Source organism: Gracilinanus agilis, chromosome 1, assembly GCF_016433145.1.
Source record: "Gracilinanus agilis isolate LMUSP501 chromosome 1, AgileGrace, whole genome shotgun sequence".
Classification (NCBI taxonomy): Eukaryota; Metazoa; Chordata; class Mammalia; order Didelphimorphia; family Didelphidae; genus Gracilinanus; species Gracilinanus agilis.
In genome coordinates, this window is record NC_058130.1 from 141,569,872 (window position 1) to 141,706,476 (window position 136,605).

Sequence of the window (136,605 nt, forward strand, 5' to 3'; positions counted from 1 at the left end):
ATATATGCACTCAAGGATATAAATTTCCCCCTGAGTACTGCCTTGGCCGCATCCCACAGAGTTTGGTAGGATGTCTCATCATTGTCATTCTCTTCAATGAAATTGTTGATTGTTTCTATGATTCCTTCTTTGACAAATTGGTTTTGAAGAATCATATTATTTAATTTCCAATTAGTTTTTGATTTTCCTGTCCAAGTGCCCTCACTAATTATTATTTTTATTGCATTATGATCTGAGAAGGTTACATTTATTATTTCTGCTCTTTTGCATTTGTTTGCAATGATTCTATGCCCTATAACATGGTCAATCTTTGTGAATGTGCCATGTGCAGCTGAGAAGAAGGTGTATTCCTTTTTGTCCCTATTTATTTTTCTCCACATATCAATTAGATTTAATTTTTCTAGGACTTCATTCACCTCTCTTACCTCTTTCTTATTTATTTTCTGGTTTGATTTATCTAGATCTGACAGAGGGATATTTAGATCTCCCACTAGTATGGTTTTACTATCTATTTCCTTCTTTCTATTATACATTTTAAAAGAATTGCAAGCTGTCCTTAATAGAGAGCTGAAATGTCATGTACCATCTCCTTTTCCTATTTACTATATATATGGATATTCTCATTTTATTTGGGGTTGAGTGAGATAGAATTGAGCATGCTATTCTCAGAATGAGAATTCAGTTCACAAAGGCTAGTTTGTTACTTTTTGTTGATTCAGGACTCCTAGACAAACTTGGGCAGGAGATTGATGGAAGACAGAAAAGGCAATCAACAACTTGGTTGCACCCCTTATCTCGTCTTAACTGGGTTGGAAGAAGCTATAACCCAATCATAGATATTTTAGATTTAGTCAAGGTGGGGGGCGGAGGGGAGTCTTGTGTATATATAATGCCTACTTGCTGCCTAGTCAGTTGACACTTCTTAGCCCATCATTGAAGTGCTCCCTTTCACAAAAGGAATAAATACGTTTTTTTATTCCTACCTTCGACTCCAGGTTTGTTTATTTGAGTGAGTCATCATTTTTAACTCATCAGTGTTAAGTTCAGAATTGCATTTTATTATTATTTTTTAAACCCTTACCTTGTCTTATAATCAATGCTGTGTATTGGTTCTAAGGCAGAAGAACAGTAAAGGCTAGGCAATGGGGGTCAAGTGACTTGCCCAGGATCACACCCCTAGGAAGTGTCTAAGGCCACATTTGAACTTAGAACCTCTAGTCTCTAGGCCTGGCTCTCAATCCACGGAGCCACCTAGCTACACTTAAGTTTAGAATTTTAATAAAGATTTTAAGAAGAAGAAAAGCAAGGTCTCCATAATGGAGATTTACAGTTTAATATATAATGTCTCCTGTTCTACAATGTATATGGAAATGCTAATTTTATTGGCATTTATTAGAGCTGAATAAAAATAAAACTAAAATCTAAAATAATAAACATTTTAAATGTTCCCCAAGCCTTCTGAATAACAAAAACATTTCATAAGATCTATAATCCCATCAAAGTGTGGCCTCTTTCCACCAGTATAGATTGTCTTCCCAGCCCTTTAATATCTATCTTAGTAGATGGGAACCAAAAAGAAAGAAAGATGACCAGGTGGCCAACCAGGTCTTCTAACGATGAGCCTCTCTGAACTTAAGTTGGTCCTTGAATGACAAAGAAACAGTATTTTACCTGCCCCTGTACTTGATGCATCATGGAACAGCAAGAAAAAATTACTGACTCTAGAGATAAAGAAACTGAATTCAAATTCTGCCTCTTAATGGTTGTGTAGGGGCAGCTAGGTGGCTCACTGGATAGAGAGCCAGGCCTGGAGCTGGGATTCAAATCTGGTCTCAGATTCTTTTTAGCTGTTAACCCCAACTGCCTAGTCTTTACCTCTCTTCTGCCTGGAAACCAATATTTAGTATCAATTCAAAATATCCATTCTAAGACAAACACAACTACAAAACACTTTCCAAACAATTAAAACTAGATCTAAACAATTGGTAAAACATTGATTGCTCATGGGTAGGATGAGCTAACATAATAAAAGTGACCATTTTACCCAAATTAATTTACTTATTTAGCACCATACCTATCAAACTACCAAAAAACTTTTTTACTGAATTAGAAAAAAACTATAACAAAATTCATTTGGAAGAATATCAAGGGAAATAATGAAAAAAAAAATGTGAAGGAAGGTGGCCTAGCAGTACCAGATATTAAACTGTACTATGAAGCAGTGGTCATCAAAACAATATGGTACTGGGGGCAGCTGGGTAGCTCAGTGGATGGAGAACCAGGCCTAGAGACGGGAGATCCTAGGGTCAAATCTGGCCTCAGACACTTCCCAGCTGTGTGACCCTGGGCAATTCACTTGACCCCCATAGCCTACCCTTACTACTCTTCTGCCTTGGAGCCAATACACAGTGTTGACTCTAAGAGGGAAGGTAAGGGTTAAAAAAAAAACAAACAATATGGTACTGGCTAAGAGACAGAAGGGTGGGTCAGTGGAATAGACTTGGGGTAAGTGACCTCAGCAAGACAGTCTATGATAAACCCCAAAAGCCCAACTTTTGGGACAAAAATCCACTATTTGACAAAAACTGCTAGGAAAATTGGAAAACAATATGGGAGAGATTAGGTTTAGATCAACATCTCACACCCTATACCAAGATAAATTCAGAATGGGTGAATAACTTGAATATAAGAAGGAAACTATAAGTAAATTAGGTGAACACAGAATAGTATACTTGTCAGATCTCTGGGAAAGGAAAGATTTTAAAACCAAGCAAGAATTGGAAAAAATTACAAAATGTAAAATAAATAATTTTGATTACATTAAATTAAAAAGGTTTTGTACAAATAAAAACAATGCAACCAAAATAAGAAGGGAAACAACAAACTGGGGGAAAATCTTTATAACAAAAAACTCTGACAGAGGTCTAATTACTCAAATATACAAGGAGCTAAATCAGTTGTATAAAAAAAATCAAGCCATTCCCCAAATGATAAATGGGCAAGGGACATGAATAGGCAATTTTCAGATAAAGAAATAAAAACTATCAATAAGCATGTGAGAAAGTGTTCTAAATCTCTAATAATTAGAGAAATGCAAATCAAAACAACTCTGAAGTACCACCTTACACCTAGCAGAATGGCTAAAATGACAGTAGGGGAGAGTAATGAATGTTGGAGGGGATGCATTGCTGGTGGAGTTGTGAACTGACCCAACCATTCTGGATGGCAATTTGGAACTATGCCCAAAGAGCGCTAAAAGACTGTCTGCCCTTTCATCAAGTCATACCATTGCTGGGTTTGTACCCCAAAGAGATCATAGGGAAAAAGACTTGTACAAAAATATTTATAGCCGCGCTCTTTGTGGTGGCAAAAAATTGGAAAACGAAGGTATGCCCTTCAATTGGGGAATGGCTGAACGAATTGTGGTATATGCTAGTGATGGAATACTATTGTGCTCAAAGGAATAATAAACTGGAGGAATTCCGTGTGAACTGGAAAGACCTCCAGGAATTGATGAAGAGTGAAAGGAAAAGAGCCAGAAGTACATTGCACACAGTGACTGATAACACTGTGGTAAAATCAAAAGTAATGGACTTCTGTACTAGCAGCAATGCAATGATCCAGCACAATCCTGAAGGACTTATGGAAAAGAAAGCTATCCACATTCAGAGGAAGAACTACAGGAGTGGAAACAAAGAAGAAAAACAATTGCTTGAACACATGGGTTGATGTGGACATGATTTGGGATGTAGACTCTAAACAAGCACCCCAGTGCAACTATCAATAATATGGAAATAGGTATTGATCGATGACACATGTTAAAACCAGTGGAAATGCGCTGGGCTCGGGATGGGGGGTGGGTAAGGGTGGGGGGTGGTGAAGAGAATAAGAACATGAATCATGTAACCATGGATAACTTTTCTAAAAAATAAAAATTTAAAAAAAATGAATGAATGAATGGATAAACAAACAAACAAGCAAACAAACAAATAAATGTCCATTCTAAGTCAGAAGGAAATGGTCTTCAAAAAACAAGACAATTACTATGTGACCTTGGGCACATCATCTCACTTCTCTATAACTCAGAGAATGAATGGGTTGAACCAGAAAGAGTCTCTTCCAGCTCTGGGTCTGTGATTCCATGATACTTTCCAGCTTGGTTAGACTTGCTAGCAAGTAGCAGAGTAAGGACATCTCCTCACCTATCATAATTATAACTAGAAATTTTATAGCAATTTAAAGTTTGTAAAGCACTTTACAACTATTTTCATTTGATCCTCATAGCAACCTGTGGAGATAGGTGCTATTATTAGAAATTGAGGCAGACAGAGGTTAAGTGACTTGCCCAGGATTACACAACTAATCAGTGTCTAAGATAGCATTCTATCTATTACATCACCTTCTTTTGGTCAAAGGTAAAATCCTTTATACTAAGGATACCTAATGAATCACTACCATATTCTGTCCTTCACTGACAGTTTCTCATTAAAATAAAAAACAGGACTTTCAGTTTCAATGGCTTCATTCCTTCTATAGGTCTCCCCAGAGGTACAACTTGGTGTCTCAATGTATCAGTAGGAAGTTTTACCTCCACCAGAAGCCAGAAGCCCTCTACAATATCCCCCAATAAGGGGTCAATCCTAAGAAGCCATTGATTCAGTTCCCCCCAACACTCCCAATTCTTAGGGTAGGGATGGGCATGTGGATTGTAAGAAGGGCTCACCGGAGGATATCTGGGCAGAAGAGGTAGCTATAACTCCGGAGACAGTCATCAGAGATTACGTCGGGGGGTGGCTGAGACATGGCACCGGGCGGCTGGTCACTTAAGAACAAGGATACTGCAGCACCTGAGAACAGGAAAAGGCTTAGTACCTCCCTAGGAGGACAGAGTCAGCTCCACCCCTTCTGTTCTGTATTCTAGTCATTTTCCAGAGATAGGGAACCGGGGAAATGGAAGAGGTGGAGAGATGGTGAATGTTCAGGAAGGAAGAGGGTAGCTAAGCAACCTAGAGAGCACTGCCTATCTAACCCCCCGCCAGGAACAAAGAAGCGGCCCCATATTGGGGGGAAGGGGAGAATAGTGGGGACACAGGTAAGCTGGGGGAAATTGCTCTTTCCAGAAGCTCCAAGGAGTTCTTGGGTTCCCTAGGTGCTCCCGCGGAGGGTCCAGGGGACGGGGAGGGAGCGGGCCTATTTCAGGGAGCTACAGGTGTATCTTGACTAGGTCTAGGACGGGTAAAATTGCCCCTCTGCCCCCATGGCTGACGAGGTACTGTGGTGCAAAGAAAGGGCGGCCCGACCAGGGTAACCTCCGTCAGCGCCGAGGATTTCCCCTGGAAGAGCAAGCGATGACAGGAAACCAAGTAAAGAGCTTCGAATCACCCAACACACTCCAACCTCCCCTCCCTCTTCAAAGAACCGCCCAGGGAGACGGAAGTGGGCGTGACTCCAGCTGACTCCTCCCCCATTCCCTTCCTCTAAGCATCGGGAGTGCTTCCAGGACCGCTGGGAGTTGAAGTCTTTCCGGGGCGGAAGGGAGAAGTGCGCAAGCGCAGTGTGGTGTCGGTTCCTCAAGCTAAGACCTTTGCAATCTCCGGTGTGATACCATTTGCCAAACCTACCCAGCAAATTGCAGTATTTACCCTTTGCCTTCTTGTGCCTAATACAGTCACCATAGATAAGGTTCAGACAGTTGTATCACAAAAAAGATAACCAAAAGCTGGGAGAAACGGCAAACGGGCAGGAAGATTTGCTTCCTGAGGTAATCCTTTGCCCAAGTAAGGCGCCAGTTTCATAGCCTCAGAGATTTAGAGCTAGAAGGGATCTCAGACCAAGCTTCTAATGTTGCTGATGTGCAATATGAGAAGGCAAAGAGGTTACTGGTCCTAGGTTACAAGGATGGTAAGTCCAGGTGAAGTTTGATCGCTGTGGGCTCTTGAGCAAATTATTTAAACTCCTTCAACAGCAGTTTCCTGAAAAGTAAAATGAGGCAGATGGACCAAATGGCCTCCAAGGACTCTTCTTATATACCCAAAACAGGATCTAAAAGTATTTCAGTGTGCCAGAGCAATGAGCTTTGAATCTAATCATAGGATTTTAAATAGAAATTTACCTTTCTTCAACAAGTATTTAAGTGCCTACTGTGTGATACAAAAGCCAAAAAAATCCGTACCCTCCAGGAGCTTATATCTTATAGTATAGCACGAACTCAGCTAGGTATAACACAAAGTGATTGGAGAAGGGAGAGAGCAGTAACTGAAAAAATCAGGAAAGGATCATAAAGAAGGTGGTATCTAATTTGAGTCATAAAGAAAATAAAGATTCCGAGTTTGAAATAAAGAGGTATTTCCCAGGCATGAGGGAAGAAGTGGGGGTAAAGAAGGACAAGGGTGCTAAAATGCATGAAGGGGAGGCAGCTGGATGACTCAGAGGATTGAGAGCCAGGCCTAAAGGAGGTCCTAAGTTCAAAACTGGCGTCAGACACTTCCTAGTTGTGTGACCCTGGGCAAGTCACTTAACCCCATTGCCTAGCTCTTCTGCCTTGGAACCAATATTGATTCTAAGATGGAAGGTAAGGGTTAAATAAACAAATAGATAGATAGATAGATAGATAGATAGATAGATAGATAGATAGATANAAATAAACAAATAGATAGATAGATAGATAGATAGATAGATAGATAGATAGATAGATAGATAGATGAAATAAATAAACAAACAAATAAATAGAATGCATGGAGACAGAAAATCAAAACCTTACTTTAATCACCAGTTAGCTCTAGCAGTCCAATTTGGCAATAACCTCTTACCTTTCCTTCCCATTTGCCCAACACACACAAATATATTTGTCTTTTTTAAAAACAAATTATATATATTTTCCTAATTACATGTGAAAACATTTTTTAGCATTTGTCACATATCTATCTTTCTAAAGCATTGTACCCCAAACATTTTGGTCTCTTGCTCAAAATCTAATGGTTCTTTATGGTTTCAGTTTCCCCAGTGCTTAGCACAATGCCTGCACATATTAAAATGTTTGATGCATTGTAAAAGAGTCAAAACTCCATAACCTAATACACACACACAAATATACACACACATTTAAAACTCTTATCTCCTGTCTTAGGATCAATACTATATGTTGGTTCCAAGACAAAAGAGCAGTTAGGGTTTTGGCAATGGGGGTTAAGCGACTAGAGTCACACAGAAAGTGTCTGATGTCAAACTTGAACCCAGGATCTCTACTCTCTAGGCCTGGCTTTCAATCCACTGAGCTACCTAGCTATACCCCTCTCCCAATATATAAACGCCTCTACTATCTTAACCTTTCATGATTCATCTCCCACACAAGCCTAAAGCTATAGACAATTTAAACAACTTAACCATTCCTCAGAACTCCTCCTCCTCAAATTCCTACCTCTCTCTGGGCCTTCATTGATACTGTTTCTCCTGCCTGGAATAACTTCATGAACACCCATTTAGACACAGCTCAATGCTACTTCCTAGAAGATATAGACCCTTTCAATGCTAGCTGGAAGTGACCTCCCCTTTTTCTGAAGTCCTACAGCATTTTGTTTGAGCCATGTAAGTAAGAAGTTTTTTTTTTTATCACACATTGCTATGATATAATGAAAAAAAAAAGTGGAATTGAAGTCAGCAGACCAGGGTTTGACTTCTAGCTCTCCTACCTGACCTTTTTAAACATCAAATTCCTCACCTGACAAATGCATATAACATAGACTACCTGCTGTGGTTGTAAGCTAAGCATCTCATAAATTTAGGGCAATAAACCTCAAGATCAAGAACCATGTTTCATGTGTCTTTCCTACCCAGAGTAATGCTAGGCATATTGCAAATACTTGATAAATATCTCCTAAATTAAAACCAAAAAAGATGAAAAATAAGGGCTGGAGCACAAATCTTTCATAATCTAAATATGGTATCAGATTTCTTTTTAAAATCTACAATAACAAAGCTAAAAACAAAATTCTTTTTGGCTTTTACAACAGGATAAGATACTATTAATTAATTATTAAACCTTATCCTTGGGTTATATTATTCATTATATTAAAAGGCATCAACAGGTTTATCATAGTAGAAGTGCACTCAAGTACACTCTGAAAGAAAGTGGTGGTGGGGGAAGTAAATGTTCAGCAAGAAGTAGGAAGGAAACATTTTCATATTTTAAATAATAAAAGCTAGCATTTATGTAGTACTTTGCAGTTCACAAAGCACTTTATAAATAACATTTCATTTTATCCTCACAACTTCCCTGGGAGGGAGATGCTATTATTATCCCCATTTTATAGATAAGGAAACTGATAAGGTTAAGGGACTTGCCCAGAGTTGTATCCCTAATAAGTTTCTGAAACTGGATTTAAAAAATTTTTATTTAAAAAATTTCCCCCATGGTTACATGATTCATGTTTGTCTCCCTTCCTTTTCCTTTCCCCCCTCCCAGAGTTAACAAGCAATTCTACTGGATTATACATGTATTATCAATCAAAACCTATTTCCATATTATTCATCTTTGTAATAGAGTAATCTTTTAAAACCAAAACCCCAAATCATATGCCTATGTAAACAAGTGATAAATCACATGCTCTTATCTGCATTTCTGAGACTGAATTTTAACTGAGATCTTCCTAATTCTTGGTCCAGGGTTCTTTGCATTGTGCTAACAGGCTAACTATCGTTTTTAAATGTTAAAAGTACCTTTTCTGATCAACAATTCCTAAAAGAGTAATATTGAAATAAACATACTACCTAATCAGCAAAAACAAGATAGTTTCTATTAGCTATGCAGTTTAATATTAACAGAAGTTCAAGGCAATAAGATTTTATGGAAAAAGAACTATGGTCAGGAGACTAGGATCATCTGCTAGCTCTGCTGATAAATCTCATGATCTCAGACAAATCATTTAACCTGTTTTTTCACCTGTACCAAAGGAGGTAAAATATCTTTTCATCTTTTACTAGTGGTTCTCAACATTTTTCACTGGTTAAAACTCCTATGAGTTCCCATGCCATCCCAAACTTCACATCATACCATCATATTAAGCTCTCCATCCACATTACGGATATTATCTTGAAGCTATCAACCACCTCTGTGACAACCACTACCACCATCAATCACCTGTTCTATAACTTCAACCTCCCTTTTGATAATGCAATGGCTCTTAAAGATCTTCTCAGGAATTAATAGTGAGCAATGCTCTGAGAGGTAGAGAAGATTGGCTCATTTTGTCACCATCAACAGTTCAATCCAACTAACATTTACAGAACACCTAAAAATGTTAAATGCTGGGGATACAAAGACAAAAATAAGATATTTCCTGACCTCAAAGAACTTATATTCTACATTGCATATATGTATAATGTAATCTCCAATTAAAATGTTTTGGTTTAATGTCCCATTAATAATTACAAGCTTAAGCAACTATAATCAAAAGTTCTATTTATAGATTCATGGCCCCATCTTCATTGCATCCTTAAAAGCCTACTTAGAGGCAGCTAGGTGGCTCAGTGGGTAGAGAGTCAAGCCTGGAGACAGGGAGGTCCTGGGTTCAAATATGACCTTAGACACTTCCTTGCTGTGTAACCTTAGGCAAGTCACTTGACCCCAATTGTCTATAAAAAGGCAGGGAAGGGGGAGGGGGGGGAACCTGCAACAAGATGGCTCAGTATATTGAGAGCCAGGCCTAGAAATGGAAAAATGGAAAGTCCTAGCTTCAAATCTGGCCTCAGATGCATCCTGGCTACATGACCCTGGGCAAGTTACTCAACCCCAATTGCTTAGCCCTTAGTGCTCTTCTGCATTGAAATACTTAGTATTGATTCTAAGATGAAAAGTAAGGATTTTTTTACCCAAAATAAAGACTACGTAGTTTCCATTACAATGTTAGGGATATTGACCATTACTTAGAAAAGCATTGCATTTTAAATATTTAATTAGACTTCAGTAAGGATTTGGGAGAAGAAGACTTAATAAATACTTAAAAGAACAAGGAATAAGAAAATGTCAATTATGTAAAATTCAGAAATATAGTTTAAATAAGTCAGAAATTTGATCTCTCTTCTGCTGCCTCTTCATTTCGAGCACTTTATTATTTGTTATCCCTACTAAGAGTGGAGGAAAAGAAGAGGTGAATTCATATCAAACAGCAAATAAGGGTATGTTGATATTATTAATTGCTGTTTTTATATTTTTTCTGATTCTGACTAAAATAAACACAAGTAAAACCCAATAAACAAATACATAGTCACGAATTAGTTTAACAGGATTGCTAGACATAATTAATTCTTCCCATATGAGATGAAGGGAATTTCTGCTGTCTTCCATTTCAAGACTATTGAATCTTCAAAAGAGGGACAAGTTACAAATTTGCTCAAAATTGAAAAACAATAAAGTACTAAAAGTTAACTAGTGCTGGTTTTTAATTTCTTTTAAATTGTTAATAAGCAACTACCCTGGTAACATTTGGCATTGCTGTTGTTGTTCAGTTGTATCCAAACTCTTCATGACCCCATTTGAAATCTTCTTGGCAAAGATACTGGAGTGGTTCATCATTTCCTCCTCTAGCTCATTTTATTGATGAGGAAAAAGAGTTAATTGGCTTGCTTAGGGTCACACAGATAGTAAGATTTGAACTCAGTCCAGGCATCCACTGCACTACCCAGCTTCCCAAAGTGCAGCTAATTCTTTGGCTTTCAGAAAGCTGACTGTCCTCTCTCCTTGTTGTTCGCTTTATGACTCCATGGACCATACTATCCATAGAATTTTCTTGGCAAAGACACTGGACTGATTTGCTATTTCCTTCTTGAGTATCATTGCAATTAATGGCCAAAGGAGAGGAGAGAAATGAAGCCAGATGGGGGAAACCAAAACATTATTGACTTTGAGATTAGTTATATAAAAGTTAAGATATCACTACTATTAGGGTGGTCCATGACATAAAGAGCAATCTGCTGGCAAGGTACTGGAAGGGTAGGGAAGGATTTCCCAGAAGAGGAAATACATGGATAATTCCAGCCTGGGACAGTGGTAGAGTGGTGGATGGAACTTTTTATGCCTTTAGGTGACCAGAAAGTTGTGTCAAGGAAGAAGGGGCCTGTCAAATTCCCAGAGACAGCTTTATTGCCTTTTTGGGGGGAAACCAATTCTTGTTGCAGAAAATGGAAGAAACATTGGCTTATCACAGATGCCTTCTGCAGAAATAGGAAACTTAGGAAAGCTGGTGGATTGGGGGTAGGGGGAAGATAATTAATTCTGTCTCAGGCATCTCAGGCTTGAGATACCTATGGGACATCTATTTGGAGATATCTAACTGTTGATAATGTGGGACTGGAGCCCAGGAGAACAATTAGGCTGGACATAGACATCTGGGAGTCGCCTTCAAAGAAATAATTAAACCCATGGGAGGTAATGAACTCACTAAGTGTAGGGAGAGAAGAAAAGAGGTTTCATGGTAGAGCCTTGGGGAACACCTATAGTAGGGGGGGAAGCATGGATAATAATCCAGCAAAAGAACAGAACCAAATGATAGCCATATCAAGAAAGCTGAGAGAGGAGAAAGTACCCAAGAAGGAGGAATAATTAACTGTGTCTGAAACTGCAGTGAAGTTGAGGAGGATGATTGAGATAAGCTATTTTAGTTGGTAAATAAGAGATTATCATAGAGAACAGTTTTATTTGAACAGTAAAGTCAAAAGCCAGATTAAGAGGAGCTGAGAAATGAGTGAGAGAGGAAGTAGATGCAAGGAGTTGTTTGTTTAGTCATTTTTCAGGCATTTCCAAATCTTCATGATCCCATTTGGGATTTTCTTCACAGAGATACTAGAGTGGTTTGCCATTTCCTTCTCCAGCTCATTTTACAAATGAGAAAACTGAGGCAAAATGGGGTTGAGTAACTTACCCCAATGAGTAAGTGTATGAGGCCAGATTTTAACTCACAAATATGAGTTTTCCTAGCTTCAAGCCTAATGCTCTATCTACAGCTCCACCAGCTGCTCCCAGATGCAAAGGCCATAGCTTCCTAAATTAAATCATTATTCTTTGTAACTAGGCAGAGCTAGAATGTGAACTAGGTCTCATGGTTCTTTCTAGAGTAATATAGTAAAAAAAGAAGACTTGAATGCAATTGAACAATAGCAAAAAACTAACTTAGTAATTAAAATGCTAATATTTTAAATTGTATTGAAAAGGTGGAAATAGTCTACATAGATCACCTTTGTGGGGGGAATAGAAAGAACTGCAAGACCTGGTTCACATTCTAGCTCTGCCTCTTATTTTCTGTGTGCCCATGGATAGGTGAAAACCTCAATTCCATGTGTATAAAATGGGTAAAATAATATAATTAGAATCTACTCCAAAGTGTTGTTATGAGTCCTAGATCATATTAGATGTCTGTAAAGCACTTTGTACAACTTAAAGGACTATAGAAAGGTGCTATTTAAATGAAATTCAAACAAACATGAATAGGATTTATTTATGGAAACTTTGGAGTCTAGGAGTCTTGGGAAGCAACTGCGAGTGCCTAGAGAATACAGAAAGTAGAGGAGGCACAAGGAAAGAATGAAATTAAATTGGGAGCAAAGTTTACTGTCTCACTCCAAAGACCACAAGAGCCTGTCTGGTCCCAGTTTTATAAATAACGCACAATGGGTTCACAGGCCCCTTTACCTCTTCCAGCATAACACTGCCCTCGTGAGGTGATGTGAAGAAACTAGACCAGGTTTGCGAAGGAAGTTACAAACTAGACTTTTAACTTTTAAAGGTATGAACACAATACACAGCTTCTAAATCATGGCGACAGAGGATATTAGAACATAGAATTAAGAGATCCAGAGGAGACTTAGAATAGGAGACATAAGAGCTAAGAGGGTCTTAAAACAACAGGCTATAGAATATGAGAGCTGGAAGGGACTCTAGAACATAAACTATTGTCCAATGTCAGAAGGAGAGTAGAAGGGTAGCACAGAATGCCAGAACTGATAGGTACCCAAGACATCCAGGTGAACCCTACCCACCTCATCCCTATTTCATGTAATTAGGCAAGAGTGAACTTTGTTGTATTTGGATACATAGCCACCTTAAAGCTAACTATTGTGTAAATGGAATTAGCTCACCCCCATTCATAGTTAAAACTCTAGCCACCAGAGAATGTCATCCCCACCTCCCTTAGTGGGGAGGGGAAGATCAATTACCCACATGTGACAATAAGTAATAAATCAAGAACAAGGGACTGCCCTTTGGGCAGTCCAAAACCGTGTTGAGGCTGCCATTTGTCCACTTGAATTAGAGGTGGACCTCCAGGAAGTGACAAAAGCTGCTATCTTTCAAGTATGATGGTAACTTCCTGTTGGGGCAGTTCGCATTTTGAACTTGGTGCTGAAGGATCTCTGCTGAGACCTCAGGCGGCTTCCCCTCAGAATTGTCACGTGGGTAAGTTAGGCTGACTTCCTTTCACCTACCTTGGCTTTTTCCAGAGTCTCTACCTCAAGATCTATCTAGATCTGATTGATTCCTGGCAAACACACCTTAAATATATATCTATATAATATCTAAATTTTCCCTATTACACTATTCATATAAATCAGTGGTTCCCAAACTTTTTTGGCCTACCGCCCCCTTTCCAGAAAAAATATTACTTAGCACCCTGGAAAAAATTAATTTTTTAAAATTTTAATAGCAATTAATAAAAAAGATAAATGCACCTGTGGCCATCACCACTTCCCTAGATTGCTGCAGCACCCACCAGGGGGCGGTGGAATCCATTTTGGGAATCACTGATATAAATGCACAGTGAAATATATTTAACAACAATCTATAGATTTTAAAGATCTAGAAAAGACCTTAGGTGTTATCTGCCACCACCCCTTCACTCTGCGAATGAATCCCAGGGATGTTCAGGGACTTGTCCAAGGCTAGACAGCCAAGTAACTGAGGCAGCACTCAAACCTAGGTCTTCCTTTTCAAGCCCAGGGCTCTTTTCATTAGACCATGCTACCAGCAAATGTGGAAATATGTTTTGTATGATTGCACACATAAAACCAATATCAAACTGCTTACTGCCTCAGGGAAGGGATGGAGAAAGAGAGAGGGAGAGAATTTGGAACTCAAAATGTTATAAAAGAAATGCCAAAAATTATTTTTGCATATAATTGGGAAAAAATAAAACAGTACCAAAAGGGGGGGAAACTATGTTACCTTTGAGCTCATTAGCTAGGCTAGAGAAAAGGGTAAAGAATATAACATCGTTGGTGCACTTCCCTCAGAAAGCTACCGCTGCCTCTGCTTCCATATCTGGATACATAAGGAAGTGTTTTCAGAGTCCAGGTAAAAGGTAAATGTAGCCGCAAGGTAATATAAGCCCTATGACATCCAGAAACTCACAGAAGACAGAAGCCAAGAGAGGAGCCAGTAATACAATCCTCCCTACCTGAGACTCTCAGTAATTCTAGAACCATAAGCATTCCACCTTTCTCAGCCTTAGTTCCCTCATCAGTAACATCCAACTGTCTATACAGAATTACAGTTACACCATGTGTGGGTAACAATCATGATAAACTAGAGATACTAATACAAAGAAGTCAATTTGACCTTGTAGGCATTACTGAGATTTGTTAGATTTGTTAGAATGGGATACATGACTAGACTAGGGCTTCCAAGAGGGCATCCCCAAAGGAACACAATGAGAGAGGTGGAGGGTACAGGAGCAACACCAGATATGAAGAAGATGAGACAGATGCTGAGAAAATGGAGAAAGCAGAAGGGCAAAATCTGGTGGAATGCCTTTGAATAACAATCAAGGCAGAAAGAGAAACAATACTGTCATGGGAATGTATATCGATGGCCATCTGGATGGAAAGAGGAAATAGATAAGGCCTTAGGAAACAGTCTGGCATAAAGGTATATAATAATAATTATTATAATAACAATAATAAACAAGAACACTGACATTTACATAGCACCTTTAAGTGTAGAAACCACTTTACATACATTATTTCATTTGGTCCTCCCAACAATGCTGTGAGGGAGGTACTGTGTCCATTATTCACATTCAATAGATGAGGAAACTGAGACTTAGGAAGGTTAAGTAAGTTGCTCATGTTTCCACCGTTACTAAGTGTCAGAGGTAGGATTTGAACATAAGTCTTTCTTGAATCCAACTCCCACTCTTAATATTATAGCATTTTGCCTCTTAGGGAGAAAAAAAAGTCTCATTTGATCCTCACAAAACCCTTGTGTTATATTCATGATGGTGAACTTTATTTGTACACCCATTTGCAAGAGTACTCATTCTGTCTGTTTGTCTTTCTCTGTCTCTGTCTCTGTCTCTGTCTCTGTCTCTGTCTGTCTCTCTCTCTTCAGGTTGCCTTAAGGAAATTTTCATTCTTTAAAAAATAGGAAAAGCAAAAAAGAGACTTGCAATTCCAGAGCTGATTCACACTAAGAAGGAGAAATAGGTCACTGCTGTAGAAATGATGGGAACCTTGAAAAGAAATTCCATCTTGCTTTTTATGGTAGAGGAGAGAAAAGCCTGCCACAATCTGATAGCATAAGTTTAAGGAAAGCAAATTTAAAGAGCCCACTGAAAAAAGAGAGCTAACATACATTAGACTAAATTCTACAGGGAAATTTTTCCAAGAAGGATTAGAAAGCTCTCAAGAATGAAATTATGAAGACACAAAGAGAAACAATTCTGATGAGGAGGAAAAGTGGGTTATTATATTCTATAAATTCACAGAATATATTCACAGAAGTCCTTTTGACTTCTGGATGCACAGAGAATCCATATACCAAGTTAGATTGTAAAAAAGAAGTGAAGAAAAGTGAAGACCAAAAGCATGACCTATTGGGGAAGTATTAGAAATAATTAGCTCAAAAAGAGCAAAGAACAAAAAGATTTAAAAAAAAAAAACTACATTGTTGAAAAGATAAGACCAGGGCTTATGTCAACATGATGCTGATAAAGGACAACAGAGAGAAGGAAGAAACAGCTCCTCTTTATTTTTCTTCTGTTTTCTCTTCCAAAGGGAAACATCTTTGGCTTGGAAAGGACAATGGAAGGGGTTAGTCAGGAGGTATTCTCCAAGATAAGAAGGGAGATTGTAAAAGAGCATCCTTGGTGCCCTTGGTGAGCTTGTTATTAGGCCTAGACAAAGTACACTATTTACAGATACAATGGCAGTCCTTATCTTTCAAAGATTTTAGACAACCAGAGAGGCACCATAAGGCTGAAGAAGGGCAAATGCTCTGATTTTCAAAAAGGGAAAAAGAGTAATATTACATTCACTCTACATATCCAGTTAGTTGTCAGATCTTGTTATTTTTAACTTCACAGTATCTCTCATAATATATCCTCTCTGCTCACACAAGCAATCCCCTAGTGCAAATCTTCATTACCTTTCACCTAGATTATGTGGCAATAGGCTTGCAAATTGATCACCACGCCTCTTGTCTTTCCTAACTTCAATTCATTCTATACTCTGCTGCCTATCTGATTTTCCTAAACCACAGACCTGACCATGTCTCCCCACTAATCGGTCAACTCCAATGACTTACTATTACCTTTAAGATCCTTTGTTTAGTATCATTTAGGGGGGCAGCTGGGTAGCTCAGTGGATTGAGAGTCAGGCCTAGAGACAGGAGGTCCTAGGTTCAAACCCGGCCTCAGCCACTTCCCAGCTGTGTGAGCCTGGGCAAGTCACTTGACCCCCATTGCCTACCCTTACCAGTCTTCTGCCTTGGAGCCAATATACAGTATTGATTCCAAGATGGAAGGTATGGGTTAAAAAAAAAAAAAAAAAAAGCATCATTTAAAGCCCTTACTTACATTTCCAGTTTTCTTGCAATTTTCTCTTATCTCCTGCCAATTCTTTAAGCCAATCACGTTATCTTCCTTGCTGTTTCTCTCTTTTGCCCTGATTGTCCTCCATTCCCAGAATGCTGTCCCTCCTCACCTCCTACTCTTTGCTTCCCTGGGCTTCCTACAAGACCACTAAAGGCCCTCTTTCTATAGAAGGCTTCTCCAATTCCTTCTCCACCCCAACCCTGCTAAACTGCCTGAGTTTACTTTCCATCTGTTCTTCTTGTGTCTTGTATGTGTTTGTTCTTTGTTGTTGTTCCACCATTTCAGTTATTTCCAGCTCTTTGTGACCTGTTTTTTTTTTGTTGTTGTTGTTTTTTTAAACCCTTACCTTACCTTTTTTAAACCAATACTGTGTATTGGCTCCAAGGCAGAAGAGATAGTAAGGGTAGTAAATGGGGGTCAAGTGACTTGCCCAGGGTCACACAGCTGAGAATTGGCTGAGGCCAGATTTGAACCTAGGACCTCCCGTCTCTAGGCCTGACTCTCATTCCACTGAGCTACCCAGCTGCCCCCTGTGACCTGGTTTTGAGGTTTTCCTTTCAAAGATACTGGAATGGTTTGCCATTTCCTTGCCATTTTACAGATGAGGAAACTGAGACAAACTGGGTTAAGTGACTTACCCAGGGTCAAACAGCTACTAAGTTTCTGAGGCCAGATTTAACTTCAGGAAGCTGAGTCTTCCAAACTAAAGCTCTGGCACTTAATATACCGCACCACCTAGTTGCCTGTTGTATGTATAGTTATTTTTATATTGTCTTCTCCATTTGATTATGAGCTTCCTGAGTGCAAGGACTATGTTTTTGCCTTTCTTTGAATCCTCAACAGTTAGCCCAGTGCCAGGCGTACAGCAAATACTTAAAAAATACTTGTTGACAGAACTGATGAAATCTCATGTTATGATTATAGTGGACTAAGTGGGGAGGTCTGAACCAGCCAGTAGTATACTTAGGTAGATTCTAAACTGCTTTCATGACAGGAACTCATTCACACTATAAGCCACAGGGGCCTTGAAGCCAGTGCTCAGAGCTCAAGCCAAGGGTCTCCTCCAAACTTTGCTACCGACACCCTTTGGGCAGATCCTTCACCTCTTAAGAGAATTTAGAAATGCAATAGAACACCAGTGGCAGACAACACTGCCCTCCTGTGGATATTTGATGAAACTGTAGTGTGCTTATGAACATGTAATTAGCAGGACTCTTCAAGTGTGTAAATATATTAAATTTATGAATTATGGAGACATAGATGGTCAGACGTGGACTCTGTGAAAACAAAGGACTTGAAGTCAAGTAGGTGAAAAATTGATAAATGGCCAAATAAATTGTGGGACATGAGGATGATGGAATATTTATTTACTGTGCCCTAAGAAACAATGATTTTGAAAAATTCAGAGGTGCATTGGAAGAGTTAAATGATTGGAAATAGCATGAAGAAAGCAGAACCAGGGAGATAACAGACAAAATAAATATAGTAATGTATACAGAAGGAATGGTAAAAGAAGATTGAATTCTGTGGAATCCATGTAATTATAATGGCCAAATAGTCCCAGAGAAGAATTGAGAAAATGTACCCTATCCCTTCAGTGTGAAACTTAGTAGGACAATATATAATGCTATATATGCTGTCAGAAACAGTCGATGTTGTTGTTATAAGGGGCGGCTTACTAGATAGAAGAGCAGATTTGGAAATGAGTTTTATGTAAAAGCAAAAAAATATCCTTAAGAAATCAGAGCCAAAAATAACTTTAAATGTTGTATATTACACTCAAGAGAAAAATGCTATTCACTTTTAGTGAAAGAACTGATGGACTCTGAATGCAGATCAAAGCATACTATTTGTCACTTTATTTTCATTTTTTAAAAATATGAGTCTTCTTCTACAACATGAACAATATGGAAATATGTTTTGCATAATTACACATGTATAGTCTAGATCAGTGATTCCCAAAGTGGGTGCCACTGCCCCCTTGTGGGTGCTGCAGCAATCCAAGGAGCCGTGATGGCCACAGGTGCATTTGGGGGTGGTGAATAACTGTAAGGGGGCAGTGATAGTATGTGACAGGGGACGCTAAGTCATATTTTTTCTGGAAAGGGGGCGATAGGCCAAAAAAGTTTGGGAACCACTGGTCTAGATTTCAGAGAGGGCCGGGAAGGAGAGAGGAAGGAAGAGAATTTAGAATTCAAAAACTTTTTTTAAACCTTTACCTTCCATCTTGGAGTCAGTATTGTGTATTGGCTCTAAGGTAGAAGACTGGTAAGGGCTAGGTAATGGGGGTGGCTCTCAATCCACTGAGCCACCCAGCTGCCCCCTAGAATTCAAATTTTTGAAAAATTAACATTGAAGATTGTTTTTGCATATAAATGGGAAAAAATAAAATATAATAAAAATAGCACATCAGAGTTATAAGGGACTTTAGAAAATAGAATATCAGAATGGATATCACTTTACATATCATGTAGGCCAATTTCTTGATTTTCCATAGGAAGAGAAAGTGTTGCTGTGCTTGGAAGTATAAACATTTGAAAGGAAATAATGTTAGTATTAATTGCTAATACTGATCCAAATGCTTGAGCAATGTTTAACATTAACATAGAGAAACATAGGGTATTAATTACTTGATTATGTTATAATAATACTACTCTCTCTACTAGATGTATATAGATGAAGTATAGAGAGAGGATGAGATGACACCTCCCTCCTTTATAACAGTTGCCCAGGCAGGATCCTTTAGGTCAATGGATGATATCCCTTCAGGACCCACCTGGGGTTAATTGATATATAATAGGCTCTTTAGCTTGGAAAAGTTGGTATCTGACTGCCTCTCTCCCTTCCCAAAGAAGCTTTGAATAACCACTTCAGGAAGATACTTTAAACTTTAATTGTATTTAACAAAGAAGGATAATGGGATTGGATAGAGGTATTGGGAGACCCTAATTAAAATGATAATGATGAATCTCTAAACTGTAGGCAAGTAAATGAATTAGGATGGTTAGCTTCTCTCTGGTCCAGCCTGGCCACAGCCACACCATAGTAGGCAAACTGCTGTATAATGTTTCAGCTTCTTCTTCACTAGATGATATGCCTAACCAGTTTGAGATATCCACCCCTTTCCACCCTCTTCTTCTTCTCCTGCCCACTTCCCAGATCCCTCCGGGGCCCTGGAAAACCTAGATAACTAAGATGATTGGTTTCCTAATTTCTAGGGGCAGAAGAATCAGAGATGATGGTCTGGGTACAGGTTGTTAATGGTACAGGAACAAATAGGAGGAGCTTGCAAGGCTGAGTCTGCAAGTCTCAATCCCACAAAAGAATGAGGATCAACTGATCTCAGGTCTCAGGGAAAGAAAGGAACCCCTGCCAGGGCTGCCAGGGTGGTTTTATACCCACCTGGGCCAACTGCCCTCTCCTGTGTCCACACGCCTCTCTGGGAACATTCCGACATCCAGTGGATCCACCTGTCAATCACAGTGTGAACTCCTGGCTCCCAGAGATTCAATATAACAATTATAAAGTAAATGGACATGTCCAGTGGAATGAGCCAAGGATTTGTCTTTGGTCCTATGTTATCTGAGATATTTATAATAATTTAGATGCATACTGTTATAAGGATTATTGATCCTTATAGATTATTGGCATTTCCAATACCTGTGGCCTGAGTGGACAGGCTGCTGCTTTGACTGTTGAGAAAGATGGCCTCTCTAAACAGTACCTAAAGAATTCCAGCTCAGGCCAGTTATATAAAAATATATTTATTGTAGGTATAAAATTTTTAGAAGAAGGGATAGTAAAAGGAAAACAGGTAGAAAGGTATTTCTTATATTATGTAGCTCCCTATGCTAATAAATCTTAACTATAACCACCCAACCAATCTGGTCTTCGAAGACCTTCTTCAACAGAGTGGAAGCTACCCTCTCTGCCTATTTATCTACACCTCCCCAAATCCTTATCTATTTATCCTAATCTAAATATAAACATAAACAAGAAGAATAAGTCAGGTTTCTCTTTCCTGCTTCTAAGATGTGATTTCCAGCTGGTCAGTGATTCTACTGCCTTCTCCACTCTAACAGGTCAGATTTTACTGCCACCTATTGGAGCAGGCAGAGGTACTGCATCCAACAAACACCTTTCCTTGCCTGATAAGACTGCCTTTCTCAAAGCTCCTTGAGAAAATTCTCTCCCATCAATCATCCCTGAGATTCCATTCAGATTTAAAGAAACTCAATTTATTAATTTCTCTTATGTATCTATTAATAAATTATGCTACTTAATTCTATTTCCTAATGAACTCTTAATTAATGAATGAATATTTCTCTACAGACACAAATGACATATTTATCAAATTTGCAAATGAATGGAAGCTCAAAGGAATAATTAACATTGTATAACAGTCTGGATCCAACGGGTTAGAATGAGGGGCCTATTTAAATACAAAGTATAAAGAAAAATGTCTAGTCTTGGGTTCAAAAATTTAATTTTACAAGTACAAAATGGAAGAAACATGCCTAGTTTGCAGTTGTTTTGGAAAAAAGATCTGGATATTTTAGTAGAACTTGAGATCAATATAAGTGGGTTAGAGGTGAGATGATAGATTAGAGGCAGCAAACCAGCTAAAGTCTCCCAAAATTCCCCTCCAAAAAACTTTAAAATAATGCCTCAAATTGATTTTTGGAGAGGCAGAATCAACAAAAGGTCAGAGTGAGACATTTTTCCCACCAAAGACAACTTGGGAGATTAGCAGGTAAGATCTATGACAATAGGGTAGGAGACAGCCTGGAGGACAGCATTGGCAGCAGCACCAGGTAGGGCCTTAGAGCCCTGATAGCAGCAACAGCTTTGGGAGCTCTCAGTCTAAGAAACGATTCTAGGACAGAGGAGCTCTTGTGGTTGGTTACTCTGGAGTAGGTGCCCTGGTTGCAGTTCCAAGGCAGAGGATCACCAGTGTTTGTGGTCAAAGGACTTAATAATTACAGTTCCAAGGTCAAGAGAAGCCCTAGTGCTTATAACTGCAGAGGAACAGGGACACTTTCTGGGTAAAGAACAGATCAGAGATCAGGAAAGCAGTGACCACATCTCTCCCTGGATCACATTGCCTTTGGAAGCACCAAAAACTTGCAGACACTCCCCCAAAACTAGCCCTAAAAACAACAGCACAAAAAAGCCCAACATTTGGAACAGGCCCCCCAGTCCCAGGTGAGAAGAGCCCACATTTAACATAAAGTTCAATGACAAAAAATTGTCTGGAAAAAAATGAACAAATAGCAAAAAAAGAACCTAACCACAAAAAGCGGCTATATGATCAGAAAGAGCAAGAAACAAACTCATAAGGCAACCCTGTGAAAACAACTATAACCAAATTCAAAATGCTAATTGGACACAAACCCAAGAGACTCAAAAAACCTTGAAGAAAATAAAATCTTTAAAAAGAGGATTGGCGTAATGATAAAAAGAGACACCAAAATTCACTAAAGAAAATAAATCTTTAAAAAGAAGATTTGGCCAAATGGAAAAAGAAATACAAAAGTTCACTGATGAAAATAATTTCTTAGAATTAGAATGCTTGAACCTCAATCTCATCAAAATTGCCTCAAAGAGGGAAGACTATATAAACTCAGTTGAGTATAGAAATCTTTCTTACCCAAGAAGGAAGTAGAAGAGGATAACAGAAGAGAGGTAGGATGATAAAAGGAAGAGCAGATTAAGGGATCCAGTGGTCAGAAGCAAGAAAGATTTTTGAGGAGGAATAGAATAAAAAGAAAGAGAGAAGGATAGACTGAAGAAAATAGAATGAAAGGAAATACACAATTATCACAACTGTGAATATGAATGGGATGAACTCACCCATAAAACAGAAAAAGCACGTAGCAGAATAGATTAGAAACTGGAATACAACAATAAAGCTGAAATAAGGATGTAGAACAGAATCTAATATGCTTCAGTTGGAGTGAAAAAAAGGCAAGGCAAAAACAAAAATAGTTCTAACTAAAACATATAATCAGGAAAACAACATTTTGATCAAAAGTACCATAGACAATGAAGTAATATCAAAAAATTTTATAGTAATTTTCTCTGATAAAGGCTTCTTTTCTCAAATATGTGGGGAATTGAATCAAATTTATAAAAATAAGAGCCATTCTCCAATTGAAAAATTGTCAAGAGGTGTGAACAGACAGTTTTCAGAGGAAGAAACAAAGCTATCTACAGTCATGTGAAAAAAAAATGCTCCAAATCACTGTTGATTAAAGAAATGTCAATTAAAACAACTCTGAAGTGCCACTTTCACACCTATCAGAAATGACAAATGCTATAAAGGATGAAGGGAAATAAGGACATTAATGAACTATTGATGGAGTTGTGAACTGGTCCAGTCATTCTAGAGAACAATTTGGAACTAAGCCCAAAGGTCTATAAAATTGTGCATACCCTTTGACCTTTGATATAACAATATCACTAATAGATCTGTACCCTGAAGAGATAAAGAAAAAATAAAATGTTGCAATTCTTTTTGTTGTGGTATAGATTTGAAAACTGAGGGATGTTCTTTAATTGGGAAATGACTGAACAAGTTGTGGCATATAATTGTGATGGAGTACTACTGTGCTATAGGAAATAATGAAGGGAATAGTGTTATGTCTATAAAGGGTCCAAGGGAGATATATAGATGTACAATGATGTTGGTGTATCTATCTGTATTCTCCTCAGCTGCAGCTGATGGGAGGAACACCTACTCCGATCACTCTTGATTGCTGTTATAAGTTATCCCTTTCTCTCTAACAGCTGCCCAGTAAGGACCCTTGAGAGGTTAGATAGATGGGTATCCTTTGCAGGTCCAACCTGGGGTTGGATAGATTAGTATTGGGCTAATGATCTACCTTGGATAATGTTTAGGATCTTACTGCATTTGACTCCCTTCCCAAGGGCAGTGATAGACAGACCACTCAGGAAGGTACTTGTTGTTGAACACTCTTTATCTATGAACAGGGAAAGGATAACCAGGTCAAGGATTGGGGATTGGAGACCCTATTGATCTATTATCTATAAACTAGTTGACAATCAGGACTGGAGGCTATTAATCTGATGGAAGCTGGAGATTTACTCACTCCTTCTATCTCTGGCCGGACCTGGCCACAGCCAAGCCAGAGAATAGGGAAGACTATTAATGCAAATGTATTGATGATCTTATTCTCTCAGCTTTCTTGCTTCCAGTGTTGGTGATTCACTAGCTCTCACAGTCTATCAGGAAATATTCACGTTTATTCCTACCCTCTTCTTCATAGACCTCCCTGCCACCCTTCAAACACCCACTCAATCCAGAGACCTCCCAGTCCAGAGACTCCTGTGCAGAGACCTTCAGAGAGACTTCCTCCAAAGTGTCTGTCAGGGGTATTTATACCATGGGGCCAACCGGTGTTTACCCCTGGCTCACGGCACCTGGGAACATTCCAAGTCTCTCCAACTGCCATCCCTGTCAGTCAAGGTGGCATCTATCACTTCCCAGATTATGAATATAACAATATTCATATTGTTACATGGGAAAACCTATATGAACGATGCAAAGTGATGTGAGCAGAATTGGGAGATAATTGTACACAGTAACAACAATATGGTAATGATGATCAACTGTGAAAGGCTTAGCTACTCTGATCAATACAATAATTCAAGAAAATTCAAAGGATTCATAAAGAAAAATGTTATCTACCCCCAGAGGAAGAACTTGATGAACTTTAAGTGCAAATTGAAGTATAGTTTTCTCACTTTATTTTTTCTTGCTTATTGTTTTGCAATGTGGCTGATATGGAAATGTTTTGTATGATTTCACATGTATATCATAATGCTTACCTTCATGGTGGATGGGGGAGAAACAGGAAGGAAGAAAATAATTTGAAACTCGAAATTTTTGTAAAAGATTGTTTAAAATAAAAAATATGTACACATATTAAAAAGATCAATATAAGTTAACAGTGGGATATGATGCTATCTAATGAATGTTATATTTTGTATATAAATACAGTATATTAAGAAAGTTCCTTGGGAGCAGCTGGGTAGCTCAGTGGATTGAGAGCCAGGCCTAGAGACGGGAGGTCCCAGGTTCAAATCTGACCTCAGACACTTCCCAGCTGTGTGACCCTGGGCAAGTCACTTAACCTCCATTGCTTAGCCCTTACCACTTTTCTGCCTTGGATCCAATATACAGTATTGACTCCAAGATGGAAGGTAAGGGTAAAAAAAAAAGAAAGAAAATTCCAAAAGGAGGGCAGTTATAGTCCTACCATTCTTTGGCCTTGTTGGAACATATCTTATCTGGATTTTGTTTTTACTTCTGGAACTCCAGTTTGGGGAAGACCTCAGCAAACTGGAGAGTGCCTAGGCAAGGACAACTAGTATGGTGAGGGGCCTCAAGAGAATGGCATATAAGGATCAGCTGAAGAAAATAGGGATGTTTAGTCTGGAGAAAATTAAGGGAAGAGACAATAATTTCTTCAATTATCTGAAAGGCTAAGGAATTAAATGAGAAATTAAGACTTTTCTCCTTGGGTAGAAGTTACATAAGAGACAGACTTTTACTTAATATAAGGAAATATTGTCTGAAAATTAGTAGGAGGACAGCTAGGTGGTACAATGGATAGAGTGCTGAGTCTGAAGTCAGGGAACTTCCTCTTTCTGAGTTCATATCTAGTCTCAAACACTAGTTGTGTGATTCTGGGTAACTAAACTCTATTTGTCTCAACTTCCTCATCTGTAAAATGAACTGGGGAAGGAAATGGCAAACACTCTAGTATCTTTCTCAAGAAAACCCCAAAAGAGGTTATGAAGAATTGGACATAACTGAAAAATGACTAAAAAAGTAGGATGAACTGCTTCTAAAGGTGGTAGGTTTCTACTTGCTCTAGGACTTCAGCAATAGAGTGGCTAACTCTTTGTTAGTGTTGTTGGAGAGGGGATTCCTATCCAGTTTATAGGCTAGACTCTATGGAGCTAGGAAGTATAGGAGATGGAGTGCTAGTATTGGAATCAGGAAAACCTGAGTTCAAATCTCATCCTCCAACACTTTCTTAGCTATATGACCTTAGATGAGATGCTTAACCCCTTTCAACTTCAGTTTCCTTCTCTGTAAAATGGAGATAATAACAGCACCTAATTCAGAGAATTATTTATGAGGGTCAAATGAGATAACATATGTTAAGCACTCTGCAAACCTATTAGATGACCTCTGAGGTCCCTTCCACTCTCCTTTACTCAGCAATAATCCAGATGGGAGGTGGACAGTGGGGAAGATGCTAGGGAAATGGGAGTTTAATTCCTTTAGGTATTATTTTTATATTTTTAGGTATGTTTTTAGGGGGGGGGGAAATCTCACCTTGTCCAGAGAGAGTATATACCTGCATTCAAGCCATAGTTAAACCTGTCTTCCAGCATTATTATACCCATGCCTACAAAACCCTTTCCCTGGACAATATAATAAGTGGTAGCCTTAATTCAGGGGGTAGCATGGTACATAGCTAACATTTACGTATTACTTAAAGGTTTGCAAAGCACTTTATAAATATTATTTTGTATTATTACAACTCTCAGAGATAGATACTATTATCTCATTTTACAGTTGAGAAAACAGAGGCAGACAGGGGTTAAGAGACTTTCCAAGGGTCATTCAACTAGGAATTGAACGAAGCCAGATGTGAACTGCCTCCCTTACTGCAGACCTAGAGCTCTATCCATTTGTCCACTTTGTTGCCTCTCATACAAGGGTATATTTCAAAGTGGCCCAGACTTGGAGTCAGAGGACATGAGTTTGAATATTGGCCAGATATTAGCCATGTTCTCGGGCAACACACTTCATCTTCCTGACCCTCCTCCCTTACTTATAAAATGGAGACAATTGTTCCATCACCTACTTCAAAGGTCTGTTGAGGACTGAATGAATTATTGCATGTCAACTGCTACAGAGAGAGCTCAACTGCTACAGGGATTTGCTTTTTTTCTTAGTGTCTGCTGCACTGCAGCAGAACTGAGAAATCAGAGTCGCTTGGCTTTGTGACATTCCTCAATTCCTAGGGCTCCCAGGCTGGGTCCCTGTGTTGATCAGTCAGTGGGAGAGTAGATATTGAGGGCTTTAGATTCATTCATTCAATGAGCCTTCATGTGTGTGTTTTCCTCTCACAGGGCATTGTGTTGAGTGCTCTAGTGGACACTGAGAAGCCGAAGATACATCCAGGCCATTGAAGCAGCTAAGAGATACAGTGTATATAGATTGGGCCTGGAGATAAGATTTGAATTTATATCCAGCCTTATACACTTGCTAGCTGTGTGACCTTGGGTATGGACAACACTATCTGCCTTACTTTCCTCATCTATAAAATGGGAATAAAAATAATAGCATCTACCTTGAAGGGTCGTTGTGAGGCTCAAATGAGATAATATTTTTAAAGTGCTTAGCATAGTACTTGGCACATAGCAGGTTCTTAATAAATGCTTCTTTCCTTCCTCTTTCCCCCATCTTAAAAGCTAATGAGGGGGGGGGCAGCTGGGTAGCTCAGTGGATTGAGAGTCAGGCCTAGAGATGGGAGGTCCTAGATTCAAGTCTGGCCTCAGATACTTCTTAGCTGTGTGACCCTGGGCAAGTCACTTGACTCTCATTACCTAGCCCTTACTGCTCTTCTGCCTTAGAACCAATACACAGTACTGATTCTAAGATGAAAGGTAAGGGTTAAAAAAAAAAAAAAAAAGCTAATGTTAAGGGGAGGCAATTAGATAACACAGTGGATAGAGAGTCAGGTCTGGAGTCAGGAGGTCCTAGGTTCAAATCTGGCCTCAGACATTTCCTGGCTGTGTGACCCTGGGCAAAATCACTTAACCCCCATTGCCTACCCCTTACACTCTTCTGCCTTGGAACCAAAACACAGTATTGATTCTAAGATGGAAGGTAAAGGCTTTTTAAAAAAATCTAATGGAAGAAATTGATCCCCATTTATATAAATAAGAAAGGACGAATTATTACCAAGAAACATTGAATTTTAATGTATCTCCTTTAATAGTCATCATCATCTCTGGTTACAGGCAATTGCCCTCAAGGTTGACTGACTTGCACTGTGATGGAGGGAAGGATCAGACTCAGTCCTCCAATGGCTTGGGCCACGGAGTGAAAAGGCACATGTTTGGCATCAGAGAGGTCTCTGCAGTGGGGGAGAGGGAGACAAGACAGCGAGATGGCATGGAGCTTGGACAGGGGCAGAAGGAAGGGAAGAACATGGCATTCTCATTGGCAGAGGTAGTTGCTCCTAGGTCTGTGGTCAGTGTGGGCAGGAGGTGGGCTGAGACCCTCCCTCACACATGGTACAGGTTGCTGTGACTGCAGCAGTTCCAATCCACCAGCTCACTGCTATGAAACCACAGGCTGATCTCTCTCTGGGCCACTTCCACAGAGTCACTGGCATGGACAACATTCCTGTTCCAGAGAAACAAGCAGCAGGGATGAGCTTTGGGGGGGGTCTCCATGTAGCTGGTCCCAGGTGATCTCTCCCATACTCTCAATCTCTCCTCACCCAAAGATCCCACCCCCCAGTTCTTTTGCTCTATATTGCTGCCTAAGTAATCCCCCTGGATGGAGAAATGAAAGCTTCACAGAATAGGATAATGTTTTCTCCCACCAAGACTCCATTTTGGTATTATCGTCAGACCATCAGAATTTCTATATTTCCTTTCCTTGGATCATTTGAATAATTCACATTTATATAATGTTCCCCTATCCTCAAAAAATACCTTCATGATCCATTCATCCCCACAAACTATGTTCCTGTAGATACAGACTTAACCTCTCTTCCTTCTTGAGGCCAAACTCCTTGCAAAGACCATCTATAATAATGTTCCCTATTTCCTCTCACCTTCTTCTTAACTCTATAACATCTGATCTCATCCATCACTCAAGTAAAACTACTCTCTTCAAAGTTACAAATGATCTCTGAATTGCCAAATCTAATGGCCTTTTCTCAATTCTTATCCTTTTACATCTCTGTAGCCTCTGAAGGGAATAAGCATTTATTATGTGCCTACTACGTACACGTACCAGGCACTGTGTTTAATTCTTTAAACTATTTTCTCATTTTGAACCTCACGATAACCTGGGAGATGAGTATTATTATTTTTCCCATTTTACAGATGAGCAAACTAAGGCCAAAAGAGGTTAAGAGACTCATCCAGGATCACATAAGTAGAACATGGCTAAGGCTGGATCTGTACTCAGGTCTTGTTAACTCCAAGCTGGTGCTACCTAGTTTTGATATTACTAATCGCTCCCTTCTCTTTGATACTTTCTTCTCTCTAGATTTTTGTGACTTGGCTCTCTCCTGGTTCTCCCCTTACAGCTTCTTCTCATTCCCCTCCCCCACACACACACACTTTCAGGCTACCCAGCCTGCTAACTCCTCTCCACCAGTACCTGCTGATGTGAACACTGAAATCTCCTCGGATGGTCCCAGGGGCAGCATCTGCTGAGTCAGTGTCTCCTACCATGGCCCTAGAGGTACGGACCACATTGTACCCTTCCCAGACCTGCAACACAAAAAAGACCCAGCTTGTTCCTGTCAAAAAAAGGGAACGGAGCAAACAGTTCATCCTGGATATCTGCCTCTTATTTCTATGGGTTCATACAGGCTATTTCCCACATTTCAAATGCTTTCCTTTTGGCCTCTTTTTGATCTTCAAGCTTCCATTCAGCCACCATCTCCTCTGGGAAGATTTCTCTGACTCTGCTAACTGAAAGTGGGCTCTTTCCTCCTCAAATTCTCCTGTAACACTTTATCTGGCTCTCTACTTTCCCTTCAGGAACCTTTTCTCTCATATTGGATTTAGCTATGTAAACATCCTTTCCTACGTCCTAGATAATAAATTTCTTGAGGCAATCAATCAATCAGCAAGCACCCATTACCTGTATAGGACGTACCAGGCAGTCATATAACAAGAGTTGGTGCTAAGCTAGCACTGGGGCTCTGCTGTTTTCCGTCTTTGTGCCTTTTCTATCAAGTACATATTAAGGGAGAGATAAATGTCTGACGAGTTGAAGAGTTGGGCGACACCTTCATGGAGTAATCAACCCAGCACTAACTAAACTACACACTCGTAATAGGAGGAGATAGAAATGGGGAGGATCAAGAGCCCAGGACACTGGTCTGGGAAAAGGACTTTGTTTTGCACCTCTCAAAGATACTCATCATGTAACTGTATACCTTAGAGCTCTCTGTGTTTGTGTTCCAGCCTTCCTGACTAGATTGTCACTTCCATGCTTGTCTGAAGCCTTGTACCCTGCCTATCTCCTTACAAGATGCATTTTTTAATAAATGCTGGATGAATGAATGAAGTGCCCTAGTATCCAGAAAGACTGAATGCCTCTAGAGTTAAATTCTCTTTGGAATTTGAAGCACTTCATGACTTGGTCCCTTCCTACATATCCGGGTTTCTTATACTTAACTCCTTTCCATGAGCTCTGTTCCAGCTATTCTGACCTCCTTGTTGGCCCTCACACCTGACACTCCAGCTCCCAGATCTGTACCTTTTACTGGCTACCTCCCATGCCTGGGATAAGGAGCATGCTGGAGTCAGCTAGATGAACCAGCTCTCTAGAGCTGATTGTTGAATTTTCTTTTTTAAAAATCCTTACTTTCCATCTTAGAATCAATACTAAGTATCTGTTCCAAGGCAGAAGAAGAGTAAAGGCTAGGCAATGGCGATTACCCAGTCATCCAGCTAGGAAGTGTCTGAGGCTGTATTTGAACCCAGAACCTCCTGTCTCCAGGCTTGACTCTCCACTGAGCCACCTAGCTGCCCTGATTGTTAAAAATTTCAATGTGAACATTCGCACCTCAGAAATCAGCAAATGCTACAAACCAGGGCATGACTGATTCTGTTGTGCATTGTCTAGACTTAAGAAAATGATGGAGAAAAATTCAATGATGTACATTCAACTTAAAAGTGCATCCTGGGGGGCAGCTGGGTGGCTCAGTGGATTGAGAGTCAGGCCTAGAGACCAGAGGTCCTAAGTACAAATCTGGCCTCAGACACTTCCTAGCTGTGTGACCCTGAGCAAGTCACTTGACCCCCATTGCCTAGCCCTTACTGCTCTTCTGCCTTGGAACCAATACATAGTATTGACTCCAAGACAGAAGGTAAGGGTTTAAAAAAAAAAGTGTATCCTGTATGCAATTTTCCCTCACAGAGCCAGCTACTAAATATTTACCCAACATACCACTGTCTGGAATGTTTTCCCTTCTCACTTCTACTTCCTGACTTCTCTGGCTTCCTTTAAGGTTCAGTTAAAATTCCATCTTCTTCAGGAGATCATTCCCAGTCTCTTGGTTTTTCTGTCTCTCTCTTTCTCTCTGTGTCTCTGCGTCTGTCTCTCTCTGTGTCTGTCTCTATGTTTGTGTGTGTGTGTCTCTCTCTCTGTGTCTCTCTGTGTCTCTCTGTGTCTGTGTCTGTGTCTGTGTCTGTGTCTGTGTCTGTGTCTGTGTCTGTATCTGGCTCTCTCTGTGTCTGGCTCTCTCTGTGTCTGGTTCTCTCTGTGTCTGGTTCTCTCTGTGTCTGGCTCTTTCTTTCTTTCTCTCTCTCACACACCCACACTGTCTCTCTCTCCTCCTCCCTCAATGCCTTTGGCTCTCAGAACACTTTCCATTTTATATATCTTATATAAGATAAGCTGTTTGCACACTAGGACCTCCTTAAGAGCAGAAACCATGTATCTATTTGCTTTTCTTTGTATCCTCAGAGCTTAGCACAATGCCTGGTCCTTATGGTATGCACTTAACTTACCATGTTTTTGATTGACTGACTGACTGTGGACTTGCTCTTAAAGCAATCCTATTTTTTTTCTTTTCAAAATAACCCTTACCTTCCATCTTAGAATCAATACTATGTATTGGTTCCAAGGAAAAAGAGCAGTAAGGGCTAGGCAACTGAGGTTAAGTGACTTGTCCAGGGTCACACAGCTAGGAAGTGTCTGAGGCCAGATTTGAACCTAGACACTCCCATCTCTAGGCCTGGCTCTCAATCCACTGTATCATCCAGCTATTCCAGGTATCCTCTTTTGACAGATAAGGAAGTCACTAAAAATATCTGAGAGGAAGCCAACAAAAGAGCCTGGTTGTTTTGTCTCTTTCGTCACCATCAGGAGCTATAAGGTGGCACTGGTGGCATTTCACAGACTCCCAACATCTCAAAGGAAGCCCCACCCCTGCCACTTTCCCTCTTAGCACACCCCAGACCCAGGCTAGTCTTACCATCGCAACCACAGGACCAGAGCTCATATACTTGATCAAGTTTGGATAGAAGGGCTTCTTCTTCAGGTCGTGGTAATGCTCAGCAAGGACTTTTTCTGGGGCCTGGAAGGCATTGAGGAGAGAGTTGGGAAGAATTCTGGAGCCAGATAGCACCAGGAGGACCTGGGAAAGGTCAGTTTACTCAGAACCTGCTCTATGCAGCAGGCCAAGGATGCTGGGTTGGTTGATTGAGTAGTGGCACTGTCTAGTTCCAAAAGGCCAGGGGATTCCTAAGGCAGCAACTCATCTCTTTCCAAAGCCAGGGCACCACACTTTCCCAGGACACATCAGCTCTGCCAATGAGGGAACTAGGAACTACAAATAAAAATATGGCTGCTGTTGGCAAACTAAATGCTATTGGCCCTTGTAGGCATCCATAAAAGAAGTAAAAGAATCAACTTTAGAGGTTCCATGCTATTTTATGCATGAAACATAGCCCTGAATACTTGGGCTAGAAATGATGGGCTTTCATGAAACCAATGAGGATGGAGTGCAGAAAGCGGAAACCAGAACCAAGTCTTTTTTGACTTGGAGTCTTTAAAGGGAAAGGGTTAAACAGGCTTAGCTGGGGCATCATGCAGGAAAGTCTGACTCTAGTCAGTGCTGATGCCTTGCTTTAGAGTCCCAACTTAAAGGAACAGAGCCCCCCCTCAGGAAAATTCTCAGGGTCCTCCATGGTGGCCACTGTTACCTGTAGTAGCTTCATGCCCACCAGCTTGAACCCTCGCCTCTCAAAGCGCCTAATGACATCTCCAACGAGCCTCCGCTGAACACCATCTGGCTTTACTGCAATTAGTGTTCGTTCCTGGGTTCTAATAAGTCCCCCTATAGGAAAGGGAAACAGAGTCACCACCAAGATTGGCCTCTTGGGTCTGCTGATATCTAATAAGCTCAAATTCAATGAGAAGAAACATAAAGTCCCACATTCAGGCTCAACAAAATCAATTACACAAGTACACTGAATAATACTGTATTACATGTGAAAAAGACCCAGGGATTTTAGCAGACAAGCTTGATGTTAGTTAGTCCACAAGGCAATCAAAAGAGCTAATGCCACCTTAGGTTGCACTGACAGAGGCAATGTCAAGAACAAGGGAAGTAATAATCCCACTGCTCTACTCCACTCTAAAGTGTTGTGTTCTAGGAACCTTCTAGAAGATAGTGATGAGAACAGAAAAGCAGATCATATTAAAATCATGGAAGAAATTAGGGATGTTTATTCTAAAGAAGGAAAGAAATGGGGAGGGGGAAAGGGAATAATGGAGCGGCAGGGATCCAATCACTTTCTTTGAAGTATTTGAGGGGGCATCGTGTAGAAAAGAGGCTTGTCCTGCTTGACCTCAGAGGGCACAACTAGAAACCATATGTAGAAGCTGCTGAGAAGTTAATGTTGGGTCAGAGTCAAGAAGGCATCCCTTACAGTGAGAGCTGTCCAAAAAAAAAAGAAAAGGGACTCAGGAAACAAAGTGATGAGGGAACTGAAGGATAACACTCTGCCTCCTTCCGCGTGTTGGGAAATGGTACCTTTCCGCATTGTTGAAGGTTTTCAAGCGAAGGATGAACAATATATTGGGGATGTTGTAAAGGGAGTCTCTATATTGGTATTCTGGTATGAATAAGATGTGATGGACTCTGAGGTTCCTTCCTACTCGAAGATAGTAGGATTCTATGAACCAGACAGTCTCTCCATCTCTTCTACTGGTCTGGGGCAAAGGGCGAGATATGCTGAGTTACACTTAGTCTCAGTTTTCTAACAAAAGAATCCTCTTTCTTTTTAGGAAATACATTCAGAGTCTATGGAACATTTTACCCTAGAAAGGGCTGCATTTCAAGGGAGAAGAAACCACATTTAAAGTCTCCTGAGAAGTTTCAGGATCCCACTCACCTGACAGTCATTTTGAGGAGACCCCAACTAGGACTGCCTTCTATACCTGGAAGAAGAGTGCCTAGAGGCCTGGTCCTTTTAGCTATGGCAGCAATCTGCATGTTTAGTACAATGTCTAGAGCACATAGTAGGTGCTTAACAAATGTTTATTAATTCATTGACTATGCTTGGGCTCCTAGCTGGGCAAAAGGTACAGCCACAAAACTGCAGCTTTCCCAGAGCAACCCAGCAGTCCTAAAAATACCATTCAATGACGCATTTTGCCCAGTTACTAAGACAGCATTGCTGGGAAGGAAGGAGGCTAATTAGGAACACATCTATGGGGAGGCCTAGAGGTATAGGCAGAGATAGCACAGATCCCCAGAGTGGGAAAAAGCCAAGGATTCTGTCTCTCATTATACTTGTGTCCTGCCTCTCAAGACTGGGGGAAAGGTACCATTTCCTAACACACTGAAGGAGGCAGAGTGTTATCCTTCAGTTGCCTCATCACTTTGTTTCATGAGTCAGTATTTCTGAAATTAAGGAATAGCAGAGTCTTAGTTTGGGGGTTGGGTTATCCCCTCAGGAGTACTTCATCTTGATACCAGGCAACAAGGCACAAGGCAAAGGGAGTGGATGGGAAAAAGAAAGGGGGAGGGGGGAGGTGGAAGGGGGAGAGACAGAGAGAAAACACAGGGAAGAATAGAATGTAGTCTTTTCTATGTGTCTGAGAAATGTTCATAGACACAGGGAATTCTAAATACAACTAGCATGGTAACAAATCCTGGGAGTCACTAATAATGCTGTCATATTTCAGTATCCAAACTCTTTGATCCAAAGACCCCACAGCTAGGCCCATACACCAAGGAGGTCAGTGATTGAAAGAAAAGGCCACTGCACACCAAAATATTTATAGCAGCACTTTTTATAGAACTGGAAACAAACAAATGTCCATTGCTTGAGGGATGTCTAAACAATCGTAAGATACGAACGTAACGAAAAGTTATTAGATTGTAAAAATAAGAAATATGACGAATTCAGAGAAGCATAGGAGCTATATAAAATGATGCAAAACTAAGCAAAATAGAAGAAAATAGTTTGTACAATGTCTAAGACAATGTAAATGGAAAGGGAAAAAAATCGAACATTGTATAAATATAATGACCAAGCTTGACCCTGAAGAAGAGATGAAAAAATGAATGCAAACAAACATGCCCATGTCTCCTCATCCTCAAAAAACCCTCAGAAGATCCATTAGCTGTTGTCCTCAATCTGTCCTCCTTTTTGTGGTTAAACTCCTTGAGAAGGCTAACCTCCTTGAAAAGGCTGTCTATAATAGGTGCTTCTACATTTTTGCCTCTCACTCCCTTCTCAACTCTCTAAAGTTTGACTTCTAACCTCATCATTCAAATGAAACTATTCTCTCCAAAGTTATCAATGATCTCTTAATTGCCAAATATATTGGCCTTTTTCTCAATACTCATCCTTTTTGACCCCTCTGCAGTCTTTGACCCTATTGATCACCCTCCTCTCTCTAGGTTTTTGTGACCTTTCTCTCTTCTGGTTCTCCTCCTACCTGTCAGTCTTCTCCTTCTCAGTCTTCTTTACTGGATTCTCATCCATGTCATGCCCACTCACCTTGGATGTCCCACAAAGCCATGTCCTGGGGCTTCTTCTCTTCTCTCTCTATACTATTTCATTTAGTGATCTCATCAGTGCCTATGAATTCCATTATCATCTCTCTACTGATCTATTTATCAAATCCTAACTTCTCTCTGCCCCTCTAGGCTCTCAAAATGGATGTCTTGTGAACATGTGAAATTTAGAATGTCCCAAACTGGACTTATTTTTTCCGCTGCAAATCTTTTCCTGATTTCCCTATCACTGTCAAGAGTATCATTATGAAGGAGGCATTTAGGTGGCTTAGTGGACAGAGTCAGGCCTGGAGAAAGAAGATGCTGGATTCAATCTGGCCTCAGATCCTTCCTAGCTGTGGGTCCCTGGGCAAGTCACTTAATCCCAGTTGCCTAACCCTTACTGCTCTTCTGCCTTGGAACCAACACACAGTATTGATTCAAAGATGGAAGATAAGGATTAAAAAATATATATATGTACATATATATATCACCCATGTTCCCAGTCACACAAGTTACAACCTAGGTGTCATCCTCAATTTCTCGCTCTCTCTGACCAGCCCCCTCCCAAATCTAATCCGTTGCCAAATCCTGTTGTTTCGACCTCCCTAACTCATAATATTATCCCATTTATATTATATACTATATTCCATAACCCACATATTGTCTTATTCCCTTTAACACTGCTACCACTCTGGTACAAGCCTTCACCATCTTGTGTCCGGGCTCTTGCCATAGACTATTGTTTGGTCTTCTTGCCTCAAGCCTTTCTCTACTCCAGCCCATCCTCCACTAAGCTGTTAAATTGATCTTCCTTAAGTCTGTAAGGGTCAGACTATATTACCCCATTCTTCCACCTCCACTTAATAAACTCCAATGGCTCCCTATTTCCACTAGGATCAAATATGAAATATTTTGTTTCGCTTTTAAAGTCTGTCAAAACCTGCTCTCCCCCTGCTCTTCCCACTCTCCTTACACAGGGCACTATCTCTCTCTTTTAAAAACCCTTACCTTCTGTCTTGGAATCAGGGCTGGAACTCAAACTCAGCTCTAAGACCAATGCCCTTTCCACTGTATGATGCTTCCTCTTGACCTAATGGCTCAGATCTTGTTTGGTTCAAAATCCTGTGAGGGGTAGCTGGGTGGCGCAGTGGATTGAGAGCCAGGCCTAGAGACGGGAAGTCCTGGGTTCAAATCTGGCCTCAGCCACTTCCTAGCTGTGTGACCCTGGGCAAGTCCCTTAACCCCTATTGCTTAGCCCTTACCACTCTTCTGCCTTGGAATCAATACATAGTATTGACTCCAAGATGGAAGGTGAGGGTTTAAAAAAAAAAAAAAATCCTATGGGCCACACCCTCTCTTCAATCTACCTCATCCCAGGCCACAGGAGTTAGTAACTTCTTAGGGACTTCTTGGCAGCAGAATTTAAAGCAGATATTATTCCAGACACAAGGAAAAGCACCCAGAGTCTACCTAGAAAAGCTCTTGTCCTGGCATCTTTTCTTGAAATAGGAATAGGGTAGAGGATGCCAGCATTAGGACAGCCCATCAACATGGAAATTTGTTCTTGGCTACTAACTCTTCTTTGCCCAAGAGATCAGAGAACCCCTTCAGTACAGGCAGTGTGAGAATTTATTTTTCATATACTGTATTAATGCCTTTATGTTAGGGAGAATTACAAGGTATTCCTGTGTTTGGGATCTGGGTCAGTGATCTAGTCTGTTACTTTTTGCATTTTCTTTGTCCATGGGAAGCAAGAGCAAAGATTTATTTCCTTTAAAGTGATGGTACTTCATTTACGATGCCTCAGTCTTTTCTTCTTGGGTCCAAGAGCAGGTGAATGGAGGCAGGACTACAGAAAGCAAGGACAGCTCAGCCCAGCACCCCCTTCCCCATCCCCCATTTTCATTGGCTCTTTGCTGAAGAAAACTAACTTGCCAAATAGTGTTTGGTTTTTTTATTACATCTGGAAACATAATTGTCTTCTTGAAGGCTTAGAATGTTCTATGGCAGTGATGGCGAACCTTTTAGAGACAGTGTACCCAAACTGCACATGTGAGCCCCCAAGCCCCACCCTAGATAGGGGAGGGAGGAAATATTCCCATTGGGCTTCTGGGCAGAGGGACGGGGGATGTGAGAAATGTCCTCAGGCCTACATGAAGAGAGAAAAGGGAGCAGCCCTATATAGGTTCACCAACACAGTTGGCATCATCCTATCCTTACTTTATGTCAGTATTAGTTCTAAGGCAGAAGATCAACAAGGGCTAAGGAATCAGGGATAAATAATTTGCCCAAGGTCATACAGCTAGGAAGTATCTGTGGGGAGGAGCCAGGTCTCAACCAAAAGATATTGCTCTTTCCATTAAACTAAGCTGAACTGTTAAGTGTGAGCTATAATAATGGCTGGAGATTAAAGGAAGCTTTCACCACATAGGATTTGACAGTTTATCTGCAAAGCCACACAGAAGTACTAAGGAAAAGGATGTTAGATCAGCTGCTCTTCTGCTACTCCCAACCATGTTGATTTAGAACCAGTCCACATTTGTATCCTCTATGCCTCCTCACAGACTTGAAGATAAGATGAACAGGGATGAAAAGGGGCAGACCAGACCTAATCTTACAATTCCCCTAAAGCTCCACCCTGGATGACAAGAACTACAGAATGGCTGTTGGTAAGTAGCTCGAGGTGATAAGAGGTTTGGAAATAAATTTTTTTTTTAAAGCTAAGAAGAAAAGATCCAGAATTGAACATGGAGAGAAAAGTAGGCTGGATTGTCTTTGAGAAACTGCAGAAATCTTTTAATGACCCCAAGCTTCTCCCTGAAACTTTTTTTTAATAAAGTTGCATAGTCTTATAACGGATTAAAGATGAGTGTCTCCCAGGAAGCAACAGATCTTGTAAAGAAGAAATTCTGAAAGATGTTATCAAACTAGAGTGAAAGTTAAGTCAAAGAAATCTATGAACTGGTCTCAGAGCAAGATTAAGAGATAATGATTTTTTAGAAAAGAACCAAAGAAACTTGTGTGCTACACTGGTATTCATTCCCAAGATATCAAGAAAGCAAGGAATTGAACCAAGATCTTACAACAAACTTATGGGAGGACATGAAAAAGAGTTGCACAATAAGAGCATATCAGGAGCAGCTAGGTGGTTCAGTGGACAGAGCTCTAGGGCCAGAATCAGGAGGACCTGGGCAAGTCACTTAACTCCATCTGCCTAGACCTTACCACTCTTTCTTAGATTTGTTACTAAGTCAGAGAAAAAGAAGAAAGAAAGAAAGAAAAAAAGAAAAAAAGAAAGAAAGAAAGAAAGAAAGAACAAAAGAAAGAAAGAAAGAAAGAAAGAAAGAAAGAAAGAAAGAAAGAAAAAGAAAGAAGGAAGGAAGGAAGGAAGGAAGGAAGGAAGGAAGGAAGGAAGGAAGAAGGAATGAAGAAAGGGGGAGGGAAGAAGGGAGGGAAGGAGGAGGGGTGATGAAGACAGATAGACCACGGGTAGATTTCAATTTATGAGCTTAGAGAGAATATGCAAATTGAAGGGATAACATCAATTTGAGTACTCAGTTAAGGAAAAAAGAACAGATCTAGTCTAAAGGTCCAATGTCCCATTCTGCATAAGAGCCCAAACAGCCCTTCTAATAACCTCCTGCAAAATGTGCCCAACCCCAAACCGACCTATCATGGTCAAGGGCAATATGGAGTGCCTCAAGCTTTCTGTATGTGGTCCAAAGGCTGGAAGCTGGGCAGGATGTCAGAATGTGTGGGGTTTGACCCAATTTTTGCTTATGGCTTATGCATATAATTTTTACCTTTTCAAGGAGACTTTTCATCCATTATCTCATCTGATCCTCACAACAACACTGGGAAGGAGGCAAGGTTGAGATCTTTGCCCCTTCCTCATTTTACAGGTAAGAAAACTAAAGTATAAAGATTAAGAAATTTTTCCAAGATCATATGCCCTGTTGCTAGCTACTTCAAGAATAAGCTGGTACTGGTTCCTAACCTTAGAAAAGCAGTACTATAAATCTGAAGGCATGAGTTCTAGTCCTGGATCTACTACTAACTTCTATGTGTAACCTTAGATAAATCATTTCTTCTCTCAGAGCCTCAGTTTCCTCATATGTAAAAAGCAGGAGCTGCATTATATAATTTCAGGATCTCTTGCAGTGCTAATGCTATGATTTGTATGAAACCAAGCTTCTCTAATTTCCAAATTCCTTCTGCTATCTCCAAATTCCCTAAAGTTCCATAACTGAGAACCAGCAAGTAAAAAGAATATTGAATTTAGAGTCAGAGAAATTGAGCTCCCATCCTACCACTGTTACTTTCTACCTCTATAACCTTAGGCATAAGAACTAACTTCTCTGGATTTGTTTCCTCATCAATAAAGAGAGGATTGGCCTAAAAGAGGCTCTGAGGTCCAGCTATGAGTCCATGATCCTATTTCTTGAGTCTTGAAAAGGCAGTTGAGTTAACATAAAGGACAAGACATCTGTAGAAGGTTATAAAATTCAGCCCCTTCACAAATGACAATTTTCCATTCTCCTAAGCCTACTCACCTTAGCCTGCCCTTTCTTAGATCAGGACTGACATCAATGATTTCAGGCCAGCATTCCCTGGATCTCAGTGTGGCTTGGTCCAAGAAAAAGGAAACAGATATTGAATTCAATTCAGTTCAAGAAAGGTAGATAAAGGTAAGGATCTAGCATCTTCTTAGGAAGCTAGAAGCCTTGAGAACCCCAAATAAGCAAAACATCTATCAGGTGATAGTGATCTCTGCCTCTTCTGATACAAGACAGAATGGCACATGGTAATTCTTAAAATGACAGCCATGATAACATAGCCCTTCTGCAGCTCAGTTTCTTAGCAAATGATGCAGGCTTCATTTTTCAGTTAGGAAGGTAGGGAGATACAGATGCCTAATTCACTCAATCTGCAGGATAAGATAGAAAAAACATCCTTCGTAGATCCTGAACCAGAAGGAATATTGGTCTTAGAATCAGAAAAATTGGATTTAATTCCCAGCTTTACTATTTACTACTGTCCATCTGAGTTTAAATTAGTCACCTCCCCTCAATAGACCTTAGTTTTTTGCCATCTGTAAAGTGAAGTGGAACCAGATGATTTCTAAGTTCCCTTCCCTTTATAATCTTTAGATTAGAACTTAGAGGAAACTAGAAGACACAGTAGATAAAAACTGGACCTAGAGTCTGGAAAACCTGGGCTCAAATACTACCTAATACTTATTAGATGGGTGAACCTAAGCAAGTCACTTAACCTATGTCTGCCTCAGTTGCTTCACCAGTAAAATGATAATGATAACACCCACCTCCCAGGGTTGTTGTTGGGTAAAATTAGTGTCCTAGGAATCTGTCTTTGGCCCTGTGATCTTAGGTAAAGGCACAGCATGCTTATTGAGTGGGCAGATAACAAGAAGTTTAAAGAAAGAACTAAAAAGGGAATGTCCCTTTACTGGAGAATGGTTAAAGTGTTTTTTTAATGTAACATTATCATCATTATTATTATTGTGCCATACGAAATGATGACCATGAAGAGTTTAGAAAAACTTGGGAATAGGGGGCAGCTGGGTAGCTCAGTGGATTGAGAACCAGGCCTAGAGACGGGAGGTCTTAGGTTCAAATCTGGCCTCAGACACTTCCCAGCTGTGTGACCCTGGGCAAGTCACTTGACCCCCATTGCCTACCCTTACAACTCTTCTGCCTTGGAGCCAATACACTGTATTGACTCCAAGACAGAAGGTAAGGGTTTAAAAAAAAATTAAAAAAAACTTGGGAATAATTATATGAACTGATGCAGTAAAGTAAGCAGAACCAAGAGAACAATTCAACAGTTAGTGTAAAGCAGTGATTCCCAAAGTGGGCGCCATCGCCCCCTGGTGGGTGCTGCAGCAATTCAGGGTGGGCAGTGATGGCCACAGGTGCATTTGGGAGCGGTGAATAACTGTAAGGGGGCAGTGATAGTATGTGACAGGGGGCGCTAAGTAATATCTTTTCTGGAAAGGGGGAGATAGGCCAAAAAAGTTTGGGAACCACTGGTATAAAGGAAAGCAATATGGAAAAAATACCAATCAATAAACATTAGCATTCAGATAAACACAAAGACCAATTCAGAGAACTGGCAATGAAGCGTGCCTCACACCTTCAAGCAGAGAAGTGGTGGACTACAGAGGCTGAATGAGATACATGTTATCTGATAGGACCAATGTGTTGATTTATTTTACTGTACTTCTCTGTTATAAGGGAAGATTTCCATGATGGGGATGGGGGAAGAGGAGTCATCGGGAATTGACAGTAAATTTTTAAAGAAAAAAAAACATTAATAAAATATTCATATTTTATTTTAAGAGAAAAGAGAAACAAAGAGACAGACACAAAGAGCTAGCTAACAAGATGAATGAGTTTCAATCCACGAAGGTATCAACTTGCTAGAATATTGGGGTAAAGCAAACTAAGATGAAATTTTAAAGGAATAAAATAAAGTTGTACATTATATTTAGCAACAACAAATACAAGGTGAAGGGGACATAACTAGAAAGTAGTTGCTCTGAAAAAGATCTGAGAGCTTTAATAGACCACAAGTTTTGTATGAGCTCAATATGACAGCCAAAATAAATGAATGTAACCTTAAAGTTTTATTAAGATGCATAGTGTTCAAGATGACAAGAGGTGATAATACCACTGAAGTCAGCCCTGGTCAGGCCATATCTGGAGCACACTGTGTTTACTTCTGGGTTCCACATTTTAAGAAGGGCATTGATAAACTGGAGATCATCCAGAAAAGGGTGAGGTGACTAAGATTATGAAGGATCTTGAGACAATGCCATATGCTCTATGAAAAGAACTAAAGTTGTTTAGTGTGAGAAGAGAAGATTAAGAGAAAATATGATATCTGTCTTCAAGAGGCAGCCTAGGTGGCATACTAGATAGTGATGGTCTAGGCCAGTGATGGGCGACCTGTGGACCAGATGCAGTCCCCTGGCCTGATGTGGCCCCCTGAAATGTTCTATCCCTCTCTTGACATTATTCCTAATCTGATAAATACAATGAGTAGGATACAATACAATGAAACTTTAAAAGAGTTGCCTTAGAAACAGACAGACAGATGAGCATTTCCTTTCCTTTGGCCCCCTCCTTAAAAAGTTTGCCCATCACTAGTCTATGCTTTAGGAAAACTGGCCTCAAATCCAGCCTCAGATACTTACTAGCTTTGTGACCCCAGGCAAGTTACTTAATCTCTCCCAGTCTCAGTTTCCTCATCCCCCAAATGGGGATAAATAACAGTACCTAACTCAGGTTTGTTGAGAAAATCAAATGGGATAACCTTTTAAGTGCATTGCAGTCTTTAAATTGCTAAATAAACGTTAACTATTATTATTATTAGTTGGAGAAGGAAATTACAAACCACTCTGGTATCTTTGCCATGAAAAGCCTAGATGGGGTCAGGAAGAATCAGCTATGACTGAAACAACTGAACAAGAATAACAACAATCATTATTAGTGTGGGAAGGGGATTTGATTTATTCTGCAGAGCAAGAAATGATGGGTGAAAATTTCAGGGAAGAATATTTAAGCTTTAGGATGGGAAGGGATTTGATTTACAAAAAATGATGGGTGAAATTTTCAGAGAAGTATATTTAGGCTTAATATGAAGAAAATGATCATTCCTATTATTTAGAGCTATCAAAGTTGAATGGGCCTCCTCAAGTGGTAGTGGCTTTTCCCACCTAGAGGACTTTAAATAATTTACTGTATGTTGTAAAGAAATTTCTTCTTTGGGTCCAGATGTTCTTCTCGGTTAGTTCCAACTTTTGAGCCACTATGATTCTAGGGACAGCACTCAGCATCACCTGGCCCTACTTCCCTCACCCTACTCCCTTACTATCTGGCTCTTTACTACCTGACGAGGTTTGCAGATCTCCTATCCAGCAAGAAAACAGAGGTGCAACCCTATAGGAAATAGTCATTGTCTAAACTGAAGCAGAGGATAAAAGACAGGTCTAAAAGAAAAAAACAAAAAACAAAAAACTATGGCAACCTGGAGCTGAGAGGTAGATTGCAATGGTAAGTACATGGAGAGGGGAGGACAGTTTTCTTCTTCAATTTCCACTCCTCACAGCTGTCCACGTGGGCTCCTGCGCAGGCTCGGGAACAAAGGGCCCAGCGCAGATGACCTCTCACTTAAGAAAGTGAAGCAGACCACAAGGAAGGATGCTGGTCCGCTAGATCATTGGCTGGTTTTGCAGCCATCCCGGAAGATCGGGTGGACCTAGGGGATGGGGGAGGATTGGCCAGAGTTTGGGTCGGGAGGAGAAGAGGGAGGGAGCTCTTCACAATTCTCCCAAATGCAGGGCGATGGAGAGACTAGGGGAGAGGGGCGGAGGTTAGAGAAGGAAGTAGGGCGGGAGGGGGGAAAAAGGGGGTGTCAAACTCTTATCCCTGGGAAAAGGAGAGACCCAGATCAGACTCGCTTCTCTCGGATGCAAGGGCTTTCCATAAAGACAGCGAGGACCCTTGTTTGTCCATCCCCACCTCACCACTCTTTCACGTCCTCCTAAGGGGCCAGGGCCTCCCTTTCCCACTCACCCGAGCTGTAGCGGAGCATAAGAGAGCTAGGCACTCCTCCGTGGGGCAGAGATAGGAGCAGCTGCTTCGTACCCGGGATGCGGCTAGTGCCCTGCACGCGCCCGGGGCCCAAGAGGCTCCGCAGCGCGCAATGTGGAAAGAAGCCCATGTCCGCCCCCTTGCCCTGAGCCCCGGGGCGGCCGGGCTGCTCGCCCTCAGCCCGGCCCGCTCCCCAAGTAATGGGCGTCTAGGAGGAAGGGACGGACAGGGACCAGGGCGGGCCAGGCCCTGCACCAGCCTCCCGCCCCTATCCCAAAGGGGTGGGGAGTGATGGGGTAGGGGTGGGAACACAACCCGAGTTTCAAGTTTCAGGCCCACCCCTTTCAAATAGTAGCTTTTCCCTTTCCTCCCCTCTGGCTGGCTGGCTGCCCATGCAGGGAAGTACCCCTCCCCTATTCCCTACCCCTCCCCTCCGAGACTCTGGTCTAGGACTGGGTCAGATTATACAGATCTCTCCTTCTCTTGGATTATCCAGGAAAGGAAGGGGACAGGATTCAGGTCTGGATACCTGAGAGAGTATGTGTAACGTAAAGTGGTCAGAGATGAGATTTTTTAAAGCCCTTTTCTACCTCCTGATCAAACAGTTGGTCTTGAGTAGGGATTAAGGCTTTCGCGCTCTCTCCTTATTAACAATAACACAATAACCATATAGGGGACATTATGCAGATAATATCAATAGTTAACAGATGAGGACACAAATTCTTCTGAGAAAGGTGGAATCAGCTTTTATACTGCAGAAGAGGTCTCTTCCCCTGAACCACAATATTAAAAAAAAAAAAAATCTGTATCTAAGGGATACGCAGAAGTCTCGACGCTGGAAAGTAAACAAACGTTCTATCCGTTGTGGATAATATTTGGTTTTTCTTGTTTGGGGAGTGGGGGATGGGATGGGTATGCCCCTTTTCCACTTTTCCCACGCCTAAGTATCTGGCAGGGCTGGGCTAGTTGGCCTGGGATTAGACACTTTCCTCGTAGCCTCCGAAGGGAAGCCAAGACCTGGTCTTAAAACTGATAGTGGAGTCACCCCATTAGTCTACCCTCTTCTTTCACAGGAAATTGCCCAGTAACTAGTATGTGCCTGAGGGGCTGTTTCTTTGCATTCCACCAACTAGAGGAAGACGAAGAACAAATTTAGTTCTGAACCAAAGGAAAGAATTAGCTCAGTCTCCAGACCTTGGGATAGTCATAGCCATTTCTGTCTGCCTGAGATATGTATGCTCAACCTCATCTTTCCTCCATCATTTCCCTGGAATTTAGCTTTGTTTCCCCTGGCTGGAATAGATGACAACAGAAGAAGGAGCTTTTTTGACCCTTTCAGAGGAGAGAGACCAATTCAATGTGTTTGTGTTCTGGAAGAGTTAAATCTGTCTATTCTGGTGTTCTGATCTCTAACTTAGAATCCTAGACTCTCAACTAGAAGGGACTTTAGAGGTCTTTAGTCCAATCTTTTAGTCAGTGCAGAAATCCTTTCTAGAGCACCTTTCACAGGTAGTTATCCAGTTTGTTTGAATGTTTATCATATTATAAGAGAATTCATTTTATTGCTGGAAGGGATGTTAAGAAATTCTTCCTTATCTGAAGTTGAAATGTGGTTTTCCACCCCAGTTCTGCCCAATGGGTCTAGAGAAAAGATGCTTCAGTCTATCCATGCAAGGACTACTTCAATCAGTAAGCATTTATTAAGTATCTATAATGTGTGAGGTGCTGTGCTAAACACTGGCTGTATAGAAAGAAGCAAAAGATAGCCTCTACCTTCAAGGAGCTTATAGTGTAATGATGAGCAGAAGGATCAGGAGAAGGATTTGAGGCATTTTGTTTTGTTTTTTAATGGAAGTGTAAAAGTGGTTTGGTAGACTTTGAGATTGTGAAGAAGACCAGAGATTAAATGGAGTTGAGGATGTGAATGGAAAGAGTGAGAAATTGAAAAGATGAGTTGAAGGAGTTCTTGAGCTAAGGGTGAAACATTCAAGCTAAATAATTTAATGAAAAGGAGAAAGACTTGAGAAGGATCTGAAAAGTAAAAGGAGAAACAAAAGAAGGATGTGAGTTGAAGAACGACTGATAAAGAAGAGGTAAATTGTAAGGTAAGGTAAGACGAGTCAATAACAAGGTGAGAAGAGATTATTAACATAAGGGAAAGAAAGTTGATTGAGGCTGTTGTAAAGCTAGCAGTTCAGGGATACAGGAAAGACCCCAGGGTCTTTCACACAATTATAAAAAAATGTTCCCCGTTTGTTGTTTCCCTTCTAATCTTAGATTAGTTTTGTTTGTACAAAAGTTTTTTTATTTAATATAATCAAAATTATTCATCTTATATCTTATAATACTCCTTATCTCTTGTTTGGTCATAAATTCTTCCCTTCTCCAAAGACTGGCCAGGTAGACTATTCTGGGTTCCCTTAATTTAGATATGGTATCATTCCTTTTATCTAAGTCATGTATCCGCTTGCTTTTATCTTAGAATAGGATGTGAGATATTGGTCTATACATAGCTGTTTTCCAATTTTCCCAGCAGTTTTTGTTAAAGAATGAGTTCTTATGCCAAAAGCTAGATTTTTGTGTTTATCAAAAACCAGGTTGCTAAGGTCATTTACCCACCTATATTGTGTATCTAATCCACTCCATTGATCTACTATTCTATTTCTTAGCCAGTACCAGATTGTTTTGATGACCACTGCTTTATAATAGTACAGTTTAAGGTCTGATACTGCTAGGCCTCCTTCCTTTACATTTTTTTCATTAGTTCCCCTGATATTCTTGACCTTTTGTTCTTCCAGAAGAATGTTGTTATTCTTTTTTCTAGTTCTAGAAAGTATTTATTTGGTAGTTTGATTGATATGGTACTGAATAGGTAAATTAATTTGGGTAGAATTGTCATTTTTATTATATTAGCTCAGCCTACCCATGAGCAATTAATGTTTTTCCAATTGTCTAGATCTGACTTTATTTGTGTGAGAAGTGCTTTGTAATTGTGTTCATAAAATTCCTATTTTTGCATTGGCAAGTAGATTCCCAGGTATTTTATATTGTTTAGAGTGATTTTAAATGGGATTTCTTTTTCTAACTTTTGCTACTGGACTTTGTTGATGATATATAGTAATGCTGATGATTTATGTGGATTTATTTTGTATCCTACAACTTTACTAAAGTTATTAATTATTTCAACTAGTTTTTTAGTTGATTCTCTAGGATTCTCTAAGTATATCATCATATCATCTTCAAAGGGTGATAGTTTAGTTTCTTCATTGCCTATTTTAATTCCTTCAATTTCTTTTCCTTTCCTTATTATTAAAGCTAGCATTTCTAATATAATATTAAATACTAGTGGTGATAATGGGCATCTTTGCTTTACCCCTGATCTTATTGGGAAGGCTTCTAACTTATCCCCATTGCAGATGATACTTGCTGGTAGTTTCAGATAGATACAACTTATTTTAAGGAATGACCAATTTATTCCTATGTTTTCTAGTGTTTTTAATAGGAATGGGTGTTGTATTTTGTCAAAGACTTTTTCTGCATCTATTGAGATAATCATGTGATTTCTGTTAGTTTGATTATTGATATGGTCAATTATAGTGATAGTTTTCCTAATATTAATCCAGCCCTGCATTCCTACTATAAATCCTACCTGGTTATAGTGAATAATCCTTGTGATATATTGCTGTAGTCTCCTTGCTAGTATCTTATTAAAAATCATTGCATCTATATTCATTAATAAAATTGGCCTATTATTTTCTTTCTCTGTTTTTGCTCTTCCTGGTTTAGGTAACAATACCATATTTGTGTCATAAAAATAATTTGGTAGGATTCTGTCTCTGCCTATGTCCCAGAATAGTATTTAAAGTTTGGGGATTAATTGTTCTATAAATGTTTCATAGAATTCACTTGTGAATCTATCTGGCCCTGAGGATTTTTTCTTAGAGAGTTCCTTAATGACTTGTCAATTTCTTTTTCTGAGATAGGATTATTTAAGTATTCTATTTTTTCTTTTGTTAATCTGAGCAATTTGTATTTTTGTAAATATTCATCTATTTCACTTAGATTGTCAAATTTATTGGCATATAATTGGGCAAAATAGCTCCTAATGATTGCTTTAATTTCCTCTTCATTGCCGGTGTGTTTACTCTTTTCAGTTTTGATCCTGATTGTTTGATTTTCTTCTTTTTTAAAAATCAAATTAGCCAACACTGTCTATTTTATTTGTTTTTTTTTTTCATTAAACCAACTCAAAATCTTATTTATTAGTTCAAGGGTTCTCTTACTGCTCTCATACCAATTTAAAATTTTAAGAATTACAAATATCATCTTTCCACATAGGAATAAAAACAGTTTGACTTTATTGAATCCCTTAGGTTTTCTCTTTCTCATTTACCTTTATATGTCTTTCTTGAACCTTGTATTTGAACATCAAGTTTTCTGTTTAGGTTTGGTCTTTTTGTCAGGAATGCTTAGAAACCTATTTTATTTCATTTTTTCCCCCTTGAAAATTGTAAACCTAGTTCTTTTGCCTTCTGGAATATCATGTTCCAAGCTTTCTGATCCTTTAATGTAGAGGTTGCCAAATCCTATGTAATCCTGATTGAGCTCCCTGGTATTTGAATTCTTTCTGGTTGTTTGAATTTAGCTAAAATATTCCTGGGAGTTGCCATTTGGAGATTTATTTCAGGAAGTGATCTGTAAATTCTTTCAATTTTTATTTTACCCTCTTATTCAAGAATATCAGGGCAATTTTCTTTGATAATTTCCTATAATATAATGCATAGGAGTTTTTTTTTAATCATGCTTTCCAGTAGTCCAATAATTCTTAAATTGTCTCTCCTGAATCTATTTTCTGGGTCAGTTATTTTTTCAATGAGCTATTTCATGTTTTCTTCTGTTTTTTTTTTTCATTCTTTTGATGTTGTTTTATTGTTTCTTGATGTTTCATAAAGCTTCTAGTTGCTCAATTCAAATTTTTAAGAAAGGATTTTTCTTCAAAAGGTTCTTTGAACCTTTTTTTCCATTTGGGCAATTATGCTTTTTGTTTCTGTTATTTTCTTCTTGCATTACTTTCCATTCTCTTTCTCATTTTCCCTCTGCCTCTCTTAACTGATTTTTGAAATCCTTTTTGAGCTCTTCCAGAGCCTGAGATCAATTAATACTTTTCTATGAGATTTTGGGTATAGCTGCTTTGCTTTCACTATCCTCTTTTGAGTCTCTTCTTTTTCTTCATAAAAATTTCTTATGGTTAGTTTTCTTTTTTGTTTTTAATGTTTGCTCATTTCCCCAGCCTTTTTCTTGACTTTTACTTTTATTTTAAAGGTGGGACTGTTCTCAGAGTAAAGAGAACATTCTTTTAACCTTAATTTTTTTCTTGTTGCTACCCTTAGCTCTATTTCTGTATTTGTCGAAGTTTCAGTTCTTCTAGGATGGTATTTGGCCTGTGGGCTAAAGGCTCTGAAAGCTACCTTCTACTGCTGATTCAGTCACCCTCTGGGTTTGCTGATGACTTTCAGAGTTCAGAATACTGTGAGTTACCCTTTGCTGGAGCTCAAAGTCTAGTCTTGGGCTTAGGTAGGGGCTTTGGGCCTCACTCTAAGGCTTGATCAGTTCAGACACACTGTGGACTGCCTTGCCCTGGTGATTGTAACCTTGCCTTGAGCTTGGGTAGGAGAGCTGGGCCTCTCTCTGGGTTTACACAGGCCAGTTTCTATGAGCTTGTGTTGGGACTCTGGGCCTCACTTGGGGCTTACCCAGAACAGGTAAACCACACAGACTGCTTTGAGCTGGGATTCAGGACCTCACTGCAGGTTTGGGTGAGGGCTCTGGACTCATACCTGCTAAGCACCTTGCCAACTGCCTTGCTCTGGGACTTGGGGCTTCAGTCTGGGCTTAAGCAGGGACTCAGAACCTCCCTCTGAGCCTGCATCAGCCAGGCACATCATGGACTGCCTTGCACTAGGGCTTGTGGTCTCTCTGGAGGCTTGCGCTAGATCTTGGACCTTTAAAGGGTATGTGTGGGGTTGCCCTGCTGTTGGTTTACAAAGGGTCTCAGGGTCTCAGGGTCTCAGCATTGGCTTGGGCCCAGGTTTAGAACCTGGAACAATAGGTGTGGGGTGGGGGTGCTTCCTGTTGAACTGCACCAATAATCCTTGATGGGACCTTGTTCTCTCCTCTCACTCCAATGAACCAGATCTTCTCTGTCTACCTTTTAAGTTATTTCTGTAGGAAAGCTTTATCTTGTCCCCTTGTTGGTTCTGTCATGCCAGTATTTGTTTTGAAGCATTAATTTAAGGTCGGTTGGAGAAGATTTGAATGGTTCCAGCTTTCCCTGCTTCTACCTCACTATCTTGGCTCTACCACTCAGACTCAATATATTTTTAAAAAGAAGAAAACTGATTTACTAAGGGGATGTTACTTGACCAAGAGTCACATGATTAAGTGATCGCTATCAGTACTAGTTTGCTTTTCTATCATATTAAGGTTATAAAGTTCTTTACTTTGCTTACGTCATTTCAGTCCTGGAAAACAAGACAAATATTGTCATTTCCAATTTATAGACATGGGAAACTAAGTCCTAGGAAGGTTAGGTGAGAACTCAGGACTCAGACCTAGATCCAGTGTTCTTTTTACTACTGATGTCATTCTGGTTGCTTTTCTCGAAGACTTGCTCCATCTTTCCTTTTTTCCTTTATTTTTTCTCCTTTCCTTCTTTCTTTCTTTCTGTCTTTCTTCTTTCCTTACTTTAGAGACTGTCTCCCCCTATCTTACCCATCCTGAAACTGAAGTAGCCAATCTGATCAGAAACTTTAACCTGCTCCATTTTTTAGATCTGGGCCTATTAACTTAATCCAGCTGAACAAACATAACCTTAAAATCCCTCTGCCATCTCTAGTCTATGAAGCTATTAAAATCATACAAGATTGCTTGATAGGGACGGTGGATTAAGAGCCAGGCCTAGAGATGGGAGATCCTAGGTTGAAATCTGGCCTCAGATATTTTCCAGTTGTGTGACCCTGAACAAGTCACTTAACCCCCATTTCCTAGTCCTTACTATTCTTCTGCCTTGGAACCAATACATAGTATTCATTCTAAGATGGAAGGTAAGGGTTAGAGAAAAAAAAAAAGATTGGCTGATAAACACAGAGAAAACTTTGTTCAATAATCTTCTAATAATGGAGCAATGGTTGTTGCTTGACCTTTATTTCTAAGAGCACCAATGATATCACGAGGTGATCTTGACTTGCTTGGGAATTGTATTTAAGTGAGGCAGAGTTGCATGAAGTCATCAGCCTCACTTTTTTTTCCAGAATAGTCAAAGTCCAGTGGCAAGGCAATCAGGGTGCCTGGCAACATAGATGTAGTGGATGACCTTGGAGTCTGATGCCTGACCAAGCTCTAGGCCCTCCAGAGTGCCAGCTTCAGTAAATTCAATAAATTGTTATTTATCCCCACTTTGGAGCTGAGGAAACTGAGGCCGAGAGAGATTAAGTAACTTGCCTGGGGTCACAAAGCCAGTAAGTATCTGAACCTGAAGAATTAGCTAGGAAGGGAGAAGCCAGGTGGCTCAGTGAATAGAGAGCCAGGTGTAGAGATGGAGGTCCTGGGTTCAAATCTGGCCTCAGACACATCCTAGCTGTGTGACCCTGGGCAAGTCACTTAACCCCCATTGCCTAGCCCTTACTGCTCTTCTGCCTTAGAAATGATACTTAGAGTTGATTCTAAGACAAAAGGTAAGGATTAAAAAAACAAAAAGAATAGTATAACACCATTACCAGAAGACTTCAATGGCCCTGGGAGACTAGAGATGAATTGCTTCTTCATGCATGAATCTTGCTTTCCATATAAGTGCTACTCCACACATATGTTTCTTACATGTGCTTCCTATATGTACACATTTTTCCCATTGTATATTTGTGGGAGATGGTTTCTTAAGTTTATATGTGAACTGTTTTGTTGCTTCTAACTATTTTTTTTTCTAAAACTCTTACCTTCCATCTTAGAATCAATACTATGTATTGGTTCTAAGGCAGAAGAGTGGTAAAGGGTAAGCAATAGAGGTTAAGTGACTTGCCCAGGGTCACACAGCTGGGAAGTGTCTGAGGCCGGATTTGAACCTAGGACCTCCCGTCTCTAGGCCTGGCTCTCAATCCACTGAGCTACCCAGTTGCCCCCTACCTAGCTAACTATTAGAGGTCAGCACATCAGTGGACAATTGGGAGCTATAGTTATTGTTTTTAATCCTTACTTTCTGTCATAGTAACAACTGTAAGGCAGAAGGGCAGGGGCTAGGTAAATGGGGAAGTATCTGAGGTCTGATTTGAACCCAGGTCCTCCTGACTCCAGGCCTGGTGTTCTATCCGCTGAGCTATCTCACTGCCCCATGAGCTCCAGTTTTAATAGATATTCTGAAATCCATAGAGAACCTAAGATTTCCATGTCTAGAGGACCGACATGTCCCCTAGGTTGTAGAGTACAAGTAATGTCAATATTAATGGCTTCACCACTTTTAATAGTGTTTCACATTTATGGAGTACTTTTTTTATAGAGTGCTATATAGAGGTAGTTGGGCACGTATTATTATCCTCATACTAGAGAGGAAGAAATTGAAGCCCCAAAAGGAGAAGTAAACCAAGGTCACACAGTCTTGTTCCTCAAAGAAACTGTGGTTAATTTTTATTTTCAGTAAAGTTTGTTTCTGAAAAGCCCCTGTGACGAAGGTATGTCCCCAAACATGCACTCTCTAGGAGATGAAGCTTGAATCCTAAGTATCTGGAGCTTCTTAGAAGAAGTTATAACCTCAGTCCTCAGTCTTGTTCTTGGGCCTAGCCTGGTGCCCCTGGGGACTGAGTTCTGGACCTGTGAAGGATGGGCTAAGCCCCAGGATAAGGGCATATCTTAGCCATGGAATTCCAGCCCCAGAAAGACTGAAAACAGCTCATATTCTCAAAAGAGATACTCACGGTTGGCCTATGATTTGAGAGGGTCAGAAATCAAATAAATTCCATTTAACAAACACATTAAACCTGTGTCATAATGGAAAGAACTCTGGACTTGAGGTCAAGAGACTTGAGAGTGAAAAGAATGCATACCTTTTGATCCAGCAATACCACTACTAGGTCTGTATCCCAAAGAGATTAAAAAAAAAAAAAAGTATGGATCTGTGTGCACAAAAATATATATAGCTGTGCTTTTCTTGGTGGCAAAAAATTGGAAACTGAGGGGATGCCCCTCAATTGGGGAATGGCTGAACAAATTGTGGTATATGATGATGATGGAATGCTATAAGGAATAATGAACTGGAAGATTTCAGAAAGAGCTAGAAAGACCTACATGAACTGATGAGGAGTGAAATATGCAGAACCAGGAAAACATTATACACAGTAACAGCAATATTGTGGGATGATCAAATGTAATAGACTTTCCTACCAATAGCAATATAATGATCCAGGCCAATTCTGAGGAACTTATGAAAAAAAAATACTGTCCATATCTAGAGAAAGAACTGCTGGAGTATAAGTGCAAATGAAAACATATGATTTATCACTTGTTTATTTGGATATATTCCTGGGGGTTTTGGTTTTATAAGATTACTCTCTTACAAATAATAAATAAAATGGAAATGGGTTTTGAGTGATAATATGTTTAACCCAATTGAATTGCTTATCAACTCCAGGAGGAGGGGGAAGGAAGAGGGGAGGGAGACAAATATGAATCATGTAACCATGATTCTTTTGGGTAAATTTGTTACTGGAATAAAACTTAAAAAATTAAATTAAATTTAAAAAAAAAGAGAGAGAGACTTGAGTGTGAATCCTGACTCTGGCTTTGACTTTAGGCAAGGAAGTAAACTTTTCTGAGGTCTAGTTTTGTCTTCTGTAGTAGCTGTAGCATCAACCACACAGGGTTAATGTAAGGAAGGCACTTTGTAAACAATCAAGCATTCTAAAAAAATGTGATTTATTATTATTAACCTCAGTATGAGAAATAACCATTTAGAATGCTGGGGATATACAAATTAAATAAGATAATGATCTCTATCCTCTGGAGCTCACAATCTAATAGAGGAATGCAATATGTACATATAATGAAAGTTAGAATTTGATTAAATGCAAAGAGGAGAGCCAGAAAACATGCATGGAGAGAATCAAGAAGAAGTGGGAAAAGGAATCAAAGGTTTCATGGAAGAGGTAACATTTGAGCTGGCTGCTGAAGGAAGGGAAGAATTTCAACAGGTTTAACAGGCCTTGGAGATACTGGCAAGAGGATGGAGCTAGAGGGAGGGGTGTGAACCCATTCTACACTTGAGGATGATGGAAGATGGCAGGACCAGAATTGAGTCCCCAGGGTAAGAGAGGAGACTGGGCTTTGAAATGTGAAAAAGCACCCAAGACCACGTAGGTGTCTAAGTAAAACACCTACTCCCTTCTTCCCTGGAAAGAAAAGGAAAAGACAGTTCCTGAGGGCAAAATTTAATTTGTCAAGTGATTGCCCAATGGATAATATAAATTTTGTGCGATCATGTATTACTGAATGTAAGAGATCATAGCTATGCCTAGTTTTCCCCATCCTACCCAGGTAGGGGATGCTATTTTTTTTTAACCCTTACCTTACATCTTGGACTCAATACCGTGTTTTGGCTTCAAGGCAGAAGACTGGTAAGGGTAGGCAATGGGGGTCAAGTGACTTGCCCAGAGTCACACAGCTGGGAAGTATATGAGGTCAGATTTGAACCTAGGACCTCCCTTCTCTAGGGCTGGCTCTCAATCCACTGAGCTACCCAGCTGCCCCTAGGGGATGCTATTTTTAAGCAGCCCAGGGCAGAGTGGGACTAAAATCCAGGTCAACCAATTTCTCACAGGAAAACACAAACTGAGGTTTCAGAGGAAACTTGTTGGGGTCATGAGAATCAGCAAGGGATTCAAGGAAGACCTCCTGAAGCAGCCTACCATAGTGTAAAGACTCCTGGATTTCAGAAATACTTGGTGATACTACTGACTCACTACTTGATCCTCTCTGTCATTAAACCTCTCTCTTGGTTTCCTCATCTGTCAAATGGGATCATACCTATCCTAAAGTAGATCAAAGCATGTCATGGCTAGGAAGGTCTTTGTAGAGAATATAAATGGATTTCCTCATCTGTCAAATGGGATAATACCTGTCCTAAGGTAGAGCAGAGCAGATCATGGCTAGGAAGGCTTTTGTAGAGAATATAAATGGGCAGCACTATTATCTAGTCCCTTTGCTTCCTTCTACCCTACTCCCACCAGAGGCAACAAGACTCCTTTGCAGCATGAATGAATGAACCTCAATAATACACTGATTTGACTGCTCATCTCAGAATACAGGACTGGGTATCAGACCTAGTTTTCCTCCATGATTGCCTACCTATTAGTCCTCTGATTCAGAGCCAGTTTATTAACCTCTCTAGGCTTCAACTTCCTCATGGATAAATGGGAATAATAATACATTCCCTTGCCTCAGAAACCATCTGAGCAGCATCCATACCTGGGCAGTCTTGAATCATGATTCTATCATAGAATCATATTTACATAGGATGATATTAAGGTTGATAAGGTATTTCCTTCACAACCTGTAAAACAGGTAGGCTTAGAGTATCTATCAGAGCTAGAAGACAAAAACAGGAACCCAGCATAACTCCTTCCTCTGGGGCTTCCTACTCAGGACTAGGATCCAGACCTGTTCTGAGCCCTTTCTCTGGTCCCAAATTGATGTATCCCTCCTCCTGGGCCAGGTTCCTGGGACCACTGGGTCTTTTTATCTAGCTGCCTTGGAGAGAGAGGGACTTCCCTCATTCTCTCTCATCTCTGGCATGGGATCAGCTGGAGGGTCATCAGCAAAAGGGCCTTGCTCTGGCCCTAACCCTCCTCTCCCTCCTAAAGCTCCCACAGCAGACTCAACAAGAGCCCTTTCTAAGACCTGCTCTTTTCAGCCCTCCATTTCCCCCTGGGTTCTCTATTGGAGTTCAGAAGAAAAGTGGCTGGATTTTGAATGAAAGCACCAAACTCTGACATTTTCTTTGTGACCTCAAATTTTCTTGGATGTCATTATCAATGGTAAAGTAAAGGAGTTGGAGTAAATGACCTCTCAGGTTCTTTCCAGCTCTTCTGTGGCCTCAAGTCAAGGAACTCTACCTTTAGAAGCTCTTCTCTCACTAGTAATGCTAAAGTCTGAAGTTCAGGGCAGCTAGTCGGCACAGTGGGCAGTGTTGGACCTGGAGTCAGGAAGATCTGAGTTCAAATTCAACCTTATACACTTCCTAGCTGTATGACCCTAGGCAAGTCACTTGATCCTGTTTGCCTCAGTTTCCTTTAGAGAAGGAAATGGCAAACCACTCCAGGATCTTTGCCAAGAAAACCCCAAATGGGATCATAAAGAGTCAGTCAACACCAAAAGGAATGAACAACAGCATAAATTCTATACTCCAGCCAATCCAAACTCTTCACAGTTTATATTTCTGCTTAGTATTTGTCTCTTTTCTCTCCCTTTCCTTCCCCTTTTGTTTTCCAAAGATTGCCTCCCTATAAGCCTCTCCCTTTAAAATTCTGAACTTCTGTCTTAGTAACAACTCTAAGATAGAAGGGCAAAGGCTAGACAAATAAAGCTAAGTGACTTGCCCAGGGTCATACAGCTGTGCAGTGTCTGAGGCTAAATTTGAACCCAGGCCCTCCTAACTCCAGGCCTGGCCTCAATTTACTACCTCCCTGCCTCTGAGGCAAGTGTTTAAAACCACAGATTGCAGAGTAGGTACCAATAGGCAGAGTTGAGAGAGTTTCCTCACCAGAAGTTCCCTGTACCAATAAAATCACAAGTCTAGTCCAAAATGTGTGTGTATGTGTATACACATATATAATATTTATTATTTTTAAAATATTATTAATATGTTAATACATGTTTAATATTTAATATTTGTGGTATTCATAAATATTAATAAATATTTGCTTAGTAAATATTTATTTATATATATATACAATTTATAATGTGTTAAATATATAGGAGAGGTCAAAAAAAGTAGTAGGAGAGATTCAGAAAGATTTTGGAGTGAAGGTGATGCCTGCGCTGGGCCTTGAAATTATAAACAAGATTTCAGAGACATGGAAGCCAGGCCATGGCAGGTACGGCACTAGGTGTCACCATGAAGCCAGAGAGTGAGGCATCAGGCTCACTCAACGATGGGAACGGGTGAGGCCTGGAGTCAAATGGGGCAGGCTGGACGCCCCCGGTATCTTGGTTATTCTGCCTTTGGGAGGATAGTTGTTTAATAGGAGTGGCTCACAATTAGGCCTCCAATTAAAGAGAGAAAAATCTAATGATGGACTTGGGAGCTGGGAGCCCAGCCCTGTGCAAGGAAAGGCCTCTTCTGTGTCACATGTCACAAAGAGACACAAAGAGAGGCACACATCAGATGAGTAAATTACTGGTACTTACAAGAAGTAAGAATAGCCCAATTGGATATAATCTCTAACAGAATTTTTTTTTTAAACCATCATACTTCAGGAGCAGCTAGATAGTACAATGGATAGAGTCTTGCACCTGTGGTTGGGACGACCTGGGTTCAAGTGTGACCTCAGACACTTCTTAATTGTATATCCCTGGACCAGTCACTTAATTTCTATTGCCTAACCATTGCTGTTCTGTCTTAGAATCAATACTAAGACAGAAGGTAAGAGTGTTTTGTTTTTTTTTAATACTTAGTTTGACCAGTGTCATCCACTTGGAGTAACAAAGGGGAAGGAGGTAATGAGGAGGGTCGGTTTCTCCACATTTCTTGCAACACAATTGTACCTGATTTTATTTTCTCAGTGCTCCAGCAACATAAGCAAGCTACTCCAAACAGGCTTATACCTTGCAGCTTGCTCCTTTAGTTTTCACCTGTCTGTCTCCCTGAGAGTGTAGGCTCAAGGAAAAGAACTGAGAGCTGCCATCACAAAACTGTGACTGATGTGCTACCACTACACTTGTATGGTGAGGGAATAATAATAATAGCCAGTATTTATACAGTCCTTTAAGACTTGCAAAGTTCTATTCAAATATAATTTCATTTTATCCTTGTATTAATCCTGGTAGATAGAGTCTATTATTATCCCCATTTTATAGATGAAGAAACTAAGACACATAAATACTAAGTGGCTTAATCAGGAAAGGGAAACAGAAAGCGAAGGAAATAAACATATACATAGTGTCTACTGTGTTTCAGGTACTATTTTTTAAAATATTTATCTCATTTGGTTCTCACAACAGCCCTGGAAAGGAGGTGCTATTATTATCCCAATTTTATAGTTATGGAAACTGAGGCAGACACATTAAATGAGCTCAGGGTAATAATAATAACAATAATAGCTAATATTTAATATAGTTCTTATAATGTACCAGGCACTATGCTAAGCACTTACAGTTATTATCTAATTTGATTTTCACAACAACCTTGGGGTTTGAGTACTATTATTACCCCCATTTTACAGATGAGGAAACCAGTACAAATAATACTCTAGCAAAACATTCTGGAAAACAATTTGTAATCATTCAAGATAAGTGACTAAAATATTTCTCTTTTGATCCAGAGATCTTCCTGCAATAGGCATATACTCCAAGGAGATGAAAAATAGAAAATCCTACACATACTGAAATAATCAGTACTTTTTCTCTGTTTCAGCTCTCAATTAACTTAGTTTTGTTCTGTACTTTCTAGACCAAAGATAATCTCCAGGGTGGAGAGAACAGAAGAAAAATAAGTATTTCATAGTAGATATGGAACTGGATAGAATAGATCAGGGAATTATCTGAGCAAAGCTGGTAACTTAAGCCATGGGGGAGGTAAGATTAGCTAGAGAGACAGTGTTAAAAAAAAACACTCTTGGGGACCAAGCCAACACTTCAAGGACAGAAGATGTATCAAGGAATGAAGAGAATTTCACTCATTGCAGTGTTTGTGTTAATTAAGGTGATTTCCACCCCCCCCCTCTTTTTCCCATAGCCTTTTTATCACTGGTTTCTAAGAAAGAGAGGTTTAAGAAGATTTCTGAATGGCAGGAGGAACAAAACTGCCCAAGCATAAGGTTATGAGCAAAAAGAAAATCATTTCCTGCCCTGTCATTGACTCCTGAATGCCTGACCTGGGTCCCGCCAGCCCAGGCAGAATTCTCATCTACCTTCAGTGTGAACCTCCTCACACATTGCAGTTAGCCTGCCAGATTTTCTCCTCCTCTATCTAGAGCTTTTTTTTCATACTTTCAAACCCAACATTGTTTCTACCTCTGCCAAGAAACTTTCCTAGCTCACCATCACCCCAGGTGATCTCCTCTGAATGATGCTGGCAAATGTTGGCTGGTCCAGTGAATTATGTTTCATCTTACTCTCTAACTAGACTGTGAAATCTTTGAGAGCAGGGAATATAATTACCTTTCCTTATATAGTCTATATGGTCTAGCATATGCTGGGGACATAGAGGAGGCATATATATGTGTGTGTATATATATATGTATATATATATGTATATACTCTGTGTAAAAGTCTATATATAAATATACATATTACTTACATATGTATATATATGTTGTTGTTTTTTTAGACCCTTAACTTCGGTGTATTGTCTCATAGGTGGAAGAGTGGTAAGGGTGGGCAATGGGGGTCAAGTGACTTGCCCAGGGTCACACAGCTGGGAAGTGGCTGAGGCCGGGTTTGAACCTAGGACCTCCCGTCTCCAGGCCTGGCTCTCACTCCACTGAGCTACCCAGCTGCCCCCTATATATACGTTTAATAGAATTGGCAATAACTCCAAATTGTAGTCATTTTAATCAACAACAAAAGAGAATGGCAAATAACTCCAAAACATATTACATTTAGTTAGTTTGGATGTGATGAACTCCATATCAGTCCCACCCACTTCTTCCTAGGAGCCTGGGAGAAGAGATTATTGAAGACTTTGAAAGAGGAAGAGAGGGTGGGGGTGGAGGAAGGAAAGAATCAAGGAAGGAGGAGAGAGAGAGCTTCAGTCTTCTCAGCAAAATAGGAAGGGGTTGAGTCATCTGCTGAGAGTGAGGGGGAAGGAGAATGGATTTAGGGACTGGAGAGGGAAAAGATTTGGAACAGCTGCTCTGAGGAATATGCTTTGTAAACTGTCAAGTGCTGTGACAATGCAAGCTATTATTATTAGGTCCCAGAGATGGCAAACGGCCAGATTCCTAGCTAGAGTAAAGTAGGAGAAAGAACACTGGATTTAGAGCAAAAAGATTTGGTTTCCAGGTCAAATTTTACCATTTATTAGCAGCATTTAATTGGGGGGGGGGGCCTAGATTCCTCGATTTTAGAATGAATGAATTGTAAGATTTAAAAAATTGGCAAAAAAGGAAAATGACAAATGCTGGAGGGGCTGTGGGAAAACAGGTCCATTAACACACTGTTAGTGGAACTATGAAGTGGTCCAGCCATTTTGGAAAGTATTTTGGGACTCTGCCCCAAAAGGCTACTAAACTGTTGATTCAGTGATACTACTACTACTGGGTAAATACTCCCAATGAGATTGACGAAAGTGAAAAATACTTATAACAGCTCTTTTTTATGGTGGCAAAGAATTGGAAACTGAGCCACAAGCAAACTCATAAATCTGAAACAGAAGAGCCTCTATGGCCTTTCTTTCTTCAGAGTCTTCATGAAGCTCTTGGAAAGGCAGGAAATGGACTCTCTGCCACTAGGCTGGGCTGTTTCCTTGAAGGAGACTGATTTCTCCACCATTTAGGTCAACCTTCCAGGCTGGGTAAGATGGGCCAGGGTTTTTCTCCTCAACCCTGTCAGGTAGGTTATACTAGATCTTTTCTTAAAAGCCAAGGAAGAGGAGCAGAACCAGGAGAACATTGTACAGAGACAGATACACAGTGGCACAATCGAACATACTAACTCTACTAGCAGCAATGTACTGATCCAGGACAATTCTGAGGGACTTATGAGAAAGAACGCTATTCACATCCAGAGAAAGAACTGTGGGAATAGATCTGCAGAAGAAAGACATATGATTGATCACATGGTTTGATGGGGATATGATTGGGGATGTTGACTTTAAAAGATCACTCTACTGCAAATATTAATAATATGGAAATAGGTTCTGAACAATGATACCTGTAAAACTCGGTGGAACTACTCTTTGGCTCTGGGAGGGAGGAGGGAAGAGGAGAGGGAAAAAGCATGAATCATGTAACCATGGAAAAATATTCTAAATTAATTAAAATTGTTTAAAAAGCCAAGAAAGCTGTCCTCAAAGCTTGATTGGCTCAAGGGACTAAGGCTCAAACCAAATTAGTCATTGAACTAGCTTCCTGGGGGGCTAAGGTCCCAAGTAGGGTTCCTGTTCACATAAGGGGATAAAAAGACCCATGTTTCTTGAGTTGAGGTCCTTTGGACCTGGAGGATTTCACAAGGCTATGCAAGGCATTCCTTCTTACCCTGCTTTCCAGACTTGTGTCCTTATAGAATCTCAAAGAGCACTTCTACATGAGCTGAGTAAGTGATGATCCATATTGAGTGGATCCTTTCTATTCTATGGGATATAAGCAAAACTCCTTTTGTTAATTGTTGAATGCACTAATGGCAGTCTCATTTCATTCCAATGTTGGACCTAAACTCCTAGAAGGACTGTCATGTGGAGACTTATTCTCCATGACCACAGAAGGCAGAACTGGGAACAGTGGGCAGAAATTACAAAGATAGAGGTTTAATGAAAAGGAAAAACTTCCTAACAATTAGAGCTGTTGCTGTTGTTTCTCCCTTGTTTTCAAAGAGGACCAGAATAATATCTGACTTGCTTTTGAATTGGATTTAAATGAGGCACAAAGTTATCTGCCTCATTCTGTCTTCTAGTTATGGAAATCCAGTGACAAGACAAAAGTCAGGACAACTGGCAATGCTCCAGGATGCAGTGGATAAGCTTGGAATCTTTGATGTTTGACCAAAGTTCTAAATGCTCCATAGAACCTGTTTCCATTGCCTTTATGGTTGCTGAAATATATTGTTCTTGTCTGCCCTTTCTACTGAGGGAAATCTTCACGTACTTGGGATTGCAATGCCTTGGACCTCACTAAGAAGGCTTTAGGTAAAGGATGGGAGATTGTTTTGTGGTGGTAGAAAGGATTTTTATCCCAGTTCAGGCTGGATCCCAGAGATCTCTGAGGTTCCTTCTAACAGTGATATCCTGTGATTCTATTCCAACTTCTCCCTTTCCAAGTCTTGACCTTGACTTTCTCAAGTGCTTACTATGTGCCAGATGCTATGCCTAGTGCTGGGGATTCAAAGCAAAGCAAAAACGAACCCTGCCCTCAAGGATCATCCCTGGCCCATTCTCCCACCTGGGAAACCTTTTCCTCTGAGACTCTGCCTTTGGGCTCATTCTCAGACCCCAAGGTACTGGGGGAGGGAGAATGCAAGACCCCTACCCTGTCCTATGATAGTGCTTTTCTCTTACCTCCCACTATTATATCCTGACCTTTAGAGTACACATACACCAACAGAGCTCCATGAGTATAGACACACTCATCATATATGTATAGTTTTAACAAACTTGGTGCTTTTTCAATCAGAGTAGAGACTTTCGGAACTTTGAGAGATCTTAGAAATAATTTAGTCAGAATTTCTCATTTTGTAGTTAGGTTTGGTATTGAGGTAGCTAGTCTTTCTTAACTTTAAAAAAATTTTTTAAATTACTTCTTGATATTTTTCATTTCTTTCATTTTATATTTACATTTTTACCTTCATTCCTAAATATATCCCTCCCTCTTCCCTATTTATCAAGGATCTGCTAGTAACAAAAAATAAGGAAAAAAAGCAGTACAGCAAAACCAAATCTTCCTAGAAAAATAATGATAATAGCATTTGGGTTGCAGCATGAACTTTACAATTATTATCTCATTTGATCTTCACAATAGTCATGGAAGGTAGGTGCTATTGTTATCCCCATTTTACAGATGAGTAAATTGAGGCAAACAGAGGTGACAGTGTCTTACCCAGGATCACACAGCAATAAGTGTCTGAGGCTGGATAATGATGATAATAATAGCTAACATTTCTATAATGCTTACTATGTGCCAGGCACTGTGCTAAGCACTTTACAATTATTATCTCATTTGATCATCACAACAACCCTGGGAGGTAGGTGCTATCATCCCCATTCTACAGATGAGGAAACTGAGGCAAACATAGGTGAAGTGTTGCCTAGTAAATACAGCTATTAAGTGTCTGAAAACCAATTTGAACTCAGCTCTTCCTAACTACAATCCCAACACTCAGCTGCCCTGAATATGAAATGCCCAGCTCCCTTTGTCCTCCATCTCTCCAAAGGAAAGGAGGTGCCTTTATCATAAAGTCAAATTCCTGTGTAAATTCAAGTTGCTGTTATTGTTATATAGTAGTAGCTGTTGTTAGCTAAATGAGGAAATTTAAGACCATATTTTTATTATTTCCAGAAAGAGAAACTGAGGCCCTCTGATAAGTAGTAACTTGTCCAAAGCTGAAGGATAAGTTAGAAGTACACTTTGGGTCTCCCGTCACAGTTCAGCGTTCTTTCTACAACATGAGGAATTTTCCATGGACTCATGGGCAGGTAGATAGCCCATTTTACAGATGAGGAACCTGAGGCCCTCTGTTCCTCAGCTAGAAGGGTCTCCAAGCCTCTCTCCTCCGGGATGCTCTACTCTTCTCCACACTGTAATGGTCTAAGCGGGCTACCCCAGGATGCCTTTCCTCACCCTCCCCACTGAACTCTGTGCCCTAGACTAGTGCGACAGCAGCTGGAGTCTGCGCCCCAGCCTCGTAGGTGGTGAATTTCTCTCTGTCCGGGGCGAGGAGGGGGCGCGTGGGGGGCAGGGCAGGGCAGTGGGCGGGGCCTGGCAGGCGGAAGTGGCCCCGGGCGCTGGCAGCGGCTGCGGCTGGGACGGGCCGTGGCGATGGGAGCCCGGGGCAGAAGCGGCTGCTGCGGCGGCGGCTGCTGCGGCAGGGGCGCGGGCGGCTGGAGGCCGGGGACGCTGGCCGGATAGATCGGGGCCGAGCGTGGTGGAGCCATGGGCCGGGCCGGGGTCGCGGCGGGGCGGTTGGCGTGGCTGCTTCTTCTCAGCCTGATCCCCTCAGTAGCCGCCACCGCCGCGGTCCCTGCCACCCACGCGAGCCGTGGTGAGTGAGGGACCGTCGCTTAATTCCCAAGCCGGGTCGGGGATCAGCCGGCTGGGACCCCGGCAACACTAGGAAGGGTGGCCCGGGCTGGGGGGCGAGCTCACAGGGCGGGGGGGCGCTGACGACGAAGAGGAGCTAGAGGACCCGCGCCGCCCTACAGCCTCATTGTGACTCTCCCCATCTTCGTGTGTGTGCTCAAGGGGCCCATGCACCTGCCCCTTCCCGGATGGAGGAGCTACCACTCTCTGTGGGTTGAGGTTGGAACGCTCCGAAGGCTGTCCCTTCTCCTACTAATCCATTGTGTGACCTTGGGCAAGTCACTTCTCCTCCCTGGCCTCAGTTTCCTTTTCTGTAAAATAAGGGGGAGATGAAGCTGTACTAGGACTCTAACCTTTTAAGCTGCCTGGGATGGAAAAGGCAGGGTCCATACATCTGAAAAGGTGTTCGTGTAGAGAGGGAAGGAAGGAGTCATCCGAATTTATTGGAATTTATTGGATTGTAATTGAAAAAGGAGGGGGTGGTCTTTAAACTCCATGCCCACTGGGCAGAAATTAGACTTCTACCTATGTCTCAGCTGTAGGTTCTGACCAGGGATTTGGCAATTTCAGGGGACCTGAAAAGTTACTGGAACAGTACCTAGGGATCTGAGTCCACAAACCAAAAAGTATTTATTAAGTGCCTACTGCGTGTGCCAAGCACTGTGCTAAACACTAGACCCAGGGACCTCTAGAGCAGGTCTGGCCAAGGGTCAAGTCTCTTTCAGACCAGAAACTATTGTATTTGGTAGAAAGGTATTGGTTTTTTAGCACTCTTTTCCAGCTGTGGCTAGGCCAGTGTTAGTCTCTTCCACCCTTCTTTACAAATAGCTCTTTGCAAGAAGGCCTTGCTGAGTGATGTAAACTTTGGACTAGACTATAAAGTAAGCTTCCTCAGGCCCCTGACTTGGTGTAGTATTAAGGTAAAGCCAAGTGGAGTAAAGATATACTTTATTTGAAATGGATGCTGAGTTTAGGAGTATCTCTCCCAAGCAGTAGGTGCCTAATAAATGTTTAATTGAATTGGATGCTTGTTTCTTGACTGGACAAAGGGCTGGATTCTAGAATAGGATCCCTGAGATTAAAGTGCTGGCTGACTTCCTTCAGTTCAGGATATGGAGGTACAAACAGAATTGGGGTGGGGCTGTAACCTTTGAGACTTTTCTCTTTTTTGAATGACAGAGACATTATCGGCTCCTTCAGGGAGTTGGGGAGGGACTGGACTGTAAGCTTCAGACATGACCTAAGGAAATGATCTCCTCTTTTCTTAACCCTCTAGAATCTGCTGGGGACCTCTAATAGGTCTGGGAGATATTTTGGGGCCATTTTCTGACTTCCCTTTAGCTTCAGGGAATGAGGGAAAACACTTGAAAAAATTAAGTGGCAGCTTTATGGGGAAAGAATTTTATTTCCATTTTCCAATTGGGCAAAAAATTAAAATGACAAAAGTTTTGGCTTGACAATTCAACAATTTGTGAAGCACCTACTTTATATCTGTTCAAGGGTCATGATCACTGGGGCTTCAAAGACAAAAATGAAAAAGTGTACCTGGGAGAGGTACTACATATACAGAGATAAGTAAACACAAAATATTTGAGGAAGAAGAGGCATGCTGAGCTTTAAAGAAAGCCAAGGATTTTAAGAGGTTGAAAGTGTGTAAGTAAGATGTGTATTCTAGGTTGGAAGGAAGGAAGAAAGGAATTAAGGAATTTGTTTTATAAATGCTTACTTATCAATCACTTACAGTGAAAAATTCTGGAAATGCAAACAGAATAGTAAACTGTCCCAAACTCTCAGGGACTCACTTTCCAATGGGGAAGATAATAGATATGAAAAGTTTCAACTGTAAATGAGTTAGAAAGATCTCTGGTTGGGGCAGCTGGGTAGCTCAGTGGATTGAGAGCCAGGCCTAGAACCTGGAATTCCTGGGTTTAAATCTGACCTCAGACTCGACCTGTGTGACCCTAGGCAAGTCACTTAATCTTCATTTCCTTGGGACCTATACAGTATTGATTCTAAGACAAAGGGAAAGGGAAAGGAAGGAAGAAAGATCAGTAGATAGATAGGTAGGTCCATCGCATGGCCCTAGGGGTATAGTGGCAAAATAGGTAAATGTTGGTGCCTCTTCCTTAATATTACTGATTTCTTATACTGAGCCATTTGACAGTGCCAAGAATTCTGATGATAACTTTTCTGGGTCTTCAGTAGCTGTGGCTTGTAACAGTTGCAGGAGTAAAAGCTCCAGGTTACATCTCCATAGGGACTGCTTCCAGGATGATGGCTGAGCACTTTTAGAGAGCACTCTTATTCCCAAGGTGCCTGGGCCATCTCCCCCAAAGTTGGAGAGGAAATGGTGATCAAGCCAGTGGTGGTGGTGGGTTTTACCTTCTTGACTGACATGCTCCTGCTTCTTGTCTTCCTTCAAAGTTCCTTGATACTTAATCTAGGCTGGCTTGCCTTCCTTAACTACCAGTGTGCTAGTTAGTTGGCATTTCATAGGAATGGCTGGTTCCTTGTCCACAGGAGCCATTTCTCCAGACAGTGGTTGTGGGAGCAGGACCAGTGGTATGGGGGATGCTATTATTCCCAGGTTTCCTGAGCCTATCTACCTGTTGGTGGTAGTTGGTCAGCATCTGTTGCTTGTGATGATGATTGGAGGTAGGTTCCCTCTCCACAACAACTTACCTCCTTGATAGCTGTAGGCTCTGGGGCTTGCTATTTGGGAGCACAGCTATTCCCAAGGTTTGGGGGCTCAAGCTGTTGCCATTAGGTCCAAGGGGAGATGATGGTCAAAGGTGGTGGTATGGTTTGACTCACCTGGGATATGCTGCCTTCTGTCTCTCCCTCAGGGGGCCTTTCATGGAGGCCACACTGAGTGAAGGTAGAAGAGGGAATGCTGAGTTTGGATAACATGTAGAACAGCTGATTGGAATTCAGAGGAATATGAAATAAATACAGAAAGGAATAAGCTGGAGCCAGATTGTAGAGAGCTTCCCTCCCCCCCAACCCTGTATGCTGTATATTGGTTTCAAGACAAAAGACCAGTAAGGGCTCAGCAATGGGAGTTAAGTTACTTGCCCAGGGTCATACAGCTAGGAAGTGCTTGAGGTCACATTTGAACTCAGGATCTCTAGACCTAGCTCTCAATCCACTAGGCCACCTAGCTTCCCCTGTAGAAAGCTTTAAATGGTAAGCTAAAAGTTTGTATTTTGTCTTAGTAGAAATAGGGAGCCTCTGAAGTTTTTTGAGCAGAAAAAGACTGGCAGGGGTCCCTGAAAACAGGTAGAGCAATGAGGAGGCTATCGATTGCTGTTGAGAGGTTGCCCCAGAGTTACAGAGATCACAGAAGAAAAGAAGAGATTAAAAAAGGATGTGTTTTGATACCCATACCAGAGGTGAATCAGTGCTTCAAAGTAGTTTATTTTCAACTGTCCCCTTGGCTTCTCTGAAAATATTTCTTCCCAGCTCCTGTTCCTTCCAGGAGTCTGTGCCTTCTAGGTTTGCACTGCTTGGAATGAAGGTCTGTTTTTCTTCCCTGAGTATTGAATTCCTGATTTAATTGCTTCATTACCAGTTTCTCCACTCCTTTCTACCCTCAGGACTAAAGCCTAGGTTACTGCTACCCTGTTGTTGAGGGGAGGGAGAAGGGAATACCTCTGTCCCAGAGTGACTCCTCTAGCTGGCCTATTGTTTATCCTTTGTCTCACCTTTCCCCATCCCTCCTTCCAATAGTGAGCCTCTGCTCTCTCATCCTTCAAATCATATTCCAGACCTACTCTTGGAACAAGGCCAGCCTAACCTCCAGAGAACCTCAGGCCCCCATGGATTCTACCTGTGCCTGCTGGTTGAGCTGTGAGCACAGAGAGATTATTATTTTCCTTGTCCTTATTTTTTTTTTCCATCCAACTGTGGCCCAGTACATAGGCCAGAGGGCAGGAAAAAACCAGAGCTTTACCTGAGACAATGTTTCAAATGGCAGCTGGAAGGGGGCAGCTGGGTGGCTCAGGGGATTGAGAGCCAGGCCTAGAGATGGGAGGTCCTAGGTTCAAATCTGGCCTCAAACATTTCCTAGCTGTGTGACCCTGGGCAAGTCACTTAACCCCCATTGCCTAGCCCTTACCACTCTTCTGCCTTGGAGCCAACACACAGTATTGACTCTAAGATGGAAGGTAAGGGTTTAAAAAAAAAAAATGGCAGCTGGCAAGGTTTCCAGACCAAAACTTCTGTCCCCTCTGCTCCCCGCCCAGCTTAGCCCCATGAAGGAATACCTGAAGGGGTAAGTAAGACAAAGTATGATTCTGGGGCAGGGTTTTCACTGGCCTGCTCATCTCTTCCTGGAGTTTGTAAGTGATGGCCTAATGTTACTCAGTGGCCCATGTATCCAAGAACCAAAGTGCTGGGCTTCTTGAAGTCAAATCTGGTTACAGAGCTGGTGGGAGAACTTGAGGAGTAATGGAGTTGTATACTTGACATATCAATACCTGGGTCCAAGTCTTACTCCCCTGCTTAGAAGGATGTCTTTGATGGAGGCACTGAATCTGTCTCCAATTCCATTTTACCTTTTTCCTGGTAGATGGTAACCTCCCCTTTATACAGGCCATGTCTCGTGTATTTCTTAGCACCTACCACAGAGCCCTGAACATAGTAAACTCTTTTAAGTATTTGTCGAATTTCTTGTTGAAAAAAGGGAGTCTGAGTCATCCCCTTGTCTAACTGGGATTTCTAGAGGATGTTTGGAAGAACGAGTCCTTTGGCATGAAACATGTTGAAAAAAATGGATGAGCTTATAAATATTGTCATGCCCTCTTCTGGACTCTCCTTGGCACTGTGAGCCCAAGCTATCTTCTTTCTGCCTTTCCTTAATCCAAGATATCCTGCTCCTCTGACTACTGACATTTTGCCGTTGTAGCTTTCTTAGGATGGAGGGCAGGTCAGCCAAGTTTTAATTGTATCTAATTGGAGCTGTCAGAAGCTGTCAGATTAATAAACCTGAGCTGTGTCACTGAGTCCTTTTAGTTGAGGTCCCAGGCTGGCTGGTCAAACTCCTTTCCTTGGAACATAGACTGGATGTGATTGGAATATCTGTGTCCAAGGCCCTTAATACTATCTTATACCCTGTAAGGTACTCTCCAAAGGAAATCCTACCAAGTTGATCCTTTGGGGAGCATGTATATGAATGAGGAAGGAATATCAGATCTCTGTCCCCCACAGGAAGAAGGGGTATCTAGGAAGTGGAAGCTGTTGCTGTCCATGTCTGGTCTCTTCAGGCAGCTTTGGAGGAAATCAAGTCCTGTCTGCCTTCTCAGCCAGTGTCCTCAAGGGACTCTTTCCCTTTGTCAGCAGCTTTTCCAGGGATGTAGTTTCTGGGACAACTCTTGTGTTTTATTGCTTTAACTTCTTAAAACAATATGATCACATTGAAATGTGGCTATTTTTTAAAAGGGGCTACAGGAAACACTGATAAGACAATGCTACCAACTTGTGTGTACCTACCTTTTACCTTGGCTTCTGGTATTGTAACAGGGACCATCCACCAAGAGGGACTGTACTGGCATCCCAGGTTTAGTCTGGAGTTGCTGCTTTCAGTCTTGGAGGACCCTGTCAGTCCTTCCCTCTGTCCCCTTTGAAGGTACAAATATATGGATAGGCCTGGCCTGATGGCTTTAATTTTTTTTCTTCAAAGCCTGCCTAATATTTTTAATGCTAGGGAGAGTTGTCTGGTGTGATAGAAAGGATTAGTTATCTTAAATCAACCTGGATTATTAAATGATGCATTTTCATCTGGGACAGTTGGATCTGATTGCAGGATTTTGTAGCATTACCCCAGACTTGGGTTATAACATATTAATAACCTCATTGGATTGAATTGAAATATAGGCATATCCAGTATAATATTATCCTGACCAACTCATTTCTCAATAAACATTTAAGTACCCTCTGTGTGTTTGGAACAGTGTTAGATATTGGGGATAAGGAGATAGATGTGGCATAGACCCTACAGGCCCTGAGCAATTGGCAGAAAGGGAGATCACTTTCAGATATAGGAAATGGGGAAAGGGATAGGAACCTTTGCTGTTCCTCAAAGGAAGAAATAAGTATTGGGGATAGGAGGAAGTCCATTGCAAACATGAAAAATGAAATGAACAAAGACCAGTTCAATATGACTGGAATATAGTATACTCAAAGTGGTGTGCTAGTATGAGAGATGGCTGGAAAAGGGGGTTGGAGCCAGATTATGGATGGCCTTGAATTCCACCATTAGGACTTCATACTTTATTTGTTTGGCTTTAGGGAATCGTTTAAAAAAATTTAGTAGAACAGTGACTCAGTCAGAGACTGTTGTAGAAAAGCTGTTTCCATCCCCCTAAAACTCTGTGATCTGAGATCTCATTCTATTTTTATGTTTCTTAATAGGGGGCTGGGATGATAGAGGGAGGGAACAGAAGCTCAATGGGAGAACTTCCTGTTTCCAGGAAGATTCTTCTACCCTCTCTGCAGGAAAACACAGTTTACTTCAGACCTTCATATTTTCTCTGTATCTCCCTTTAATCTGCACTATTCTCTGCTTCACTTACACAGTCTCTTCTGCACTTTCCCACCTTCTGGACTTTGCTTTCATTGTCCCCTTCTACCTTGACTGCCACTCTACTCTCAACCTATTTTTTTGGCAGGCTGCCCAATCTCTAAGACTCAATTGAAATGCCACTTCCTCCATGAAGCCTTTCCTGATTACTTCTCCCCACCCCACAAGAAACGAGCTTGCCTGTGAAGACCTATAGCATTCTGTTACCTCTCTTGTGTAATTATCACACTGTTTGTATTATGGGTTGCTATAATATGATCTCCAAAGAATTGAAGTTGGGGATCACCCAAAGGGCAGCAGGAGATGCACAAGGTAGAAGTGAGCAGGTGCAACCTATTTTAAATGAGAAATTATGCCAAAGAAAGCAATGTAAAGAATGTTATGAGAGAAACATATGACTGGGGAAAAAATGAATTGGTCATTGGCTAGTGATGGATGATAGGCAGCCTGTAGACCACATTGGTAGAGATGCAATGCCAAGAGAATGAGAAGAAATCCCCAAGAAGCAGACTCATTGTAGCAGGCAGGTTTGCTGGTGGACACGAACAAGAGTGTCTCAGGTTAGGTTGTGGATGAGTTGTAGTTTGGAAAAGCAGAGTTAGTTAACTCGTCATTGGAGGGAGTACCCACATCACAGATTTATTGGAGCATGTTTATATAATGTTTATCTGTTTTTTCCTCTCCTCAAATGTGAGCTCTTTGAGGGCAGGGACCTGTCTTATTCACCTTTGTCTTCCCCTTCGAACCTACCACATTGTAGTTGCCAATAACTATTTCTTAAAACAAATTAATTCTCATAATAGTATCCCGAGATGTGGGAAGAAAGGGAAGGTTGAAGAGGATGGTTCTGACTTTGGCTAGAAAACTGAGGAGAGATGAGGCAGGAGGCAAGCTGAGACTTTGTTCAGGAATGGGTCTGGTTGCCTTGTTCAGAGGAATCAGAGACATTACGACCAATATCATGTTGAAGAAAATTATTAGTACCAAATAGTAATCAGAGTGACCTGGCCTAGATTGAATAATTGACCAATGGGGACAAGAGAGAGTTAAGAAGTTGCAGGTAGATGTAGTCCAGGGTATGAGGGATGGAGTACCTTCAAACTCAGGGAGAGTATGGGTTACTTACAGGATTATTTAGTGGTTAAATATCATTAAGATCTCTAACATGGAGATAATAAACTGATTCCCAAAGAGAGGAAAGGACCTACTGAGGGACATATAGTTAGTATGGCAGAACTTGGTTTATATTTAGACCTAGGTCACCTAAATCCTATCTTGGCTGTCTTGGCATCACACCACCTCCTGAATTCAGAGGAATAACTTCTTCATGGAAGACTGAGTCCATCATAAGGGTTCCGAAAAGAGAGCTAAATTCCCCTGGCCTTGTCTAAGGGCCCCACTGGGTATGCATGTGCATCACAGTGTTTGTAGGGTTGGTATATAGTACTGAGCCTGATGTGTTCTCTGGGAATGAGGCCTTGGCTTAGTCTAATCCCTCTGGAGCTGAGTTGGCCCTAGGCCTCACAAGGGCTGTGTGATACATTCAGGCTGAGTCAGCTACCCAGGGGACCCAGGCATCCTGATTCACAGTTCTGACTATGTTCATGATCATTGCTGGCCTTGGATTTCTGAACACATCCCTCAGCACTCCTGTCTGTTTCCTAGGGTAGGTATAACAATGGGTGCCGTATCCTCTTTGACTTAATAAAAAACAGAAATAAGGAGACTGAGCCTTCAGCTCATGGGCTGAAGGGATCCCTTTGGGGCCGAGCAGACCTCAGAGTGAGGCTGGTATGAGTCACTGACAGCCTTAACATGATAGGTCTAGACTTCCACATGTGGTTAAAGAGCTGGATGAGTCCTCAGAGATCATCTAGGGCCCCCCTTTTACCTGAAGCAGAAAACTTCTCCTCTTGCCCACTGGGAAACTGACAGTGAGAAGATATCCATCCTGAGGCAGAAGAATGGTAAGGGCTAGGCAATGGGGTTAAGTCACTTATCTAGAGTCTCATAGTTAGGAAGTGTCTGAGGCCAGATTTGAACTTAGAACCTCTCATCTCTAGGCCTGGCTCTCAAACCACTGTGCCACCTGACTGCCTGAGGCTTTGCTATTGTGAAGTTCTTCCTTATATTGAACTGATATCTGCTTCCATAGAACTTCCAAACATTGGTCTGAGGTTTGCCACAAGGGGCCATGCATAATAAGGGGACACCACATGACGGCCCTTTACATGTTTTTAGACAAAGCTAATGACTTGGAGCAATATCAAGAAATAATAAAACAAAGCCAGAAGATATATTTTTTTTAAAATTTCAAACCCTTAACTTCTGTGCATTGACTTATAGGTGGAAGATTGGCAAGGGTAGGCAATGGGGGTCAAGTGACTTGCCCAGGGTCACACAGCTGGGAAGTGTCTGAGGCCGGATTTGAACCTAGGACCTCCTGTCTCTAGGCCTGGCTCTCAATCCACTGAGCTACCCAGCTGCCCCGCCAGAAGATATTTTAAGATGATCATCATGTGCCTAAGTGTCCTCTTCTCTAGGCTAATAATTCAGAGACTCAAAGCTGAGTAGATACTTCCTGATCCTTCAGTCCAGAAGACCCAAGTTTATTTAGCTCTGTCACTGCCCATTATGTGACCCTAGACAAGTCTCTTCCCTCTTTGTGTATTATTATCCCTAGTTGCAAGATGGGAATGATTCTGCTTTTCTCAAATATGCTTTGGCCTGGCACCAGCTCTGGGACAACGGATTTGTCAGTTCTCTTGGCCCTAAGGTCACTCAAGTAGAACTCTCATAGTAATTGGTGTCCCATGAAAAGTTTACCTCTCACTTCCTCTTCCCACTTGTCAATCCCTTCCAGTCACTGGTCCCCAACCCTCTGTTCTGTCACCTGCTAATCCTATTTTTGCTATTTATCTTGAAGGCATCGACTCAAGGAAACCAGTCTTTGTCCATGACTCTAGCTGGGTCATGGTAGCATTTTATCCAGTAAATAGTCACTGAAGTCATTTCCCTGACAGCCACCACCAGAACAAGAAGACTATGGATACCAGCTTCACAGAATATACTCTCTTAGGAATTGGGGCAGGAATGGATTAGAGGCCTTCAAGATTGTCCACCACCCCCTATTCCTCGGGGTCTTCTACTAAAGGAATCTGGAAGTGTTGAGCCTCTTAAGACTTCCATCCTTAATACGCCTTACCTTGGTATTGGAGTCTCTAGCCAAAAGAAAGTTTATCTTAGCCACATTTGACACCAAGAAAGATCTTTCTTTGCTTTCTCTCAAAGGAAGAGGTCAGAGAAGCACTGTGGCCTGCCACAGACTGGCTTTAGTAAGTTAAAGGAGCTTGGGAAAAGTTAAGAACACTCTTCAAATTAAAGGCAGGGTATATTTCTCTCTGTGACTCTGCCCAGGAGGAGGGCAACCTAAACCCTCTTGGCACTACCTCCTGCATTTACAGAGCAGAATATTTAACTGTACCCTCCCCCTCACCCCAGCTCCATGGTGATTATCATGGTGAGAACACTCAATGCACCGTTTTTTTAACCTTAACTATAGCAACCTAGGTGGAGAACAGCTGCTGTTATTCCCCCGAGGCATGGATAAGTTAGAACCCAGGATCCGCCACATATTTTCCTTTGCAACTTGGCTGCTAGAGTGTTTTAGACCAGGCTATTCCAAAGGCTGAAAGTGATCCTGGGGCAACATGGAGTGATGGAAATAGGCTTATATGGGAGTCAGGAGACCTGACTTACTGTGTATGACCCTGAGAAAGTCACTTCTCTCTGGTCCTCAATTTCCTTGATGTAAAATGAGGATAACTCTCCCTATTCAGTTAAATAAGTTTAGCAGTTCTTAAATATCTATGTCAAAGGCACAGTGTTGGATGCCAAAGATAACTATAACACAAACCCTATTCCTTTTTTTTTTTTTTAAATTTTAAAAAGATTTTATTTTGGGGACAGCTAGGGGGCTCAGAGAGAGAGCTAGTCCTGGAGACAGGAGGTCCTGAGTTCAAATTTGGCCTGAGACACTTCCCTACCTGTGTGAGCTTGGGCAAATCACTTAACCTCAGTTGCCTAGCCCGTCCTGCTCTTTTGTCTTGGAACTGACACCTAGTATCAATTCGAAGACAGAAGATATGGGTTCCAAACATACATACATACACATATACATACATACATATATACTACATACATATAAAACTCATTTTTAACATTTAGGTTTTTCTGAGTTCCAGGATTTTCTCCCTCCTTCCCCCCATCCTTGAGAAGACAAACAGTTTGATATAGATTATACTATGTGTAGACATACAAAACATTTCCACATTAGTCATGTTGTGAAAGAAATCATATACAAAATTGCTAGGAAAATGGAAAACAGTAGGGCAGAAATTAGGCATAGACAAACATCTCACGTCATACACCAGGATAAAGTCAAAATGGATACTTGATGTAAAAATAGTGACACCAAAAATTAAAGGAACATGGAAAAGTTTACCTGTCAAACTTATGGATAAGGGAAGAATTTATGACTAAGCAAGACATAGAGAACATTAGGAAAAATGAAATGGGTGATTTTGATTCCATTAAATAAAAAAGCTTTGGTACAAACCAATGCAACCACAAATTTGGAAAAATTTATAGCAAATGTCTCTGATAAAAGCCTCATTTCTCAAATATATACAGAAAAGAGTCAAATTTATAAGAATACAAAGTATTCCCCAATTGAAGAATGTTCAAAGAATATGAATAGGCAATTTTCAGAGGAAGAAATTAAAACTATCCATAGTCATATGAAAAAGTGTTCCATATCACTACTGACTAGAGAAATGCAAATTAAAACAACTCCAAGATACCACTTCATACCTATCAGATTGGCTAACATGACTGAAAAGCAAAATGATAACTGTTTGAGGGGATGTGGGAAAATTGGGACACTAATACACTGTTGGTAGAACTGCGAACTGATACAACCATTCTGGAGAACAATATGGAATCAGGCCTAAAGGATCATCAAACTATGTGTACCCTTTGACCCAGTAATACCACTACTGGTTCTGAATTCCAAAGAGATTAGAGATATGGGAAAGGGACCTACTTATACCAAAATATTTTTAGCAGCTCTTTTTGTAGTGGCAAAAAATTGGAAATTGAGGTGTTGTCCTTCACTTGCAGGGGAATGGAAGAACAAGTTTTGGCATCTAATTATAATGGGATACTATTGCACCATAAGAAATGATGAACAGGATTAATTCAGAAAAACCTGGAAGGACTTGCATGAACTGATGCGAAGTGAAGTGAGAGAACCAGGAGAACAATGTACAGTAACAGAAAAATATTATATGATGAAGAACTGTGAAGGACTAAACTATTATCAGTAAAGCAAGTTTCTAAGATAACCACAAGGGCTCGTGATGAAAAATGCTGTCCAGAGCCAAAGAAGGAACTATTGGAGTCTGAGTGTAGATCAAAGCCTACCATTTTCCATTTTCCTTCATGAGATTTTATGGAAATCTATATTGCATGAAAGTACTGATATAACCCAAATCAGATCGTTTACCATGGTTTGGTGGAGGAAGAGGGAAAGGAGAGAGGGAAAAAAATCTGAAATCTAAAATGTTAGAAAGAAATTGTCAAAAATTGTTTCTGTGTGTAACTGTGAAAAAAAATTGATTTTTAAAAATCACACACAAAAGCCTCAAGAAAAATAAAGTAAAAAGTAAACTTCTTTCTGCATTCAGATCCTATCAGTTTCTTTCTCTGGAGATGGATAAAGCATTTTTTCATAAGTCCTTCATAATTGTCGTGGATCATTGTATTGCTGAGAATAGCTAAATTATTTCCAGTTAGTCATCATATAGTATTGCCATTACTATGTATAATATTCTCCTACTTGTACTTCATTTTGCATCAGTTCATGTAAGTCTTTTTTTTTTAAACCCTTACCTTTTGTCTGTATTGGTTCCAAGGCAGAAGAGTAGTAAGGGCTAGGCAATGGGGGTCAAGTGACTTAACTAGGGTCACACAGCTAGGAAGTGTCTAAGTCCAGATTTGAACTTGGACCTCCCATCTCTAGATCTGGCTCTCAATCCACTGAGCCACTCAGCTGCCCCCCATGTACAACCCTCTTATAAATCTTAACAGGCTTTTCTGAAAGCATCTTGTTTTTTCATTTCTTAGAGCACAGTAGCATTCCATCACAATCATATATCACAACTTGTTTAGCAGTTTTCCAGATAATGGGCATTCTTCCATTTCAAATTCTTTGCCACTACACAAAAAAAGTGTTATAAATATGTGTATACATAATAAATCCTTTTGCTTTTTTATCTCTTTGGGATATAGTCTTAGTAGTGGTATTGCTACCACAAAGGGTCCGTTTTCTAGCTCTGTGGGCATAATTCCAAATTGCTTTCCAGAAAGGTTGGATCAGTTCACAACATCACCAACAGTGCATTAATGTCTTAATTTTTCCACTTCCTCTCCAATATTTGTCGTTTTCCTTTTCTGTCAGAATAGTCAATTGTATAGGTGTGGGATGATATCTCAGAGTTTTTTTAATTTGCATTTCTCTAGTCAGTAGTGATTTATAGTATTTTTCATATGATTATGGATAGCTTTGTTTACTTTGTCTGAAAACTGCCTGTCCATATCCTTTGACCATTTATCAATTGTGGGATGACATATTCTTATAAATTTGACTCAATTCTCTATCTGTTTGAAAAATGAGGTCTTTATCAGAGAAACTTGCTATAAAATGCTTTCCACATTTATGATTACTATCACAGACCTTATTCTCAAAGAACCAATAATCTATTATCAGAGGGAGTGAAAATGACATGTACCCAAATGCACATGGTTTCTTAGAAGAAATTTGAGGAGAAAGGAACCATTTTCAGTCGAGGTGGGAAATCATAGGAAGTTAAGGAAGGGTTCATGGAAGACATTTGACGCCTGCATTTAGTTTGGAAGGAAAGGAGATATTTCAACAGATGTAGTTGGAAAGGAAGTCTGTTCTAGGCATGAGAGATGTTATAAGCAAAAATATGAAGATAAAAGGCAAGATAAGAATGGGGGATCCCAGAGAATAGTTCATTTTGGGTGGAATATAAAGAATGTGAAGGGGAATCATAAAAAATAAGGTCAGACCCATAAATAGGAAGCAGATTGTAGAGCAACTTGAATGCCAGGATAAGGGTTTGAACCAAGTAATGGTTTCTAACAAATTGGAGCAATTAGGTGCTGTAGTACATAGAATGTTGGGTCTGGAGTCAGGAAGACTTGAGTTTAAATATAGCCTCAGACACCTTCTAGCTCTATGACCCTGGGCACTTGACTTCTGTCTACCTCAGATTCCTCAACCATAAAATGAGAATAATAATAGCTCATACAACCAAGGTTTCTGTGAAGATCACCTGAGATAAACATTGTAAAAACTGCTTACTTAGCACAGTGTCTGGAACATAGTAGGCACTTTATAAATGCTTATTCCCTTTCCCCTTTCCTTTTATATTACTATTATTAAGTTTACATTTACATAATGCTTTCTAGTTTTACAATAATAATAATAGCTGACATTTGTATAACACTTTAAAATTTCCAAAGTACTTTGTGGATATCATCTCATTTGATCCCAAGAGCAATCTTGTAAAGTGGGTATTACAGGTTGTATAATCCCCATTTTTCAAGTAAAGGAACTGAGACTCAAAGAGATTAAACTGCCTAGGACCATATAATTAGTACACTTAAGAGGCAGGATTTGAACCCAGATTTCTCTTTATTCCAAGTCCTCCATGCTATATAATGATCTTGTGAAGTGAATTGGGGGAAAAAAAATTCTTATCCTCATTTTATAAATGAAGGAAATTGAGGCCTAGAGTTGTCAAAAGTACTAATAGATGATGGAACTGGGATTACAGCCTAGCTTGCTTTACTCTTAAGAATACCCAGTGTCCTTGTCACTACATTGCCTTCTTATAATAAGGGCCAATATACAGGAATATAACTGGTGGGTAGGGACAGCATTCTGTTCAGCATCATAACTGGCATTTGTATAACACTTTAATGGCCCAGCATCAGTGTTGAGGATCTTTCTTTTATCCCTGTTCTCAATGATGCCCTGTGTCTCTAGATATGTGGGGATGGAGGGATGGCTTTTGAAGGGGAGGATGGGGGAGAGTTGTCTGAAAGCTTGCCTCAGGGAAGGAGCAGTTCTTAATAGACTGTTCCACCTTAAATGACCATTCCTCCCCAGACCTAAAGTACTCATACGAGTACTTTGTCCAGAGCCCCCAGAAGCTGTCCTTCTACAGCTGGTATGGCAGCGCCAAGCTCTACCACTTCCAGGTGCCTTCTGACACAATGCTGCTCCGTTGGTTGCTGCAGGCATTCAAGAGCCCAGGCTCTGAGTGCACGGACGTGGAGATCACCGTGTATGTGACTTCTGGTTCCCTTGGTACCCTTCCACTTGCCCCTCATCACTCACCCCATATCCCTCCTACTGTGCCCTTGCCTTCAGTCATCCTTGCCCCTCACTGCACTCCTCCCATACCTCTCAGTTCCCAAGGGGGCCCACAACCTGCCTTTTAGCTGATTCCCTCACACAGCCTTAGCCTGGGCTGCCCAAGACCTTGACCTCAACTCCAACCACTTGTTCCCATCTGCCCTGCCTGCTGGGACTGGCGGCTGGGAGAGAGGGAGGGAACATAACCTTGATCCCTCCCTGTCCTTTCTGCCTCCAGCCACTTCCGTTATGGTGCTCCTCCAGTCATCAACCCTCTGGACACCAAGTTCCCAGCCAACACCACAGTCCGGCCCTCATTTTATATAAAGCTAATCCACAACAACACTATCATCAATGTCTCCAGCCCTGCACCTGGCGATTGGTTCATCGCAGCTCACTTGCCCCGCTCGCCCCAGAAGATAGAAGTAAAGGTAAGTAGGAGGAGGTCCTTTCCCTTCCCCACCCTCTCAGACTCCTCTGGCATGGCACCCTCTCCTTGATGTTCTCCTTCCCATGGAGCTCCCACACACAGCGTACAGTGACCTCTACTCTCTCCTTTAGGAATTCCCCCTTCACCCTAAACCCAATAGTATAGTGGCTTCTCCCCATGAAGATCCCCATCGTGCCATTTCTAAAGTATAGATTCCACATTATCCACCTGTCCTCTCTCCTCTTTCCCTAGGGTGTGGCCACCCCCTGTACCTACATCTTCCAACCAGACATGCTGGTGCTCCGACTGACTGATGTTACCATTCTAGAGCCTGACATGCCTCTCTCACAGACCCTCTCTGGCTCCCAGATGAAGTATCTCAAGTGAGTCAGGGGTCAGAATCCTCAGGTACAGGGGCCGGTACTCAGATAGATCTGGTTGAATCATAGGATTTTGGAGACATATCTAGTATCAGTTGCAGTTCTGAACCCCTCCCCCAAAATTCATTATCTTATTTGATCCTCACAATATCCAATTCCATTAGACAGTCATTTATTAAACACCTCTTATGTGCAAGCCATTGTGATACACTGAGAAAACAAAGTCAAATAGTCTGCCCTCAGGGAGCTTACATTCTACAGGGAGGATGCAACATATGTACAGATAAGTTAAATACAAAGTATTTAAAAGCCAAATACAAAATAATTTCCAATAGAAAGAGCACTAACAACATGGGGAATAAGGAGGTGATGGGAAGGCAGAGTTCAGGAAGTCTTCTGTGGGATATGGCCTCCAAATAGTTCTTTGAAAGCAGCCAGGGGTTTTGAGAATCAGAGATGAAAAGGGAGAGAATTCCAGGCTTGGAGGCAGGAGGTAAACTGTCTTGGATAAGGAACGACTAGCCAGTCAGTTTGACTAGAATAAAGAATATGTAAAAGAATAATAGGAAATAAGCCTGGAAAAGTTCCCAGGAAATAGGGTAAGTGAAACTAAAGCTCAGAGAGGGAAGCCTGTAGCTAGTAAATGATATATTAGGACTAGAACTGAGGACTCTGACTCTCAGTCCCAGATTCAAAAAGTAAATGGAAAAAGAAGTGGGAGGGAAGATTGTAAATGATATGGCGGACAGTAATGGAGTGGGTGGTTGAGGGAGGGAGCCATAGAGATTAGTGAAGGTCTGGGTTTAGGGCTTTTCCCAGCAACTGAGTGGGAGGCTATCACCAAACAGTCCCTTTGGCTTACAGGGTCTTCATCCCAAAGTACACCTCAGATCTACAACTAGAGCTGAGGAGCTGTGTCTCTAATGGGAGCCAGGTCTGCCCAGTCCGTCTCATTGTTGGGCCCAACACCCTGCCCCAATCCTTTCAGAAGGTCTTCAGCTGTTCAGACCAACATGAGCTCTGCCGCCTGCTCCTACCTGCACCCCCCTGGGACACTTGGCTACAAGTGACAGCTGAGGGCAGGGCAGAAGCCAACGTCAGCGTGACCTTCGATGCTGTTGCCTCCTTCACAGGTTGGCCAGCCCCTTTCCATCCTCACAATCCTGACACTACAATCATTTTCTTGAGGCTTAGAAAGGAGATGCTGCCAACCCATAGTTCTTTGTTCAAACCATTCCATAGCCTTGAGAATAGTTGACTAGAATAATACCCAGTTATTCCTAAATCCCTCTTACTCTATCACTGTTATCTAAATCATATGGAATCTCAATCCACACCTCAGGCTAAAGCACCACCCACCTGTACTCACCATATAACAGCTTGCAAATCACTCCTGAGAGTTATTTCTTGAGTTATCCTTTTTTATTCCCCTGACACTTTCTTTCTTAGGACGATTTGGCCCATACCTTAGAGCTCCCTTTCTTACTGTCTCTGAAAGTAATTATAACCCTCTGCCTTCTAGGCTCATGGAAGCCTTTGACCATTTCTTTCCCAAGATATCCATACCCCTTTATTTGGCCCAAATGATGCCCTACTAGACTGAATGACCTGCTTTTTGGCCCAAGGCTGCTGAAAGTCCCTCCCCTTCCCTCATTGTATTCCCCCAAGACTTCTTTCCTGGGTCTATGACTTGCCTCCCTCCTAGCTGCTGACTTTCATTCCCTTTGTTCTCTGGGCAGTGTGCCGGCCAGGGAGTCTGGGACCCTTGGTCATCTCCTACATCAGCCTGAACCAGAGTCTCAACGCATCAGCAGCCTCCCTATCCATGGGGCGAAGCCCTTGGCACCTTGGCAAGAGGATGGGTGTGGGCAGAAGCCCCTTTTCCCTTGTCGGGGACTTCCGAAATGCCTCTGCTCTGAGTGGCTTCTGCCTCCTCAGCTACCCAGTTATTCGGGAGGAGCTGGATGTGGTTTCCGTGCGCTTCTGGCCCCTGAGTGGCTCTGGGATTATTGTGTGGTCCAGTTTGCCCACCCTGTTCCCGATCAATCTCAACACAGGCATGGATAGTGGCAGCACCCTCATCGTCATCCTGAAGCTCAATACGGTGCCTGCCTGGGGTGGGAGTTGGAGGGCAGTGGGTGGGAAGAGAGCTTCCCTGAAATGTGACATGAGGAAACTTTCAAAGATAATATGATCACCACAGGCAATGTGCCCACTACCGGTGTGCCAGGCTAGTTCCTCAGCAACTTCACCTTAGACTCCAGACCCTCTAATATATCCATTATCTCTTTGATGAGAGACTTTTGTTTCCCAAAGACCTTGCTTTGGCAGGGGTTAGAAATTGCTAGTAGTTTAAATATTTACCAGATGTCTGTTTTGTGTATTGGGGGAGGGTGGGAAAAGAGGAAGAGAATGTGGTCCTTAATCTCAAGGAACCTACAGTCTAACAGGGGGCAGTATTTGTGTCTACATTTCAACGGCCATTTACAAAAGGCTTATTTTGTGTGGGACCTCATGCTAAGCAAGCAGTGAAGGAAGGAAGAAAGATGAAAATCTTGATCCCGCTCTCAAGGAACTCACTGTCTAGGTGGGGGAACAGATTAGACAAAATACAGAGGAATACAACAAAAGGAAGAGTATGTTAAGTGTAGAGGTATCATAGAAACAAAATTATTTAAGTCTTGAAAGGAGAGTACTAAATTGATGTGAAAAGAGAAAGGTTCAAGGACCAAGTATTGAGCAAGACCTTTGAAGGCTGAATAGATAAGATTTAAACAGATAGCACTTCAGGGGGTGTGAATTGTGGAGCAGGGTCAGGATTCCAAGAAGAGTAGCTACCTAAGCAAAATAGGGATTTGAAAAAGCCTTTTAGAAGCAAGGTGAGTAGACCTAGACAGAGGAGGGACTTGGGGAAGAATCACTGGGATGTATCTGGGAAAGAGATACAGGAAAGTCCGTTTGGCAGGAAAATAAAGCCTATCATGGGGAGGAGTATGAAATGTGAATATAGAGATAAAGTGGCATGCAATTGTAGAGAGCCTTGAACAGTATCCTCCAGGAAATAGGGAGCTATTAAAGTTTTTGAGCAAGGAAATGATGTGAACCAATCCTTGTATCAGGAAGATGAATCTGGCTGTGTGTTCAGAATGACTTGTAAGGAAAGAAACTAGAGGCTGAAAGACTGACTAGTCTTTTATAGCTGTGTTTCAGGCCCATTTCTTCAAGAACCTTAAAGTGAATCTAGGAAGACAAGAAAACACATGAAATTAATTAGAGAACAATATAAGAGACTATATAATCAGGTATGATTATAGTCTCTCATACTGTTTATAGTCTTTTTTCCCCCAAAAAACCCTGCTTTCTGTCTTAGAATTGATACTCTGTATCAGTTCCTAGCAGAAGAGTGGTATGGGCTAGGCAACTGGCATTAAGTGATTTGCCCAGGGTCACACTAGATGTGTCTGAGGCCTGCTTTGATCCAAGGACCTCTTGTCTCCAGGCCTGGCTTTCTATCCACCAATTGCTTGTAGTCTTAAGTAACAGATGATAGTCTATCTTATATAAAATCTATCAAAACAGTTTTTAAGGAATCAGAGAAAAGGGAATCCCTTTGGGGTGATCAAGGAAAGTTTCATGGAGAAAGGATTTAAAGCATATTTTAGAGGAAGAATAGAATTTAGATAGGGAGAAGGCAATTGCTTCAGCAATGAGACTAGGCCCAAACTTGTTACTTCAGGGATGAAAAGAGGGAAGATTTGGGTGGGAATGTACCCATTTTTCTAATCTCTGAGCTAGGTTTTTAGTGGGGAAGGTCTGAGCCCTGAGCCTAGGCTGGGGGTAAGCATAGAAATCTTAAGACTGACCATTGGAATCTGTCCCTTTGCAGACTCTTGGCAGTAATATGTCAGTGGTTGGTTGCCTGAGTGCCACCTCACCTGTCCTCAGCCTCAACACCTCTCAAAACTGCACTACAGGTACAGGAATAAAATAGAAGTCCCTGCCCCTGGGCCCCTTTCAGAAGAGGCCCTCCCAATGAAAGACCTATGTCCCTGGAACACCTATACTGTGGGAGGTCATAGGAAGAGCTGTTTCATCCCTGATTTAACCTGCCCCCACCCCCACTGACCAAACTAGACAAGCATGGGAAATGGCTAACAGTATATTAGGGGAAGGAAGTTTCCCATCCTTGGCTCTTCCAGTCCTTACTAGAAGTCCTACTAAGCAACAGTAACATCTCTTTCCCTTGTGCTCTCAGCCTTTTCTGAAGGATACTCTTTGTACCTGTCTGACTCTTCTCGTGAGGCCATGCTTTCTGTCCCCTATCCAGAGACAGGCAATTGGTACCTCTCCTTACAGCTCATCTGCCCCAAGAATCTGAGGTGAGTGTCCAAGGGAATATAGTCAAAATTGAAACTCTGGTGCCCCCTGTAGTCAGCAGGAGAGCCAGCAGTTAAAGTAGGGGACAATGAGGCAAGAGGCGGGCCAACGTCCCATGGGCGGTCCCCTGAGCGCACAGGCGAAGGAGGAAGGGTGACAGTTGGCTCCTGAGACCTGACGTGTGAGTCAGTGGGCGGAGAGAAAGTTAGATAAACTGAGGCCAGGTGGATTGAGCTGGCTTTTACTTCCGAATTGGTATCAGCTGGGTCATCGGTGTTGCTGCTGCAGAACAACAAACAAAATGAAGACACTAAACCAGGGTAATCTTGCTTTGAGAGAAATCTACCTCTACTCTCTCCCTCTTTCATCTCTCTCACCTTACTTTTTATAATAAGTAAATCATTAAATCTATGGCCAGACTCCCATTTTCAATCTTAACAGGGTCCCATAGATAGTCCCAGGAGCAGGACAAATTGGATCTTTCCTGAGATTTCCAAAAGGCCAATTTCTGAAGCAAGATCAGGGCCCTGGTTGGAAAGGCTTTTCTTTTCTATTGGTTGGAGGCTTTTCTCCTACTTGGTCTTTTTGGCTTCCTTCAGTCACCTACAGGGATATCATTATTAGAGAATGGTATTAATAATGTTAGCAGTTTACATTTCTCTGGCTCTTTATGTTCTGTAAAATACTTTATTTTAACGACCCCCCATGAGGTAGGTGGTATAAATGTAATTATCCCCATTTTACAGGTCAGGAAACTGAGGCTTAAATCAAGCGTCTTGTCCAGGGTCACACAGCTAGTCAGTAACAGAGCCTAGACTCAAACCCAGGTAAATTGACCCCCATTCCAGTGTTCTTTTCATTGCATTACACCACATCTTAATATTATGCACAATGAGGGCTTCTTTACCTCTTTTTAAGTGGCCCCAGGAGGCTAATGTGTTAAAGGGTAACATGGGAGAGATGTGGAAGGCAAGGCTGGCCCAGAACAAAGCACTGAATAGAGAGGACATTGGATCAGATTACTAACTACCTGATAGCTTTTAAAGATCTGGGCTAATCTATATGTCCCTCTTGCCTTCTATAGTGAGTGTCAGCAGGTTCGAGCCAATGTGGAGACTTCCCTGTCCCTGGTCCCTTGCTTCAATGACTGTGGCCCCTACGGTCAGTGTAGACTGCTCCGAAGACATGGGTATCTTTATGCAAGCTGTACCTGCAAAGCTGGTGAGTGGTACCTGACTCTTTCCTGGGAAAGGAAATCCCGGACTGGAATTGTTTCTCTAATTCTCACCCAGAAAGGGCCCTGGCACATAGTTCTGATAGTCATAGTCTTCCCTAGGTTCCTAGAACCTTGGGGACCCAGCCATTTATTCTCAGGACCATATAGAGTAGAGTGGCGTAATAAGAATTCTGGCCTGTTATACCCGCTAGTTGTGGGGAGGAGTTGTAGGAAGTCTAGCAGTCCTTCAAGGGCTCTGTCTTGAAGAAAGGAAGCCCCTTTAGAAGAAAGGCAAAGTTAAAGGAAAGGTTTGAATTCCTTCCCTGCTGCTTTAATGCCCCATTCACTTTCTCCTTTTTTTCTTCTTAGCATGCTGCTATTCCTTTCTTATTCCTCATTCATGGTGCTGCTAGATTCTAACATCCTCATTACCCAGATACCCCCGTAGGCCTGGGAGGAGAACTCATTCACTCTGTTGATTGGGAAATTCAGGATTATCTTGACACCCCACCACACCTTTCTTCTCACCTAGAATGAGACTTCCTGATTTGAGTTCCATCTCTCCAAACTTTGCTATTTCTGTTGAGACTATTGCCATTTTTCTAGTTGTTCGGTTTTTTAATCTTGGAGTCATATCTATAACTCTTCTCCCTCCTTCCTATATCCTATCAGTTACCATGTCTTATTTTTTAAGTAATTTTTTATTGATATTTTTGTTACTCTATCCTTTATAATTTATGTTGATATTTTTGTTTTTCATTTCCCAATATACCCTTCCTTCTTTCCCCTCCCAAAAGTTTTATCTTAGAACATAGAAGAAAAAAAGGGGGAGGGGAAGCGAAGCAATACTGTTGTGGGGGATTTGAGGGAACCCCTGGGTTTCAGGAAGGATACCCTTTGCAAGAAAGCAAGACTCTGAAACTTAGCTTAAAAATAAAAAGAGAAATTTATTAAATTAGAAGGTAATGTTGATTCTGGCCAAGAGGACAGCATAGGTAGAAAACTGCCTCCCAGATGACATTAATTCTGGGGTCTTTATACTCTTTACAACAGTGATGTGACCCTGTGCCATGGTGAAGGGATTCTAGAGTGGTATGCACTAAGGCACAGGGAGGGGGTTGGTCATCTGACCAGGTTCTGCCTGAAGACATAGGGGGGTAACTCATAGTTTAGGAAACATGACTGATAGATATCTTAGATACAACCTGATGGTATCAAGACATAACCTAGATGTATATCTCTCTGTCCATCTCTACTCTAAAGGACAATCCTAGGAGGATAATCCTCTCTGGGTCTTATCGGAGTTATGTTTTGGGTTAGGAGTCACAATGATGTAATCTAGCAAAGGAATTTTCCTGCTTACCTTTTGTTTGAAATACTTCTATAATTGGGGTACAACACCCCTGCCAATATGACCCAACATATTAATCAAATCCAACATTCTACATAGTGTTCTTTATATCTCTGCAAAGAAGGGAAAGCAGAATATTCTCATACCTTTTCTTTGGAGCCAGTCTTGACCATTATTTCATAGCATTCACATTCAGGTTTTTGTTGTTCTTTCCTTATTCATTGTTGTAGCTGTTTTTTATGTTGTTTTTCCTGTTGCCAAACCCTGAATCTACTCCTACCATTTGTTTTGTTCCCGGTCCCCTTCGCTCCATTCACACATAGCTTATCATTTCTTCCTAAGACTATAGCAGTAACCTCCTACTTGACCTCCACTCCCGACTCTCCCTGCCTCAAGCCTTTCTCACCTCTTTGCTCTCTGATTTCAGTGATAATTGCCTCTAGTATAAAATCCAAAATCCTTAGTCTGGCAGAATCTAAAGCCCTCTCCAGTCTGACTCCCTGACTTTTCCATCCTTATTTCATATTAAGTCCTTTTTCTAGTCAAACTTCCCCACCAGGTACTCTCTGTACATCATTGCACTTGATTGCCAAGTCAAGAGCTTGAAATCTCAGGTTTAGAAATTGGAGGAGAGGTGTAGCTGCTTCCTCCCTTGCAAGAAGGCATCAGAAGTATTCCTTTCATGAGGCAAAAGGAGATGACATTTATCAGAGCTATGCTTTCCCCCTTCTTTCCATGCAAACGTGTTCGTTTAGAACAGGGGTCGGCAACCTTTTTGGCCGTGAGAGCCCAAAATGCCACATTTTTTAAAATGTAATTTCGTGAGAGCCGTACAGTGCTCACAGTGCACGCTCCTATAACAGCGCCTGAAAAAAAATTGACTTTTATGGCTCCTGCAGAAAGAGCCATACGTTGCCGACCCCTGATCTAGAAAATACCCAGAACAGTAATGGAGCTGCCATGTTCCTCTTACAGGCCTGACCTAAGCATTTTTTGGAGGGAGTTGAGGGAGAATACTACTTAGGATATTTCCTCTGTGCCCTCTGCTCCTCACCCCGCAGCCTTGGAACCTATCTTGCCAGCTGCCTAAGATGCTGTGAACTAGAACATGCTACCTCTCCAGTGGTGAATTCAGATCTGCCAGAGCCTTTTCTCTCAGAGTGAGGCTGAGGTCCCTAGGGAACATGCAGCATCTGGGAAAACACTGACCTGCGTCACATCCAGCTCCAGCCCTAGGGCTGCTGAGTCACCCCTGCTGATCTAACCTGGAGTAGCAGAAAGGGACTTGGCCTGCTCAGGCCTTCTTACTTTCCTGGTGATGCAGGACTGGGGGGCAGCCATGAATTAATTCCTTTAATTCAGGTTTTCCAAAGGGAGTATTTTGGAAAGTCCCTGTTCTACAGCTGAGCAAGGCAGCTGCCTGGCATTTGGTCCCTGTGTTTGGATTACAGATAGGAAAACTGATCATTTGGGAGGGATTTGGGATTTAGTTTTGATAAGTCCCACCTCTAGGACTAAAGAGAAAGCTTATCAGCTTATCTGACTTAACTTTGGCTCTCTAAGCTGCAACCTGCTGGCCCTAGGGTATGATTAAAAGTCCTTTCCCTACTTGTTGTAGGTAATTGTGAGTTGATGTTACTATCTCTAATTACTCCATTTACAACTTTATAAAATCTGTTTGACCTTGAGTCAGCCCTTCCCTGGGGGCAGCATGTAACAATCCAATTTTCAGATTTGGAAGTTAGCAGCTAGACTGGCACTGTTGGGTAATGTTTAATTGGATCTCTGGTGCCTGGAGGTATCCTGACCCCAAAACTTGATAAGTGGAGAGTAGGGAAAGGACAGTTCCGGGAAGGCCCTCTCCAGAGGAAGCTTGGCCTAAGTGCTAAATAGGAACAGAGGCTGGTTAGTTTAAAGGCTGTACTGTCTTCTGCCACAGAATGTTAGTATTAGGAAGGACCTCACAGGTCATCTAGTCCAACCTATACCGGAACAAGAAAGAATCTTTTTCTACAACATCTCTGACAAGTTCAGGCTCTAGGTGAAAGCCACCAGTGAAGGGATACTTGCTCCTTCCTGAAGCTATCCATTCCATTTTAGCACAGCTGTAATTGGCAGGAAGTTTTTCCTTGTTCTAAGCTGAAATCTTCCACTGTCACTTTGACATTTTCTCCCAGTTCTGCCTTCTACAGCTACATAAAACAAGTCTAATCTCCCTTTCACAAGAAATCCTTCCATCTTTTTACATATTCTTACCTTACATTCCCAAGTATTTCCTTCTTCAGGTTCAATATTCCTAGTTCTTATTTATCTTATCTTTTACATTACCCTTATTTCCAAGTATATCTCTCGTTTTCTATTCAGCAAGCCAGCCCTTGTGACAAAGATTTAAAAAAATAATCATGTATTTATTTATTTGAGATAAACTGAAAAAAAATTTTCCCATCTTTTTCCTTTGTCAAGTTCTGTGATTTAAGTTCAATTGCCAGCTAGTATATATGTATATGTTTATTTGAAATAAACCTTAAAAATTTTTCCCTTTTTCCTTTGTAACAAATTTAAAAAAAAAAAAAAAGAAAAGAAAAAAAGTTTAACAAAACTTAACACATTGACCAAGACTAATAATATATACAGTGATACTCCAAACATACAACCCCCTCCCCCACTGTGTAAAAAAGGAGAGGAAGACACATTTGTTGAACCGTTTTCCAGGGACAGTTTTGGTCAAACATCATTCAGTTCGGCTTTTTTGTTCTTCCTATTTACCTTGTAATCATTCTGTCTGTTTTATTGATTCTGTTTATTTTACCAATTCATATGTATCGTCATCTTTTTTTTAAACCTTTACCTTCTATCTTAGAATCAATAGTATGTATCAGTCTCAAGTCACAATGAAGGGTTTCAGTTATAACAAATCATGAAGATATTAAAGATGTATTCAAAAAGCTGACTCTAATGAGCAAAGGGTTCATGAACCAGACTTGTGGATATATTTCTAATATTTCACATTATTGATTTCTGAATCTTTAAATTGGATGGAACTTAAATTTTGTTGAACTTAAAAGTTAAGCCTCTATTATTATCTGCAATCTGAAAGCTAGCAAGCAATTTGTGTAGGTCCTTTGTAATGACAAAAAGATCTACACTCTTCAATTCTAAAGAAGTTTGGTGCCAGTGTTCTGGGAAGAAGGTTAGATCAAAGTCCAGAAGGACTTTGAAGTGAGCTACTTTCCTGGGCATCCTGATGTACAATTATGTTGCTATCCATTCCTTTATCTTGTAATTGGTTATCAATATTATGGTAATACCAATCCTAAGATCCTAAATTAAATCAGTGCAGCTTGCCCAGTCCCCTACCCTCTCTCTCTCTTGCCCTGGGTAACACAGCTAGAGATAGGCTAGCTTTGAACCCAAGACCTCCTATCTTCAGGCCTGGCTCTCTTTCCACTGGACCACCTGGCTGTGCCTTTCCCTTCATCTTTTAAAGAAAGTGTCATTCAGATGCTTGGTTGGGCAGACAACTCTAACAAATATCCAGTTAATTAAATTCCCTCATCCCCATTTTATCAGGCCTCTGTGGCAACTTTGTGGTCTCTTTTCTGAATTCCTCTTCTCTTTTCCTTTTCTTCTCTAGATCATTGTTGTATACTCCCATGAAAATATTCCTCTTCTTTCTCCCCCCATTGATCTTCACCCAGCTGCTCTCTACTATGATTTTCTCCCTTTGATTCCCTGATTTCCTCACACAAGGATAACTTTATAACATACTGCTACTAACAGCCATATGCCAATCATGAATCCCATCCTATCAGATCTAAGTGCTTCTCCTATAATGCTGAATTTCCCTCCTTAGATTAAGATTTTTAGCTTAACTTATTTCTGATCTATATTTTGAGCATTTGTATGAACATCTGAACCCATGTGTTTTATTGCTAGCTTTCTTCTTGAATATTATCTCCTGTGAATTAAAAACCTTTCTGTGTTACACCTACAACTCTCTATGGTATCTGACTTGGCAGATCTGTAAGGGCAATTTCCTCTTCCTCTTTTTTTAGCTTAAAGCTCTCTTTATCAAATTTGTGAAACTCCAGGGACAACATAAGAAAACTATGCTCTGTAACTTGTTAATTTTCTGTGCCCTGAGCTGTTTGATTTTTTTTAAGAGAACTGACCTTTGATTAAAATGCACTAAAGAGAAGAAAGGGAAAACTGGGGCTGGCTAGCAGTTTTTTGGAAGCCAGGTGGGGAGCAAAACTTACCACTTACCTCATGGGGTTGCCATGAAGACCAAATGAAAGGCCATAGCTAACGCACTTTGCAAATTTTAAAACTATATCAATATTAGCTATCATTATCATCATCATCATTATTATTATTGAGAAGGAACCAACATCCCAGAAGCACTAGGGTACTTTTTTGATTAACAGTCATTTAAAGCAATTTAATTTATTTACCAATAGTATAAAGTCCCCAGGTATCAAGGGACTTACAGTTTAATAAATTTGAAAGGGAACTTTGGGTAGAATTTAGCCTGAGATCAGATCTTAAGTGTTTTGGGACCTCTTTTATTCTTCCCATTCTCATCCTAAATGCCTAATTTACCAAATGAGTCTTCCCTTCCATCCCTGTGTCTCCTTCAGGCTGGCAGGGCTGGAGCTGTACAGATGACACCAAGGCCCAAACAGTGGTGCAGCAGAACCTGGCCACCCTGCTGCTCACACTCAGCAACCTCATGTTTCTGCTCCCTGTCGCCGTTGCTGTCTGCCGCCGCTACCTGGTTGAAGCATCCGTCTATACCTATACCATGTTTTTCTCTACGGTACCTCCTTTCGTTTCTCCTCTTTTCTTATTGTGCCCATCATATGTTTATTCTTTCCTCCCGTCCAGCCTTTCCTATTTCCTGGAAAGGGTTTCTTCCAAATGCAGTTTGTCAGGTATGAACATCTCCTTAAGAAACTTGTGTTTTAAGAAAGGGCCCTTCTCTCACACTGGAAGGATATTTCAAAATAAGGTGCTGAGCTAGCCCTTATGATGATGAATATGAAGTCGGCTTTCCTAGACCTTACATGGGGCAGAATATCAACAAGTGATAATATCATACAGAGTAGAATAGGGTTAATAAATAGGAGAGGCAGAAAGCAAATGCTCTGGGTGTCCAGAGGAGATATAATCAATCTCTCATGCCTGGAGATTAGAAGAGACTTCACACATGTGATAGTGCTGGGGGGGCGGGGGGGAGAGGATTTCAGTATCAGATTGTAGAGGGCCACAAATGCTAGCCTAAGGAATTTGTGTTTTATCCGAGAGTCAATAAGAAACCATTGTAGCAGTGAGAGACTAGAGGACCTTGGGAGATTAGGTAGGAGACTCATAAACCAGGTGAGAGATTCTGAGGGCCTGGACTAGGGTGATAATAATGGGAGTGTAAAATAGAGAATAGATGCAGTCAATTAATTTAATGACTGGATTTGGGAAACAAGAGAAAGAGAGAATCAGAAATTATCCTGAACCTTCCTGGGCAGAAGGGCAGAGTATCTGGAGATGATGGCTGGAATTTGACCTCTGCTCTTTTCCCCTTTTTCCTCCTGCAGTTCTATCATGCCTGTGACCAGCCTGGTGTGGCAGTACTGTGCATCATGGACTATGACACACTCCAGTACTGTGACTTCCTGGGCTCTGTGGTATCTATCTGGGTTACCATCCTCTGCATGTCCCGAGTAAAGACTTATGTGAAATATGTAAGTGTTGAAATCAGGGGACCTTTCAGCTCCTTCTAGAAACTTCTCAGAGATGTTTGGGAGAAAATGGGAAGCACACTCTGCATATTTCCAGTGAAGGGACAGGGGAAAATTAGCATCTGGGCACTGCCCTGAGAAATCATGCCTGCATGAACCACTTTTAAATGGCAAACCTGCACAGGCAAGTGTAAAGGGACATTTAAATTGAGGTCACCTTTGTTGAAAGAACAGGGCAAAGGACAGTCACTCTGGCATTTAACTCATTTCCTGAAGGGAGGGAACTCAGATCCTAGGCATTCCACAGCAGGAGGAAATGGTGCTTGTTAGGTGGGGTTGGGATATGTCCCTTGAGCCTCCCTTTCTGCAAACCCACACCCTACCTGCCCTGCCCCCATCTTCCCTGTTCAGCTTTTTGTGTGAGGTGGCCTTCAGCAAGATCCAGAAGCCAAATGGAGTCAAAATAAACTAGTGAGGAGGAAGAGGCAGAGCTACCTTTCTTTTCAGCTGAGCCCAGGGCAAGAAGAGGGGAAACACCCTCTCCTGCCTTGAGCTTTTCCTTGAGAATGGGGCACGGCTACCATCCTCAGAGCCTCCAGCTCCCAGAGTCTACTAGAGCCATTTCTTGTATTTCCTTCCCTGGTAAGATGCCCTTGCAAGAACCTGAGACATTGGGGAGAAGGAGGGCAGCAACTAGGTGTCTCAGTGGATTGAGAGCCAGACCTAGAGATGGGAAGTCCTGGGTTCGAAGCCAACTTCAGACACTTCCTAGCTGTGTGACCCTGGGCAAGTCATTTAACCCCCATTGCTTAGCTCTTAATGCTTTTCTCCCTTGAAATGAATATACAGTATTGAGTCTAAGACAGAAAGTAAAGATTTAAAAAAAAGAACCCAAGGCCAGAGAAGGTGACTGATGGCCATCAGCATTTTTTAATTTAACATGATGGACTCATATTGGAAGCAAAGAAATGAATCTCTTTGTCCTTAATATAATTGGGGGGGGAACCCTCGATTTTGGGGGGCAGAAGATCTAGATCCAAGTTCTGGCTCAGTGATTGGGCAGTCATGTGATTTTGGGCAAGTCACTTTACCTCCTAAGATCTCAAAGATACTGAAATTTCAATGAGATAATACATATAGACTCCCAGACCACCTGGCTGACGGATGGGACATGAATGGCCAGCTCCCTTCCTTAGCAAGCACCAACTCCAGCAAAAAACATGAAATTTACTCCAGAATTATAACCAAGAAATCCTGCAAGAATTACAGTGACCTTCTTCACCTAAGAACTATACCAGAAAAAAAACACACTTTTTTTAAAAAAAAAATTTTTTTTTAAACCCTTACCTTCTGTCTTAGAGTCAATACTATGTATTGGCTCCAAGGCAGAAGAGTGGTAAGGGTAGGCAATGGGGGTCAAGTGACTTGCCCAGGGTCACACAGCTGGGAAGTGTCTGAGGCCGGATTTGAACCTAGGACCTCCCCGCTCTAGGACTGGCTCTCAATCCACTGAGCTACCCAGCTGCCCCCCCCCCCCAAAAAAAAAAACACTTTAGAAGGTCTTAGAAAATATGGAGGAGAGCTTGCAAGCACCACAAGCACCATTAGACAAGCAGCCTCACAGCTGGGCTACAGATATATGTAACCTTTAAGGCTTTATGTCAGAGTCAGCAAAGAGTGGAGGGTTTCTCACAATAGGCACCTTGAAAACCAAAACCCAGGGAAATCAGCATCAATCATTTCAACATAGCAGTGATTAGAGTGGGATAGCCTCTGTGCGAGGGCTCTGAGAAAACTCTGAGTAGTTTGTCCTGTAGTACCATAGAGGGCCCTGAGGGACCTGTGCTCTGAACCTTCATGATCCAGGGGGCCTAACTCTGGGAGGTAGAGGTTGGTACAGGAATCCAGGGTGAGACCAAGCAGTCTGCCATTCCTCACCTGGAAGTGCAGCAAGGTGCAAAGCCTGGCCCTAGTACAGAGCCCTAATTCAGGAACTAAAGCTGGAGAGATTAATAAACCAAAGAAGATTCCAACAATATAAACAATTATTGTAGGTCCAGAGACCCCCTAAAAGGAAAAAAGAATAACTATAACAACTATAAATTTAGGCTCAAAGGAAAAATTTTATTTCCTAAGAGGACTACATATAGGAGAAATAAAGAAATAGTGATCAACACTAGAATCTGAATGCTGGGGCCAAGCAGAGAAGGCTGCTTCACAGGCTAGAACTGATGCCTGATGGGCTGTTGGCATTCCCCTTTTAGGTGCTTTTTGTCTTGGGGACCCTGATCATTGCAATGTCCCTGCAGCTGGACCGGAGAGGCATCTGGAACATGATGGGCCCCTGCCTCTGTGCCCTCATTATCATGATCACCATGTGGGTAAGGATCCCATGGGGAAAGTTGGGACCCTGTAATAGAACTCGGCCCTTGGAATTCCACCTTTTTGAGACCTCAGATTATGCTACTTAGTCTTGTGGAAGATGTTTTTCCTATAGTCTTCCTTTAATTCTGTGGGTCTCAACAACTAGAGTAGATTGATGGCTCACCATACTCTTTTCATAAATATCCCCCCAAATCTCCATTGCTCTCCAGAATCTTTATTTGCTCATCCTGCTCAAACTCAAGCCATAAGAGAAGTCAGCAGTTTGAAGAGGAAGTTAATAGAGCCCTGGACCTGAAATCAGAAAGTTCTGAGTTCAATTTTAACCTCAGATACATTCTAGTTCTGTAACCTGGGCAAATCATTTAGCCTCTGTTTTGACTCAGTTTCCTCATCTGTAAAATGGAAATGATAATAGCACCTACTTCCCAGTATTGTTGTAAGAATCAAATGAGATAACTGAAAAATGCTTAGCAGAGTGCCTGGCATATAGTAGACACTATATAAATGTTGTTATTCAGTCACTTTGAGTCATGTCCAGCTGTTTGCAACCTCAATTGGGGTTTTCTTGGCAAAGATTCTAGAGTAGTTTGCTATTTAAATACTTCTCCAGTTCATTTTACAGATGATGAAACTGAGACAAACAGGGTTAAGTGATGAAGCCAGATTTGAACTCTGGAAGATGAGGCCCAGCACTCTTTTATCTATTGTACCATCTAGCTGCACTACATTTATATAGTGCAACTAGGTGGTACAATAGATAAAGAGTGCCAGGTTATTATTATTATTAGTTGTTATTATTATTAGCTGTTTTATTATATGATAGCAGTTTTTAAAATATATTATAGCATCATTATTATTATATCAATAATTATTATTAGCTATTTTTAAGTCTAGCCAAAACTTAATGTTTACAAGGTAAGGGTGAATTCTACAAACATTCAGATGGTTTTGGAAATCAGCCTTATGAAGTTATGAAAAACAAAGTCTAGAACTAGAGCTGTAACTCAGACTGACCACTAAAAAGAAATCTATCCTTGTTTATATGTAGCTTATAGATGGACAAATAGATATTTCTTTTGCTCTCTCTTTAGGGTTTACAAAGTACTTTACTCACATAATAGATCATGTAAGTAATAGTATCCCATCTTACAGATGAGAAAATAGGCCCTGGCGTTGTCTGTTGTTTTCTTCAGATCATTAAAGGCCTCTAGTTTAATTTAGAAGTCATCTATTAAGTGCCTATTAGATGCAAGACAAGCTAATACACAAAAGTTTGTCACCAGTTTCCACTAGTTCACAAAGAAAACCTATTTCTTTATAGATCAGTTTCTCTCAAAGGAACTCCTCACCATGAGAGTAGTAATGGATCAGAGCCCAAGGGTTATCCCATAGAGAGCTGTGACCAAAAGTGTATCTTTGTTTTTAAGCCTTTACAATGAGCAGTTAACTGAAGTAGATCCAATATTTAAATACAGCTGAGCCTTAAATGAGTCATTTTTTTTATGGAAGACAGATTTCCCCTGGTTAGAATTCCCCAGTTTCAGAGCTGACTAAGAAACTGTTTTTCAAAGTCTGAAGGGTTCCCTACATACCAATTGAATGACTAGCTGCAGAGAACATTATCCAACTCACTTGAGATCTGAAGAGAACCAGAGTTATATCTGAAGGGGGACGGAATGCCCCTGGAGCCTAGACAGAAGCTGCTAATATATATACACTTGGCCTGCCTCCAGGGTTGGTCAACTGCCTGGAGCTCCTTTGATTTGACATTGTTCAGCCCTGGGCTAAAGATGAGATAGACAAGTAGTAGTTGTCTGAAGAAGGCAAGTCTTCAAGAGCATAGTCTTGTGACCACCTTAGTTCCACTCCAAGATAGGAATGAGTTGGGTAGAGTGAAAATAATATTGGACTATGTAACAGCTAGTTGATCCACATTTGAATCTTAGTTTTCTCTGTGAAATGTGGAAGAATAATCACTATATTATTTACCTCACAGGTTGAGTGAAAATCACTTTGTAAATTATAAGGTTAACATAAGGTAATAATACTATAATTCCCCATAACCCAGGTTTCCCTTAGGGATTTGCTAACAACTATTCCCAGCTACCTTCTTGCCATTCCCTGAAGCTGGAAGAGAATCCATTGTCTCTTCCTATTTACTCTGGCATTTGGTCCTCAGGATTAGGCTTAGTGACATTTCATGATTAGGAAGTAGGGTTGGGGATAAAGTCCCTGGTTCCCTCCAGTTCTAAGGCAAAGGACCCACAATCTCCTCTCCTTCCCTATTTGTATAATCCCACATAGTACTTTTCAAAGGTCTTTGCCATCTGAATGTTTAATAAATGCTTCTTGCCTTGCTTTGCCAATTGTTTCTCAGAACATGGTAGCCAAACAAATAATCTTCATTCGACAGAAATAAGGCCAAAGAAAGCCCAAAATGACTTACAGTTACACAAGTTCATCACTAGGATCTAGATCTCTTTTCAGCCAAAGCAACAAGAACCCTTTATCTTTGATCATTAATAGATGTGCATCTCTTCTTGTATGGCTTAGGTATACAGATGTATTCATCGACATCACTGCTATCCCACATCATGGAAGCGATGGGCCTTCTACCTCCTCCCTGGAATCTCTCTGGCATTTGTGGCCATTGCCATCTATACTTTCATGGGGACCAATGACAACTACTTCTACACACACAGCATCTGGCATGTGCTGATGGCCAGTAGCGTGGCTTTCCTACTACCCCCACGTGACAAGAACACAGAACCCTGGGCCTGGTCACAAAAGCTCACTTGCCGCTACCAGCTCTGTAAGAACACCCAGGAGGAACTCTATGCGGTGACGTGAAGTTACCTGGCCAGTGGCCCAGCTGTTCTTCTGCAGCAGGGACTGCCAGTGATAGGCTGATTCCTCCTGCCTTCCAACTCATCCCGCAACTCCCACATTTCCTCTCCCTCCAAGAATGGAGGGGATATGCTTCCTATTTGATTTCTGTTTAAATAAAATCATCCTGAGCACAGTTTTTCTATTTCTACCAAGGGAAAAAATATTATTCTCTTCCCCTATTCCCAAGTCCAGTTCATGAATTCCAGCTCTGTCTCTGTTTGAGGGGCCTAGAGGATCCAGATCTGGGTATTTGCCATCAAAACAGCTGCATAACAGTCAGCTTAAAACCAGAGCCTCTGGCCCTCCTGACTGGTCAAGGGTAGACTTTTGGTTTGATGGGATATCCAAAGAAATCCCATGGAGGTCTCTAGCTTCCTAAACTGTTAAACTGTACTAAAGTACATAACTCAAAATTGCAGGCATTCAGCAAGTTTGGGGACAGGTCTGGAGGAAAAGAATAGAGTAGGGGAAGAGAAAGATGAAGGTGAGTCAGAACTGCTTTTGCCTCTTCTTTGAGAAACAGTCAGGACATACATGTTCTCTATTCCACAGGGAGAGTCCCGGCCACCAGCTACCACAGTCCAGGGCTGCATGGCTGAATGCTAACCAACTTACCCCATTTCATGCCCTCTTTAACTTATCTCTGAGACTGACGGGGTCAGCACCTTGGATTGGGTCATGTTGGTAGTTTCACTGTAATCTTTATTCTGGTTATTTTCTAGTGGAGTTGTCCTTTTTTTGCCCTGCCCTTGTATCCTCTCTGACTCCACTACCCATATTTCCCAAAAGCTGCTGAGCCTTCTATCTGGAAAAGCAGTTGTATTCATCAGGCTAGGTGAAGGAAGCAAACTATGGGAATCCTGAATGTTGGAACCATTGGGATTGTGTCCAGCAACCTGGAATTAAGATCAAAGCTGCTGTTCAGTTTTGTTCAGGGAACTAACGACAAGTCTGTGAAATGGAATCAGTAGGGAGAGCTGTAGGTGACATTCTCCATGGGGAATTTACTTAAGCACTGTCATCCTGCATGGAGGCAATTCTGGGTAATGGATAGAGAGCCAGCCTCAGTGTCTAGAAGGAATGTCAGACCCAAGTCCTCCACCTTAACCCTGAACAAATCACTCTAGAGCACACCTCAGTGCTCTAGGCAACTGTCTTAAGTTACAGAGAAGGTTCCACCTAACAATACTAGAGGAAGTTCCCCATCGCAACAAAATCACAGGTCTAGTCTAGTCTACTCTCCCTATTGTCATCCTATCAGGAATCAATCTATCCTGGTATGATAGAACTCAGGCTGGGTTCAGGGATATCTGGGGTTGTGACCAGAGTTAATTCATTTGTCCACCCAGGAATCTTCCTTTGTTCATTCAGTTGTATATTTATTTCTCTCCTACTATGAAATGTTCTGGTGCTGGACTGAATCAGTGACCCTTAGAATGGCTGTCAAATGGATATTTCTAAAACATAGGTCTAATTTATCATTTCTCTGCTCAAAAATCTCTGTTGTATCTAGGTTAAAATTCAGACCTCAGCTTAGACAACTGAGATTTTTGAGCAGAGAAATGATAAATTAGACCTGTGTTTTAGAAATATCCATTTGACAGCCATTCTAAGGCTAGGGTTGGAAAGGGAAGAAAGGAAAGCCAAGTAAGAGGTGATAGTTGTTGATGAGAGCCTCAATTAGGCCTTATAAGTACGTAGAAAGGGAAGGATTCCAGAAATGATATAATTGACATGATATACTTCTAGCGGTATAATTGACATGAATTGACAACTGACTATGAAGTAAAGGAGAGAGAAGACTATAATTTCTATATTGCAGACTTGGGTAACTGGAAAATGGTGGTGTTTTCAATAGAAATAGGAAAATTAGAGTCCATTTTAAAAACATTGAGTTTTGTTTTAGACACGTTGAATACAGTTGTGCATACAATATCCTTTTGAAATGGATGGGATATCCAAATGAAAACATATAAGCATGATTGAGATTGTCAAAAGTGTACAAGAGTGGGGCAGCTAGGTGGCTCAGTGGATTGAAAACCAGATGCACAGACAGGAGATCCTGGGTTCAAATATGGCCTCAGATACTTCCTAGCTGTGAGACCCTGAGCAAGTCACTTAACCTTTATTACCTAGCCCATACTGCTCTTCTGCCTTGGAACAATACGCTCAGTATTGATTCTAAGTTGGAAGGTAAGCCATTTTTATTTTTTTAAACCCTTAACTTCTGTTTATTGACTCCTAGGTGGAAGAGTGGTAAGGGTGGTCAATGAGGGGGGGGTGTCAAGTGACTTGCCCAGGGTCACACAGCTGGAAAGTGTCTGAGGCCGGATTTGAACCTAGGACCTTCCATCTCTAGGCCTGACTCTCAATCCACTGAGCTACCCAGCTGCCCCCATTTTTATTTTTTTAAAGTGTAGCAAGGGGACCAGGGCAGTGCTTGTCCCCTTTTGTTGTTAATCTCCCTCAAAGTTAGACATCCTGCCTGTGTTCAGGTGGTGATATAAGAATCATAAAGGAGAAAAAGGAGAAGCAGCAGAGAGAGCATGGAGTCTCTGAAACCCAATGGAGAAGAGTCCTTAGAAAGGGGTATGGTCAACATTGTCAAATGTAGGTCAGACTGGATTAAGAACTGGGAAAAAGTCATTAGATTTGGGAATAGCGAAGATTCAGACACTAACAGTTCAATAAAAATGACCTCGATTGGCCAGGCTAGATCTGGCCTGGAACTTCTTAAAACACACCAGTGTGACCTGACTCCCATGGGGAAGGATGGAGAGGGAGCGGGGCCGGGGTATGTGTGCGTGAATGGAGAGCGCGTAGCACCTCCATCCACCCCGGGGAGGGAATGGATGCCACACGAAAGACAGCTGAAGCTGAACCAAGAGCCTGGGGCTTGAGGGGTCAGCTATTGAGCCTGCTGCAGCTTCATTCTCGTCTCCTGAATCAGCTTCCATCCTTACCCACCGTAAAAGGATCTTCCCAGCCCCTTCTTGGTGCTCCGCCCCCCCTCCGCCCTCCGCTCCGTTCTCCGATACATACGGATTTCTCACGTGATCTAGCGGCGGTGATGGATAGATCCCCTATCCTGTCAGAGCGAGGAGGGAGGGGACACCGGCTTCAACTTCCGCTTCCGCCGGGGCCGCGGGCACTTGTAAGTTTGGTGTGTTAGGGGGTGTCCCTTGTGGGGGGCGGGGGTCGGAGGAGGTTTCCTTGGCTTCTGCTTTCTCGCTTCGAAGTCTAAGTGAAGGCAGTCCAGAGCTGAAGAAGCCGGGTGGTCCTGGGAGGGCCGGGGAGTGAGGGGAAGGGGATGGAGGAGAACCGCGCTAAGGTCCTGAAGCCTCCCATCATCAGAAGCCTTTAAATATTATATGTTGTAGAGGGCGCTTACTTTCCAGGTTCAAGTTGACCTCGATGGCCTCTTGAGCACCCCTAAAGCTCCGAGAATCAGCGACACCTTTCTGCAGGCTGTCGGGATAGGGACTCCCAGCATGAGGAGGGCCCTCGAGATCATGGCCGGGAGGGAACTTCTAGGGAAAAGAAGACTTAGAAGAGACGTATTTGAAAGGATTCCACTTCTCCTGTTGGCCCCCAGAGGCATAACGAGGGCGGCAGAGAAGTGGGGCACTTCGGAGACCGATTTTGTCCCAACATTAGAAAAAGAACTCCCCAACAATCAGAGCTGTGTCCCGCGTTGGAATGGGTTGTCTTTTTAGGAGGCCATCTTTTAGGGATGCTTATACCTTAGAAAGCATCTAACCTCCCCTCTCCTTTTTATAGGTAAGGATAGCATAGAGTAAGTGACTTGATAAAGAAAAATGGGCTCACATTAAAACCCAGGTCTTCTGAGCCAGTGTTCTTTCTCTTCCACTATACTACACCACTACCAAACAGAATCAATACTAGGTATCTGTTCCAAGGCAGAGGAGTGGTAAGGCCTAGGCAACTAGGGTTAAGTGAATTGCACAAGTACACAGGGCAATGAAGTGTCTGAGGTTAGATTTGAACTCAGGACTCCCATCTCCAGGTCTGGTTCTATCTCCACTGGGCCACCTAGCTGCCCTTTTCCCTTCTCTTTCCAAGAGGCCTATGAGCACTAGGCTAGAAATCAATGAACTTTAGCTTTTCTTCCAACCCTTCATAGAACCATAAATAGTTAGAAGGATCCTTGAACCTTTCATTTTACAGAAAAGGAAACTCAATCCCAAAGATGTTCGAACTGGTTTTGTCAGGGTCACTCAGGTAGGAAGTATCTGAAGCAGGATATATACTTAGATTTCTAGACACTAAGTCCAACTTACAAGCCATTCTGGATTGGACACAGCTATTATTGTTAGGAAGTTCTTTTTGATGTTAGGTCAAAATCTGCCTCTTAAGCCTCCCCTTCCCTGACCAGTTCTGCTTTTGGTAGATAGGACAAATGGAATTCCTCTTTCACTTGACAGCTGTTTAAAAGAGTTATATCCGTCCTCTGGCTTCTTTAAACTAATATCACCCTAAATAAGGTAGAATAACCTTTAAGGTAGAATTAAACTAGTAGATGAAGATTTCCAAAGGCATAAATTAGATAGTTCTTTCTAGCTCTAGTTCATTACTTCCCTATAAACCTGTTCTTTTTATGAATTATTTTTTAGTTAATTAATTTATAATTTTTTCCATGGTTACATGAATCATGTTCTTTCCCTCCCTTCCTCCCACCCTCCTCCCACAACCAACAAGCAATTCTACTGGTAAACCTATTCTTAAAAATGAAAGATCTATAAGATCTCTTCTAACTGATATTTTTGTATTATGGCCTTAGTGGTAGTAGATCAGTGGTTCCCAAACTTTTTTGGCCTACCGCCCCCTTTCCAGAAAAAATATTACTTAGCATCCCCTGGAAATTAATTTTTAAAAATTTTAATAGCAATTAATAGGAAAGATAAATGCACCTGTGGCCATCACCGTGCCCTTGGATCCCTGCAGCACCCACCAGGGGACAGTGCTGCCCACTTTGGGAATCACTGTAGTAGATTATACTCTTCCCTTTCCCTAGCTAGTATTTTGCTTCTCCCATCCCATAATAAAAATAAATAAATATAAGTGCTAGACTTCCCCCTTCCCCCAACAATAGTTTAATGCACTTTTACTTTTGAATTTATATTTGTGGTCTTTCCTGTTCATTACACCTTTGAGAGGCATAGGAGACAATGGTTACAGTTTCCATTTTATAGTTGGAAAAACTGAATGGTAATGTGACCACTCAACTGTGAATTATATGATTGCCTTCCAATGATAGATAAGGGAGAATGTCACCTGTTAAATAAAGCTCAAGGCCTCTTCAAGAGGCAGAGAATTTTGGAGCACTGTTATAAACTAGTTGTATGCAGTAGAGTAAGAAAGTTTACAAAATGACAAAACTAGAAAGGGACCTTGAAACATAAAAGTAGAATGTCAGCCCTGGAAAGAACCTTAGAGGTCACCTGCTCTAAGCCATTCACTTTATAGGGGGAAAAGCAGTAGGCTGAAAAATGGGGCCAGAGAGGGGGTATAATTTGCCCAAATTTATACAGTGAAATATATAGAGGCCAGATTGTGGAAAGCTTTAAGGACCAAACTAAAAATTTCAGTCTTTATTCTTTCATTTGATAGAGAGTAATTGGACATCTGTTAGCAGGAGAGGGATATTACCCAAACTTGAGTGTCTGGTTCCTATTATGCTCTTTACCAGGTCATTGTTAACCCTAGTTGTTTTGTTTTGGTTTGTTTTGTTTTGTTTTTTAAACTGGTTAAAATGTATAATAAAGCAGATTGATATTATGGAAAGAGTACAGGATTTTAGGTTAAGAAAGACAAGGTGGCTCAATGAATAGAAAGCCAGTCCAGGAGATGGGAGGACCTGGGTTCTTATTTGGCCTATCTGTATGACCCTGGACAAGTCACTTACTCCCAGTTGCCTAGCCCTTATCACTCTTCTGTCTTGGAACTAATACTTAGAATCAATTCTAAGACAGAAGGTCAAGGGGTTTAAAAAGAAAGAGAAAGAGACAGGTTTATATACTAGCCCCAACACTTGTTATTCGGGTTACTCTGGGAAAGTCGCTTTATCATTTCTGGACCTTAGTTTCTTTAACTATAAAGGAGGAGATATATTAGATCAGAGGTTCTTTCTTTTTTTTTTTTTTTTTTTAACCCTTACCTTCTGTCTTAGAATCAATACTGTGTATTGGTTCCAAGGCAGAAGAGTGGTAAGGGCTAGGCAATGGGGGTAAAGTTGCCCAGGGTCATACAGCTGGGAAGTATCTGAGGTCAGATTTGAACCTAGACCTCCTGTCTCTTGGCCTGGCTCTCAATCCACTGAGCCACCCAGCTGCCACCCAAATCAAGGGTTCTTAACCTTTTTGGTGCCATGAATCCCTTCTCAGAATAATGTTTTATTATTGATTATTATCATAATTGAAAGAAATTATAAATTTCAGTTAGATGTTAATGAAAATAAAAGTGTCAAGTTCATAGATACTACTCCTCCCCCAAAAAATTGTCTCGAAGCTTCTTAGATATCTATAGACCCTACAATGAGAACTTTTGGACTAGTTGATCTCTGGAGTTCTTTCTAACTCTAAGTCCTACAATGTTATAACTAGTGATGTGAATGATGATACCAGAAATAATTTGGGGCATTTTTCTTTCACAGTAACTCCCCATAATGCCACTGCACAAATACCCTCCTAAACTGTGGAATACCTTGAAGCTGAGGCAGGGGATTTACTCTCGCTTGCCTGAACACTACCTCAAGGCACTGAAGAAAGAAGAGACTCCTACTGCAGTCCATTATAAACCTCATGGGGTCAAGTACAAGATAAACCCAAAGAATGGACAACGTGAGCTTGTCCAGGACGTTCCCATCCCACTATACTTTCCCCCTGAATCCCAGCGGGGACTCTGGGGTGGTGAGGGCTGGATCAGAGGTTACAGATACACCAACAATGACAAGGTACATATGTCCATGTGCACGGTGTTTTTATGTGTGTTTTGGGGAGGAGGCAAAGCTAATGAGGGTAGTCTAATATGGAAAGAGGACTTGGACTCAGATATTCTGAATTCACAACAAGCATTTCTTCCTTAGCATCACAGATGCCTCTATAATGGGAGGGTGAAAGTCTGGTAGCCTTTCTCCCCCTGGTAGTGGCAGGTTCTTGGATTTGAGGAGGACCTGGTAGAGAAGAGTAAACCTGCCCTCCCTTCTCCTTGCTCTACCAAGCACATCTTCTTACCTTTAGTTGTTGCTAAATCAATAATAACATGGTAAAAAGGAATGTCTCCTCTGATCACCTCCTGTTAGCTATCCCCACTCTGTCCCTGACTTTTCTTGTCCCCTTTGGCACTTTTATACACAAGCTGAACCCTTTGACATCACATGGGCTTTAGTCTCCCAGTCTTTGCACATGCTTAGTTATTTGGAATGTGAATACCAGTGAACCATGAACACTGGGTTTAATGTGTCTCTAGTAAGGTGGAACTTTTAGAAGGTCATTAGTGTTAGGAGAAGGTTGAGAACTCCAGAAGAATTCAAAGTGGGACTGACTGATGCCGAGCTAACCAGGAGTTCAAGATATGAATGGGGATGAAAATGGCAAGGGTTGAACCAGGTAGATCAGGACCATATTGTAGAGGGATATAGAATACAAAGAGAACAGCTAAGTGTGCTGACAACATAGATAGTTTAATAAAATGGGCCCCACTTAATATAGTATAACTTTCAGGGTAACTATTTAAAAATTGGCCCTCTAAATAAATATACTAAATATTCATAACTTGTTTCAGATAGGGTTCTCATATCCCAAGGTCCTGACCTCTGACAAACCTACAAAGCTTTTGTGTATTTGGTGCCCTATTGAGGCTTTCCCCTTGAACCAAAAGAACAGGAGGGATGACAAAACTACACATGAGATAGGAAAAGAGAAGAAGCAGCAAACCTTGAACTAGATGGGGCAAGTGAGTCCAGGGGTGGGCAACTCAACTGAAGCAAGGAAGAAATACCAAATCCGTGTGTATTGCCAATTGTGGAGTGAGATGTTGCTTCTCATGCAGGAAGAGCATTGGTGATTATGTAAGAAGTTTGCTTACTCTTAGAAACTTTTTTCTGCCTTTAGCTCTCAAAACGTATTAGAAAGACGTGGAAGCCCCATCTCTATGAACGAGAGCTTTACAGTGAGATCCTGGACAAGACATTCAAAACAATGGTTACCATGAGAACTCTGGATCTAATTGATGAAGCCTATGGATTTGATTTCTATATTCTCAAGGTGAGGCCCCAAGACTATGGAGAGGGAAAAAGAAAAGAAAAGCCAAGTTTTATTTTGGGGTCAGGATCAAAACTAGAAATGGGTCAGCTTTATTCTGCCTGGGCTTACTCTTCAGATAGGTTGGTGGCCACAGCTGGCACTTGACATTAAACTAGGGATTTATGGTTTCGTTTCCTTTACGGTATTTTGGGGAATGAAACTCTCAGTGTCCACTCTGTATTCCAATGTTCAGTTCACATTTTAGAAAGGGTGTTGACAAATGAATATACCCTGGATAATGGGAGAACTAGGAAGCTATGTAACAACATGGGGACCAATTTAAAGTGAAAGAACTGTGTTTAGCTTGGCAAAGAAGATACTTAATGGGGAACGGGAACAATGTATGAAAAGAGTAACACATTATAATTATCTTCAACTATTTGAGCTCTATATCTTAAAATCCTATAATCCTTTGGGTAGTCATGTGAAAACTGGATTAGATTATCACCCTTGGCAGGATAACTTGTGTTTAAATCCTGCCTCTGTGTGATTATTATTGGCAAATCATTGACTCTCTCAGTGACCCTGACAACTAATAAGATGATAAATTACAGAATGGTTTCTGATATTCATTGATAAAGGATTTTCTCATGGGGAGAAAATGAAAATCACATACACAAATGAAATCACAGGTTCAGACAAAGAAAAATTAAACTTGTTGTGCTTAGCTTCCTCAGAGGACAGAATTAAGACATTGCTACAGAGAATCAGATTATAACCTGATATAAGGAAGAACTTCCAAATAATCCACACAATCCCAAAAGAGATTGCACTGGACCTGCCGTGGGTAGTGGTGACTCTTCTATCACTAGAGAGCTTAAAATGGAATGTGGATAACAATGTGTTCAGATCCTACGATATGGTATAAGGAGTTTTTGACAAATATAGATAACCATTGAGGTCATTCTGAAATTCTTTTATTTTCTGAAAATGGTCCAGAGCTCCCTTTGTGATCCATTGACTAATATGTGATGAAAGTCACTCCAAAGAATGTCCATTTTATTTAAAGGTGTTTTCCATTACTGATATGAACCTGTACTCAAAAACAAATTTGTATACTTTAATATAATCAAAATAATTCTGTTTTACTCTGGCAAACATTTATATGTGTCTTTGTGTATGGAAATGGGAGATGTGGATAGTGGTCTGAAAAGCCTTTTGATTAACCCAAAAGTTTAAGGAGGCCTGAAATAGAATAACAGCTATTTGTCCAATCCCTTTAGGCCTCAGCACTGCTTTCTTTTACCTATTTTTCCCCTAAGAAAAAGTGAAGTAGGCCCCCATCTAGTCTGTAAGAGATCCTGACTATCCATGTTAGAGAATGGGAGGGCTGAACCAGATCTGGATGTGACCTGACAGATATAGATACCTATCAAAGGCTCTGTGATGATGGGTTTCATTTGCATTCCAGAAAATTATTGAAAAACCAAATTCAGTTACATGATCTGTGCTTAATTTATGTGTGTGACTTTACCTTCAGACTCCAAAAGTGGATCTGTGCTCTAAGTTTGGGATGGACTTGAAAAGAGGAATGCTATTGCGTCTTGCCCGGAGGGACCCTCAGCTCCACCCAGATGATCCAGAAAAGAGAGAAGCTATTTATAACAAGTACAAGGTGAGTAGCCAAACTGATTTTTTGGCCAAATTCTGAACATCCATTTTGAGTTAACTCATCCATGGTTTATTCAGGCTGAGATCTGGATTATCTGCCTGAGACCACCTTTACTCTTCTTCAAATGGATGTTCCCTCTGATTCTGACTACTACCTCTGGCACAATTGGCTGTTCCACTAAACTTATTAATTATGTATGTGTGTATACACAATTATATTCAGTTCAACAAATGTAAATTATGAAGCACATGCAGGCACTTGACAGTTTATAAAATGCTTGCCTCGTGATGGGCTCTGAGGTAGGTAGAATGACTATTTTTATCACCATTTTACAAATTAAAAAGAAAACTTGTAAGGTAACCCAACTTGGTAATGACAGGACTGAGATTCAGACTGGGTCTTCTGATGCCTTAACCTGGTATTCTTTCAGCTTTGTTTGTGAATCATTTTCCAAACCTTAAAGTACTAATTCAAATGTTAGCTATCATTTTTATTATTATTATTATTATTACCACTACCTCACAAGATCTTAGGATCATTCTCCCTGTTTCCCCTTTTTTCTTTTTCTTTTTTTTTTTTAACACCCTAGGAGTTTGTGATCCCAGAAGATGAGGCTGAATGGGTCGGACTGACATTAGAGGAAGCAGTGGAAAAACAGAGGCTCCTGGAAAAAAAAGTGAGTATCAAGAACAGGGTCTTTCAAGGGCCAAGAGCAGCATCCATTGTTTGTCTGATACCTTAACTGGTGTTCCAGGCTATTTAGATCTGACCTAAGAAAACTGACTTGTGAGAGGACAAGAGGGCCTGTTAAACAGTAAAGAGGCATCAGACATCATCCTCTCAAGATGACAGGCTAGAATGATGGGCATGAAGCTATGAAAAAACTATATCAGCTCTGGGTAAGGAACAGGAACAGACCAAGTCTTGTGTCCTGTTTTGAGTCTTTCTCCTTTTTCTGTTGCTTTTGTCAACTCTCAAGAATTGGCTTTGATGTACTCTAGACTCATAGCTGCAACTCCCCTTTATCCTTTTGTTGTGGCCACCCTTCTCATCCCTCAACCCACTCAGACATCAATTTAGCAAGCTTATTTATAATGGGCAAAAAGATAAAGCTATACAAAATGCACAGTCTAGATAGTGTAAAGCAAAGGATCCCATCCTCAGACCCCTAAACCATGTATAATATGAACATCAAAGCACTTAAGTTTTCCTATGTATACTGCCATGTGCTAAGTGCTTGAAATACTAAGATAAAAGACAAGGTCCCTCTCCTCAAGGAATTTCTAGTTGAGTAAGAGGTTTCAGAAGTACACAAAATGATTGTGGTTGAAATTACAAAATGATTAGATATATTGGAAGAGATCTACATGGCCTAGGAGATTCAAAGAGCAATGGATCATTTTCAGTTGAAGGGATCAAGGAAGGCTTCATGGAATAATCTGGCAGGTAGAAGGCATTTAATAATGAATTTGAATGACTGCTGAGTGAGTCAGCATTCAAGATTTATTTATTTTGTATAGCGAATTGCAATTACTTTCTTACCAACAACTTTTTGTGTTAGAGAGTGTCATTTTATAGTTAAGGAAACTAAGACTGAGTGAGATGTTCCTCAGAGATTTGTCCAGCCACACAGCGAAGTGTTAAACTCTAGACCTTCTCAGTCCCAGGCCTGCCCCCTCTGCATTGCTCCCAGTTGTCTTTTTAGGCATAAGAGGAGAGCTTGTTCAAATGCATGGAAGAAGAGGATAAGGAGAAACTATACCAAACTGGCACTGATTCTGTGGTTTTCTTTTCATACCCTCCATAATACAAATAGATACCAAGAGAGCAAACTCCAGCAGCTCTTTTTATATCCCTTGTGAACTCATCACTCAAGTCCCTCCCCTGGACATCCCAAGAATTCTCTGATTCATAAATAGCCACTGAGGAGGTGAACTAAAGACACCTCAACTCCTCCCACTTTGCCTTATCACTGGAAGAGACTAGTCTTTGTTCATAGAAGAACATTGGCACACCCTTTCCTCCCAGCCTGTAGATCTAAAGTGGCTGCAGAGTTGGCTCTCTTCCTTAATCTTTCAGATCGATCCCGGGGTTCCACGTAGCTGGTCTGCCCTGCCCTTAATCCTTTTAAGATCTAAACAAAAGGGAAGACTCAACCCAGTTTCCTAGCCTGAGGGAGAAACTCTTTCAGCCTGACCTTAGAATCAGACTATACTTGGGTGGGGCTAAAAGGAAAATTGTTTCACAAAAACATCCTGGTTCAATATTAATTTTCCACATCTGCAAGACCCTCACCCACTGTTTCTTCCCTTTTCAGGACCCTGTCCCTCTGTTCAAAGTATATGTGGAAGAACTCATTCAGCAGCTTCAAGAGCAGGCACTCTCTCAGCCAGCTGTGATGCAAAAGAAAGCCTAGTGAGCCAGAACTTCCCAGAGACCAGATTGACTAAGAGACCCTCTGTTTCTTATCATCATCATCTTATCCAGGCCAAACCCACTGCTGCTTATTTCACAGGGATTTGGGAAGCAGAATAGATGAAGACTTCCTGAGTCCCTGCTGCTGGGTTCTCTGCAGAGCTCCTGGCCTGCCTCTGGCAGTAACCAGAGTGACAGACCAGCTCCAAATCACAGGGCACCTTGAGCTCCTGTTGATACTTTGAACTTGACACCTTTATTTCTCTGAGACAAGTTATTCAAAGGAACAATAAACAACCCATCCAAGGATCCAGTTACTGGCCAGTGCATTCCTTTAGCCACCGACACCAATGCCAGAGTCCTACCAGGAATTTAGAAGCTAGTGAAGGCTTGTGCAATAGAACCGCTATCTGCAACTTGTCACATACCTTGTAGTTTCTTGTTATGAAACCAAAATACTATGGATGCTCTTGAAGATATTTCTAGTTCTTGGAACCCCTTCACACAAAGTAGATGGCCTCTTAATTTTGTGTGTGTGTGTGTGTGTTCTAAAAATTCTATAAAAACTATAGAATCTTCAGTTTGACAAAAACATGCAATGGAAAAAGATCTGGATTTTAAGTCTCAAAGGGCCTGGTTTGAATAGTTCTGCTAGTCATTATCATTGTGACCATGGGCAAGTCACAACCTTTCTGGGCCTCAGTTCCTCATGTACAGGATAAGGAGATCTGGATAGAATAGTCTCTTGAGGTCCTCTGTACTTCTAAATCTGTGATCCTATGAATAAGGATCTTATGATCTCTTAAGCCATGGTTTTCCATTATCTCAGGTTGATGCTGCCTTCCAGACTGCTTGTGTCAGTATCTTGTTATAGTAAGGACCAGCGCTATATACTCCAGGAGCTGTATCTGATATTGGGAAGTGGTTCTCAGCAATCTGGATTATTTGGAACAAGTCAGAACTTGTGCTCCAGGGTTGTCCTAGTTCATGATGACAGCTTTCCTTTATACACAAAACAGACTATGAGGGCATTACCTAGTTTGCTCTCACAGATCTGTGGGTAGTTTCTGGAATCTGGCTCTTGTTTCTATTGTATACATAGGCTGTGAGCGGAGGCCTAGAAGGTGTTACACAGAAGGTGATAAAAATGTCAACAACTTGGGTCTCCCAAACCAGTTTGCTGTATAGGGTTTAGAGCTCTGATACTGAGATTTAGGATTTTGTTTGAGTTTGGCTTTTACCCTTAGTCATTACCTTTGAGGTAAATTGGAAAACTAAAGCTAGTGATAATACCAACTCACAAAATTTTTAGTGCCTCTTCTATCAAAGTACTTTCTACCCCAGAATTAATCAGCTGGGATTAGGGAAATGGTTCCCAAAGTTTTTATATTCAGTGCAGGCCCTGTCCTTGGCCCTGTCCTCTAAAACACTTTATCGGTAACAGGTACAAACATAAAAGGCAGCTTAATCTGATTTGGAAATGGTCCAAATTTAGGAAAACGTTCTAAGGGAGGTAAGGTGGGATGGTGGAAAGGACACTGAAATCAAACTGTCTCATGGCCGGTTGTGTTACTCTGTATTCATCACAGAACCTCAGCCTCAGCTTCCTCATCTCTAAAATGGGGATAACAATATTTCCACTTCTCTATCAGAATGTGAAGAGAGCTCTGTAGAACACCATAAAAAAAATGAACTGTTATCATGCTCTCTTACTCTTTCCAACTGTCAGTTTGTTAAAGGTATTTTCCATCCCTTGCTGTGAGTCTCAGGCTTTTTCCCTTTAGATGGATTCATTATCTCTTGCCTAAAGGCAGGAGAAAGAGATATCTCTAATTAGCCACTCATGAGCACAGCTGGCCCTGTGTCTCTCCTTTAGAAAGGTACTCTTGTGTCCTAGACAGCCTCTGGCTGTTTTCATGTTGTGCTCTATATGCACTCAGCATTGCATGGTGACAGGTGGCCCAAGCTCTGGGGCTTAAAGGCTCCCTGCTTCTGACCCTTGACCCCAAAGCAAACTAATGATGTTCTCTGTAGGAGAAGCTGGCAGTGTTCCCTGCTTCTAGGTAAGACTCCCTTGCTGGTGGAGGGAGGAACTGCCTGAGAATGATGTACAATCACCGTTGCCTGCCAGCATAGGAAGCTTCAGCCGTCAAAACCACAGCCCTCTTCATGACCATTCCTGACTTGACCTGGCCTGACCCTTCCCACAGCATTCCTCTCATGGATTCGGCCCTTTAGATAATTGAGGAACAACCTCCCAAAATTGCATAGAGTTTTGAGGCCCCAGAAGTGCCACTGAAGCTAGGATAGAAGTGAACTTCAGTTGAACAAGTCTGCGGTTTCCTCCCTGGATTTCAGTTTCCCCATGTGAAATGAGGAAGTTGAATCAGATGATTTCTGTGGTCCATTTCAGCATTAACATTGCATGTTCTGTCTTGCTCTGACTTTCTAGGTTCTCCGGGAGGCCCAGATTGGAAGTTATTGCTATGGGCTTCCCCTCCCCTCTGATCCCAGACCTTTAGTGAAGGGTGACTGGCTTTTCTCTAGTTCCTTGACAATCTTACTCTCCATTTTTCTTCCAGTTTATATTTCCTTCCTTTCTTGGAATCTTGTGTCTTTCTTGCTCACTGTTCTAAATCTCTTCTCTAGATACACTTTAAGTAGGACCTAAGCTGCCTGCCCACCAAAAGCAGATATGCTTTCAAAAGAGATTCTTTCTGAAGGATGGTTTTAGCCCTGAGTTGCATAAGGGCCTAGGGAAAATGAACTAGGCTGCTGTTCAAAAACAGTAAGAGAGCAAGGTAGCAGCATCCTACCAATGGCAGTCTTACTTTGAGAGGAAGGAAAGGCAAGATGGAGAAGGGATACCCCTGAGACAACTGGAAAATAATCTCTTTTTCCTCCACTTCTCCTCTCCCCTGGTCCTAGGTCTAGTGTAGAGCTTCAAGGCTGCTATGATAAGGGGGAAGGTTAGTAAAGTAACTGATTTCTGTCCTATTCTCCTTATGGTTGCCAAGATCTCAGGTACATAATTGATATGTACCTCTCCTTTGCCATGCATAAGGCACTAGTGTGGTAGGAAGGGCTTTGAGTTCACAAATAAAAGGTTTGAGGCAGCCTTCCACCACTTACTTTGGAATCCTGGGCAAGTCACTTAACCATCTTGATATCTAACTTCATGGGACCAAAACAGAAGCAGGGGTCTGAACCAGATGATCTCTTCAGGTCTCTGAGAGTGAAAACCATATCATAGTTTACTTAGATTTTCCTCTACTCCTTTAGACTCCTTTCTTCCTGACTCCAGGAGAGAAGGAATGTAGGATTCTCTAAAGTGTGTCCTTAGAGCTGTGGCTCCCAAACTTTTTTGGCCTACCACCCCCTTTCCAGAAAAAATATTACTAAGCCCCCTGGAAATTAAATTTTTTTTATTTTAGTAGCAATTAATAGGAAAGATAAATGCACCTGTGGCCATCACGACTGCCCTGGATTGCTACAGCACCCACCAGGGGGCGGTGGCGCCCACTTTGGGAATTACTGGCTTAGAGGTTTCTTGATTACAGCTCTGAACTGGCTCCTACTGGGCTGGGAGTAGTGAGCACCACCCAAAGCTCCTTGGTTAAAAGACTTCTCTGAGTTCCATAGGTGCCTGAGAGAGAATTAGGGTTCCCCTGTTGTGGGGGGCTTGAGGTGAACCCTCTGGGTTCGGGAAGGGTACCCTTCGCAAGAATGCAAGACTCCAAAACTTAGCTTAAAAACAAAAAGAAAAATTTATTAATTTAGAAGGTAATGTTGAATCTGGCCAGGAGGACAGCGTAGGTGGAAAACTGCCTCCTAGATGACATTAATTCTGGGGTCTTTATACTCTTTACAACAGTGAAGATGAGACCCCGTGCCACAGTGAAGACATGACTCTAGAGAGGTATGCACTGAGGCATGGGGTGGGGTGGGAGGGTGACCCTCATAGTTTAGGAGACATGAAAGATAGATTTCTTAGATACAGTTCTATGGTTTCAAGGCATAGCCTGGAGGTGTATCTCTCTGTCCATCTAAAATCTAAAGGGCTATCTGAGGAGGATAATTCTTTCTAGGTCTTATCGGAGTTATCAGATGTTTTGGGGTAGGAGTCACAATGATGTCAGGGAGCAAAGGAATTTCCCTGCTTTCAGTTTGCCTGAAATACTTCTACACCCCAGTTTCCTATAGTCGGCAACGTATGGCTCTGGAACCATATCTGGCTCCACCTCCCGACCAGCCAGTCAGGGCAGAGCCTCAGAATGTGCCCCAGGGGGCCCTTCAGCCCCTGCCCCATATTCCAGCGCCTTCCACCTCCATCCTCCAGCAGGCGTTTATGGCTCTCATGACCAAAAATGTTGCCGACCCACTGTTGCTATAGTCTAACACTACTGACAAAGGTCCAAGGCTAAGATCTGGAATCATCCATGACTCCAAGCTTGCCCCACCCAACAAAGCATGGAACTGTGAGTAGTATGGGCTGTGTTTGAACTTTCCTGGATCAGTGGTGAGCAAGGTGCTAGAACACTGATTCCAGTATTTAGGATCCAGTCTGAGTGATCCAGAACATTTTCTGTAAATGTTTGGGGTCAAGTTAGGATAGGAAGAGAAGAAGCATAATTCATCAAATCTGCGTGCCTTCAGAAAGGATAGTTTGGGAGAAAATGAGCTGATAATAAAGAGATGTATAGTAGAATGTAAGATCCTTACTGTTTAATTTCTGCATTTGAATGATCAACTTTGGGGTACAGAGTCCCACTGAAATGAATTTTTAATGTCAACTGGGGCTTTTCATTATCAGGTCTTTCTCTGGCCTGGATAGCCCTCTCCTATCTAACTCAAACTCCCTGGCCTATTTACCTCGATCTGCAGAACAGAAATACTTGATACTTCATTCAAGGCCCTATGGATTCCTACTTCTCTAAACTCTCAGTCTACCATAATGGGTTTTCTCTCCAAGTGAGCTTTGACTAGAAGCTTCCAGACTCTTGACAGCAAAGAATAAATCTCACTGCAGAGAGCCCAGCCCAGACTAGTAGAAAGCTAAGCCCAAGGTCTTTTGAAAATAAAGAGGGCTAGAAAGGTGATTATCTCAGACTTGGCCTTCCAAGTGACACAAACTCTTTTTCATTTCCTTACATTCGCAGTTTCTTCCCCCCACTCTTATCCTCTGAGCCTTTCTGGGCTGTCTTTCCCACCTGCTGTGAGGATTGGCCTCCTGAGCTGAGCTCAAACTGTGGACTCGGGCTGTCGAGCCTCCCCACTTATAGTAAGAGAATTGGGCAATGCTGATGTTGTTTCCATGACAACAGAAAATCACTTGGAACAAGCCAGCTTCAAAGTCAAATGACAGCTTGTCAGAAGGGTTACAGCTAGAGAGAGAGAGAGAGGAAGGGAGGGAAGGGAGGGGGAAAAGAGAGAGAATATCTTTTCTCTCACCCTTGAGGTATTGGGATTTACTTGAAATTCCCATCTCAGCAAGAAGACTGGGCCTGAGGTTGTTGGGACTTGTGGGTCTGATTGCTGCTTATGGGGGGCACAGAGAGACCCAAGATCTCCTAAGACCTAAATGTGGGGTGATCCAGAGCCTGGAGTTATCATACCTAACTGCCTTACCATTTTATAGCATTCTTAGAAGCCTATCACACATTTGATCCTCACACCATTGCTGGGAAGTAGGCAGAATAGCTATCAACATCCCTATTTAACAGATGAGCAAACAGGTTCAGAAAGATGAAGTAACTGACCTACCTGTTACACAACAAGTAATTAGCAGTACTAGAACCTGAACTGAGTTTTTAATATATATAGTCCAGTGGCCTTAGGGTTCCAATTCAATGGGTTGTTTTTTGCTTTGGGTTTTTTTTAACCTGAGACTTAGTGTGTAACAGTCTCACATTTTCGTTTTTTAGAGGATTCCCTCTAATATTGCAAAAGCGATCAGCTCTACCACCATCTTCAAGTTTTCAAAGAGTGTGGGATAACTGAAAGGTTAAGTGATTTATCCACGGACATAGAGGTAGTAGAGGCAGTAGTTGAACCCAAGTTTCCCTGACCAAGGCTGGCTTTCTCTCTGCTACCCCATACTTTTACCCTACATAAGAAAACCTTTCAAAAAGGGCCCCAAGTGAGCAGCGGTAGTTGGATGTTATCTCTAAATCCTCCTTGTTGAAGGAGGTCTCAGATATCAAGAAAGTGAAAATAGATTTCCTTCCTAAACCTATGGGTCCGCTTTTATTCCCTCTTGGTAAAAGGTCCCCAACTCACCCTCTCTGGACAAAGGCCCACAAGGGACAAGTGGGTGGTTTAAGTCTATCTCACAAACTTGACCTGAATCCAAGTTTCTGAATACAGAAGCTGTCTCTAGAACGCCCAACCAGTTATTTCTGTTAATTGAGTGGGAAAGAATCAGCTGAGGAGGATTTGGGGCCATGCTGTGAATAACTGGTAGATTTTTTTCACCTTCCCTGCCGGTTTATTGGTATCATCAGGAGACAGCCACAGGGGGCCAATTCTTATTCACAAACAAGTCAGATCTGCCTTGACACCACAGTCACAACAATCACAAGACACCCTAGAGTAGTAAAATATATGGAAAAGGATACTGAGTCTGGAGACCCAGCTCTGGTAACTTACTGATTGTGTGACCCAAATCACTGAATGTTTTTTCTTCATCTGTACATTAGGGATTGTGACAGATTATAGGATTCGGAATTTGAAAGTATTTTAGCAATAACCTAGTCCAAATCCTTCATTTTATATAGATGAAGAACCTGAGATCTGAAAGGTCAAATAATTTGCTTTGGGGTTACACAGGTTGAGAGCTGGAACTAGAATCAAAAGTTTCCTAACATCAAATACCAGGGTTCTTCCTTCTTTCTCTACTGACAGTACCAAACTCACATGGTTTTTTTGGTTAAGGATCAACTGAGATAATGCATAAAGTGTTTTTTGTAAACCTTAAAGCACTATGCAAATGTCAGTGATTAGTATTATTGTCCTCAACATCACCATTACCATCAATATTATGAAGCATGAGCTTCTGAAGGGCTTGAAGACTTAAATAATTCTGGGATCATCTTTTACGGTTAGGAACATTAGTGAAGAAGAGATTGACATCATTAAGAACATTCTCAAAAGGGAGAATTTGGAACTCAAAACTTTGAAAAATTGAGGGGGCAGCTGGGTAGCTCAGTGTATTGAGAGCCAAGCCTAGAGACAGGAAGTCCTAGGTTCAAATCTGGCCTCAGATACTTCCCAGCTGTGTGACCCTGGGCAAGTCACTTAACCCCATTGCCTAGCCCTTAACACTCTTCTGCCTTGGAACCAATATACAGTATTGATTCCAAGATGGAAGGTAAGGGTTTTTATTTAAGAAAAAAAAAAAACTTTAAAAAATTGAATGTTAAAAAAGTGTTTTTACAAATAATGGGAGAAAAATAAAAAATGTATATATATTTAAAAATATATAAATATATGTATATTTAAAACTATATATGAATATAAAAATATAAAAATATATGTATACATATATTTTTTAAAAAGAATATTCTCTGCATACATTTTTTTTAAACCCTTACCTTGCATCTTGGAGTCTATACACTGACTCCAAGGCAGAAGAGTGGTAAGGGCTAGGCAATGGGGGTTAAGTGACTTACCCAGGGCCACACAGCTAGGAAGTATCTGAGGCCAGATTTGAACCTAGGATCTCCTGTCTCTAGGCTTGGCTCTCAATCCACTGAGCTACTCAGCGGCCCTCTCTGCATATATTTTGATCCAGTAATACCACTACTAGGTCTGTATCCCAAAGGGATAAAAAAAAAAAATGGGAAAGGACCTGTTTGTTCAAAAATATTGGTAGCTGTGTTTTTTGTAGTGGTAAAGAATTGGAGACTAAAAGGAGGTCTCTCAATTGGGGAATAGCTGAACAAATTTTGGTATTTGATGGTGATGGAACACTATTGTGCTATAAGGAATGATAAACAGGTCGATTTCAGAAAGAACTGGAAAGATAAACATGAACTGATGCAGAGTAAAATAATCAGAACCAGGTAGACATTATACATAGTGCCTGAAACACTGTGGAATGATCAAATGAGATAGACTTTGCTACTAACAGCAGTACAATGATCCAGGACAATTCTGAGGGGCTTACGACAGAGAATGCTATCCATCTCCAGAGAAAGAACTGTTGGAGTAAAAATGCAGATGAAAACATATGATTTATCACTTGTTTATTTGAGTATATGATTGGGAGTCTTGGTTTTAAAAGATTATTGACTTACAAAAATGAAAAATATAGAAATAAATTTTACATGATAATACATATATAACCCAGATTGAATTGCTTGTCAGTTACAAGAGAGGAGAGGGAAGAAGGGGGAGAGAGAGACAACACCAATCATTTAACTTTGGAAAACTCATGTGAAAATCTATTATTAAAATAAAATAAATAAATCTGAAAAGAAAAAAAGAGCATTTGCAAGGAGAGGACTCCAGTATTCACTGCTAATTTAATCTCCCTCAATCTAGAAGTGAGCCCTTTTGATCTTGGGGCCACAGATTTATACCCTTCCTCTGACCCATCTCAAGCGGAGTTTAGGGGTTTAGAGTAGCCCTTGAAGGTACAAACTCTTTACAGGTGGAAAAATCATTGTAATACATTTTGGTTAAAGCTCAGATTTGTAGAGCTTTATCCATAAACCAGACATTTTCAGAGTTCTATCATGTTTCATACTCAGGCCTACCAGATTCTCTCTTACCCTAGTTTTTGTATAAAGGACCATCATTTCTCCCTGTGCTCTGAGGAGACAAATGCAATGTAAGGTAGAAGCAATTCTACTCCCTGAAAAGAGGACATCTGGATGTCTTATCTGTTCCTTGGATCCTATGCTCAGTATCTCCTGATCTCATCTTCCTTCTGAGCTTCTAGTCTAGATCAGATGCTCACCTGATTCGCTGCCAGCCCTGCTCTGGATCCAGCCAATAGAATGTAAGCTCCTCGAGATCAGGGACTGTTTCATTTTCACCCTTGAACACCTTGAGGCTAGCACAGTGCCCTGCATGTAACTGACATCTTAATGTTTGTTGAATTGATTCACATTTAAGTCTCTTTTTTTTTAATCCTCCTTTTTCTCTTTCCCCAGATAGTTCCTGCCTTGGTTTGTACTTCTGAAATCAAGAGTGTCAGAGTCGGAAAGGACTTTAGTCTAGTCTAGTCCTGCTTCCTTCTTTTAAAGTTGGGGAAACAGGGTGAAAGAGGGAGATCAAAAAGTGATATAATAACAACTACCAATAATAGCTATCATTTACATAGTATTTTAGGGATTGTAAAGTACTTTACAAATATCTCATTTGATACAGATGAAAACATGATTTACTATTTGTTTATTTGGGTGTATGATTCACTTACAAAATGATTCGCTATTCACTTATAAAAATGAATAATATGGAAATATGTTTTAAGTGATAATATATGTATAACCCAGAAAAAAAGAATAATCATGAAAAAAAACCCAAATATTATCTCATTTGATCCTCCTAACCTGGAAAGGTAGATGCTATTATTATCCTCATTTTATAATTGAGGAAACTGAGGCAGACAGAGGTAAAGTGACTTTCCTAGTCACATAGCTAGTAAATGTCAGACTAGATTTGAATCAGGTCTTCCTGATTTTAAGCCAAACACTCTATCCCTTTGTCCATCTCACTGCCAACTGATCCAGGGCTATGTACAATGACTGGCACATAGGGACAGAGATCAGACCTGCCAGTCATTGGTATGAGGAACTCCTCTTTAGATAGGTTGTGGCAAGGAAACTTCCTCTGTCAACATAAATCAGCATCTTTGAGAGAAGAGTTACCTAGTACAAAGGTCAAAAATGCTGCTTGCAATACTTTCTACTACAGGCAGGCCAAACCAGATTAAAATGTAATTGGTAAATACTTAAAATAAAAATTTTTTTAATTAAATAAATAAATAAAATAAAACATAGATAATGTTAGTATGCATTTTTCTAAGTAAAAATGCTGCCTATAAGGATCCTTACATACAACTCTCCCCCACCTAACCCTTGTTTCTTTCTTTTTTTTTTTAATTTTTTTAAACCCTTAACTTCTGTGTATTGGTTCATAGGTGGAAGAGTGGTAAGGGTGGGCAATGGGGGTCAAGCGACTTGCCCAGGGTCACATAGCTGGGAAGTATCTGAGGCTGGATTTGAACCTAGGACCTCCTGTCTCTAGGCCTGCTAACCCTTGTTTCTATTTGGATATGATGCCCCTTGTTCAGCCTGGTTCTGATTTCCCAAATCAGGAGGCACACCAGACAATGTAAAAGCAAGAGGTACTACTGTTTTATTGCAAGCTCGAGCTTGGGTCCCACAATGGAACATTTGGATGAGGGGCCTAGCTGGCATATAGAGTTTGAGTAGGAACTTGGGGGCTGGGTATTTGTTGTTTTTTATTCAGCAGATGCTATTGTTTGAGGGTCCTCCTCTCATTCGTTCAGCAAATGTTACTGGTTGGGGTCTTCCTGTCATTTAACAGATGTTACTGGTTGCGGGATTTCCTGTCATTGAGTAGGTGCTGCTATTTTTATCAGCTCTTATACCCCAGTCTGCTTCCAGGCCTAACACCCTGATTTAAGATGTTACCCAGAGTGGGGCTCCAGGAGAAGAAGGGCAAAGGACTGAACTCCCTCACTCCTTGTTCTCCTCTGGTTGCTGCTCCTCAATCCTAGAAGGTTCTGCGATAGGACTAAGTAGATCTTCCCCACTGATGCTCTTCTAGTTGTTAAGCTGGTCACTTTCTTAGCCTGGCACTGGCCCTTGGAAGGCTCCATCTTGGTCCTTTGGCTGCCAGGGTTACTATTCTGTGTGTGTGTGTGTGTGTGTGTGTGTGTGTGTGTGTCTGTCTGTCTGTCTGTCTGTCTGTCTGTCTCCTTCCCTCCCTCCCTCCCTCTCTCTGTCTGTTTCTGTCTCTCTCTCTGTTGCCCTTTCTGTCTATTTCTCACTGTCTCTCTCTCTGTGTGTCTGTCTCTCTGTGTAGCCCTTTCTGTCTCTTTCTCACTCTACCTGGCTCTCTCTGCCTCTGTCTCTCTCTTGGGCTCCTGGGGCACTGACTGACTCAGCCTATTTATAACTTTCAGTTTTTCTACAGAAAAAAAAAATAGCCTTGGAGCCCCACCCTAGGGTCTTCTCAAGTGGCAGTGGCAGTGGGAATGATTCTTTCTTGGAATGCTCAAATGAGTTTCTGTTTTCCTTTTCTTCTGCAGCTCATGGAAGTCTGTCTTTTTGGCCTTGCCCCCTTCCTAGGGCCAGGACCAAGAGTCTCCTTCTCAGTCAGGGCTTTCCACCCTGGCTTCTTGGATTCAGAGAGGCACTCTGGCTTCTTTTGTCTTAGTGTCTTCCTCTGGGGCGAATGGACCAGTTTTTCTCTGAGGCAAAGTAGGTGGCTCTGTGGATAGTATTGGCCTTGGAGTCAGGAAGACATAAAATTCAAATCCTGCCTCAGTTTCTTATTACTTCTGTGATATGGGCAAGTCAATTAACCTCTGGTAGGCTCAGTCTCCTTTTCTGTAAAATGGGGATGAGAATAATACCTGTTTCATGGGGTTATTGTGAAGATGGAAACCTTAATGATAGCTATCATTACTATCCTGGCGTCACTTCTCCAGGTGTTGAGGTAATGAAGGGGAGGGAGGTGGTGGTTGGGGGGGAGGACAGCCCTACAGCTACTTCTAAAACAGCTTCATACCTATTCCTCAGAGAAGGAGATAACCTCTATCTAAGATTTATGTCCCAGAGGGAAATCCTTGTACTGTCTGCCTGAGGGGATGAGGTGGGTGGGGAAGATTTGAGGTGTGATAGTGAAGGAAATGCTTCCTGAATCTTGGAAATGGAAATGGAAATTAAATATGTTGTGTGTGAGGAGGGAGCATGGTGGAAAGGAAAAGTCAGTAGAATTCGTGTTTTAATAAAAATGTGAAATCCTAAGTATTTTTTTTTAAACCTTTGCCTTCTAGCATTGTATCAGAAGGGTGGTAAGTGCAAATAACGCTTGAATGCTGCTTGAGAGTTTTTACTATCATATTTTTTATTTTCAACCCCATTCAGTAAATGAAATGAATCACGTTAGTTTATAATTTATCAACGATCTACAATAATCCATAACTGTGCCACTTGTAATTCAGAAAATTAAAACGTTAATGGGAATGAGGGCAACTGAGTCAAATAAATTATTTAAAATCTTTGAATTTTCAAACTTAGAGTAAATGAGACCAGACAGAACCTGGGCAAAAGCACTTGTAAACTGGAAACTGTAGAGACCCAGATGAGGTCTTTCCAAGTACACAAGGGATCAAGTAGATTGTTTACATCCGGGTGGTACACAATGAATTGACTCTGACGAGGAGAGCTCGAGCTTAGAGCACCACCTGGTGGCTCATGAAGAGACTGATGAGCTATTCTTACCCATTCATCCACTTTCCATTCATATGGTCCCAATATGGCAGGTGGTCCTAAGAAGAGAATCCCTGCACCTTATCCTGTATAGAATCCTCCCCTTTTTATAGTATTAATATGTTACTCAAGAAGAGAAATAGGAAGTTCTGGGCATGATGAACCACAAATAACACTAAAAAATAAAATTTATTTTATTGTTTTTTTATGGTTAAAAAATTTTTATTGTTTAAAAAATTTTCCCCCTGCTTACATGTCAATACAATTTTTAATATTCTTTTTCTGACATTTTGAAATCCATGTTCTCTCTCTCTCCTTCCCACCCTTCCTCCCTCCCTAAGAAATCAGGTAATATGATACAGTTTATACATATATTATCATATAATACATATTTCTGTGTTTGTCATATTGTGAAACAAGCAATGGATTTTATTTTAACAAACAGATTAATGATATGGGGGTCAATTTCCAAATAAACCCTCTGTGTACAGACAATTTGTTAAAGGAAAGATTAAAATACCAAATTGAAAGAATAAAAATGAGAAGAATGTATTATGAACAATTAAGACAACTCTCCAACCTAACTATTTAAACAAGCTATTGATTCAGAAAAACAGGAAATGATTAAAATAACAAATATTAAAATAGGGCACCACTATTTCCTAAGGAAGTTTAATTGATGTAAATCAAGGCAACTAAAGGAACATAGAAACCATCAGAGGCAGCAATCACTTGATCTCCCTGCCAAATGTAGATATAGAGCAGCCAAGCGCAACACCGGTTTGTTACAACTCAACTGATTTGTAATACTTTACAAAGGAGATTAGTAGAAGATTATGAACAGTTTTGCTTCAAAAAAGAACAAGAAGGAAGTCCTGAGTTCAAGTCTTGATCTCAGGCAGTTCCTAGCTATGTGACCCTGAGCAAGTCACTTACCACCCCCACCACCCCCATTGCCTAGTCTTATCACTCTTCTGCCCTAGAACCAATACATAGTATTGATTCCAAGATGAAAGGTAAGGGTTTAAAAAAACACACACAACAAGTAGTTGAGGGAAGAAAAGTTCCATGAAAGTTTATCAAGAGACCCAACTAAGCAAAGCAACCCAACAGCATTTATTGATTAAACTAGATGGAGAACAACAAAGAGATGAAAAATGGAAAAGATCCTTGATTATTTATAAACCATTTTACCCAACAATTATGATGAAGTTACCATTTCTAGACTTTAAACATCACAGACTCTGATAGTAAAGACGGACCAAAATTAAATAGGAGAGCTGTGTAAATGGAATTAACTCTAGCCAATTCATAGTCAAAACCCTACTCATCCTAGGCATAGAAATGATGTAATCCTCACCTCCCTTAATGGGGAGGGGGGACGAGTTACCCACATGTGACAATAAGTAACAAATCAAGAACAAGGGACTGCCCTTTGGGCAGTCCAAAATCAGTGCAGAGACTGCCATTTGTCCACTTGAATTAGAGGTGGGCCCACGGGAAGTGACGAGAGACACTTTCTCTTTAAATATGTTGGTTACTTCCTGGGGAAGCAGTTCCCACCTTGAACTTGGTGCTGAAGGATCTCCTGAGACCACAGACAGCTTCTACTCTGTATTGTCACGTGGGTAAGTTAGGCTGACTTCCTTGGCCTACCTAGGCCGCTTCCAATCCCTGTCTTAAGTAGGCACTAGCCTATCTGGTTGCTGGGCCTTGTGGCTTGCAGCCTAATTTATTTAGCCTTTTAACCTTCTCTCTCGTCCAGGCCTCCACAGGCCTGGACTAGCCTCTCCCTTCCTCTTTATTCCCAAACCTTTACCTTCCTAATTGTGAATAAACTGCCTTAACCCGATGCTGACTTGGGTCTGATTTAATTATGGTATCAACCTGAATTGTTGATTCCTGGCAGCCACACTTTAAATACATATCTATAAAATACCTAAATTTCCCTCTTACAGAGCAGACTGGATTGCCTTTTTGAAAGTCACCCAGCTGCCCCCTGAAATCTGTGCTTTTAATGATCTCCAAGCTTCTCCCTGGAACAAAGGCCCATATATTTTAATATTTATAGTCTTCCAGGGATGCTATATGTCTGTGAGTCATGGAATACCACTACTGCTGAATACCACAGTTTCAGATAACCAAAACAGCAATAGAAAAATGAGCGGTGGGTGAGAGCCAACTGCAGCATATTAGTAATGAAGAATTGCACAGGAAAAGCAGTGTAAAAAAATACCATCAGATATAGGATGGAAAAGGTAATGGGCCAATCACGTAACAAAAGCAAGAAATAACCCCTCCCTACTGCATATTAGATTGACTTTTTGTGGAGGATTTGCCATAAGACATGGACAAGAATTTCATAAATTAAAGAAGTGTAAATGGGTTGTTACCTGTGCCACTGGAGGGAGTAGCTACATCAGTGAGATCATAGATCCATTGATATATCCAAATATCAATATCAATAAATGAGATCCCCAAGAAAGAAAATGTAAAGAAGAGAAAGACAGTTCAAGATCAGGCCTGAGGAACATACAAAATGGAAGGTGGATAATGATCAGCAAAGGAAACTAAGACCATGTAGTCAGAGATGTAGGAAAAGGAAAAGTAAAGAGCAGCATCACAGAGGTCAGAGGAGGAGAATATCCAGGAGAAGGGAATAAGGTTAATAGTGTCAAAAACTGCAGAGAAGGTCAAGAAAGATGAAGTTTGAGAAAAGGTCATTAAATTTAGCAGGTAGAGCTAGTAGGGTAGAGTGGAGAAAAGTACTAGATTTGGAGCCAAAGGCCCTAGGTTCAAATCTTGGCTCTATTGCTTACTATTTAGGTGAATTTGGACAAGTCATATGATCCTATTATCCTCTCTGAGCCTCTCAGTTTCCTTATCAATAAAATGAGGTAGTCAGACCAAATGACTCCTAAAGTCCTTTCTAGCTTGAAATCTATGATTCTATAATTATTGGTTTCCTTGGAGGAGGAATTTTCAGTCAGCCTCGAGAGAGTTGTACAGGTAGATTATGATCAAAAAGAACTGGACAACATAGAGATTTTATGAGTCATAAATGATGGTAAGCTATAAAGTTAGTTTAACTACTCACTCCTGTAGATTGTGATGGTGGAATGAAGATATAGGTCATGAGAGCTAAGGAAATTGATGAGCTTGGAGACCAGGATGTTTAAAGGGAGGTCCACATAAATATTAATGTTCCTGAGATGATGACAGGAATAAAGGAGGAGTGGAAAATTGAATCAGGTAATTAGCTACTTTAGAAAAAAGAGGAGTAAATTGGTGGTTAAAATATTATGGCAACGGGGGCAGCTGGGTAGCTCAGTGGATTGAAAGTCAGGCCTAGAGACAGGAGGTCCTAGGTTCAAATCTGGCCTCAGACACTTCCCAGCAGTGTGACCCTGGGCAAGTCACTTGACACCCATTGCCTACCCTTACCAGTCTTCTGCCTTGGAGCCAATACACAGTATTGACTCCAAGACAGAAGGTAAGGGCTTAAAAAAAATATTAAAGCAACATAAATGACCTAGGAAAGAATTCTCAATTTGATTAGAACTATCATTAAAACTGAAAAGCAGTCTAGCAGAAATTGGGCTTAAACCAATAGCCTACACTGTTGTGTACAACAAAATAAAAATGAATATTAAAAGTCATACTACTAGGCAAATCTTGGACTATTTGGTTGGAAGTTCTAGAAGCAGATGTCAGTTAACTATAAGCATGAACTTCATAAAAACAAAGCCTTAGACAACTAGATAGTTCAGTGGATAAAAAAGGTCTAGACAGAAGTCCTGGGTTCAAATGTGAACTCAGATGTTTCCTAACTGTATGACCCTGGACAAACCCCAAATACCTAGGCCTGTGTTGTCGAACCTATGGCAAGTATGCCAGAGGAGGCACTCAGAGCCATCTCTGTGAGTACCGGCATCATCATCCCAGCAAAGAGTTCACCAGAGTTCATTACTAGAAAGCCAAATGGCTGTGGAGCCAGACTGCTCCTCTCCCCCTCTCCACAGGTGCCTGAGGACATTTCTCACATCCTCCTCCTCTCTAAAATCATCACTGGACTAGGACTTAACCATTCTTCTTTGAACTTATTCTTAGTATAGATTCTAGGGCAGAAGGTAATTTTTTTTTAAAGGCCATACTGTTAAAAATAATTGGAAGAAAGACCTGTAGCAATGATTCAAGGAATCCATTCTTAGTCAAACCAGACAAAGAGGCAAGCACAAAATAAAATACATAATTTTGATTACTTGAAATTTAAATGTAGGAACATAATGTATCCAAGATAAAAAGAAAGATGGTCAACTAGGGGAAAAAAAATCCCTGACAAGGGATTGGTGTACAAGACATATAGGCAGCCAACAAATACATAAGGTTGAAAGCTATTCCCCAATAGATAAGTGATCAAGAGATATGAACTAAAAATTCCCAAAAGAATTGTAAATTATTAACAACCATATAAAAGAATGATCCAGATTACTAATAATAATAGAAATGCAAATCAAAAGAACTCAACAAACTGACAAAGATGACAAAAGATGGGAATCTTCAGTGTGAAGGGATTACATAACATCACACTGATGCTTTATTATTGGAGCTATGATTTGGTATACCAAATTTGGTGTACCAGTCCAGAAATCAATTTTAAATTATTCAAATAATGTAACTAAGATGAGCATATCTCTTCATCCAAAAATTCCACTGCTAGGGATATGCACCAAGAAGGTTCATGGTTTAAAAGGAAGGAAGAAAGAAAGAAAGAAAGAAAGAAAGAAAGAAAGAAAGAAAGAAAGAAAGAANAAGGAAGGAAGGAAGGAAGGAAGGAAGGAAGGAAGGAAGGAAGGAAGGAAGGAAGGAAGGAAGGAAGGAAAAAGAAAGGAAGGAAGGAAGAAAGGAAGAAAGAAAGAAAAGAAAGAGGAAGGAAGGAAGAAAAAGAAAGGAAGCCTCTATATACACCAAAATATTTATATCAGTACTTATTTGTGGTAACAAAGAAGTGGAAACAAAGTTGCTCATTAATTGGGGAATGGGTAAACAAATTGTAGTACATGAATGGAATGGAATAGTACTATGCTTTGTGAAATGAATGATGAATAAGAAAAGCATGAAAAAACTTAGATGAATTGATGTATGTGAAGCAAGCAGAACACAATACACACAATGACTTCAATACTGTATGTGGAAAGAACTACCACATAACCATCAAAACTACATTTTGTAAAATTATAAAGACCCAAGTTTGGCCCTAAAGGAGAGATAAGAGAAGATATATCCCTACCTTCTCTATTTTTCTTATTTTTTTCTTAATTATATATATATATATGTATATATATATATATATTTTAGATTTAAATATTTTATTTTTTTAGAAAACTTTTCCATGGTTACATGATTCATGTTTTTACTTTCCCTTTCACCTCCCCCCCCAATAACCAATGCGTATTCCCACTGGTTTTAATGTGTGTCATCAATCAAGACTTATTTCTATATTATTGATAATTGCACTAGGGTGGTCGTTTAGAGTCTACATCCCCAATCATGTCCGCATCAACCCATGTGTTCAAGCAGTTGTTTTTCTTCTGTGTTTCCTTTCCTGCAGTTCTTCCTCTGAATGTGGGTAGCGTTCTTTTCCATAAATCCCTCAGAATTGCCCTGGGTCATTGCATTGCTGCTAGTACAGAAGTCCATTATGTTTGATTTTGCCACAGTGTATCAGCCTCTGTGTACAATGTTCTTCTGGCTCTGCTCCTTTCACTCTGCATCAATTCCTGGAGGTCTTTCCAGTTCACATGGAATTCCTCCGGTTTATTATTCCTTTGAGCACAATAGTATTCCATCACCAGCATATACCATAATTTGTTCCCCCTTCTCTATTTTTTGCAGAAATAGTGATCCATTGATGTGAAAGTTGAACATCCCATTGTATTGATTGGTTTTGACAATTAAAAATATTTGTTAAATTAATTTTAAAATATTTCCATTAAAAATAATTCATTGTTAAAAGAGATCATTCTCTAGTAGAGGGGAGGAGGGAAGTTTAGGTGTAGCAAAAACAAAATATATTAGTAAAAATGTTTTAAAAATAGATTATGACAAGAAATACCTGGATTGGGATTGAACCTCAAAAAGAGAGGCTGCAAAGTGATGGCAGCAAAGGAAGGGTCTAGCAATGGCAGCAGAGAGTAAAAAGTAAGTTGATTCCTCCTCCTGGCCCAGGGTGGAGGAAAGGAGTAAGGCAAGATGGGAAAAGGAACAGCCTGCACTGGACAAGGTAGCCAGATATTGAAGGGTTTTCCATAGAAAGCCCAGTCTCTATGAAAGGCAGAAGAAGGGAAGAATGTGATATGAGATCTAGAATGAGGGGGAGTTTGTTAAAAATAGGGAGGGAAGTCATTCAGTCAACAAATATTTATTAGGTTCTTATGTGTCAGTCATTGTACTAAGTGCCTAGGATACAAAGAAAAGCAAAAACTTTCAGAAAGCTTGATCAGAGGTGACAGCAAATAGATGATAAGATATATACAAGTTGTAACCTTGACTCCTATCTGTGAAGCAGACATAAAACAGAACCCAAATTTAAAGTAATTCTGTCCTTAGAACGGTAGTATGGCTCATGCTTACACCTCAATTAGAAAGCAAAAGCTTTTTACAATAGGCTTGGGGTAGAGCTCCCAACCATGCCCTAGGAAAGATCCCTCTTTCCTTTGTGGTTTCCTTTGAGCTCTCATGAATTAGCACCTACTATGTGCCAGTCACTGTGCTATACACTTTACAAATATTCTGTCATTCGATCCTCACAAACTTTGTGAAGTAGATGCTGCTAGTGGACTAATAACAACACAAGGGCAGAGTCAATCCCAGATGTTTATTAGAAATAATATTAATCTGATAAATGTATTCTTTTTTTTTTAACCCTTAGCTTCTGTGTATTGGCTCCTTGGTGGAAGAGTGGTAAGGGTGGGCAATGGGGGTCAAGTGACTTGCCCAGGGTCACACAGCTGGGAAGTGTCTGAAGCCAGATATGAACCTAGGATCTCCTGTCTCTAGGCCTGACTCTCAATCCACTGTTACCCAGCTGCCCCCAAATGTATTCTTTAACAGGATAAATTTGAGAAAACACAAATAGAAGTAAGATTGGGGCAGAAATGGGCCACCTATTCTTCTCCTTGGGGTCTTGTCTTAGTCACCTATACCTTGTGACCTGTCCTTTTAAATTAGAGGTCAAGGGCAGCTAGGTGGTTCAGAGAATAGATCCCCAGTCCTGAAGTCAAGAGGACCTGGGTTCAAATCTGACCTTAGACATTTCCTAGCTATGTAATCCTGGGCAAGTTCCTGAACCCCAATTGCCTAGCCCTTAGCTCTTCTGCCTTAGAATTCATATTTAGTATCAGTTCTAAGACCGAAAGTAAATATATTTGTAGTCAACTTTCATGGTCTTAAAGAAGGGAACTGAAAATATGGATGCTGCCCAGGTTACCCTAAAACAGTGTTGGCAAACCTATGACACAGGTGTCAACACTGACATGAGTAGCCATTTTGATGACATACAGAGAAGTATGGGGTCACATGCTGAGGATGTAGTGTAGTGTAGACACTCTGTGCACTATAGATGACAATTCTACTTATATTAATTTACCTATTTTGGTTTATTAAATAGTTATGTATTACAATTATACATTTTTGTTATTTAAACTGTAAATATCATGAAATTATGTTTTTTTCTCGAAGTGACACCACCTGAGTTATGCTTGTTTTTTTTGGCTATTTTTGACACACCAAGCTCAAAAGGTTGCCCATCACTACCCTAAAATGATTGCTTAAAATAAACTTCTTCCTTCTTTTTTCCTTGTTCTCCTTCAGAGAGGAAAACCTCCACTCCCATAGTCAGAGGGCTGATGCCAGTTTCCTCTCTCCCCAAACTGGTAAAACTACAAATTCTAGAGGGTTTTATGGCTAGTTAATCCTTCATGGGGGGTTCTTACACTATGCAAATGAAAGGTAATCTTAGAAGGAAGGCACAAGCAGCAAAGGGAACAGACAGAGGCATCCTGAAGATGGATTTGAACCAAGTCTTGAAGGAAAGTATTCCAGAGGGTACAAGGGAATGGGAGGGTGGAGAATGAGAAGAACTATGGTGGGCTGGTGCTGAGGTAGGTAGGAAGGAGACCGTAGAGAGAGGTAGCAGAAAAAAAAGATTTATCCCTTTAGACAGCAACAGTGAATCAATGGGAGAGAACAGGAAGGATGTCCAACTTTGCCAGCCATAGGACAGGCAAAAAACCAGTTATGTGAGCCCTCCACCCTCCTGGGTCTTGAGATGTTTGAGCACAATGTCATAATGGGGGTGTTGGTACCTGCTTCCACAACTTGTCACTCCAAATAGTAGGAAGTTGTAGGCGGAAGTAATAGGTGGAGGTAGCAGAGAGCTCTGGACTGGCATCTGGGGCAATAACTACCTGATGTCTTGGTCACCAGGAATGGTTGAAATCATACTCTGAACCTGTTCTATTGCCTTCTCCCCAAATGAGACACACTCATAAAATTCCTTATATGTGGGACAAGCATTGAATTGCCAATCAGCACAGGCTCCCTTAACATTTACAAAAGAATTTTATTTTCCCAATTACATGTAATAACAATTTTAACATGTTTTCCGAAATTGCAATATCCAGATTATCTCCCTCCCTCCACCCTCCCTGAGATGGTAAGAAATGTAATCTAGGCTTTACATGTATGATCAAGTGAAATACATTTTCCATATTGGTCATGTTGTGTGAGAATATTCATATAAAACCAAAAGTCGAAAATAAAAACACAAATAAAATAAAGTATAAACTAGTATGTTTCGATCTACATTCAGAATTTATCGCTTCTTTCTCGGGAGGTGGCTAGCATTCTTTGTCAGAAGTTCTCCCTTAGCATTTTGAAGCTTGGAGTTTTTGATGAATATGAATTTCCTTTGATTTAAGACCTTTGGACCTTTTGATTCCCAGAAGCTTTGGGTCTCAAATGGTTCTTAGATTCTTCAAATGGACACTAGATATCTACGTGACAAAGAAGTTGGAAATGGAGTTCATTATTTGTATAGAGATTACCTCTGAGGTCCCGTACACCTCTAAATTTTTTTTATTTGAAAATTTTCATTTAATTAATTTATAAGAATTTTCCATGATTCCATGATTTGTGTTCTTTCCCTCTCCTTCCCCCACCCCCTCCCATAGCCAATGAGCATTTCCACTGGGTTTTACATGTGTCATTGATCAAGACCTATTTCCTCAATATCAATATTTGCATTAGGGTGATCAGTTAACTCTAAAATTTTGTTTCTCATTTCATCCTCAGATTTGCCATCTTGGTCAATTCAAATTAATTCAATAAAACCTGGAATTGAAATGTTCAGATCTCACTTAGCTAGTTTTTGGCTACTCTCTTTTGGTGTTTTGAGAAGTCACAGATTACCCTATAGCTGCTGTCTAACAACAAGGCAGGGCTGGGAAATGGTAAAGTAGGGAAAAACTGGAGAAAGTAAAAGTAATGGAAGGGTTGGTTAATACAATGGAAGGGGCTCCCCATTGGGAGTCAGGAGGCTTTGGTTCTACCACTTAAAGAATCAACTCTGACACTGATGTTGAAACCTTTGGGAAATAAATCCTCCCTTCCTTTGCCTCAGTTTCCTCCTCTGTAAAAAAAGAAAATACTGAACAAAATGAACAAAAATGGATGATCTATATGGCTCCTGATGCAATTCTCTAACATCCTATGTTCTATGATCCCTTCTAGTTCTGACTGTCTATAGTCAAATGCTCCTTCCTGCTCTAACATGCTATATAGTATGTTCTAAGTTCCCTTCCAGCTATGACATTTTACATTTCGATGAGAAAGGAGAGGAGAGTACTGTGTGGAAGCTTCAAAAAAGAAAGATTCAATGAGCTAAGATTGAGAAAACCCAAGGGCTAGGAGAGTCTTTGTCTCAGACCCCAAAACCTTCCCTGGATGAAATGAGAAAGGCTAGACCAGTGACGGCAAATCTTTTAGAGACAAAGTGCCCAAATTGCAACCCTCATACTACATGTCAGTCGCCCCCTTACCCCAGACAGGGGAGGGCAGAAGTGCTCCCATTGGGCTGTTGGGCAGAGGGGCAGATGATGTGAAAAATGTCCTCAGGCACTGTAGGGAGGGAAAGAAGGGCAGCCCCCTCCGGTATGAGTGCCATAGGTTCACCAACATGGGGCTAGATTATAATGGATGATGGAGTTCTGGTTGACCTGGGTTCTACTTTCTGAGTAATAGTAATTAGTAAAGAAACATTCTAGGTGGAAAAAGAGACCCAGATTTCTCTCTGAGAGGCTCTATTCATTGTTTAGTAAACCTCCACCCCAGATCTGTTGGGACCATGGATAGGTTACCAATTTTTCCTGGCCCCTGGAGTGCCTCGATTCCTCTAGTTCCTCTCATCTGGGGAGAAGAGAAGGAAAAACAAATAGATCTTCTTTCCTTAAAGGGGACACTTATTGGGTTAAAAGAATACATGTTATTAGGAAGTGTCAGAAAGAAGCAACAGAAGGCAACCAAGCTAGAGATAGATCTATCTATATATGTATGTATTTTGTATATGCTTATCTTTGTATATTTTGTGTCCCCCTTCCCCCTTATAGAATATAAGCTTCTCAAGAGTGAGAACTGTTTCATTTCTTGTCTTCATATTCACCATGGTTGGCACAGAGCCAAGAAATTAAACAACAAAAATTTATTAAGTTTTTGTGCTGGACACTGCACTGACACAAGAGATAGAAAAATCAAGAACATTTCCTATTCTGAAGGAACTTGCATTCTTTTATGTTCTATCTTAGAGGTAGTACTGTATATCAGTTTCAAGGCAGAAAAACAGTGAAGGCTAGTCAATGAGGGGTAAAGTGACTTGCCCAGGATCACACAGTTAGGAGCTGACTGAGGTAAAATTTGATCCTAGGGCCTCTCATCTCTAGCTCCCGATCCATTGAGTCAGCTAGCTGCCCTCAGGAACTTTCATTCTAATAAGGAAATAATATGTAGGTAAATAGATGCATACAAGATACAAAGAGAGTATGTAGAAGATAACCTTAGAGACTGATGGATGGACAGATTGATGAACGGAGGAATGGGTGGTTGGTTGGATGGATAGATAGATGGAAGGATAAATGTATAGATGGAGGGAAAATGGACTGATAGACACAAAAATTCAGTTATTTAACTTGGATCTCTATGTCAGTATCAAGAGCCCAGTTTCCCATCCTCTCCCACCCCCACCCCCATCACCCATTTCTTTTCTTTCTTCCCTCTGGGGATTTCTGGAACAATGGAATAATTCTGGGTCAGCAGCTTCTTTTTCAAAGTTTCATTTACATATTAAAATAGCCTGACTTGTAGAGAAGAAAGAAAGACCTCAGGAAAGAAAAGTCATTTCCTACCCGAACCTCCCTGGATTTCCTTACCTGGGAATGATACACACCCAGAATTTCCTCACAAGTTCACTGGTCCTGCAGTCAGGTGGTGTACTAAGCCACAATGGACAAGGTAGGTGGTGCCATATTGCAAGAGCAATGGGCTTGGAGACCTGAGTTCAATGTGTGATTTCAGACACTAGATGTGTGACTCTGGGCAAGTTACTTAACCCTTGCTTGCCTTAGTTTCCCCCTCTGTAACATGGGGATGATAGTAGCTACTTCCAGAGTGGTTGTGAGGATCAATATAAATCCTAGCTATTTAAGGAAGGGGACCAAGAGACTGAGAAAGAGTGAAATGATAGATAGACTTGTAGGATTTTATGGTTGGAAGAAATCTTAGAAATCTTCTAGTCCAGGGGTTTCTAACTTGGGGGTTGTGATCTTTAATATATATATAACATTATATGATTTTAGAAATATATCAGGGTTAAGTGTCTTGCCCAGGGTCACACAGCTAGGCAATGTCTGAGGTCACATTTGAACCCAGGACCTCCCAATTCCTGGCCTGAAGCTCTCTCCACTGTGCTACTCTGATGTCCTGTAAGTTGTTTTTTCCCCCCATAACTGTATTTCAACAATAATTAGTTTCCTTTGAATTCCTCTACATTTTATTTAATGCATTTAGGAACATTTTTCTGTAAAGGGGTCTAGAGGCTACACTAGACTATCAAAGTGGTCCAGTATACAAAGAAAGTTAAGAACCTTGATATAATCGAACCTCTTTGTTTTACATATATGGAAACTGAGGCCTGCCAGTGGTGTCCTTAATAGCAGAGCTAAGATCAAAACCAGTCCAATGTGCTTTCCATTCTTCTGCAGAGAGAAAGATTTATAATGGTAACATTCTGTGAAAATGTTCTCTAACATTCTGGGGGCCTTTGGAGAAGGTTCTTCTGGAACTGGCTAGTACCAGTGACCTAATTGTTAAATTTTTGGTGTGAGCATTTACTTCTTGGCCCAACCTCAGATCAGAACTTGATGTATTGTTTTGTTGGTTGTCTTGACTTAAGAAAGCATTGGAGAAAATGTTCATAATGCAGATTAAATTTAAAAGTATGTCTTGGGTACATTCCTCCCCACACCAGAACAAGTAGTTAAACATTTACCAGCGTACCCTCCTTTGAAGGCACTTTTCTTTACAGATACTCTTTCCTGCCTCTTATCCTTTTCCCATTCCAGGTGCCAAGAAGTCAAATGAGACAGAGAGGCCCAGACATATCCTCCCAAATTTAAGGCTCATAGAACACCTACCCCAAAGCCAAGGCCACTGGTGATCTCCACAGACTAGCCTATAGCCCAAATAACTGTCATTAGGGGGAATTGTCACAAATCTCAGCTCCTCTGTAGTGCCTTCAGGCACCTAGGGGTCTCTAGATTTCATAGAATCATATATTATTAGAATGAGAAAAGATCAATCTTGAACAAAACTTCACTTTTAAGACTGGGAGACTACAGTCCCTGGGGAAGAGTAATGACTTGTCCAAGGTGACATTTCTGGCTTAGGGATGGGATAAGGAATTCACAGTATGAGGCCATGAATACAGACATCTGTGTTGTGTATAAATATTTATATTTTGGGCATGCACATGCAGATTTTTTGATGGGCAATGGTAGAGAGAGAGGAAAGGGAGAGAGAGACCATGGCCCAACCATAAGCAGCTCCTTCTGAATTGCTAATGTCACTGGCCACAGGCCAGCCCTGACCTCAGTCAGCCCTGGATGAGCCAGTGTGAAATCTCCATGAACAGGGATCTGCTGAGAACCACCTGCCTGCCTTTCTACTCCAGCTCTGTCACTCCTCCCATTTTCTGGTTCCTTCCTTCTGCCCTCTTTCCTCCTCCCTTCATCTTCATTTCTCTCTCTCCCTCTCTGTCTCTTATTCTCTCTCTCTCTCTCTCTCTCTCTCTCTCTCTCTCTCTCTCTCTCTCTCTCTCTTTC

General features: G+C 41.0%; 4 protein-coding genes across 5 annotated transcripts in view; 2 read left to right on the forward strand and 2 right to left on the reverse strand.

Moving 5' to 3' along the window:
- DECR2 (2,4-dienoyl-CoA reductase 2) overlaps positions 1 to 5,372 on the reverse strand; it is a 29,976-nt gene extending 24,604 nt beyond the window's left edge. Inside the window, exons 1-2 of the mRNA XM_044657139.1 lie at positions 5,301 to 5,372; positions 4,724 to 4,847 (exon numbers count right to left, since the gene is read on the reverse strand). Of these exons, the coding sequence (XP_044513074.1) occupies positions 4,724 to 4,803 (80 nt within the window). The 5' untranslated portion in view covers positions 4,804 to 4,847; positions 5,301 to 5,372. The remainder of the gene's footprint in view (positions 1 to 4,723; positions 4,848 to 5,300) is intronic.
- Positions 5,373 to 27,873: 22,501 nt separating this feature from the next.
- NME4 (NME/NM23 nucleoside diphosphate kinase 4) lies at positions 27,874 to 44,476 on the reverse strand. Of its 2 annotated transcripts, none has more exons than XM_044657141.1 (5): positions 44,272 to 44,476; positions 32,865 to 32,998; positions 32,135 to 32,236; positions 29,302 to 29,414; positions 27,874 to 28,311 (listed from the first exon to the last, which is right to left on the reverse strand). In XM_044657141.1, the coding sequence occupies exons 1-5, from the start codon at positions 44,417 to 44,419 to the stop codon at positions 28,191 to 28,193; spliced, it is 618 nt and encodes a 205-aa protein (XP_044513076.1). In that variant the 5' UTR covers positions 44,420 to 44,476; the 3' UTR covers positions 27,874 to 28,190. The 2 variants fall into 2 exon arrangements, with proteins under 2 accessions (XP_044513076.1, XP_044513075.1); XM_044657140.1 differs by having other exon boundaries at positions 32,135 to 32,296.
- Positions 44,477 to 64,309: 19,833 nt separating this feature from the next.
- Positions 64,310 to 98,484, forward strand: PGAP6 (post-glycosylphosphatidylinositol attachment to proteins 6). Its single transcript, XM_044657611.1, has 13 exons — positions 64,310 to 64,461; positions 79,340 to 79,517; positions 79,827 to 80,019; positions 80,271 to 80,401; positions 81,263 to 81,531; positions 82,138 to 82,502; positions 84,285 to 84,372; positions 84,654 to 84,777; positions 85,860 to 85,996; positions 91,983 to 92,161; positions 92,934 to 93,080; positions 95,342 to 95,458; positions 98,016 to 98,484. The coding sequence occupies exons 1-13, from the start codon at positions 64,353 to 64,355 to the stop codon at positions 98,310 to 98,312; spliced, it is 2,334 nt and encodes a 777-aa protein (XP_044513546.1). The 5' UTR covers positions 64,310 to 64,352; the 3' UTR covers positions 98,313 to 98,484.
- A 2,986-nt stretch (positions 98,485 to 101,470) lies between these two features.
- MRPL28 (mitochondrial ribosomal protein L28) lies at positions 101,471 to 111,016 on the forward strand. The gene is made up of 6 exons (XM_044657142.1): positions 101,471 to 101,505; positions 105,025 to 105,324; positions 106,484 to 106,636; positions 108,156 to 108,290; positions 108,877 to 108,963; positions 110,605 to 111,016. Exons 2-6 carry the CDS (start codon positions 105,037 to 105,039, stop codon positions 110,701 to 110,703), a joined length of 762 nt encoding a protein of 253 aa, XP_044513077.1. The 5' UTR covers positions 101,471 to 101,505; positions 105,025 to 105,036; the 3' UTR covers positions 110,704 to 111,016.
- Positions 111,017 to 136,605: the final 25,589 nt, after the last annotated feature.

Bases quoted from the DNA above. Each gene is read 5' to 3' on its own strand.
- NME4 (XM_044657140.1), bottom strand. From the start codon at position 44,419: ATGGGCTTCTTTCCACATTGCGCGCTGCGGAGCCTCTTGGGCCCCGGG. The intron at 32,999-44,271 runs GTGAGTGGGAAA...CCTTTCCTATAG, and splicing joins TATGCTCCGCTACAGCTCGG to GGGGACTTATTAGAACCCAG. The intron at 29,415-32,134 runs GTAAGACTAGCC...TTTGTGTTGCAG, and splicing joins CTGGTCCTGTGGTTGCGATG to GTCTGGGAAGGGTACAATGT.
- PGAP6 (XM_044657611.1), top strand. From the start codon at position 64,353: ATGGGCCGGGCCGGGGTCGCGGCGGGGCGGTTGGCGTGGCTGCTTCTT. The intron at 64,462-79,339 runs GTGAGTGAGGGA...ATTCCTCCCCAG, and splicing joins TGCCACCCACGCGAGCCGTG to ACCTAAAGTACTCATACGAG. The intron at 81,532-82,137 runs GTTGGCCAGCCC...TTCTCTGGGCAG, and splicing joins TGCTGTTGCCTCCTTCACAG to TGTGCCGGCCAGGGAGTCTG.
- MRPL28 (XM_044657142.1), top strand. From the start codon at position 105,037: ATGCCACTGCACAAATACCCTCCTAAACTGTGGAATACCTTGAAGCTG. The intron at 105,325-106,483 runs GTACATATGTCC...TTCTGCCTTTAG, and splicing joins GATACACCAACAATGACAAG to CTCTCAAAACGTATTAGAAA. The intron at 108,964-110,604 runs GTGAGTATCAAG...TTCCCTTTTCAG, and splicing joins AGAGGCTCCTGGAAAAAAAA to GACCCTGTCCCTCTGTTCAA.